Source organism: Oryx dammah, unplaced genomic scaffold (assembly GCF_014754425.2).
Source record: "Oryx dammah isolate SB20612 unplaced genomic scaffold, SCBI_Odam_1.1 HiC_scaffold_29, whole genome shotgun sequence".
In the NCBI taxonomy this organism is placed as follows: Eukaryota; Metazoa; Chordata; class Mammalia; order Artiodactyla; family Bovidae; genus Oryx; species Oryx dammah.
The window spans coordinates 56,587,380-56,731,558 of NW_024070213.1; the positions used below are offsets into that span (position 1 = coordinate 56,587,380).

General features: G+C 38.0%; 1 long non-coding RNA gene across 2 annotated transcripts; it reads right to left on the reverse strand.

Moving 5' to 3' along the window:
* Window positions 1-34,741: 34,741 nt before the first annotated feature.
* LOC120858485 lies at window positions 34,742-104,953 on the reverse strand. 2 transcript variants are annotated; one of them, XR_005719877.1, is made up of 10 exons: window positions 104,807-104,953; window positions 104,126-104,234; window positions 103,428-103,624; window positions 102,700-102,890; window positions 101,518-101,646; window positions 72,465-72,625; window positions 65,922-66,127; window positions 44,117-44,321; window positions 35,659-35,822; window positions 34,742-35,562 (listed from the first exon to the last, which is right to left on the reverse strand). It is a non-coding gene; the product is annotated as an uncharacterized LOC120858485 (long non-coding RNA). The 2 variants fall into 2 exon arrangements; XR_005719878.1 differs by lacking the exon at window positions 44,117-44,321.
* Window positions 104,954-144,179: the final 39,226 nt, after the last annotated feature.

Below are 144,179 nucleotides of genomic sequence, written 5' to 3' on the forward strand. Positions count from 1 at the left end.
CCACATCCTACACTTAAAAGGGACAGAGGTTTATTAAAGTATAGCCCTGAAAAAGTCCACTGGGTAATACATTTTATAGTCATCAATCACAGAGATCCTCTCAAGACTATTTAGACTTCCTTTTCCAGCTTTCCTTTGCAGAGTTGTCCAGGTAGAGCCCACACTAAAGGCATCAGCATAGCCATTGCAGCAAGTTTTAATTTACCAATGATTCCTATCCCTGCTAGCCTGGGAAGGCTCTGGTGATTTATTGGACTTGAGCAGAACTCTCATCCATTATAGTTTGTCTTAACTTAATCAAAGGTATCTTCTCCCTTTGGAGCACCTCACCTACAGAGTCCGAGGTCACCATGATAAATGTGTCTACTTGACTTCTTTTCCTGATTACTGTGAATGAAGTCTCACAAGCAACTTGATACATTCTGTTAATACTGTGGCCTCAGCATTAGGATGGCTAGAGTCATACTGTATAGAACTAGCTATGTGGGGAGCTAAGAGGTAATGGCACTGGGGTTTTGATTGAGTGATGTAATTGATGATTGGGAGTAGAAGTCAAAGGGATTTTTGGTTTTTAAAAAATCAAGAAAGCTTAGCCATTTCTTTGTTTTTTGAAGGAGATCTTCCCATTTCTCTACCAACAGCAATATACATTCCCCCAACCCTCCACTGTTACACACAAACACACACACATACTATAGACAGCCACAATTTCTGCAGAAAGAAAGAAAGCTTTAAAATAGTCTTTAATCTAAATGTTCTCTGAGCTTAGTGGTTGGTACCAAGAGGACAAAATGTATCTGAACAAATGAGTGTGTGTGACTGCTAAGTTGTTTCAGTCAGGTCCAGCTCTTTGCAACCCCATGGATTGTAGCCTGCCAGGCTCTTCTGTCCATGGGATTCTCCAAGCAAGAATACTGGAGTGGGTTGCCATGCCCTCCTAGAGGGGATTTTTCTGACATAGGTATCAAACCTGCAACTTTTACATCTCCTGCATTGATGGGCAAGTTCTTTACCACTAGAGGCACCTGGAAGTAGACACATTTTAAAATTTGTGTGTAAGTAATAAATTATAACCCAAAGAAAACATAATCATGAAATAACTAGATATTTTTGTGTGTGTATGGAAGAGGCATCTTGGCTCTGTTCTTTAAATGACTTATAGTAAGTATCCAAGATTAACCTTGACTTTGCCTGCAATGTCTTTATAATAGACAATCATTTGAAACTAATGATCATGAATTTAAATTAATTCACCTAGATTCTCTTCTTTGTAGATTCTGAGGTCCTCCAAGCAGGTGACTGTTATATTCATCTTCGTAACCCCTGTAATATGGCCAGTGCTTGACCTGCTCAGGGTATTCATAAAATGCAAATATTCAACTGAGTTGTTCACATTTATGATGAGAATCCTATGAATTGTTGTAGTCTTGGTATGAATAATCATAATTCCAAAGATAAATATAAACCAATAAAGCCTGCAGTCAACTGCTTCACTTTTAAATCACAACTGTGATTTAAAACTCTTTAAAGAGGCACATTTTTCTGAATCCAGCTGGTCAAAAATTGCACCCTGCCTGGGTCAACTCACAGCACTTGGGACAGAAAAGAAAGACAATATATATTCCTTTGCTACTGTTTGTAGTAAATATATTCTATTCTGTTAAATATATCAGTATAATGTCTCTGTGGGACACCTTTTAAAAGAAAGCCTGGATCCATGAACTTAGGTACAACTGATTTTTGCCAAAAGTACAAAGAAAATCCAATGTAGGGTTGATATATTTTTCAACAAGTTAGTTCTACAAAAAAGAAGAAAAAGGCTTGCAAAGAAAGTAGAGGTCATTAAATGACAAGCTGACAATTTAGATCAGGATCAGAAAATATGACTCCAATAAATCTACTTAAAGCCTGATTTTACACAGCACATGAGCCAACTAGGAATGGTTTTGATATTTTTAAAGGGATGTAAAACAATAAAGAGTAGGCAACAGAGACTCTATGTGATTAAAAAAAATGTTTAAAAGTTTCATACAGTATTTAAAATATCTACAGAAAGAGTTTGCTTGACTCCTCATTTAGATGAAATTTGACAGCTAATCACCTCTTCTCTAGTAGCATATATAAAGAATACATTCATATTTTACTCTTATTCTCGTATAGCGAGTTAATACAACATAGAATTTTAGATTTTCAATTTGAAAATGTTATGAAGACAATCTATACTTTCATCTTGTTCCATATGATATTTTCTAGTTGCCTCTTATGTTTTACAATTTTACAAGGATCTAGATAGTAGTAGATTTATTTTTATTTTCTGCAAGAGCTTTCTAGTCAGTGTTTCTTTAATCACTGTAATCTTTATATTTTTAAAGAAAAAACTTCAACCCATATTTCTTTGAACATTCTTGCTTTCATATCTTTAAATGTTCTTTAAAATTTTCTACTTATTCACCTCTCTGTTTTGCACTCTGGATGATTTCTCCAAATCAATCTTCCTGTTCACTGATTCTCTTTATAGCTATTTTTAATTCATGCTTTCATCTGCCATCTAGTTTTTCATTATGGGAACTCATTTGATTCCTTTTCAAATTTTTTTTTATACTTCATAAGATTCTTTATTCACTATTGATTTTGCTTCTTCCTTTATCTCTTAAAATATGTTAAGCATTTTATTTTATTGTCTCAGATTATACTCTTATTTGTAGTAGTCTCCTAGAGCTCTCTGTGGGGAATATTATATGGCTTGAAGAGAAAAATTATGGAAGTAGGAAGAACACAGAATGTAGCCTGGACCAACCAACATTCATGGAATAAATCATGATTAAAACAAAAGGACAGGAGGCTATAAAGGTTGGTTGAGACACAATTAAAAAAAACATTTTAAGTTAAAAAATATTGCAGTTTACAATGTAGATAAATAGGAAGCCATGAAGGGTTAAACAGAGGTGATCTGATAAAAGAATGATTTGGGAATCAAGGTATATCAAAATTTTTTAGTTTTTTATAATTTTTTCTAATACAAGTGCCTTAATTATGGAGAAAGAGAATTTGTGAGATAATTTACTTTGCTCAAGAGCAGAGAGCTAAGGAAAACATTTTATAGAAGCAAGATGATAAGTAAAATTGGAGGAGACAGGAAGATGGATTGGAAGACCTAAAATAGCCAACACAAGAAGAAAAAAGTTAGAGGACTGACAATAGCTGACTTTAAGACTTACTATAAAGAGATAGTAATCAAGACAGGGTAGTTTTGGTGGAAGAATAAACTAACAGTTGATCAACACAACAGAATAGAGTACCCCCAAATAAATTTAGTCAACTGATCTTTGACAAAGAAGAAAAGCAATAAAATGGAACAAAAATAGTTTCTTCAACAAATGTGCTGAAACAACATATTCATATGCAAAAAAAAAAAAAAGGATCAAGATACAGACCTTACACCCTTGGCCAAGATTAACTCAATATGGAAGAAAACTTACATTATCTTGGGTTTCAGTTAAGTTCAGTGGCTCAGTCATGTCTGACTCTTTGTGACCCCATGAATCACAGCACACCAGGTCTCAGTGTCCATCACCAGCTCCCGAAGTTCACCCAAACTCATGTGCATCGAGTTGGTGATATCATCCAGCCATCTCATCCTCTGTTGTGCCCTTCTCCTCCTGCCCCCAATCCCTCCCAGCATCAGGGTCTTTTCCAATGAGTCAACTCTTCACATGAGGTGGCCAAAGTATTGGAGTTTCAGCCTCAGCATCAGTCCTTCCAATGAACACCCAGGACTGATTTCCTTTAGAATGGACTGGTTGGATCTCCTTACAGTCCAAGGGACTCTCAAGAGTCTTCTCCAACACCACAGTTCAAAAGCATCAATTCTTCGGTGCTCAGCTTTCTTCACAGTCCAACTCTCACATCCATACACGACCACTGGAAAAACCACAGCCTTGACTAGATGGACCTTTGTTGGCAAAGTAATATCTCTGCTTTTTATATGCTCTCTAGGTTGGTCTTAACTTTCCTTCCAAAGAGTAAGCGTCTTTTAATTTCATGGCTGCAATCACCATTTGCAGTGATTTTGGAGCCCCCCAAAATAAAGTCTGACACTGTTTCCACTGTTTCCCCATCTATTTCCCATGAAGTGATGGGACCAGATGCCATGATCTTCATTTTCTGAATGTTGAGTTTTAAGCCAACTTTTTCACTCTTTCACTTTCATCAAGAGGCTTTTTATTTCCTCTTCACTTTTTACCATAAGGATGGTGTCATCTGCATATCTGAAGTTATTGTTATTTCTACCTGCAATCTTGATTCCAGCTTATGCTTCTTCCAGCCCAGTGTTTTTCATGATGTACTCTGCATATAAGTTAAATAAGCAGGGTGACAATATACAGCCTTGATGTACTCCTTTTCCTATTTGGAACCAGTCTGTTGTTCCATGTCCAGTTCTAACTGTGGCTTCCTGACCTGCATATAGGTTTCTCAAGAGGCAGGTCAGGGGGTCTGGTATTCCCATCTCTTTCAGAATTTTCCACTTGGGTTTAGTGATGCTTATTTAGATACAACATCAAAGACATGATCCATGAAAGAAAGAATTGACAAATCTGACTTAATTAAAATTTAAGAAATCTGCTCTGTGATAGACAATGTTGAGAGAATGAGAAACAAGCCACACACTAAGAGAAAATATTGCAAAAGATACATTTGATAAAGAAGTGTTACCCCAAATGTACAAAGAACTTTTAAAACTCAACAATAAGAAAACAACTTGATTAAAAAATGAATCAAAGATTTTAACAGACACTTCACCAGGGAAGATATAGAGATAGCAAATAAACACATAAAAGGTGCTCTACATCATATGTCATCAGGCAAATGTAAATTAAAATAACAGTGAGACAGGACTTTTCTAGCAGTCCAGTGGTTAAGCTTCATTTCCAGTGCAGGGGATGCAAGATTGATCCTGGTTGGGAAACTAAGATCACACATGCTGCAGGGTGTAGGCCAAAATTTAAAACAAACAAACAGTGAGACACTGCTACACACCTATTAGAAAGGCCAAAATCTGGAACACTGACAATACCAAACACTGATGAGTATATAGATGAACAGGCATTTTCATTTATTGCTGTTACAAATCCCAAATGGTGCAGCCACTTTGGGAGACAGTTTGGTGGTTTCTTAAAAAATTAAGAATACTCTATATAGTCCAGCAATCACATTACTTCATATTTGCCCAAACTTGAAGGCTTATGTCCACACAAAAACCTGTACATGGATGTTAATAGCAGTTTTATTTATAATTGCCAAAATTTGGAAGCAACCAAGCAAATGAGATAAATAGGCTGTTGTATGTTCAGCCAATGAAATATTATTCTGTATTAAAAAGGAATGAGCTATCAAACCATGAAAAGACATGGAGAAAACTTACATGGATATTGTTAAGTGAAAGAAGCTAACTTGAAAACGCTATCTGAGATTTTGGAAAAATCAGAACTATGAGCACAGTAGAAACATCAGTGGTGCTAGGAATGGAGACTGGGGAGAGCGTAGAAAAAAGCAGAGCACAGAGAATTTTAGGGCAATGAAAATACTCTATGATGTTATAATGATGGCTGTATGTCATTATACATTCATCCAAGTCTACAGAATGTACACCATTAATAGTGAACCACTCGTCTCACACGCTAGTAAAGTAATGCTCAAAATTCTCCAATCCAGGCTTCAGCAATACGTGAACCGTGAACTTCCAGATGTTCAAGCTGGTTTTAGAAAAGGCAGAAGAACCAGAGATCAAATTGCCAACATCTGCTGAATCATCAAAAAAGCAAGAGAGTTCCAGAAAAACATCTATTTCTGCTTTATTGACTATGCCAAAGCCTTTGACTGAGTGAATCACAATAAAGTGTGGAAAAGTCTGAAAGAGATGGAATACCAGACCACCTGACCTGCCTCTTGAGAAATCTGTATGCAGGTCAGGAAGCCACAGTTAGAACTGGACATGGAACAACAGACTGGTTTCAAATAGCAAAAGGAGTCCGTCAAGGCTGTATATTGTCACCCTGCTTATTTAACTTCTATGCAGAGTACATCATGAAAAACACTAGGCTGGAAGAAGCACAAGCTGGAATCAAGATTGCAGGTAGAAATAACAATAACCTCAGATATGCAGATGACACCATCCTTATGGCAGAAAGTGAAGAGGAAATAAAAAGCCTCTTGATGAAAGTGAAAGAGTGAAAAAGTTGGCTTAAAACTCAACATTCAGAAAATGAAGATCATAGCATCTGGTCCCATCACTTCATGGGAAATAGATGGGGAAACAGTGGAAATAGTGTCAGACTTTATTTTGGGGGGCTCCAAAATCACTGCAAATGGTGATTGCAGCCATGAAATTAAAAGACGCTTACTCTTTGGAAGGAAAGTTATGACCAACCTAGAGAGCGTATAAAAAGCAGAGATATTACTTTGCCAACAAAGGTCCATCTAAGTTAAGGCTATGGTTTTTCCAGTGGTCGTGTATGGATGTGAGAGTTGGACTGTGAAGAAAGCTGAGCACCGAAGAATTGATGCTTTTGAATTATGATGTTGGAGAAGACTCTTGAGAGTCCCTTGGACTGCAAGGAGATCCAACTAGTCCATCCTAAGGAGACCAGTCCTGGGTGTTCATTGGAAGGACTGATGCTGAAGCTGAAGCTCCAATACTTTTGGCCACCTCATGCGAAGAGTTGGCTCATTGGAAAAGACCCTGATGCTTGGGAGGGATTGGGGGCAGGAGGAGAAGGGGACAACAGAGGATGAGGTGGCTGGGTGGCATCACCGACTCAATGCACATGAGTTTGGATGAACTCCGGGAGTTAGTGATGCAGGGAGGCCTGGCGTGCTGCGATTCATGGGATCTCAAAGAGTTGGACACAACTGATTGACTGAACTGAACTGAACTGAAAGTATACTATGGACTTCAAGTGATTATGACATGTCAATGTAGGCTTATCCTTGATAAAAGAAAAAAAAATGCATCATCTGGGGAATGATGTTTATCATAGAGAAAGCTATGCCTGTGTTGGGGCAGGGGATAAATGGGAAATCTCTGCACTTTCCTCCCAATTTTGCTGTAAACCAACATCTGCTCTATAAATGAAGGATTAAAAAAAAAGAAGATTGGGAAGCTGTAGTAATTCAGGTGTGAAATGAAGAGATCTTGCACTAGATTAGTGATATTAGGAACAGCAAGAAATGTATAGGAGAATTATCCACAGGGCTCCTGAATAATGTGTGCAGATATTTGGGACAGCACATAATGGAAAGATAAATCCAAATTGAAAACTGAGACAATTGTGGGGCCTTTAACATTACTGTAGACATAAAGCTGTTAATGAAATGTGGAGATTTTTCAAATACAAATAACGGCAGAGAGGATAAATGCCTCTTGGCATGTGGCATTTCACATACACACTTACATTATATTATTTTCTTATTCAGTATTTTACTGGATGGGAGGTGTGGTGTAGTGGGAAGAATTTGGGCTCTGGAGCAAAAATAATGTATAGGATAATGTACATCACAATCTTTTTAGGTATTAAGTTCTTCAATTTCCTATCTCACATGCAGAATTTTATATTAATAGATCAAGTAGACAAAGAGATATGAAGAATTTTATAAATACAAAGCAATATTAATTGTATGAGATAGGATTTTCTTCTAGTTATAGTATTACAAGCAGAGTTAACTAACAGTCATTTGGGCAGGCATTTTTGAGTAAGAAGCAGGGTAACAGGCTCAGCTTAGATTCTGTGAAGTCTGTGATATTGAGTAACTTCTTTTTTTTCTGAATGTATATTTCTGAATCTATAAGACATATATAAACACATTATTTATCATGTTGTTGGATGGATGGTATTGAGACAATGCGTGCAAAGCAATGACAGGGCATGCAGTTGGTAGTCAGTGTTAGCTGTTATTATCACACCCCCTGATATGAAAAAACATGGACATGTCACGTGGCTGCAGTTAACTTCTTACAATTCAATAATACTTGCGGCCAGTGAAGGCAAAATCCCGCCTGAAATTTAAGGACTGGAAGATCTGAAAGCTTTCATGGTTAAAGCAGAAGGATCGTTTGATCAAGCCTGAAGAAAATGAACATAAATATGTTTTTTAGCCCATTGGACACATATGAAATGATAAAAAAATAAGTGCATTACTGTTTATTCAACTTTTGTAGTTGGAAATGAAACAGTTATGTGAAGGGTGTCATCTTTTATCTTCTCTTCTATACTTTTGCACTAAGCACATATTACTCCTCTTAAAATATTCATGTTTAGGTTTTGCAGTTCTGAGAAGTCAGTCTCTACTTATTCAATACTCGTCCTGAATTTTTCCAACCTTGGAAAGTTATGAAATGTAAGCATATCAACACAAAAATTGAAATAAATCACTGTGGACATTGGCATAGCTGGGTAGAGATTTCAGGAGTTCACTGTGGCTTAAGAGCAAGGAAATTATTAATTTCTAAAAGTCCATATTAACCTGGCAATTACATGTACCTAGCAGGTGTTGCCTAGGAAGCTGTGTTTCCTTAGAATTAATGACATGCCATTATTGTAGCCATTTTTCTAAGTCTCTAGAGTGTCTGTAATTAAGAAGTTTAACTGTACTTAAAATGATATAAAGTGTCATTAGTCCCATGCTAAATCATTTCAGATGACTGATTTATTTGCTAGTAAAATTATCCAGGTAATTTTCTCAACCTGACTAATGTAAGGTTTCACACACGAGCACTCCTGCCAGATAAAGCTTGGGAGGTTGTTTTGCAGCAAAAGAAAAAAAAAAAAAAAGTTTGCTTTGAAGCTCCACAAAATTGTAACCTAAACTTTTGCTGTTCTCTTCTCTGAGGCAGTTTCTTCACTGAGTGGGTTGGACTAGACCAGTGGCTGCCATTTAATTTGTAAAGTTCTTTTTTTTTTGTCTTCATGGAATCAGTGGAAACATTTTTTCAAACAAAAACATAATCGAGCACTCAGAAGAGCGGTGGTCGAAGAAGGAAACCAGAAGATCCCCTATGGACCTTTGGTCCAAACCCTGCCTTATCCCATCCTTCTTTCAAACCTCCAAGACATCCCAAACTAAACAGCCTTTAGATCTTTTCTCCTTCCATTACTTTCCTTCAAAGTTAGCTTTCCATTCTAAGTGCCTGATTCATTGTTGGTACTTTCATTCTCTGCAATCTTTTCCTAAAATAGAAATTAAAGTAAGTGAGGTACTTCTGATTAATATGAAAAAGAGAAGTAGGAGTCAGATTAAAGTATATCATCCAGTCTATTTTCTTAAAACAAAGTGGAGGGGCTTCCCTGGTGTTCCAGTGGTTAAGACAACTCCGACTTCCAATGTCGGGGGTACCGGTTTGGTCCCCGGTCAGGGAGCTAAGATCCTGCGTGCTGTAGGGCCAAAGAACCAAAACATAAAACAGAAGCAATACTGTAACAAATTTAATGAATACTTTAAAAATGGTCCACATCAAAACATATTTTAAAAAAAACACACAAATACAAACCAAACCAAAAACAAACAAACCCCAAATGGAGGTGACTAAGAGTTTAAAATTGGCACATCTCTTTTACGTTGGCAGTTTCCAGTGTAGTAGGGAAAGCCATCAGGTGTTCAACACAAAATCATTACTTTCATTTATTTTCTTCAATGCATTGTTCTATTGTGTCTAATTATTTTAACGGTGGTTATTCTTCAGTTCAGTTCAGTTGCTCAGTCGTGTCTGACTCTTTGCAACCCCTTGAACTGCAGCACGCCAGGCCTCCCTGTCCATCACCAACTCCCAGAGTTCACCCAAACCCATGTCCATCGAGTCAGTGATGCCATCCAGCCATCTCATCCTCTGTCGTCCCCTTCTCCTGCTGCTCTCGATCTTTCCCAGGTTATTCTAATAAGTGGTTATTCTAATAAGCTCAGCTACTTAGATTTATAGGGGTAACCTGGTAACTAATCTAGCATTGGGCATAGTTTTGTGTCAGCTTCTATTGGCTAGGTAAGAGATACAGTGCTTTGATTCATTTAGGCTAAGGTCTGTCTAGTCAAGGCTATGGTTTTTCCAGTGGTCATGTATGGATGTGAGAGCTGGACTGTGAAGAAGGCTGAGCGCCGAAGAATTGATGCTTTTGAACTGTGGTGTTGGAGAAGACTCTTGAGAGTCCCTTGGACTGCAGGGAGATCCAACCAGTCCATTCTAAAAGATCAGTCCTGGGTGTTCTTTGGGAGGAATGATGCTAAAGCTGAAACTCCAGTACTTTGGCCACCTGATGCGAAGAGTTGACTCATTGGAAAAGACTCTGATGCTGGGAGGCATTGGGGGCAGGAGGAGAAGGGGACGACAGAGGATGAGATGGCTGGATGGCATCACGGTCTCGATGGACGTGAGTCTGAGTGAACTCCAGGAGTTGGTGATGGACAGGGAGGCCTGGCGTGCTGCGATTCATGGGGTCGCAAAGAGTTGGAGACTGAGCGACTGAACTGAATGGAAGAACTGATATAAGATATGTGAAAGGGAATTGTAAGATTAATTTGAACCCATGACTCTGAAATTTACACAATTATAACCCAACCCCCTGATTATAGTCTGAAGTCTCTCATCAGTTTTGGAAACTTTTATGCCTTGAATGACTGTTTATAGCCCATTCTTTCTCTTCTCTTCTGGTACTTCAATTACATGTATGTCAGATCTTTTCACTGTGTTTCATATGACATATAGATGTTTTTCTGTATTTTCCGTTCTTCTTTCTCTGTACTTCTATCCAGACATTTTCAAATTACCTTATCTTCCTGTTCCATAATCTTGTCATAAGTTGTTTCTATTCTATAATCAAACTTATCTACTGAGTTTTCATATTTTTAATTCTAGAATTTCCTTTTATTTCTATTTGTCTAGTACCAGTGTTATGCTGAAATTCCCTATCTTTTCATTAAGTTTTTACAATATATTTTAAGTTAATAATTTCTTTATCTTGTCTTTTGTTTATTTACTCTTATATTCTGACATGCCTGGCAATTTTTGATTGAAAGTAGACATGCTGTGTGAAAAAATTATAGAGATCATTTGAGTCACTAGATACATTATCTTCCTCCAGAGCTACACTGTCCAACAGCACACGTGGCCTTCTAAACTTAAATTCATTCAAATTGAAATTAGTAAAATTACATTTTTCTTTAGTCATACTAGTCTCATTTCAGGTGTTCAGTAACCACATGTGTCTAGTGGCTACCTCATTAGAAGTGTGCATGCTAAGTTGCTTCAGTTGTGTCTGACTCTTTGCAACCCAATGGACTATAATCCACCAGGCTCCTCTGTCCATGGGCTTCTCCAGGCAAGAGCACTGCAGTGGGTTGCCACGCCCTCCTCCAGGGGACCTTCGTCACCCAGGGACCAAACCCCAATCTCCTATGACTCCTGCACTGCGTGCAGGTTCTTTACTGCTGAGCCACTGGGGAAACCCCATTAGAAGCACAGATGTAGAACATTTGTGTCATCATGGAAGGTTGCCTTGGAGAGCTTTGCTCCAGAGGATTTATTATTGCTTCTGGAAAACTGTTACTCCAGGCTGTGATTGAAGTGGGTAGAAGCTGAGCTTTACTCTTTGGGAAATTTGGTCTATCTCTGGTTGCTCTTGTTCTTAGGATGAAGCCCTCGAGGGTCTCCAAATGAAATCCTGAGTTCACCAACTCCCTCGCCTCTATTTTTTTCTCTGTGGTTCCATTAGACTGTCCATGGGTCAGGTCAGCTTCTTAATTCCTTGACTGTCACATTCTTCTTGTTTCCTAGCCTCTATTCAGTACAACTTACAAATAGGCAAATGCCCTAAATGGGGGGAGGGGGGAGAACTAGAATCAAATATTGAACTTCCATCCATGCACTTCCCTTCTCTCTGCATCTTGGCTTTTCACATACTGTTGGTCTTAGTATATTGCAAATATCTTCAAACAGACTTTTATAATCCAGCTTTTCTAGTCATTTCAGCAGGAGGTTGGTTTAATACAAGCTCAATCATCATAGCCAGAAGCAGACTCTTTCTATTCTCTCTCTAACTCCCTGCTGTCAGGCTTTCGTCCTAACATTGAAATATTGAAATATTAAAACATTGAAATATTCCTGTCCAGGTCACTAGTGACCTCTTTTTTTAAAAATCAAATTCAGTGGTCAATGTTTAATTCTCATTTCCTATGGATTCACAGCAGCATTTGAACTACGAAAATATATATTAAACTTTCTATTTGACTTTTCCAATTAAAAATTTAATAGGCACCTCAAATTTAATGTGTCTTGTTATAAAGTCTTGATCTCCCCATTTTGATTTTCCCTCAGTAAATGACAACTTTATGCAGAACTCTAATTGCATCAGCAAAATACTTCACAGTCACCTCTAACTCCTCTCCAGGGGATTTGTTTCACTTAGAAGACCATCTATCTGATGTCTGTACCACGGCCTATGGCCAGCATGATCTGTGCTCTCTCTACTTCCTGGCTTCATCTCCTGCCACCTCCTCCTTCCTCACTTTACTCCAGTTTCTGCTGGTCTCCTTGCTACTCCTTAAACACTCAGGGAAGTTTCTCTCTTTGGGACCTTGCACCTAATGTTCCCTCAGTTTGGACATTTGTCTCCCAGGTATATACAAGGTCTTGGTTGAAACATCATTCCTCACAAAGGCTTTACCTGATTGCTCCCTACACTAGTAGGTCTTCCAACACTGTCTATCCCTTTACCTTGTATGGCTTTTCTTCTTTGCTCTGATCACTATGCAAAAAAATCATATATTTATTTTGTGTGTGTTTTGTCTTCTTTGCTAGAATGGAAAGTCTATTCCAGCAGGAATGTTATCTGTTTTGTTACTGCCTTATTCTCAGTGCCTGCCACACAACTGTAGAAATATTGCATTCCTGTTTCACAGGTTAGGAATGGGAGAAACCCATAGGTTAGCAATCTGACTCAGGACACAGAGCTGGTGAATGGAAGAGCCAGGACGGAACCTGGCAGCCTGACTCCAGAGTCTATGCTCTTGCTGACTACACTGTATTCTCTCTAATGGAGTTGGTTTTTGTTAACAACCTGGGCCGTGTAGATCTCCCAAACTTTTACTTTCAGGATTTGTGCCTAAACCTAAAACACACACACACACACAATAGTCATCTGGCGTGTTCCAAATCCTCCCAGAATCTTGATTGTTTTCTAAGAAGAGAATTGAAGAGAAAGAATTCTTATCCTTAGTGGGATATTGGGCTTATTTCTAACCACTGCTATTTCCAGTATCAGACCAAAGTAAGAAAAAGATCCAAGAGGAAAGGAGGAGGAAGGAAAGGAAGAGGGAGGTAGGGAGAGGGAAGGCAGAAGAGACCATGCAGCCTCAAGCAGGTTCACATTTTACTTCTTTTCACATCATACCAAACTCATACCACAGCTTAACCCCACAACTGATGAATGTTCTTTTCATTGATTCTGATTCAATTCAAGGAGAGGGAGGAGGAGGGAAGAAAGTAATAAAATCTTCCTAGAAGCCAACACATTCATGCCCTTGTAATAGATGACACTGGTAGAATAGAGAAAAGAAAGTCAAAAGAGGATGAGTCCCTGGCTAGAGAACAGAAGAGCCATGTGATGGGAGAATTTTGTTAGAAAGGATCCAAGAACAAGCAGAGGACGGATGGCTCCAGGTAGGCTAATCAAACCTGTCTGGCAGTGTTTAAGCTGTGAATGGGGATGGCAAAAGCCCAGCCACCAATGAATAAAGGAGTTTAATAGAGGTTAACTATCTATTCTGGTTATGTGTTTAAGATTGATAAGCTCTTACAGAAATGATGCAAATTCTAGTTCGAGAGCAACAAAGACATCTGATTTGTATTTACATGTGCTTTTATTTCTAAATGTTTGCTCTGAAAAGGTTCAAGGAATTTTGAGGCCACTTGTTTTATAAATGGACAATTATCTAAATGTTAGGTAATTTATTTACATACGTAGCTAAACTCTGCTTCACTATGACTTTTCTGACTAATCCCGTTTTTGCGCTGAGCTGCACTGGCAAACTGTTAATTTCCCCAAATATCAGTTCTTTAGGTATTTAAAGACAGTTTTCATATTCCCCTATGGATATCCTTTGTTATGTTCTCTATACTCTTCTTTGGTTTGACGTCTTTGGTTTAACCATCACTCTAGATAAAATCCAAGTCCATATACCAATCATTACCTGCTAGATATTTGGATCAGGTCCTCATCTTGTTTAGATCTCAACTTCAACATGTATAAACCTGAATAGAATCACTCTGTACCCCCTAGACAAACTCCTCCCCCGACCTTCCCATCTGCCACGGAGTCATCTTTGCCTCTATTGTCTCTCTACCCACGTTCCCAAATGAAATCAATCACCATGTCTTTGTGAATATTTTGCCATTTGTTCCTTTCCTCCCATTTCCTGCCTTGGCTGGAATCCACGCCATAATTATCTCTCCCTTGGACTTCTAATTGGTCTTCTCACCTCCAACTGCCCTTTCTTCCAATTCATCTAACATACTCCAGTTAAGTTAGCATTTTTACTCAAAATCTCCAGCACTTTCTCATGGCCATTAAATAAAATTTAAATCCCTTAACCCAATATTTAACTAATCCACACGGTGGTCTGACTCTATGGGATTTGTCTTAATCAGATCTCTATATCAACAGCAAGAGCAAACACAATAATAATAATAGTTAAAATCTATTCACTATTTCGGAATCCCTTAAATGTCTTGTATAGCTCATGCCTTCTAAAACTATGCTGTCCAATATGATAGCTCAACGGGTAAAGAATCTGCCTGCAATGCAGAAGACCCCAGTTCAATTCTTGAGTAAGGATGATCCCTGGCAAAGGGATAGACTACCCACTTCGGTATTCTTGGGCTTCCCTGGTGGCTCTGACAGTAAAGAATCCACCTGCAATGCAGGAGTCCTGGGTTCGATTCCTGGGTTGGGAAGATCCCCTGGAGGAGGGCATGGCAACCCACATAGTATTCTTGCCTGGAGATCCCCATGGACAAAGGAGCCTGGTGGGCTACAGTCCATGCGGTTGCAAGGAGTTAGACACAACTGAGTGACTAAACACACACATAATAGCTACCATCCATATGTGGCTTTTAAGTACTTGAAATTAGGCTAGTCTGAATTAAGATTTGTGTTAAGTGTAAAATATACACTGGATTTTGAACAACTCACATGCAAAAGAATGTATTTATATATGAGTTTATATCATTAATTTTGTATTGACACTATTTTTATATAATAGGTTAAATGAAATACATTTTAAAATTTACTTTCATCTGTACCTTTACATTTTTATAGTGTAGATGTTGAGAAATTTAATGTCTGGCTTGAGTTTGTGGCTCACAGTATGTTTCTATTGAATAGTTTTGCTTTAGCATGACAAATATGTATGCCCAGAGACCGAAAAAAAAAAAAAGAAAAAGAAAAAAATATAGAAATAAAAGAATGATGAGATTTGGGGAAGAGTTTATGTATTTTTTAAATGGTCTTTTACCATTTAAATTTTTATAATAAAATGTATGATTAATTAATTTCAGAAATTATCATATTCCTCCATTTCTACATGAAGACCTCCTCAGGAATCTCATCCTTAAATAATATCTCCCTCTTTGGATTTTTTATGTATATGATCTGAAACCTGCTATACATAGGACCATCTAGGTTGCACTTTAAAAAAATACCAGCTGCTCAAGCCAAGTGAATCAAAATATCTGGGCATAGGGTCTGTTATCAATATTTTGTAAAAGCCGCACTAAGAACCACAGACCTGTAACAACAGCTTACACTTGCGGCACTTATTAGATGTTCTCTCTTTAGCACAGCAAGTACAATACATGGTCTACCTGTTTGTTTATCTCCTTCACTAAACTTAAGGTATGCATCTTTGCATCCTCTATGCTTTAGGTTTCATGCACCATAAATCTTTAGTAAGTGTTATTAAATAACTGCTGGAAAGTTAAAAAGGATTTCCATAAATGAAATCATTGTAGATAAATTGAATGAATTCTATGTGTCAATTACTGAATTAGACACTTAATACCTCATTTATTCCTCACCATGATCCTATGATGTGGGTGCTATTATTAGCCCCATTTTACTAATGAGAAAATGGGTGCTCAGGAAATAAAAGGAAGCAGCTGGAACATCCCACTAATGAGTGACAGAGTCAGGATTTGAACATTGATAGAATGATTACAAAGCACCAACCATTCATCACTATAATCCTGAAAAATCAGCAGATATTATTGCTCTCTGTACCGGGTATTAACATCATGCAGCCTGGTCAGAAGGGTAGGAGAGTGATAGAACAACAAAGGAAAGTTTGGGATTGACATGTTGTTGTTTAGTTGCTAAGTCGTGTTCGACTCTTTGCGACCCCATTGAATATAGCCCTCCAGGCTCCTTGGTCCATGGAATTCTCCAGGCAGGAATACTGGAGTAGTTGCCATTCCCTTCTCCAGGGGATCTTACTGATCCAGGGATTGAACCTGAGTCCCCTGCATCGCAGGCAGGTTCTTTACTGCTGAGCTTACATGCATTGTGTAAGGTCCTGTGCATAATGAGTGCCTGATGCCTAGTAGACACCATGGATGTTGAGACCCTCATTGAGTTCACGAATGTCTGAATCATAAGACACAGTTCTCTGCTGAAAGGTATTCTGCTGAGGAAAACAGTTAAGGAACTGGACAACTACAGCACAATCCGATTTGTACTGCTGCTAAGTCTCTACAGTCGTGTCCAACTCTGTGTGACCCCATAGATGGCAGCCCACCAGGCTCCACTGCCCCTGGGATTCCCCAGGCAAGAACACTGGGGTGGGTTGCCATTTCCTTCTCCAGTGCATGAACGTGAAAAGTCAAAGTGAAGTCGTTCAGTCGTGTCTGACTCTTAGAGACCCCATGGACTGCAGCCTACCAGGCTCCTCCGTCCATGGGATTTTCCAGGCAAGAGTACTGGAGTGGGGTGCTATTGCCTTCTCTGCTGATTTGTGCTAAGAAAGAGAAATACAGGAGGGAGGGTGACCTGAGAACACAATAAGCCACCTAATTGAAGACCCTCTTGGAGGGAAAAGGCCACAGCCTCAAATCTCTTGCCCAGAAAGTGATGGGTTAAGGAATGCTTTGGATCCTTTTTGCTTAAATTTTCCAAGATCCAGGAGTGTATCTCTACCTATTTGTAATTAGCACTGCCAGTAGGACGCTTGTGATACATCATGGACTGTGATGCCTTCCACACAGGAGCTCAAGGAAGCCGGAGCATTGCTCTCAGTTTCACCCCGCCTTCCCTGTGTGCATTTAGTGGTTGCAAATTCCTACCTAATGTCCCTCCTAAATAGCTTTCTGGTTTGTCTGCTGAGATGTCCAGGCTCACTGCTATCACAGTGGTTTGATTTGCATAGTACTGGATGACTGCATTGGCCTCCAAATGGGTCTCCTTTCTCCGTCTTATCTTTTCCGTTCATCCCTGCAATCAGAGGTCTTACTGAGGAGCAAAGCTAAGCGCAGTGTTCCTGTCTCAAAATCTCGAGTGGTTCTGCATCACATACAGAGATAAAATCCAGCTCCTTATTGACACACCCTTCAGGTTTCTGCTTGAATCGCCTCTTTTTAAGCTGCCCCTCTTCAAGCCTGTGTTTGGGGACATACTGAATTGGAATTCCTTACATATCTTGAATCTTGTTGTGGTGGGTAATGTTTCCAAGCTTCACAGAGGCTTCTCCTTCATTCCAAGTTCTGCATTCCCCCCTCCACCTTCCCCTCCTCCCTGCATTGCTCCCTACTTCTTCAAATCTCAGCTAGATGTTAGTTCCTTGACAAGCCTTCCCTGCTTGCCAAGTTGGGTAGGGGATAAATTGTCCAGAATAGCAGTTATTCTACTATATCACGATTATTTTCCCAATTAAGTCTGAAGATCCTATGCTAAAGAGAACTTGGTGTCTTTTCAGTGTCTATTTCTAATGTTTAGTACAGCTCCTGTCACTTAGTAGAAACTCGGTATATATATATATTTATATATTGGGCTTCCCTGGTGGTACAGAGGTTAAAGCGTCTGCCTGCAATGTGGAAGACCTGGGTTCAATCCCTGGGTTGGGAAGATCCCCTGGAGAAGGAAATGGCAACCCACTCCAGTATTCTTGCCTGGAGAATCCCATGGACGGAGGAGCTTGGTGGGCTACAGTCCACGGGTCGAAAAGAGTAGGACACGACTGAGGGATTTCACTTTCACTTTAGAAAGGCAGTCAGCCCCAAACATATACCCGCTCTCCTCGAGGGAGCATGAGAAACTGATTAGAGAGTCTACCTAAGAAAACTTTACCTGAGTTAGCAGTTGGATGCAAGTTTTAAACGGAGGTCTGTTGGTGTCCCAGTGGATGAGTGACTACTATGTAATATTTATATAATCAGTACTAACTGAATAGATTAGGGAAAATGAGCTTAGAATGAAAACGCCCTTCTCTGGCCAGTCTAGTCAACGTAAAACTGTCCAAACCATCCCTAACTGGCCACCTGGAAACACCTAGTCTTTCAAAGGATGAATTGGCTGCCAAAAATGAATTTTCCATCATCAGTGAGAGTATTTTTTTTTAATCCTCTGTTCCAATGACAAGAATATAAAAGTACACAATTCTCTGTACAAATGACAAGAAGATAAAAGTCTGAATGGGATATGAAGTTCATATCTTTTTCTGCATTACATTTTAATTAGAAAGAATGCTAAGTTAATTATGAAAATTTTTTATGTAAGAACTGCTACTATTATCAGTAAAACTACAACACTGAAATAAAAATAGAAAAGGAAATATCACACTTTTGTTTCTAAAGAATTTGCATTAAGCTCAGAAAGAGCAAATAATGAAGAATGAAAGAAGTCTTTGTTATTCCGTAGTTTCTATGATCTGCCAAAATGTCAAATAATCCATTTAATCAATCAGAAAATTAAAAAATGTGACAAGCCTCAATGTAGTTTGAGATTACAGCTGTGCAAAGTACTTCAACTGTAGCATGAATCTATGTCACAATAGCAATTACTTAATGGCTTGTTTTTCTATAACTTTGTTGATGCAAAAATACAATTTAGGTTTGAAATTAATTGTGGCTTCTCTCCTATTTGAATCTTGTGTACTTGATTGGAGGCTGTTTACACATATTTGTCCAACTTGTGCTCTAATGAACCTCACTTTTATAGGGAAACCTCATCTATTAGAAAGAAACCCTCATTATGTTTTAGCCCCAAATTTAATTATAATTTTCAAATCTTTCTTACAATGTGATACAACCAAGCTTTGGAAGGGATATGAGAGTTTTGAAAGGAAACATGAAATATTCTGATAACCCAGGAAGGGGAAGTCACTCATTCAATTATTCAACAAATGTTGAGTTCCTTCTTATAAAGTAGACCCTCTGGGTAAGTGCTTGAGGAAAACAGAGCAAGACCAGAAACAGTTCTTTCTTTCACAGAGCATAAGTTATATTTCTAAAAGGTCTTGTAGGTCTTCATAGAACCGTTCAACTTCAGCTTTTTCAGCATTACTTGTCAGGGCATAGACTTGGATTACCGTGATACTGAATGGTTTGCCTTGGAAATGAACAGAGATCATTCTGTCATTTTTGAGATGGCATCCAAGTACTGCATTTCAGACTCTTTTGTTGACTATGATGGCTGCTCCATTTCTTCTAAGGGATTCTTGCCCACAGTAGTAGATATAATGGTCATCTGAGTTAAATTCACTCATTTCAGTCCATCTTAGTTTGCTGATTCCTAGAATGTTGATATTCACTCTTGCCATCTCCTGTTTGACCACTTCCAATTTGCCTTGATTCATGGACCTAACATTCCAGGTTCCTATGCAATATTGCTCTTTACAGCATTGGACCTTACCTCTATCACCAGTCCAATCCACAACTGGGTGTTGTTTTTGCTTTGTCTTCATCCCTTCATTCTTTCTGGAATTATTTCTCCACTGATCTCTAGTAGCATATTCGGCACCTACTGACCTGGGGAGTTCATCTTTCAGTGTCCTATCTTTTTGCCTTTTCTTACTGTTCATGGGGTTCTCAAGGCAAGAATACTGAAGTGGTTTGCTATTCCCTTCTCCAGTGGACCACATTCTGTCAGATCTCTCCACCATGACCCATCTGTCTTGGGTGGCCCCACATGGCATGCCTTAGTTTCATTGAGTTAGACAAACTGTGGTCCATTTGATCAGATAGGCCTGTTGTCTGTAATTGTGATTTCAGTCTGTCTGCCCTCTGATGCCCTCTCTTGGTGCCTACTGTCTTACTTGGGTTTCTCTTATCTTGTCAAGGCTATGGTTTTTCCAGTAGTCATGTATGGATATGAGAGTTGGACTATAAAGAAAGCTGAGCACAGAAGAATTGATGCTTTTGAACTGTGGTGTTGGAAAAGACTCTTGAGAGTCCCTTAGACTGCAAGGAGATCCAACCAGTCCATCCTAAAGGAGATCAGTCCTGGGTGTTCATTGGAAGGACTGATGTTGAAGCTGAAACTAATATTTTGGCCACCTGATGTGAAGAGCTGACTCATTTGAAAAGACCCTGATGTTGGGAAAGATTTAAGGCAGGAAGAGAAGGGGATGACAGACGATGAGATGGTTGGATGGCAACACTGACTCAATGGACATGAGTTTGGGTAAACTCCGGGAGATGGTGATGGACAGGGAGGCCTGGAGTGCTGCAGTTCATGGGGTCGCAAAGAGTTGGACAAAACTGAGCGACTGAACTGAACTGACTGAAGTTATATTTGGGAATAGAAACACTAATTAAGTATACAATGAATAGTTAATTACAAACTGAATCAAGATTCCTAAAGAAAGACCCTCACTGCTATGGAGATGGGTACAGATGAACCAGATCTAGCCTGTGAAGCTGAGAGGTGGCATATGGCAGGAGGAGAGTATGAAGGTTGGGTAGATGTCCCTTCCAGAAAGACGAGGTGGAGTGGTTAATTGGAGAGCCTTCCAGACAGAGGAGGACTTGAGTGTAAAGAGGTGGGAATGACAAACATGTTTAAAGGACTGACGGTCATAAAGGAGAATGGATTGCATAGAGCAATGGGGACGAGAAGCTAGACAGGGACCAGATCCTGTAGTTTCTTGGAAGGCATGGTGATGACTTTGGCCTTTTTTCTAACAGCTTTGGAAAACACTAAAACTATTTTAAGAAAGAAATGAAGTTGAAGTGTCAGTTTTTAATTTGAAGAGCTATGTCTGGCTGTGCTATGAGACTGGAGACCCCAAGAGGGTTCAGAACAGATCAGAAATGACAAACTGCAGGCTCTTGTGGATCCTTCTGCCGTTTGATCTTGAATCATGGCAGTGGAGTCAGAGAAAAGTGGATGGATTGAATAGATACAAAAAGATTTAACTTGAAATTAGGAATGGGTCGGGTGGAGGGATAAATTAGGAGTTTGGGATTAGCAGATACAAACACCGTAAGTCAAACCTATTCTTTTTCTAGTATGGATGTGAGAGTTGGATAATAAAGAAGGTTTAAGTGCTGAAGAATTGATACTTTCAAACTGTGGTGCTGAAGAAGACTTGAGAGTCCCTTGGTCTGGCAGGAGATCAAATCAGTCAATCCTAAAGGAAATCACCCCTGAATATACTTTGGAGGACTGGTGCTGAAGCTGAACCTCTAATACTTTGGCCCCTGATGTGAAGAGTCAACTCATTCGAAAAGATCCTGATGCTGGGAAGTATTGAGGGCAGAAGGAGAAAGGGGAGGCAGAGGATGAGATAGTTAGAAACATCACTGACTCAATGGACAGGAGTTTGAGCAAACTCTGGAAATAGTAAAGAATAGAGGAGGCTGGCATGCTGCAGTCCATGGGGTTGCCAAGGATTGGACATGACTTATAGACTCAACAACAACTATATAGCACAGGAAACTATATAGCACAGGAATATTGCAAGATGTCCAATGTCTTGTAATAAGCTATAATGGAAAAGAATATGAAAAAGACAATATTACATATTACATATTACAAGTTTACATATATATGTCACTGAATCACTTTCCTGTATACCAAAAACTAACACAACATTGCAAATCAACTATATTTCAATTTAAAAAAAGAAAATGGGGTAAGAACTATAGCAAGAACTATGCCTGGATTTCTACATACGCAATGGATATAATTCACAGAAAGAATTGGACAAGAAATGGATAAAATTCACCTGTAGAGGAGGCCCAGGTTTAGGGTAGAAGATATCTAATTTGTTTTAAACATGTTGCAAATGATAGACCTTTGAAACATCCTAGTGAAGATGTCTAGATAGATAGGTTAGGAGATAACAAGAAGGTAGTTATTTATATGGGTTTGGAGCTCAGAAAAGAGACAGACAACAAAGTTATGAAATCAGAGACCTAAAGAGGTTTACCCAGGGAGAGAAGAGGAAAGAAGGAAAAGACCCAGGCCCAAATTTTGTGTAACTTCATATTAAATATTAAAAAGCCAACAAAAGAAATGGATCCATAACCATAGAGATTAAAAGGAAAACAGGAAATTGTTGTGTCATAGATGTCAACACAGGAGAATATTTATAAATGTTTTAAAGGTTCAGATCAACAGATTAGATCGCTATGAAGAAGTCAGTAAAATATGAACTAAAATAAGCCCCTTAGATTCAGCTTCATGGAGGTTATTGGTGACTTTAACAAGAGCTGTTTATGGATATGAGCCATGGATTATAAGCAAATTGTAGTGAACTAGTGAACTGAAAGTAAGTAAGAGTTAGGAAAAAAGATATGGTGATTATAATCATAATATTGGCTTATGCTTGTCAGAGGCCTGGTGCGCTGCAGTCTATGGGGTCGCAAAGAGTCAGATATGACTTGGCAACTGAACAACAACAAATATTCCCAGTGCTACTTTCAAATTCAATTTTTTTTTCTTCTGGCTGTGCTTCCACAGCATGTGGGACCTTTAGTTCCCCAACCACAGACTGAATCTGAGCCCCCTGCAATGGAAGCTTGGAGTCTTAACCTCTGGACCACCAGGGAAGTCCTTCAGGCACTATTTTATTTCATAACTTACAACAATCCTATAAGAAGCACCCTATGGTTTTAATTATTCCTCCATAGAGAGGTTAAGTAACTTGTCCAAGGTCACACACAATGACAATCCTCTGAAAACTTTTGTACATGAAAGAGATTTATTGAGGAAAGTAGCTGGAGAGACTGACTTTAAAAACAGCTTAGACGGAAGCCCCTGGTTTGTTTCTGCTTCGGCAGGAAAATATATTTTTATCCTGTCAAAGAAATGGAGATATGGCTCCCATTTTATACCCTTCTGGAGAATGGAGGTACATGTCCCAAACATGGGTCAGTAGATACTGAGCCCTGCTTAGCTAGCCAAAGAGGAGCAGAATGGAAAATGATTTGTATAAACAGTTATCATCCTTAGACTAAGAATTCCTTTTATATCTGTGTGACAGTAGAAGGAATGGCTAGACATTTAAAAAAAGATTTTATTGGCATATAGTCGCTTTTCAATGTTGTATTAATTTCTACCCTACAGCAAAGTGAATCCGGTATATGTATGTACATATGCCCTCTTTTGGATTTCCTTTGCATTTAGGTCACCATGGACACAACTGAGCGACTTCACTTTCACTTTTCACTTTCATGCATTGGAGAAGGAAATGGCAACCCACTCCAGTGTTCTTGCCTGGAGAATCCCAGGACGGGGGGAGCCTGGTGGGCTGCCGTCTATGGGGTCGCACAGAGTCAGACATGACTAAAGCGACTTAGCAGCAGCAGCAGCAGCAGAGCACTGAGAAGAGTTCCATGAGCTATACAGTAGGTTCTTGTTAGGTATCTATTTTATACATAGTATCAATGGATGGTGTGGAAAGCAGAGAGGGGGAGAGTTTTTTAGGGTTTTCAGGAAGTTGTGGCTTCCACCTCTGAAACCAGGATTAAATGTCAAGTCTCTAAGATGACTTTTCTTATTGCCAAAGGGAGCCTTCCATACATCCACTGAACCCCAGGCATCCCTTTTCATAACCCTTATTCTACCCTGACCACTGGTTCTGTCTGTATCTTCCACTGCCACTAATCCTAACTGTGGATTGTGCCTGCCTTGCTCTCGGCATCACCTCATCCCCTGACACAGGGCTTGGCACATGAACCAGTGAATGAACTTAACATGACCAAGTTAAATTTCAAGTGAAATCAAATTTTTGCCATTTTGTGTCAATTTCCAACCCGATAACCCTCTAGATGCTACATCTCCAAAGTCCTATATTTCACTGAATCATTTCTGTTTACGTATCACTTGAGCCTCAAAACCACCTGAAGTAAGGATGGAAATTATCCCAGATGACAGATGAGGAACTTGGGTCAAGAGAACAAGTGACCTTCACGTGCTCATGCATCTAGCCGGGGGCAGAGTTGAGCCCTCCCACTGCAATCCTACTGCCATCATCAGACGACACACTCTTCAAAGACAGAAAGCTTCTCATCGTTGCAAAAGGATGGCTGAGTCGTTCTAAAATATCTGCTCCACCACTCACCTTCATTCTTGATGTCACCTGCCCTAGTAGAATTAAGATTTGGACCTGCTTCCCTGGTAGCACAGTTGATAAATAATTCACCTGCAATGCAGGAAACTCCTGGGTCAGGAAGATCCCCTGGAGAAGTGAAAAACTACCCATTCCAGTATTCTGGCCTGGAGAATTCCACAGACAGAGGAGCCTGGCGGGCTACAGCCCATGGGGTTGCAAAGAGTAGGACATTACTGAGAGACTTTCACTTTTACTTTCTTCAACTGCACTGTTTACACAAAGAAGTGGGGGAAGGTCTGGAAAGCCTCCCCAGTGACCCAGTGACTTCCCTCAGAGGTAACAGGATGCTTAACTGCTCAGGTACTCGGAGACATTTTGCCCCTGTAAGACCACTTCTGCCTTTTCTAGCATTATTCTGACCGTTAGCCAGAATTATGGGGAAATGTTGGCAACAGTATACAGAATACAGCAGCTGGGGTGGCAGGGGGTGTGGAGTGATGAGGGTCACAAGTCCTCTTTCCTAGACAGGTTCACTCATTAGAAGAAATGAGAAAGGGTGTGTGTGTATGTGTGTGTGTGTGTGTGTGTGTGTGTGTGTGTGCGCACGTGTGCATAGGGAGGCTGGGACTGGCCCACTCCAATCTCAAACCTCCAAGGAGAAGTAGGAATAAGGGATCCTGTGTGCTGTGCTTAGTTGCTCAGGCATGTCTAACTCTTTGCAACCCCATGGACTGTAGCTCTCCAGGCTCTCTGCCCATGGGGATTCTTCAGGCAAGAATACTGGACTGGAGTGGGTTGCCATGCCCTCCTCCAGAGGATCTTCCCAACCCAGAGATCAAACCCAGGTCTCTCCCCCATTGTAGGCGGATTCTTTTCTGTCTGAACCACCAGGGAAGCCCTAGTATCACCATATACAAGACATAGTGGGGGCGGGGTTGGAGCTGAGACACAATATCTCAACAGCTGGCTCACCTGGTATGAGTCATGCCTGGAGTTTGAGGATGGACACTAGGGATGTAATGAGAATAGGTGAAAAGCAGCTAGTGAATCACTATCTCTCAGCCCCTCAGTTTCTAAATTTGAAAAGAAAAAAAAAATAAGGACAATAACTTCCTGTTGAGATGCCCAGAGGATTAATCAAAATGATGTATGTAAATGACATGGCCTGGAACAGGCTGGTGGTGGATTATTGTTTTTTTTTGTTTTTTTTTTACTTTCTGAGCATCTTGGAGGGGGAAGACATTGTGGAAATGGAGTGAGAGGGAATGAGGCTTTGAATATCTGAAGAAAAGTTTATTTTCTAGACTTGAGAGGGCATAGCTGTTGATAGACATGGGGGGTGGGGCTTGGTTTTAAGGATTTGGTTTTGATAAAACTGAGGGAAATATTTATTGAAATTATTTCCTACAATCTAAATAAGATGAGGGACCTCCCTGATAGCTCAGTTGGTAAAGAATACACTTGCAATACAGGAGATCCCAGTTCGATTCCTGGGTTGGGAAGAGCCCCTAGAGAAGGGATAGTCTAGCCACTCCAGTATTCTTGGGCTTCCTTTGAAGCTCAGCTGGTAAAGAATCCACCTGCAATGCAGGAAACCTGGGTTTGATCCCTGGGTTGGGAAGATGCCCTAGAGAAGGGAAAGGCTACCCACTCCAGTATTCTGGCCTGGAGAATTCCATGGACTATACAGTCCGTGGGGCTGCAAAGAGTCGGACACATGGGGCCATAACCAAGAAATAGATATTTAAAGTAAAAATGAAATTTTAAAAATCACGAGTTTCATTTGCACAGAGTCTGGTTTCTTTCAGGGGGTGCTTCATAGCTTTCTGCCCTTGAATTGAAGATAAATTTGTGCTCCTGAAACAAATGAATATGCCCATAGTACACGTATCGCCTACATGGCTATGGTGAATGACATTCTAGTTCCTATTGGAGGTTTCCTATCAATTTGAGCTATTTATTTTACCTGGGCACCTAGGTAAATTTCTTGAGAAATATTAATGCCAGCAGTAAATAGTAGTGGATTCTCCATAGAAAGTTTGGAATTTCAGACTTCCTGCGTTTAGAGGAGACACCTGGGTTAAGACACATATTCATACACTAGTGCTTTTTATCAGGACACAGTGGCCTATGTAAGACATCAATTGATTCATCTCTCTAGACCTTTCTGGAAGTGAACAGAATTCTGTTAATTATTCTTTTTTTTCACTGATGTTAAGCAGTGTTTGATCTTTACCTCTGGCATTTTTTGTAACAGTTCAATCCATGAGTAAGATAAGAACACCTTATCTGACAAGAGATCTTATAAAGGCATATACATGTGAGAAAAAAATACAGGACCAACTTTGAGAATTTTAAAGGAAAGGTAAAATAAAATTCCACATTTTTTTTGGTAGTGTACATTTCTTTAGAAAGAAATGGAAGATTATGTGTTTTTATATGTGAGATAAATGTCTTATAAGTTTTATCAAAGTATGAGCTGGTTTGAATAATGATTCCCAAAGTGTCCAAATGACAATTTTGTGGTAGCTCAGAGAAGCACAAAAGACCAGTTATCTAATTGTTTTACTTATATTCAAAGAAACGCAACAAATGCTACTCATTTCTTGGTTGTTTTGTAATTGTATGAAATTCAGAAAGAAAAATGTGAAGGGGCCAGATTGTGCAAGATAAAAGACTTCAGAACAAGTTAACACAGCCAGTAGAACAGGTAGTTCAACTTAAAAGTTATATCCTACTTGCCATAAATACCACCAATCTCTTAAGACATCAAAAGATACTCCTGTGGACATTTTGACATTAATTTTAATGAGGAACAGGGAGACACTGATAGTTTGGAAGTAGCACGGTGTACTCTAATTCCTGTGAGCTGACTCACTGTTTCCACACTTTTTCAGGTGCTGACCTGAGTCCCTCAGTCCCAGCCATTCGTCCAACTAACAGGATGGTCTTGGAACTTCACTGCCTGCCACACCTAATAGAGGAACTGGAAAATATAATTTCTGACTTCTTTCCATCTTGAAAGTAATTTCTTTTATTTTCAATCTAGAATCAAAGTTCAAAAACATAAATTGGAATCAATCACTAAAGTGGAATCAATCAAATTAACCGAGAGAGCAAGGGAATCTAGTGAATATGGTAAAAATCAGTGTGATGCTACTCAAAAAAGGCAAACAAAAATTTTTCTTACATTTTTCCTCTTCTTGGAGTGTGGATTGGTACAACATGCCTGGAAAGCAATTTGGACATAAACAGCCATAAAAACATCCACTAACTTGTGACTCAGTAATTCCACAACTCAGAATTTTTCCTAGGGAGGTATTTGGATTAAATATGATGGACAAAGATGCACATCATGCTGTTACTTATAAGAAGGGAAACTGGAAAAGAAAAGGTTTTTGTCTTATGAGAAGACAATGCTTAAAGCACGGTTAATTCAAATGATGAGAAATCCAAAGACTCTTTGCTGTTAGGATATATATTGTCAGTATCTTAACACACAGAGGCTAGGAAGCACCCAGTGAATATTACTTCAAACAAATATTTGAGCATCTACTATGTACAGATGTGATTCTAGACACTGAAGATAAACCAGTAAATAAAACAGACAGATACATCCCTTGGATTCCTGAAGCTGATATTCTGTGAGGAAAGGCAATCAATCAATCATTTTTTGAAAAATCAGATAAATATGTAGTATATTAGATAATGAAAAGTGTTATGCATGGAGAAAAATGAATCAAGGTAAGGTGCTGGGAGGGCTTCCCAAAGAGTCAGACATGACTGAGGCGATAGAGCACTCACAGCATGAAAGGTGCTGGGAGTATGAAAGAGGAGGGGAATTATTATTATTTTATTGAGGTAGAGTTCATTTATAATGTTTCAGTTTCAGTTGTACAGCCAAGTAGTTATTATTTTATAGAGAATAGTCACATGGCAGATTTCACTGTAAGAAGGAGTCTTTTGAGCAGAGACTTGAGACAATGAGAGAGTAAGATGTGTAGATTTTCAGGAAGAGTATTCTGCGTGGTGGGGGGTGGGAGTGGCAGTTTCAAAGGCTCTCCAGTAGAAGTGTAACTAGTATATTCAGGGAATAAGACCAAATTCACAAGCCTGGACTGGTTGAATGAGAGGGCAGGAGATGAGATCGGAAAGAGGGGACAAATGCCTGGTGAGGTGCTGTGGGTTATTAGAAGCACTTCAAACTTAATTCAGCAAGCAATTAAGTCATCAGTATTTATTGAGCCCTCTTTGTGTAACCTGATTTTGGATGACCAGTTAGTTGCTTATATCTTCCCAGTTAAAACATACTCCCAGAATATTTTTATATCTTTTGTCTAGAAAGTTTATTTTGTCATGCCTCATTAAACATATGAAAGAGAAAAGAGTAATGGAATGAAAGAATGAAACTCCAGGGCTGCTAGTATTATTACCTAAAATCAACCAATATATTCTACATTCATCTTGATAAGGACTAAAGGCGAAAATAAGTGTGAGGAGGTCTGGCATTAGCAGATTGTCACATGTCTAGCGGTCTGTTTCATTGAAGGTAGTGAAGAGAGGAGACATCCAATAGTGTCTGAATGATTTCTTCAAACCCCCATTTCACTCCACCCTCTGCCCACCAGTGTTTCAAATCCAAGAACAGTCTATAAGTACAAGGTCTGGGCCAACTCTTTCTGGAGAAGCTATCTTTGGAAGATCTGATTTCAAGAATGGTTTAGGGATGGAAGACCTGAAGCTCATGACCAAGAGAGTTGTATTATTTGGTGCTCATTGAGTTCCTGGGCTCTGTTCTGTGTAGATCTCATTCTGATCTGGAACTGATGATGAACCCTCAGCCATGCCTGACATCAGATTGAGTGACTTAAAGGTCATAAAGGTAGGCAGGTGAGAGTACAGGACATTAAAAGCCCATTCTTACTCAAGCAAAGACAACTCAGAGTACTTGCCTAATTGGCAAGGTCCAAATTGTGACTAAAACGATTAGGTTTTGCTATTTGAAACATAACTTTGGAGTTCCTGGGACCTTCCAAAGAATGAAAGAAAAATTCTGCACTCCTTACTTCACCAAATAGGAAGCCTCATAATTCCACAGCATCATTTTGGGACTTGAACGTATTGGACAATGTGTAGCTTTTCTTAAGCTGCCCAAACCCAGATCTCACAGATATTATCCTCCATTTATTAACATAATATTAGTGAAAATTCTGATGAAGTGAAATTTCTGATAAGGATGTGGGAAGGAAACAAAGTGAGAAGGGTTGTTCTGGCCCATAGTCGCACTCTCATCCTTTGCTGAAACACAATTTTGCTCATTCGCTTGTTGAGTGAAACCACTTTTAATTGCAGCATTTTGTTCCACTGGCCAACAAATTCATAGGCATTTGCATAGGAATATACCATGGGATTTATTGCCAATAAATCACTCTGAAAGGCTGGTGTCTAGTGACATATTCAGTATCCAGAGTGGTTGGGGGATGTTGAGCCCTTCTTGAAGGCAACCACTTTTGCACAAGTTGCCTCATGGTTATAGCAAGTATTGGAGTTTAAAGACAACCATACAAAAATAAAAGAAGGGAAAGGTTGGGCAAACACATGGCTATCCTTGAAATCACAGGCATGCTGGCATCATAGACTTGTCCTGTCCCACATGGGTAAGAGCTGATTACAGTCTACTGAGATTCAGCAGTAATTAATTAATCTAAGTGTGTCCATTAAGATCTACTACCTGTATCTAATGGCACTTGTGAAGATATTTAGAAGTAAATATGTGTTCCAGGATTGAATACTTCATACAAAATTTTCAATAAATTCCTTGATAAATTAATTTTTAAGTCCCTGACTCTTGCCCATGGAAATTTGGCTGATGTCCTAAATCCTGACATAGGTCTTATCCCTGATCCTAGGGAATTTTCCTTGCTCTGAATCCCCAGAGTGATTTTGTATATGTCATTAGTTACATTTTATCTTAAATGTTCTAGATGGCCTTCTTAACCATACAATTGATTTCTTATGGTGATATGGCCTTTTACTTTTTTATTTCCTCCCACTACCATTTTCTACCTTCCTTCCTTCCTTTCCCATTAAGTACTCCACTAATATCCTGATGGTTCAGATGGTAAAGAATCTGCCTGCAATGCAGGAGACCTGGGTTCAATTCCTGGGTCAGGAAGATCCCTGGAGAAGGGAATAGCAACCCACTCCAGTATTCTTGCCTGAAGAATCCCATAGACAGAGGAGCCTGGCGGGCTACAGTCCGTGGGGTCGCAAAGAGTCAGACATGACTGAGTGACCAGCACTTAATATCTGAATACTCACTAAGGATTGAGGATATTAGTAGGATCTGGATACATAGGGGTGAGAATGAGGTTTAAAGGATGAGGTTTCAATTATAATAAAAGAACTCTGGATACAAATATGGTGTCACAGATTTTTCATTATACTCTATTTTTTATAGCAATACACTTAGACTGTAATTTTTTAATGTTTCAGCATTTGTGTATTTGTAAAGTCCTTTTCCTTATCGACAATTATCTTATAGGCTTTAGTGATAAAGTCAGTTGTAATTTTTATATGTTTAAAAATTAAACTACATCAGTGTTACAACTAAATTGACCAGTCTCCCCAAAGACATTGGTATGCAAATGTTGAGAGGGTAGCTACCAGCGTTTTCTTGGTAGCAGGATTGGATAGTTTCTAAGGAAAGGCATCATTTATCTTTCTGGAGCAGTCCAGACATTTCAGAGTCACAGGCTACAATCTCATTGTGCAGAGGAAATGGAGAGACAAAAGATAACAAAAATAAGCTTTATTGGAATTCTCATTGAAAAAAAAAAGCAGAAAACCAGTAAAAATGTGTAGAGGTCAATAGTCAGTATTAAAACAGTCAAGCAAAAATAAATATACAGAAAACAGTAGAAGTAAAATAGGTCAATCATTTTTAAAGCAGTTCAAGGGAAAAAAGCTATTGATCCAACCGAGGGATTTCAGTCACATATGGGAAGTAAGCAACTAAGCATTATTTTGGTTTAAAGTTGTTTGTTTGTATTTTATTAGGCATTCTATTTTTTCACTCTCAAAAGGGCTAGTTTTCCACTGAAGGGATTGGGGAGAGATGGGAACAGAAGAGGGAAGAGACAGGACAGGGAAAAAGCAATATTCATGAACTTTTTTTTAACATGCTAAATGCTTTGTTAGGTATGCCTAACACTCACTTAATCCTCACAATATCCTCCCAAGATGTATTTCTTCTCCTCATTTTAAAGATAAAGAGGCTCACGTGGCTTAAACAACTTGCCCCAGGTCCCCAAATTGAAGTGGCAGAGAGATTTGAACCCAGTTCTCCAAAGCCCCCCATTTTCTTTGACACCCAGACTTTCTCAACTACACTACACTCGTAAAGCTGAAACAACTCTCAGTGGCTCCATGGATCTGAGAAGGTGTAGATTGAGCCCACCCAATGTCTACCTTTTTAGGAGCTTGGGAGTAGAGCAATCTGGACCACATTTCCAAGAGGGCAAGTCTGATTGGACTGTTTCTTCTTTGTTTCAGAAGAGAGGTCACAAGACGAGGAAGGAGGCTTAGGAACACTAAATGCAGCCTCAGGATGGGCGGGCTACCAATAGTTTCTAGAGAAGTTTCATTAAGAGACAATGGAGAAAAATGTATGATAAATAGAAAGGTGCAAACCCAAATGAGCATGTAAATCAATGTTTACAGAGATGAATCAACTCTTGTAACCTAGATTCCTTAGCTCTCAAAATCCCAGGATAAAGAAGCTCAAAGAAACACCATGAATGTAGCAAAGTTATATGCCCAATCATTTCTCCAGCATGTTCATAGCTCCATAGGCTAACGTTTTCTATACTGATGGCCCCTTCTTAGTTGATGATTTTTCACAATGTATTTCATGGCTTCCATCCCTACATGAGACTTTATTACTATCACATAGGAATAAAAAGCCATAAAGCACTAGAGTGAATTTATCTTGGTCGGATGTAAAACTTATTTTCTTCACATGACTTCACAACCATTGCAAAGCTAACCAATCATTTCATGCTACATTAAGGAACATTTTAAGCTACACATAAGTGACAGGAAGCACACTTAAATGGTGACATCACAAATCAACAAGATTTTATCCTTCAGCCACATGCTTAGCTACAAGGACCAGGAAACAAGACCAGAAGACACTCAGCAACACTCAACCACTGAATGCACCAAAAACAAAGGACATTGGGGACAATTCCTGGAGAAAAGCTCATCACTTGGACATTGAACTTGGAAACACATGAGGAAAGACAGAAGACAGACAAATCACTGATACAAACTGAAACCAGGGTGGGTTATTTCAAGCCTCTGGCCTCAACGTTTTCCCTAGGAAGCATTCTTTCATGCTCACTGCCAGCTTTTAGGCTTTTCAGGTTGGAGCAGGTGGGGAGGGGGACCTTAACACCTGCTTGCACTAAGTCAGCATTAAGCCTTCTACACCTAAATAACAAAAAAGAAAGAAAGAAGGAAAAAAACTACAGCATGCTAAGCAACCACAAGTGCTAACTGCTCATCTACACACCTTCACGAAGGCTGACACTACCCACCTCCCCCTTCCACAGAAGCATATACCTAACTATGCCAGAAAAGTACTGTACGCTAATCCCATGTGGTAAGAACTCTGTCCAGAGCCTGAGAACTTTCTTTATGTTGCGTTAAACTGACCTTCCTCTTGGCATTATTAATACACTTAAAAGTGGTCACACTGAAACCCATTTCTCTGGGACCGCTGAAAACTCAATGCCTTTAGTTCCCATGGGTTTTCTGGTCTTTAAAAAATAAACCTGGAGTGCCTGTTTACCAGTTCCTGAAACAGCATCCCAGTCTATTACGCCCTGCCCTCTGCTTTGTGGAAAATATTGTATTATTCAAATTCAAATAAAAGGAACAAGCACTTGAGTTTCTCATTAGGAGCAAGAGCTAGGCAAACTCCATTGAAAGGTTAGGAGAATGAAATCTTGCTTTATGTGACTCACAGGAAGGAGACTGGAAATAGTTAAGTGAAAGGAAGTGCAGACATAAATTCAATTATCATGCATGAAACATGCAAATGATTTAAGCACTGCATCTGAAACTCTAGTTTATATTCATTAATCTCAGGTTGCACTTTTGAAGGAGAAAGACATGCTAATTGGGTCCAGATTAATGCACTCCCAAACCTCTCCAATTTGTTTTTAGGTGAGGGTTAAATGAGATGGATTAAAATAAACACAGCTGCTCCTCTGCCTCCACTTCCCACCCCCCATTCCACCTCGACCTCCACCCCCAGCTGCCTCACCTCCCCAGCCTCACTCCAAACCCAGCTGCCTGACCTCCACACTCTTTAGGAATTCAAAAACCTGAACACTTTCCTTCTGAAGATTCACTGGAAGAATACCCTTGTCTCTTAGTCTTTTCCATACTACCCCTTTTCCCATAAGCCACTAAATTTCAGAAAGAGAATCAATCACATATTTAGTCCCCGGGGTGCCTAACCAAAGCAGCAAGGTGTGCCCAGATGGGCAAGCAGCCTTGCGTGTCCATGGACAGCGGTTCTTTCTACATGCTTGGGTCTTAGTCTTTGGACCAGGGAGTACTGAATGGAGGTTTCTAAAGCCTCCTGGCACCTGTATGTTTGAGGCCAGAGTTGCAGCAAGCTGGCCTGAGTGATCCTGTGACTCATTATTTATGTGGGGAACTAGGGAAACGAGAGCATACTTGAGCTTTGGGGTTGCTACTCCTCCTCTGTGACTCCCTTGGCCAGCAGACACTGGCCTAAAGCAGGAGACACTAGAAGATTCTTTGGAAAAGATCCCAAATTTTCCCTCTCCCTCCTCCCCAGAAAGATTATCCTTTGAAGCAGAACGTTATTTGCTTCAGATATGAGTTTGGGACATTAAGAAATAACATTTTTTAGGGATAATGTTATCTTGTGAATAATGGCAGTTTTGAAAATAGTAAAAAAAAAAAAAATTTTTTTTGGACCTGATCTTTAGAAAAACAGAACAAAGGACAAAGAACTATGGGCTGCTGCTGGGAACAGACACAAGCACAAAGGTGGACGGAAGGGTTCCTCCCTGAAAGAGCAGCCCATCAAGGAGTTAAACCAGGCACCAAAAAAAAAAAAAGGAGAGAGACCTTCAAACTAATTTCACACTGAAAGTGATGTTTAATTTGAATCAAGCTCTTCCCAAAGGGAAAAGGTTAGTCTCATCACTGGGCTCATAGCCTCCTCCCCGCTTCTCCTTCCGTATGAATTGAAAATTCAGATTGACCATTCATCATGATGTGACATGTTCTTTTTTCTTGGTCCAAACATCGAATAAAAGCCTCGGACCACATCTGAGAACCCGTTGGCTGGCCAATCCTCCCCACCTATGTGCACAACAGAGAGAAGACGAGTACAAGGGCACATATACACACAAAGACGGATTACCGGACATGCACTCACACAGATACACACAGCTATTAACAGTTGCAGGCTCAGCAGCCCCAGTGGACTGCTGCATATTTGCAAATGTAAAATTAGTCACAGTAAATAACAACAGGGACGAGACTGATAGCAAATCTGTCAACAGCCTGACAAATGCTCTGAGTGCTCTTGAATTGGGCAGGACACTTAGGATAGTCATCGCTCCTAAAAGAAAAAAGGATTATACGCTACCCAAACCCTAAGTACAAGCTAAAGATATTCACCTCATGAAACCATTCCTCAACTAGCCCCTTGGCACTTGCTGGAATTATTCGCAGCACGAGCTCCACTTTCTCATTTTCTGCTGACTCCATGTGGGTAATTCCTTCCTCATGATTAAAAGTGAGCTTGGCAGATCCTTCAAAGCATGGTTTGAGGTGTGATGGGGCTCCGAGTGCCTCCTTTGTCTAAGGCAGGTTCTAAGAATGCATCAGTGCATGGACAGGCAGGCCAGGGGAATATTCCGGCACCTAAAATAATTTTTAAAGGTAAACTTTAGAGCTATCTTTACATAAACATGTTTTTATAATAAAACATGCAGCTGACAGATGAAATGAACTGTTTACCTTAGAAAAGAATAGGTAGGCTTTTCTCTTCCCAGTAATCACTCCGGCCTTTCTGAATGTCATCCTGAAGCGATCCTGCCTCCTTCGACTTATCCAACATCTGAGGCTGTGAGATAACCCTGGTAGCACTGGCCTCCTTCTCTGGCCCCTTCATTATTAGCCTCCTGGTGGGTGAGATAGAATACAGTGAATGTAATAATCGTACTTCACACAACAGGCTCGCTCTCTCTTTTAAATGGAAAATCCCCTTATTACAAAACAAGGGGTGTTCTTTTTCTTCTACCTTTAAGTAGGACTGCCACATTCATTACTTTTTACAAAAACGCAGCTGCTTTTTAAGCTACAGATAAATAGAATCTGCTAGGCGGTAATTCGACGCAGTCTGAATGCATTATTTTCTAAGACGCTTTGGCGAGGGGCTTTTTATTATAAACTGGAATGAACAAGGAAAGTCCCTTTCTGTTCTAATTATGAATGTGTTTTCTTCTCTACTATTAACCTACAATGTCAGATTGATCTTCTTCCTTTTCTGCCGCCAGTTTGATAAATCAACTTTTTTTTTTTCTGGAAAATTAGAGGGCTGATGATTAAGTCTTCATGGACTCCAATGACAAAAATAAAAATAGCACAAGAGAGAAATGAATGCAAATGCTGTGACCACAAAGACAATGAAGTGGCCCTCTGATGTCCAAGATAACGAGTCCTCTTTGGGCACTGCGAGTTAAGATGAAAGGGATTTACTTGTCAATTTCATTTTCATTAACTTAATTTTAGTAAAAGTAAGGCTTTCTAGGCATTTTCATAAAGTTGACCTTATATTTATTCACCTAAAAAAGAGAGAAGGTAGAATAAGGATTGAATAAAACAGTACCATTTCTATACTGAGTGCCCAGACCTCTGGTGTTTGTTGTGTCCTTGCTCATAAAGTATAATTGTCAGTAATTTTACCAGTTCTCCCTTCACTTCCGGAAGCAATGCAAAGAGGAATTAAAACAGAAAAGGAAACACTGTGATAAAGGGTATTCAATTTGAATTTCTGCTGGCCTCACTCTAAATCCAAAGATAAACACAGAAAAATAGTGAGCTCCTAATAATATCAAAAGACGATCTAGAAACTCTGTTAGCCTAGGCGTTGGTTTAATTTTGATCTCAATGTTGATATTTCTGACTATAATATTAGAGTAGGCCATGGTGGTTATGCTCTATGTCTATATGGATATATTGCCTTGCCTAGGAGAAGAAATCCCACAGGGCATCAGTGGGGTTCCAATTAAGTAATAATAAGTATTGCTGAGTCTCAACAATAAGGGGAGATTGCCTCTATATCACAGAAGGACAGATAGGGGCCCACCACTCAGTCTACAGATTTAAAGCCGATGCCGTCATTTCTCTTCCTTCAGCAGTAATGGAAGGAAGAACTGTGTGCAGCGGATCATTTCAGAACAATCTATTCTTGTTTGTTTATATTATTTTGAGTTTATTTGTAATAAAGGTGATAGTGGGACTCAGAGGGTCCTTGCGCAAAACAGAAAGGGTTTCATGAAAGAACTCTATACTGGGATCACATGCATATTCCAGAGACCTCAGAGGGAGAGAGATATCTTGAAATTATATTTCCGTCTAAGTGCCTTTCCTGTGTAGTTCTGTTTGAAATTTTTTCAAGAGGGTTATTTATCTCAAGTGAGATGCAGATCAAAATTTCAGAACACCCACTCTGGGAAGAAATAGATTTGCTGTGAATAGTAGTGACAAAGCTTTGAGATTCCACCACTGGGCTTAGATTTGAATTAGTTTTCCATCTGATATGCCGAGGACACAGGCAGCCCCGTCAGGTCGCTGGCCTTGGCATCAGAGAGCAGAAAGAACTGAAGCCACACAAACCCAGTTTGCCCAGAATAAATAGCCAAGCCCCTTCACCAGGAGACAAAAGGAAGTATATCAGGCCTTAAGAGTGAAATCTAATCCTTATGTATCAATATCTTCATTGAGCTAAGGCCACAATAACAAGCCTACTTTGGTAATCAAGAATGCATATTTTTATAATATGGAAATGGGAAGCAGACAGAAGAAGAGAAAGGATCCTAGTTGTATATGTGAAGGAATTTAGTTTTCTAGATATCCTGGTTTAGAAATATTACATTTGCAGAAGTAGGTTTTACCAGATTACTCACAAAAATACTTTTCAACTTCTACGTTCTGCATCCATTCTTTCATCCTGGTTAATCATTAATCAGATGAAAGACAGATTAGACAGGGCTGAATGTGAGCTTATGAGGACAGCATAGAATCACCATATTCTGTAGTGTTATTTAAGGTGATAAACATTACTTTATGTGGCAATAATATAAGCCACTAGCCAGAACGCTCGGTCTTTATTAAACTTCCAAAATAATGCTATATGTAGCTCTACTGCAAGCAACTCTGTGAGGATGCAAGGAAGAATAGTGTCTTGCTGAAGACACAGTGGGATAGAGTGCTTTACCGTTTTGGCCTCATTGCATTCTTTCTTTGGGAAAAGAATGGGAGAAGGAAAAGCAGAGAAGCAAGGAGGTAGTGGAGGAGAAGGAAAAAGAGGAGAAAATGTCAAAAACTCGCTGCGTTAGGTAAACGAATTACTTCTTTCCTCTCCATATAAAAATAATTGTCTTCATACATTACCCCTGCCACTTACAAGCAAACTCAGTTTTAAGCATTTTAAATTTCACTTTCAGCCTCTGTAAATCAAAGATGGTTATGCCTGTCTTATGGGGCTCCTATGAAGATTGAGGGAGGCTACATGAGTTACTGATGGTAACTGGTAACTGATGGTAACATCTACCTGGTAGATGGCAGTCAGTAAGGAGCAATTATTACTATTCATGGCACTGTTAACTAGACGACTCATTCCTCTTGTGCCTTGTCACCTGGAGGCTCCTGACAAGTTCCCATACCATTCCCCAATCTCTAAGGACCCCACCAAAGCAAAATAACTCATTATAAATGGAACCTGGCCACCACCTCACTCCTTTCTTCAGGCAGATTCAGATCAGTTTACACTTTCAGTGGAAGTACTGAACACTGGTTTTGGAGTTGTTGCCTTCTGACCCCAAATTCAAATTATTGTGCATTCCACACACATAACTGCACACTGATTTCAAATGACAAAATAGCAACTTCAAGAAAACACCATATCCTTAAACATACTTTGTAAATTACCTTTTAACTTTCATCAACATCATTATTTCTATTTTCTAAAACGGTAAAGTTAAGCTATCTATGAAGATGAATTTTTTCTTTCAAGAAAAAAACATGCATCTCTATGAATTTTTAAAAAATGTCTGCTCTTTATCCTCTTCCCTCTAAATCTATTTTCTGAATAGGATTATTTGAAATTATCTCATTTTTATAAAGCCCAATATCTTGTGATGATCAAACTTGACAGTTACTGTCCAAATACACACTCTTGGAAGAACAACTTCAAAAAGGTGTCCTCCTCCTGGTGGCTGTTTGCCCATGACAAAGAGAGGCAGTGGAAAGAGAGTTCAAGCTCCACTGACCACAGGAGCTTTCAGCCAAGATTCTAATCACTGCTGAAGAAGGCAGTACAAAGGCGGTGGATGGGAGCAACAAAATGTGTCGAATTTGGTGTTTCCTACAAATGAGAAAACATTGACATCTCCCCACATCACATTCAGCACAGAGATGCTCTAAATATGAAAAGTAAGACAAGCTTCTTAACTCCTTGTCAAGGCTTCCTGACATCCAACACTTTGGTGAGGTCATGAAATGTGTCCCAGCTTCTGTTTTCTGTTCTCCTTCAGGGAACACAGTGAAAAATGGGGCTGCCCAGCTGCCTCTTAGCAAGTCACACTTGGATGACTCCCATCCTTACTCAGGGAGTGTGTTCATAGCATTTGGACTCACAGAAGAAAAACCCAAATCAATTCAACAGAAAAGAAATTCACGTATTTTTGCTTTTTTAATATTCTATAGAGTGCCTGTGATATAGTTAAGTTGCAAAGTTTTATATAATGAAGATTACTGAGGTAAAAACTGAGATGTAAGATGGAGATGAAATCTACAAGCTAATTAAATTCAATAAGGGTTACTGAAGAGACATTATGCCCACTAAGCTCCTCCATGCTCATACTTTGTTTTTGAAAGGGAAATAAATGGAGAGTTGGCATGGTTGTAGATTCCACACTGTGATCTTTTTGCAAAACCTGAGGAGGGGAAAAAAGGATGAAATGCATGGATTTCTATGCTGAATGGAAGCCAGAGCAGAGATGCAAAGAATAGATAAGTTAGAGATTCGGGGGAACTAAATTTGAAGTCAGCCAGTAAAACGGATTGAACCTTATTACCTCTAGTCACTGAGAAATTCCCGAGACAGTTGGATGCAATTTGAAAAGGTCAGAAAAATATTTCCTGCACAGCATTACTGCTTCATGGTTTAAGGGTGTACATTTGTGAGATGTCAGCTCTAATCATTTTTATTGACTTTGCTTTCCAGAGACAGACAGACAGTCTGGGAGGCAAGACTAGTGGATAAGAGAAAGGCAATCTTATAAATGAATATCTCTCTTACTTTGTTCTCTTACTTGTGACTGTGAACAATCTGAAATCTTGCCCGTTCAAGGGAAATAACACCAAGTACACTGAAGAATGACAGAATGGAAAGGAAATCGAGGACAGTATCACTATAGCTCTAGAAATGCTATATTATTGGTAATTGCTATTTATTTAGACTCTATTACATGCTAAGCATTGTGAAAGGTAGATGATACTGTGCTTTAATCCAAGTGTGAATATTTAAAATGAAACACCTTAAAATACACCAGAGTTAATTTACTGTAAGTATTCACTTTGAGGGCTGGCTTCATGAAACAGAGAAAGCGCAGGATGAAAATTAAATAAAAAATTAAATCCCAAGGATGACAATTAAAACATATACTCAGGATATTATTTTAATGAAATCTCTGTTGTGACTAAAGTTGTTCTATAGACAACAAAAAAAATATTTTTCTTTTTACTTTAATGTGACTTGCATTTGATAAAAACTTTGTAAGCAAATGCATTTTTGGATTTTGGTTTTTTTTGGTGGGGGGGAAACTGCAATTAGAAGTCAATGCTGACTTTTCAAACCAGAATGGCATGATCTAGTCTAACCCTGCAACGGTTTAATTAACATCTGACTCCTCTGTATGGGAACAGCCACCTGTTTGGAGGCAAGTGCAAACCTATTTCTTTCCTCTTCTCCCATTTTGCGAGCAAGTGAGATGTCTAATGACCTTGAGACCTGACTGCGTGCTTTCATAAGATGATCTGGCTCCATGAATATGACCTGGCAGCTCACTACTGAGGGAGCTTTTTGACTAGCAAAATGGCTTTTCCTCTAGAAGACTTTTATTCTAAGCAATCCCACACCTCATGAGATTCAGGAATTTCAAACTGTACCCTGTAATCAACAAGACCACTCATACCAGCAACACTAGAAATTTTCATAATCTCAGGTACGGAAAAGACAAGTGAAAAATACAGCTCATTAGCTAGATAGCTGAATTCTTGGCAGTGAGTGTAAAAATATTGAGCAAGTGACTTTTTTTTCTATATCACTGAATATTTGGCATTGGTTAATACAAGCAATAACATTTAATAGACTTAAAACTTTTTTTTAACTTGTGTAAAATCTTAGATTTGACCATGAAAAAAAAGTTTTACCAAAAGCTTTCGATGGTATAAAGACTTCCAGGAAATCACTGGCATTCCAGAGGATTCCAGTGAATCATTTAAAGCTTAAGCCTGTCCACATCTTCATTTCACAGGAAACGTATTACTAGTGAAAAAAGTACCCAGTGTGTGCATCTTTGAATTTCAGCTAAGTTCTCCATAAGGAAAAAAATTGAATCTTTCACATTGTTATTAATACCACTAATGATTAGAATGATCATAAAAATCCTAAAAGTATCATTTACAAGTAAGAATAGTGATAATAATAGAAGTAACAATCATTGAGGATGTCTGAGCTGCGGGCACCATGAAAATGTGTCATCTCATTTAATCCTCACATCCCACTTAAAACAATAAGTATGTTTTTTTTTCTTCCTATGTTATACATGTGCGTTCCCCAGGTGGCACAGTGGTGAAGTATTCATCTGTCAATGCAGGAGACACAAGAGATGTGGGTTCAGTCCCTGGTTTGGGAGATTCCCTGAAGAAGGGAATGGCTACCTACCCCAGTATTCTTGCCTAGAAAATTTCAAGGACAGAGGAGCCTGGGGAGCTCTAGTCTATGGAGTGGCAAAGAGTTGGACATGGCTAAATGACTAACACACACACACACACACACACACACTGTGCCAGGATGTATCTTACTTTTATATTATCTATGGGGAGAATGAGGCCAAGAAACTCATCCAGGTCAGATGACTCTAAGGTATTGATATGGGATGCAAATCCAGTGTCTCTGATTCTAGTCCCTATCATTTCAAAGTCATGTTAACCCAGTTGTGCTACTCTTCCTAGATCATACAGCATTTCTGGAGCATGTTGAGCTGATCTCAGTTCTCAGATAGACGGAGTCAAGCCCACCAAATATTTGCATCCAGCCCACCAACCACAGCCACCTTCTAGAGCTGTGTGCATGCATGCTCAGTCACTTCAGTCATGTCTGACTCTGTGCGACACTATGGACTGTAGCCCACAGGCTTCTCTGTCCATGGGATTCTCCAGGCAAAAATACTGGAGTGGGTTGCCATGCTGTCTTCCAGGGGATCTTCCCAACCCAGCATCTCTTATGTCCTGCATTGGCAGGTTGATTCTTTACCACTAGTGACACCTAAGAAGCCCCTCTAGAGCTACTACAGGCTAACAGTTGTTGATAGATCTCCTTTCTGTCCTCATGGAATTTAGTTCTCGAAGGGAATGATACACTTATAGCAGCCTCCTTAATCAAATTGCATGGTTCACCTATACCTCATAAATTTGGAGCCTAATTGTACACAAATTGCTTTTCTATTTGAACTACCTTTGAATTATGTTCAGAGAAGAGCAAGAAGAGAACGTATTTTTTCTCAGCTGGGGCTGCATTAAGATCGAATACGTTAGCTCAAGGGATCCTTCTCTAAACACAACTTTAAAAGGGAAAATGTGTAGCTATTTTGTTATTGTCACTGACAGATAAAAGGAATGAAAGGAAAATAATGATAGGTCACCAGGGTTTAGCACATAAACTACTGCAGGTCTTTTATTTCAACAGAATGTACCAAACACAGCCAGGTTTCAACAAAATGTTATTTTACCTTTAACTGACAATCATTTATTCTAACCATTTACCAAACATATCCCTAGCAATGATTCTTCCTGTTTGGAAAGAGGTGATGATAGTTATGTGTTGAAATGCTGGTTGGCAGTCCTAGAACAGATCGTCCAAGTATCTGTCTTCCTCTGCCTTTTGGAGGCTGACTCTGAGCCCTTCCTCTCTGGGGGAGAGTCTAGCTTATTTGTCAGGCCCCCTTCCAGAAGGAGACCTTTCTACCAAGCCTGAAAGTGAACTTTCCTACTGACAAAGCTATCTTAGAGTTCAAGAGGTATTAGAATGAATCAAGAGGAGAAAAAGCAGCAGCTGGGCTCTACTTCTTGCAGGATGAAGACACTATTGAGGTCTAAAAGTGAAAGCATTTAAAAAAGAGAAATGAAATGGGGTGCAGCTATCAAAAGTGGAGAGAGGAATAGGTGCAAAAGAGACAGCCCACAAAATGACTGAAATCTGGACTGTGACTCCCCCAGCGCTTCGGAATCCTTTCTTTTCTTATATACAGAGCAAGGCGGAGAACAATGCAGAGGAGTGGGAAATGGGGACCTTTCCTTCGCATCCCTGAAGTGCTTGGGAACAAAACAAGTCCATTTCCTACCCAAAGAAAAAATGTAAAGTTGTAATATGAAAAACTTTAAAAGTAAAGTTTTAGTATCTCATATTGAGGAATCAGTTTTTAAGACTTGGCTATCTTCAAAAGAAGATGCCTGCAAAAAGATTTTTAAAGACAGGTTAATTGACTGACTTCTAGGTTTTTTCCCTCCAAAACTGTAACCTACTTTCTAAATTGAAACTTCATTAAAAAAAATCTATGCAACAACAATTAAAAAAAACCTGGAAAAAAACATCAAGCTAGCTCATTATATGAAATCTTCTCTCACGTTATTCTCCCTGTAAGCACAAACTCAGTTTCAGGCATTAATATCATTACAATTAAATTTCTATAAATGACACTAAGGGATGCTGACATACAATTAAAATATGATACTCATAGTAATGGAAGCAGTTAGCACACCTCAGACGTGGTAGAGAATGAAAACAGCCTTTCCTTTCTCCTCTCTGAACCAAATGGTACTTTAGTGATTTCTGAAACTCTGTTAATAGATTTTTATTTTAATTATTCTTCCCACATTTCAATGTCACAGTGTTAAATGTTTTGTGTACCTGGCTGTTCTCAAGAGGATTTTGGCAGCCTGATAACTTAAATGTTATCCCAGTCCATTGCCTTTGAATTATAGAAGTCTCTAGAGCATATTCTTTCCTACCCTGGGAGATAGCATGGCTTAAAATTTTCTGAATAATTTTCAAAATCAAATTTGAAAGTTTTCATGAGAGATGATCCTCCCTGGTGGGTGATATGAAGCACAACCTAAGGGGGAAACATGAAAATAATTAGCATAAAACATATTAGCATATAGATGCCTTTGAAATAATAAACAGCACAAAACCAAAATGCTTATCCCCAAAAGAAAGTTACAAAAAAGGATGAAATTATCGTATACTTCTCGCATAACAACCCCAGCCTGCAAGCAGAACAGGATATTTTCATTCTGTGAAGGATGAAATGACCAGGGCAATAGAGAAATAAGCCCCAAACCAATGCTCCTTGGCTCATTATCACAGCCTCAGTATTCTCTATTTGCTCTTCACCCCAGGCCCCTTGTTTTCTTTTAAACAGAAAAAATTAACAGGAAAACATGTATCTTCCATTTATTTCCTCTTAAGTCCCATCACCAAGTAGACAGAGCTAATATTCTCTTTTTCTGATTTTTTCCCTCCTTTAGCTAATGTTCTCTCTTCCCCAAGATGGCATAAGAAATGCCAGGCTTGTTCATTTCAATTACCAGGAGGACTCAGGGGCTAGCAGGACAGGGCTTTGTGTTTGTTAACAGTGGACCATGAACACCACTGATTCTTTTTATACTTTGAATTGGTACAGCCTCTCAAGGTAGTAAGAAAGCATGCTGTGTTGTGAGAGAAAGAATATGGTCTTTAGAGTCAATCCTCATTTAAAAATCTGATCTAGGTAACCTTGGAAAAGCATATTAAACACACTTTTTCAGTTTTCTCATCTATAAAATAGTGATAGTGTGGTCTACTTTTCTGGATTGTTTTGTGTCAATCAGAGGTTATACAGGTGTCCTCTGATTTTTGAAAGTTTAGGCCAATTCACTTTTATGAAAGACCTATATTAGAATCTGTTTTAGAAATTCTAAGGGGATATTTGCTCTTATGGAGAAAGGGGAAAAGCAAAAGAGTATCGCTGTTTGTTTGCAGTGAGCCGTTCTAGAGGCAGTGTATTCCTGCATTGAGATCAGCCTCGCCCAGTTCCTTCCCTCCACTGTGTGTCTCTGCATCCAGGTTCTGTACCTCTGAACCTTGTCTGTAAGCATCTGGGTTTTATCTCAATTTATTCTGTGCATCAGTTACCAAGATGTGTCCCCGGTAACTGCTTCTTTGTTTATGCCATAAGATGCCCCACTTTTTGGATAGCAGGGGTTGGTTTTTCCACTTGTCACATATTGATGTGAGAGTTGGACTATAAAGAAAGCTGAGCACTGAAGAATTGATGCTTTTGAACATGGTGTTGGAGAAGACTCTTGAGAGTCCATTGGACTGCAAGGAGATCCAACCAGTCCATCCTAAAGGAAATCAGTCCTGAATATTCATTGGAAGGGCTCATGTTGAAGCTGAAACTCCAATAATTTGGCCACCTGATGTGAAGAACTGACTTGTCTGAAAAGTCCCTGATGCTGGGAATGATTGAAGGTGGGGGACAACAGAGGATGAGATGGTTGGATGGCATCACTGACTCAATGGACATGAGTTTGAGTAAGTTCTGGGAGCTGGTGCCAGGGAAGCCTGGTGTACTGGAGTCCATGGGGTCACAGAGAGTCAGCTGGACACAACTGAGTGACTGAACAGAACTGTATATATAAGCTGGAATATAATAGGTGCTCAGTAAAGGTAGTTCAACTTACTTTCCTCAGCAGCTTAGGTGAAAAGTCAATAATTTAGGGTTTCTGGGATTTGGTAAGCCTACTTTTCAACCACACTTCCCCAATCTTACTTGGCTGATATGTGGGTGAACATATGGCCGAAAGACATTGATTAAGGAGAGATACTACAAAAGTATGTTTTGTCTTGGATCCCTGGTGGCAGGGGATTATGAAGGTGACAGTATAAATTGCACTGGAAATAATAAAGGCAAGAAAATAAAGATCCTACATATAAATTTCATCTCACAAAGCCGTGAGTGTGTTTAAATTTAACTTTGCAGCAACTGGCAAATATTTTCTATAATTCAAAGGAAGTCAAGATTTGTCAACTACATCTTAAATTATCTGATACAGGTGAATTCCCTGAACAAGTTCCATGCTGGGGTGTCAAAACATAGCCGAGGTCCCCATGTTTGGACACTATCTACATTATTTCAGTTCTTATAATATTTCGTTCCTTTTAATGGCTCTCAATTAAGCATTTAGAATTTTAGGAAAGGCTCTTTTGCCCATAATACCATTTGATTTTCTCAATTTGTTTTCAACTTTGAACTTTTAATGGATGCTAATTACTTAAGCTGGTCTCTGGGAATAGAAAACAGCAAAGGAAGCATTCATTACAAAATACTGAAATCTGCAGAGATTTGAAATTTCAACTTGGCTTATGTCATTTTCATTCTCTTTTTGCACAGCACTGGTCTTGAAACTATCCCTTGTTATCAATGTCTGCTTCTAAGTCAACAGTTGCATTTTCAGTTAAAAAAAATGCCCATCAATTTCTTCAATGTTTATATTGCTTTATTAAGACACAGCACACTGCTGAGACCATAGTAATGAGATTGGGAGGGAAGGAACAAGAAAGAAAACCCCTCATATGTATGTTTTGTTAACAAATATACTACCTACTTGAGTCTGTAATAAACATGTTGCTGAGTAAGTTTTGGCTGATTGGTATGAACACAGACCAATGGTCCTGTTTAAACTTACCTTATGGGCCATCAGTATTGAGACAGACCCCATCTGCATGACATTCCACTTAATCCTCATCTTTTCTATTTGCTCAGGCTTAGTGGAGGCCTAGTTTATTGCCCTTTAGGGCCAGTTTAAGAAAGAAAATGTTTAGAAAGACAGCCCAGTGAATAAACTGAAAGCTAGTGTTTCTGTGGCCCTCGGGATTTGAAAATATTTTGATTGCCTGTGTGCCTTCTGAGAATGGCTCCTGTGGCTATGAAGGGAAAGGGCATGTTTCACAAATCAAATAAAAACACATGTATACAACAGGTATTCTCAACACTCTCCCAGTCATACGGTAAGGTAAACCATGTTCTCTTCTGAAATCCAAAAAGGATTTGAGGATCTACCGATTTCTTCCCATAAGGATATTCTGACTTGTTACAGGGCCTAGTTTTAAAGCTAATGATGTGCATATGTGTTTGTTTTAGCATCATTTTCAGAGGTGAGTAGCAGGGAATGAGCAGCCCTCTATTTCTGCAGATTGTAATATCTTTTTCCCCTTCAGTCGACATTCCCAAATCATTCTATCATTATTCCTCCAAAGTTTCTGCTTTCAGAACTTAGAGTCAGTTAGAGTTTGATCAAATAAATGTAAACCTTTCAAGTCAACCTCCACTGGTTATTTTTAATATTAAGTTAGTAGGATTTTCTTCATTTGCTCTTTATAGGATCAAAATATTTTTTCTTCACTCTCACAACAACAAAATAGTCAAAGTCACAAAAATTTACTCTGGCACTAACATTTCCTTGATTAAAACCATAGGTGTGAAAAGACTAAATCTTTATCATCAAATATATATATATACCAGTTCAGTTCAGTCGCTCAGTCGTGTCTGACTCTTTGCGACCCCATGAATCACAGCATGCTAGGCCTCCCTGTCCATCACCAACTCCTGGAGTCTACCCAAACCCACATCCATCGAGTCAGTGATGCCATCCAGCCATCTCATCCTCTGTCGTCCCCTTCTCCTCCTGCCCCCAATCCCTCCCAGCATCAGGGTCTTTTCCAATGAGTCAGCACTTCACATGAGGTGCCCAAAGTATTGGAGTTTCAGTTTCAACATCAGTCCTTCCAATGAACAACCAGGACAGATCTCCTTTAGGATGGACTGGTTGGATCTCCTTGCAGTCCAAGGGACTCTCAAGAGTCTTCAACACCACAGTTCAAAAGCATCAATTGTTTGGCGCTCAGCTTTCTTCACTGTCCAAATCTCACATCCATACATGACTACTGGAAAAACTATAGCCTTGACTAGATGGAACTTTGTTGGCAAAGTAATGTCTCTGTTTTTAAGTATGCTATCCGGGTTGGTCATAACTTTCCATATATACACAAACATTCTCAGTGATAAGGAAAAATAAGTTAACAAAAATATTGATGTTCTTCTATGACACAAGCACTTGGAGGATGAAGATGGCATCCAAATTTGAGATGTATGATAGAAAAAGAACAATAGTTAGTTGGTCATAATAATGATTGAAGTGTATCTCCTTCATTTCTCCCAAACCAACCTCTTCCATTTCCCACTTCCTTCTGTGGCTACGATGACTAAGTTTTCAACGTTACACCCACAGATATGGCCTTGCTGTTATCTTGAATGTTTTGTCACCTGGTACACTGTTGTTTAAATAGGAACTGGGCCATTCTCATTTCTCATTCCACCCAACAACACATATAATTTGTAAAAACCACGCCCCATTCATCTTTTCAATGCTAAAGCTGTTAGACGTATTTGTGCAGTCATAGTAACATTACTGCAATATTAGAAACATTAACGAATAGAACTTTTATATCCCTAGGATTTTTTCCTCATCAAAGTCCATGACCTGAGCAACTAAGATGTCCTTAAGTAGGCAAATGGATAAATAACCTGTGGTATATGCAGACAGTGGAATATTATTCACACTAAAAAAGAAATGACCTATCAAGCCAGAAATGACCAGGATAAACCTCAAATACACATTACCGAATGAAACAAGCCAATACTATGTGAAGTTCCGGAAAAGGCAATACTGTGGACACAGAGAAAAGATCAGTGGTTGCCAGGGGTGGGGTTGGGGAGGTGAGAAATGAATAGGCAGAGCAGGGATTTTAGGGCAATAAAAATACTCTGTGCCATATTATAATGATGGGTGTATATCATTGTATGTGCATGCTAAGTTGCTTCAGCCGTGTCTAGCTCTTTGCAACACCATGGACTGTAGCCTTCCAGGTTCCTCTGTCCATGGGATTCTCCAGGCAAGAATACTGGAGTGAGTTGCCATGCCCTCCTCCAGGGGATCTTCCCGACCTCTGGAGACACAGGGATTGAACCTGTGTCTCTTATGACTCCTGCATTGGCAGGTGGGTTCTTCACCACTAGCACCACCTGGGACACTTGACTGTTTGATGAGGACCAGTTAATTTCATAATATATAAAGGAAAGATTTGAGGAAGCAGACTAGAGTGAGTGTGATATCAAAGTCCAAGAGTGTAACTTAAATCATAAACAAATGATTTTGGTTATCTGACACTGAATGGGAAAAATCATGGGTTCATCCAAAACTTCTTGTGTAAAATGGATTTCTTTAGTTTTCTTCCAGTATATTTGAGATGTTTACAAGGCATAGATGCCTAATAACAGATATCGTTTACTGGGCTTTTAAGCAGTTCTGTATAAATTGTCTCAGTTAGTAGGGGCGGGAATTGATATCCTACCATATTCAGTTCAGTTCAGTTCAGTTCAGTTGCTCAGTCATGTCCGAGTCTTTGCAACGCTAAGGACTGCAGCACTCCAGGCCTCCCTGTCCATCACCAACTCATGGAGTTTACCCAAACTCATGTCCATTGAGTTGGTGATGCCATCCGACCATCTCATCCTCTGTCGTCCCCTTCTCCTCCTGCCCTCAATCTTTCCCAGTATCAGGGTCTTTTCTGTTTGCATCAGGTGGCCAAAGTATTGGAGTTTCAGCTTCATCATCAGTCCTTCCAGTGAACACCCAGGACTGATCTCCTGTAAGATGGACTGGTTGGATCTCCTTGCAGTCCAAGGGAGTCTCAAGAGTCTTCTCCAACACTACAGTTTAGAAGCATCAGTTCTTCAGTGCTCAGCTTTCTTTACAGTCCAACTCTCACATCCATGCATGACTACTAGAAAAACCATAGCCTTGACTAGACGGACCTTTGTTGGCAAAGTAATGTCTCTGCTTTTTAATATGCTATCTAGGTTGGTCATAACTTTTTCCTCCCAAGCAGTAAGCACTTTTTAATTTCATGTCTGCAGTCACCATCTGCAGTGATTTTGGAGCCCCCAAAAATAAAGTTAGCCACTGTTTCTACTGTTTCCCCATCTATTTGCCATGAAATGATGGGACTGGATGCCATGATCTTCATTTTCTGAATGTTGAGCTTTAAGCCAACTTTTTCGCTCTCCTCTTTCACTTTCATCAAGAGGCTCTTTAGTTCTTCACTTTCTGCCATAAGGGTGGTGTCATCTGCATATCTGAGGTTATTGATATTTCTCCCAGCAGCCTGATACCAGCTTGTGCTTCTGCCAGCCCAGAGTTTCTCATGATATAATCTGCATATAAGTTAAATAAGCAGGGTGACAATATACAGCCTTGAGGCACTCCTATCCAGATTTGGAATCAGTCTGTTGTTCCATGTCAAGTACTAACGGTTGCTTCCTGACCTGCATACAGGTTTCTCAAGAGGCGGGTCAAGTGGTCTGGTATTCCCATCTCTTTCAGGATTTTCCACAGTTCGTTGTGATCCACCCAGTCAAAGGCTTTGGCATAGTCAATAAAGCAGAAATAGATGTTTTTCTGGAACTCTCTTGCATTTTTGATGATCCAGTGGATGTTGGCAATTTGATCTCTGGTTCCTCTGCCTTTTCTAAATTCAGCTTGAACATGTGGAAGTTCACAGTTCACATATTACTGAATCCTGGCTTGGATAATTTTGAGCATTACTTTGCTAGCATGTGAGATGAGTGTAATTGTGTGATAGTTTGAGCATTCTTTGGCATTGCCTTTCTTTGGGATTGGAATGAAAACTGACCTTTTCTAGTCCCATGACCACTGCTGAGTTTTCCAAATTTGCTGGCATATTGAGTGCAACACTTTGACAGCATCATCTTTTAGGATTTGAAATAGCTCAACTGGAATTCCATCACATCCACTAGCTTTGTTCCTAGTGATGCTTCCTAAGGCCCACTTGACTTCACATTCCAGCATGTCTGGCTCTAGGTGAGTGATTATCTGGGTTGTGAAGATCTTTTTTTTTACAGTTCTTCTGTGTATTCTTACCACCTCTTCTTAATATCTTTTGCTTCTGTTAGCTCCATACCATTTCTGTCCTTTATTGAGCCTATTTTTGCATGAAATGTTCCCTTGGTAGCTCTAATTTTCCTAAAGAGATCTCTAGTCTTTCCCTTTCTATTGTTTTCCTCTATTTCTTTGCACTGATAACTGAGAAAGGCTTTCTTATCTCTCCTTGCTATTCTTTGGAACTCTGCAGTCAAATGGTTATATCTTTCCTTTTCTCCTTTGCTTCTCATTTCTCTTCTTTTCACAGCTATTTGTAAGGCCTCCTCAGACAGCCATTTTGCTTTTTCGCATTTCTTTTTCTTGGGGGATAGTCTTGCTCCCTGTCTCCTGTACAATGTCATGAACCTCCATCCATAGTTCATCAGGCTCTCTGTCTATCATATCTAGTCCCTTAAATCTATTTCTCACTCCCACTATGGCTCAGATCATGAACTCCTTATTGCCAAATTCAGAGTTAAATTGAAGAAAGTAGGGAAAACCACTAGACCATTGACGTATGACCTACCATATTAAGTAATACTAAAATTGCTTACCACATAAATGCAGATTACACAAAAGAAATAAATGGACTATGTAAACCCCAAATAAAGGTATTTCATTTTTGAATGGGATTTCATGGAATTTATAGACTCAGGAAAAGAAGGAATGGAGGAACTTTGATTTGAACCCCTGGTCTAATATCAGAAGGTGTCAGGGAAATGAGCTGGTAAAATAATACTGCCCTGTGGATAGACAATAAGAAAGGTTGTAGGGAAATACACAGGTAGTGAACACAATCCCCAGTTCTAGTGGAAATATGGTCCTTAGGTCTATGGAACACTGTTCTCTCAATACACAAAAGCATCTCTCTGAAAATTGCTATTCTGAAGATCTGTTAGCCATTTTGTTCTATATACTGTCCACACCCTGAATACCTACATGTTTGGAGGTGATTTTTGCAAAATAGTAGGGAATTAACAATTCTATTCTGGCATTCACCTGAGACAAAGCCTATACCACCATGAGAGGTCTGTGCTGAGGTATAGAAACTTATCTTTCATCAACCTAAATAAACCCAATAGGGCAGACACATTTGTTGATCAAAGTTTTATATTTTTATCTCAAATCTAAATTTGATTATTCCGTCACTATTTGTGTCAGTAAGAATGAAACTTGACCAACCATGAGTGAGCCGAGATAGAATCCCCAATACCAACAGTTCCATTTAGCTAGACAATATGCAGTGGGCTTGTTAACATAATATCTTAATGTGCACAGAAACTTGAAATATTTATTTACAGCATTTATCATCTAGTCTCTTTTCCACATAAGAGCACATAAGGAAGCAAATCAATGAAGAGGGTAAGGCAAAATAAGAAAAGCGATTGCCTCCACACATTCCCACTTCTTAGAGCAAAGTATGAGTAATTCTCCTCGCACCACCGGGTTGAACTGAAGAACATATTTAAGAATAGCACAGACCTAATAAATCATGGTTATGTGATGATTTTGCTAATGGAAAAAGATGGATAAATTCCTGAAATTTTCAAACCCTGGAAGCCACAGTTTAACAGCACATGAAACATACAAGGGCAGGCTGATAAGTTTGAATTTGGGCTGTCACATCATAGTATTTGTGCTTCAAATACCCCAATCTATAAAATAGAGAGAATAACAGCCCCCACACTAAAGGTTCTCAAAGCAAGAATACTGAAGTGGTCTGCTATTCCCCTCTCCAAAAATTTCATGGGGTTCTCCAGGCAAGAACTATAAAGAAAGCTGAGCACTGAAGAACTGATGCTTTTGAACTGTGGTGTTGGAGAAGACTCTTGAGAGTCCCTTGGACTGCAAGGTGATCCAACCAGTCCATTGTAAAGGAAATCAGTCCTGAATATTCATTGGAAGGACTGATGCTGAAGCTGAAACTCCAATACTTTGGCCACTTGATGCCAAGAACTGACTCATTTGAAAAGACTCTGATGCTGGGAAAGATTGAAGGTGAGAGGAGAAGGGGATGACAGAGGATGAGATGGTTGGATGGCATCACTGAGTCAATGGACATGAGTTTGAGTAAACTCCGGGAGTTGGTGATGGACAGGCAGGCCTGGCGTGCTGCAATCCATGGGGATGCAGAGTCAGAAACAACTGAGCAACTGAACTGAACCGAACTGACACTAAAGGTTCTTATGAGTGCTTAGAACAGTGCCTGATACATAGTGAACATTATGCATTTAGGTATTCATCATTATTCACAATCATATGTTCCTCATTGAAGAAACAAAAGAAAACCTGCATGTTATACTGGTTTTAGCACAAGGGAGAATTAAACACCATTTCATTATCTCAGTCACAGCCAACTTATTCACTACCACATATAGGATGCCTAAGATATGTCAAACACTACAGTATTAAACACTACATACAGTATTAAAATTTCCTGTCCTTATAGAGTTCACATTCTGGGGGGATGATAGACAAACAAATTTATTGTATAATGTCTGTAGTGAAGATTATTAAGGAGAAAACTAAACAAAGACATTGAAAGGCAGAGTGACCTTTATTCTGTTTCCATATTCAGCTGTGTTTAACAAAATGGCTCACTGCAGGCCACGCTTTTCCTCTGAAAGGAATTCTCCCGTTGACATTCTAGGTAACTGGTTCATTGAAATCCCAACCATTTGGATGCAACAAAAATAATCCAGCATATGAATACATCCAGAAAGACATATGTACACTGGTTTTCAAAAATGTAATGTGTATGTAATTTCCCGAATGGCTGGTTGTCACATCCATCTGGTCTTATTTCCATAGCACTTGAATGCACTACGAGAATATAAACCCTAAAAGCTAGAAAACAGAATTTAAATACCCAAACACATACGAGGTGTGTTTTCAAAAGCAGCAGACAAGCGAGCACTGTGGTAACTTCATTAGCTTCTCAGCCACAGTTGAAAGTAGCTGAGGCTAAGCATAAAGGCCACAGAACATAAAAGGCATTCCACTGGCAGATCTCATTAAGTGGGCTTAAGACAAGCTTGACAAGCTATTGACAAAAATCTAATTTGAAATTTCTGGATATGAACCTAGAAGAAGTCCAAATACACCAGAAATCTACCATGTGTGCTATCTAAAAAGGCAACAACTTGGTGTCAATTAGGTCCATATAGTTTATGAATCAAAGCCCGGGTATGGATGTTGTCCTATTAAATTGCACTGAATAAGAAATCATGCTCTATGTGTTTGGGGGTCTGGGCTCTGGGCTTATTTAAACTGCACAGATGTTGTAGGTTCCTAAATTAACAGTGGTCTCCAGGGAGATGGTCATCAGGCTGCATGCATATACTGAAAAAGGCATGGCTAGAATCTCGAGCCACACCATTCAGAAAGCACTTTTGCTACTGTTTCCTCTTCTCTAATAAAAAGATCTTTCCTGCTTCTAAATTCTGTCAGCACCTATGGGGGCTGGACCCTGTTAGATTATACTTACTCACCTGTTTGGAGAAGGAAATGGCAACCCACTCCAGCATTCTTGCCTGGAAAATCCCATGGATGGAGGAGCCTGGTAGGCTACTACAAGTCCATGGGGTCGCAAAGAGTCAGACACAACTGAGCGAATTAACTCACTCACTCACTCACCTGTTAGAATTCTCTAGTTGCTCCAGGTATGTGTATATCCATTCCAACTACTTTGATGTCCCTCGAGTGGAAGAGCATTCACATTCAAGAAATCATAGCACTCAGGTATGCCCAGCAACATGGGAAGTGCCTTGTATATATTATAAATTCCCAAATCAATCTTTTTATGATAATCTAATTTTATAGATTAAGCAAGCTGAAGATTCAAATAATTTGCCCCACCTATAATTAGAGGAGCATTAAATGGCTTCCTTGGTACCTGAGACAGTAAAAAATTCACCTGAAATGTGGGAGACCTAGGTTTGATCCCTGGGTTGGGAAGATCCCTTGGAGAAGGGCATGGCAACCCGCTCCAGTATTCTTGCCTGAAGAATCCCCATGGACAGAGGAGCCTGTCAGGCTATAGTCCATGGGGTCACAGTCAGACATGACTGAGTGACTAAGATAGCACAATGATCTAAATATACCCAGGCCATCCAGTTGCAAAAACCACATTCACGTTCCACTACTCAGTGAGGAACAAATAAATTCTAAATGAATGAATACATGAATGGACAAATGCATTATTTAATATCTTTAGAATTAAAGGAGGAAAAATTTATCACCCAAAGTTCATCACTGTTGCAATAACAGGTATACAATGATGAAAGTGAAAGTGAAAGTGAAGTCGTGCCCGACTCTTTGCAACGCCATGGATTGTAGCCTGCACCAAGCTCCTCCATCCATGAGATTTTCAAGGCAAGAGTATTGGAGTAGTTTGCCATTTCCTTCTCCAATACAATGATAGGATGGTTATTTAAGATTCTTGAAGGCATTGAATCTTTCTAAATTCAAGTTCTATATACCTACAGTGCTTTCTGCAATATCCAACACATGCAAGGTATTTGTAAGATATTTGCTGAATCAGTGAAATAATTTAACTTAGCATAACAAATTATAAATGGGTAAGATGGCATTTGTGGGTCTTTCCCCTCTCCTATGTTAGCTCCTTACATGAAAGAAGAATACATTTTTCTATAAATCTGGCTCCAGGTGCTAATTTCTTAAGAAATCCCTAGATGTACACTCATGTGTGGACCTCTGGGCCTTTTTCCAGGCCTGGGACCTCAGTTCCTGATCCTAGCTTTTGCAAATAAGACCCATATAAGCCCTAGTAATAACTGTGGAAAAGATAATGTCTAACTAGTGCCTCTGTTGGTTTTTAATATAGAACTACTTTATTGTACATGGTAATTATATCTATTATTTATTGTCAACTTGATGACAGGCATCAGGTTAAGGTGTTTGCATACATTATATAATTTGCTCATCATAACACCCCTATAAGTATGTATGATTCTCTGTGACATGGGTAAACTAAGGCCCAGAAGAATTGAGAAAAATGCCCCAAGATCACACTGCTGACACATGACAGGCAAAATCTATCAAGTTTTGTTTACCAATTCAAATCCCATTCATTTGAAATTTGCATTAATTCAAATGTAGCCTATGTTATACTTTTCAAGGAGTAAGTTCAGATGAATTCTATCCTTTGTGAATTGTTAAGGTTCCTTTGACCAGAACATAAACTCATCAAAAATATGCACTTTTTTCAAAATAAAGAGGAGCTTAAAAGTTTTTAGATGTCTTCAGAGGGTTTCCAGTCCCCACGTTAGATAATACACAGTTTCCTGTAACATAAGTTACTGAGATTTATAAATGGGGTTAACGGCCATGATTTTTACTCACTGGTGGCCACAGTTTGCCCAAGGAGAACCCTCGCATGCAACTCTTCTCCTGTGATAAAGCTGCATGAAGACAGAGGGGAGATTTAACAAAGAAGTAAAATATATCCCTCGGGGAGCCTACAGTCTACCTTTTTGAAAATAAACCAGCATATATGAAGCAAAGTGTCAAATTCATCTTAGAATATATTAGCAATACTTAGAAGCAACAAAACTAAATAAAAATTTCTTCAAAGGATTAAGTCCCTCAGCCTTTAACTCAGTCTGACCTGCTTCCCCCACATGCCAATTAGAGTTCAAAGGAAACATTCATACATTTCATTTACAGATCCATTGAACCTTGGGAACAAGAGATAAATCCTTAATAAGTCAGAAAGAGAGCTATATTTATTCTTAAAATTAACTAATTTTCACCCTGAAGTTAAGTGATTTGCCTAAAGACAATTCATTGAAATATCTGATGAGATGCCTTAACTCCAGTCTACATTTCACATCACTGACCTGTTTTCCCATTTTAAGATTCTTACGTAGAAATGCTCACATGGGTCATCAAAGATTCTAGAAAAGATGATGACACAGAACAAGTTCATGTCTATACATGGAAACAAACTAACAAACAAAAACTCGTTTACTACAGTATTTACAGAATCTCATGGTGAGCAAAGAGTTCCCTAAACACTGCTATGAATAAAATAGATGGCTGAACTTTCTAGAGAGGAAATTTCTTCTTTTATCTATGCTTGGAAAGCAGACTTGCATTAATTCAGCAGTTGCTTTGGTGAATCCAGCAGCACAGAAAGTAAACACAGCTGACAATCAAACTGGTTGACTAGCTCTAGTGATTGAATTCAACTCTTCACTTAGGTGATTTGATGAATGTGTGTACACACACACACAAACACACTTTAGTTTTATAACAATGAACTTTCTTGGACTGTCCAGAGAACAATAAAGCAAATTACAATTAGCCACTGGGAAAGAAAACCTTCCTCCTCGAGCTTTTAAAATAGAGAAATTAGGAGAATAGAGGGATCTTACCTTAAGTCTCTTTGAAAAACCTAATGTCAAAAGGTTATCAAAGGCAAGACAATTCTGAAGGTGACTTTTCAAAGCATACTATTAAATAATCATAACTGTCACATCCATGAATTTTATTTTAAAAATACTGGGATTAACTTTATTGATTAGACAACAAATAACAATATTATGCTACAACTGGTAGTGATACAGAAAATGGAATGCAAAGCGTCCAAGCAGTGCGTTATGTTCCTTTTCTCTACTTTGATTTAAGCTATTTCAAGCCCTTCATGTTCTCCTAGGCCAGTTAACAGTGCTTTAACATGTTGCAGCTAAAATGTAACTACAGCAGTCATTTTCACAAATTTCTTATTTTTAGTAGTAGATTCTATTGTAATTTTGCTAGATCTAAACCTTTCCTAGAGAACCCACATTACACAAAACTTTGGGGATAGAAATTAGCATAATTGAAATAATTCAATTTTTGGTAATTATAATTCTCACTTAAACCTAAATTAAATATGCCAAACTATAATTATGTTCAAATTTGCATCATGAAAATTATCCCCATTTTGCTCATGGCATCTTAAAACATCTAATAAGGGATCTTAAACTCTTAAGTTTGAGTCAAAAGGCCTTATTTTCACAGCCTTTGGGAAGAAGAGACTTATTATGCATTAAGCATAGTTATTTTGCCTCTTGGGAAAAGGAATATGGGTCCATTATTTCTTCATTATGTGATGTGCAGGATTTGTATTATAATCTTTGCGTACATCTAAGTTACACTGCAATTAATGAGTGCTGAGTACCTCAGCAGACAGTAAAAGATTAATGCTTTCTTTGGAGAGAATCCTTACGCAAAGCAGATCATGCTTTAGGACAAAGGGAATGGGAACCACAGACACAGAAAAAGCTCTAACACTTCAAAACTGGGCAGCTGAAAATAAGCACTGCTTTTCTATTCATTTTTAAAAGATTAGAGATGCAAGAAAATCTGAAGACAATGAGAAATCACCTTTCAGCCCTGCAAACTGCTTGCTGATTCCTAAGATTCCTATGAGCAAACTTTTTTTTTATTATTACTATTAATTTATTAATTTGGAATGCAAAAAAAACACATAAATTATTACTCAATGTAAGCTGTCTTTCTAACTAAACTTTCTGCTACTTGATTTCATTAAATTAGCCAATTGATGTGATTAAACTTGCAAAATGTTTTATTTATCTTCCTCTTTGAGACAGTGGGTGGATACCATCTAGGAATATATTGGTCAAGAAATAGATGTTTCTGAATGTGCAAAGCTGGCACATAGTCAAAACATACAACCAGTTTCTTACAAAGGCACACAACTAGTTTCTTACAAAAAACATATGAATATATCTCCAGTTGAGTAAAATATTCACATTAATACTAGAATAAGGCAGAAGAACCCTGGCTGACATCCCATCTGTTCTTATGAATTAAATTTAGAAATCATATGTAATATAGACATTTCTGTCTGAATATCATAAAGCCCTGACACATCCAGGCTTTCATTAGAAAGCCCTATGATGTGACTTGAATAACAATCTGTCTTAGCTAATTAGTATTTTCAGTTTAGCATATTCACTTCCAGACGTATTGCTGTTTGCACATGGTAATTTAGGTAAACAGATACCATCTACAGCTGCATCAATTAACACTGCTAATCAAAACTGAATTCAGGTAATTAGGCACATTTATGCAAAAAAAATGTATAATTTTGGAGAAAAACTAGATTCTTCAGTATTATGTCAATAAGTAAAAATCCGCTTTTGCTTAAGAAGATGAAGAATGAGAGGATAGACATCCTTATTAATATATACATCATGCAGACAGCATTAAAAAAACCTCAAACTTTAATTGGCCTGTATTTTCAGAAATTGGATCATATTTTTCATAAATGTTTTCCTCAATGTTTCCACATAGTAAAGTTGATTCACATCTGCCTAAGGGTTTAATCATCATCAAACAGGACTCAAATGGTTAATGAATGCTCAAGTATTTATCCCATTTGTAGAGGTGTTGGTCAAACTTGCTCTCCTGTCTTGCGTCTTGCGTAGCATCTCTTAGGAGAGATGCTCTCAGTATATCTCATCTTATCACACACTTTAATTTTCTCTGCTGCCAAGTACTTTCATTTGTAGTTAGAATAACAATAGAATTTCTTATTTTCCTGCAAACACTTTTAAACTTTCCTGGCTCTATATACTGCCCTAAACTTGCTTTTCCATTCATTTTCAAAATGAATATTGTGAATTATTTTCCCTGTATTCCTATAGACATAATCCAATTGTATCATTTTGATTAAATATTTTTATCAGTTCAGAAAAGCTAGGTTCCCTGTTGGTAGGTTATAAGTGACTAGTGACTAACAAGTCAGGATTGGGCGAGGTTGATAGGCCTAGAAGTAAAGCTATGCAAAGGGAAAAAGGGGATCCTTTAACAAACATACCTAACTGGCATATGGGGAAATATAACTATCTCTACACCTATACTCCTCTCTCTCAACTTCTCCTTTCTCTTTCAAACTCTGAAGTTAGAAAGCCTAAAACATTATTTCTTAGTTTATTTCTTAGTGCAGACACCAGGCCTGTAAATGAAGCACTGGGTTTAGTTAGCATCCCAAGCTTTATTTAATGGTAATAGTCACTTTCAATCCAATTTAACAAACATTTCCTCAGTACCGACCTGTATCAGGCACTTTTCTAGGCCCTGTGGGTAGATATAGGGATATATTTGGACCTATTGCAATTCTGTGACCCACACTCTGAGAATGTATAGACCGAAAGAGCCAGCTTTCAAAAGGTGGAACAAATTTCCAAGGGAAAATGTATTTGTCAATCCCAAATTTGGGGACCTCTGAGGCTAATTTTTTAGAGGTTTACTGTCTTTCTAACTCATCCATGTTAATTCCTATAGTCTCATAATAAATCAGGAAATGAAAGTCAAAATTGTTTCATTAAATAGCATGGTGTATTTTTCTCATATTGTAGTCACCCTATAGAACTCGTATCCTTAAAATACTTATCAAAAAAATTTCCCCATATATTCCTTTAAACTCAACTGGCATAAACAACTGGACAATTCCCTATGGAACAGAAATCTAACAGACTCTGTGCTCAAATCCAGTTTCAAAGGCAAGAATTATAAAACTTGGAGGCACCTTTATCAGTGATTGTCCAACTATTGAACCAGCAAAAGTGGATGAGGGGGAATGAAGGTCACTCTTACTTGAACTCTATTAGACCCAATTATTTATGAATTTTAAATGAAAGATAGGTAAGCAAACACATTTTAAACATATTTTTTTAAAGAGCCTAAAGGTGTTTTTTTTTTTTTTCCCCCTGAACTAAATGGCCAATATTTGCAGAGGACAATTTCTGGTCTCCATGAAATGAGCCAATAAGTGACGTTCATTGTCTGGAATAATCTGAACTGTTCTAAAGCACCTCTTCTCTTAGAGAATTCATTCTTTCATTGAAGATCCTGTGATTTAGGAAATTCCTCATCTGGGGAAAGTGCTAAACATTCCTGTGCTCACAATAAGCAAGTTTTGGCGAAGTGGAAGACTACAGATAATGCAAGGGCAGCTCCGGTCTCAAAGACCTTGAAATACGGCACTGGCTTCCAACCCAGACTGTGTCATTGACTTGACTTTAGGCATCACTCTCCACCCTCAAGTCTCAGGTTCTGGTTCATAAAATGTGGTTCATAGATCCACCTCCCTTGGTTGAAGAGGGTACCTGGAACATAGGAGTTGCTCAGTAAATGTTGAAACGGAATAAAGGTCAGACAGCGAAGGCTTCAGAAACACTAAAGGCATTTTAGTCAAAGTTATTATATTAAGCAGTTCTCTAGCTTTCAAGGGATTATGTACAGGTGGTGTGATCATTTTAATACAAATAGCAGGTAACGCATCAATAGGCCACAGGCCATTGCACTGTATTAGGGCAACTTCCAATTCACTTGAAAACTAAAGCTAGGGAATTAACCTTCGCAATTAGCTGTAAAGTCAACATCAGAGCATTTATTGTCTGAGAGCATATTATTTTGTCAAACAAATTACAAAAAATAATTCATTGGACTGACATAACCACTAATTTTTTTTTCCAGAATGAGTGTCTGTTAAAGAGAATAACATCTTGAAAAATTTGTGTGACTTATTTTTTCACTATTATTGATTTTTAAAACCCTGAAAATCCTCAGGTTTGCCACTTGTTCTCCCTCTTCAGCCCAAAGCAATAAAATTGCTCATGGTGACCCTACTCTAAATTTTTGTGAAATTAAATTGCTGACTGACAAATAATACAGGGTGTATAAAATAATACAATTGGTCACTTTTAAAACTGTATGTTTTATTGAACAAGACTCCAGCTAGAATATGTGTCCCATGAAAATGTCAAATGAATTAATTTTGGCCAGTTAATGGCAAAAAATATTATTTCACAACTAAAAGTGAAAATGTCAGGTCTGGGACTGGACAGATTAGAAGGGAACGGATTGTCAGCAACAAAGGCGACAAAGAAGCAAAAGCATCTTCTAAACACACTGAAGCAAAACAAATGATTGGATTTGGGATTTAACAAAATATAATCTTATTTGTCTTTGCTCTTTTACCAATTCTTTTTTCTACCCTAAGATGATATGAATTTCTCTTCTCTGATCTATGATTTTGTGTTATGGAAAAGATGGCTGACAATTAACGGCAACACAGAGAAGATGTTATCAGTAGTCTGGCACATTAGCTCTTTATGTTTAGAAAATGGTGTGTTTACAATAAATTAGAATGCCCCAAATTATCTTCATTTAGTTCTGGTAAAAGGTGAAACAAGAATAATCAAATTAGAGAAGACTGTTGATATGTCTGAAGAATTAGTAGTGTTTATTTTAGGGATTTAATTTAGCGGTGGGGTTTATTTTTTTTTTTAGTGAAAATATTATCAGGGAACAGCTGGATATTTTTTTTAGTTTGACAATTCAATGTACCAAAACTAAAGCTGATAAGCTACACTTTATCAGGCAAGGTACAGAAAGTATTTGTTTACCATTTATAGTTGAATACTAACCCCATGATTAAGAATTAGGAAATTATCCTTATAGCAAACAGATCTTAGTTAAGCATGTTATTAGTCTGTGCTCCGTGGTATTATCCCACTCTCTGGAGGATGTGAGAGTCACTTTGTTAGCTGAATAATCTCAGTCAGTCTATCACAAGTTTTTCATCTTTGACTTTCTTCACAGGCCTGGAGTAGAAGTCTATCATTACGAAGGATGTTAAAAGAGCACATGAAAAGCTGATATAAAAATAAACTACAGTACCTCGGGCTTCTTAATTTTTACATCATAATACCTTGGACTTTTCTACCTTGAAACATTCAGACTAATTTCTTTGATGACTAGAGAGAAATAAATTACATATGGAAGGAAGAGAACATTTATTATCATTTTAATAGTCCACAGATACATAAAAGGAAGATGTGTTCATCATGTGGTGGAAACTAAAACTAAAAATATTCACTGACTTAGGGATAAAAATATTTAATATAGTATGAAAAATGGAAGCCCCTTTTTGAAACAATGTGAATACGCAACTTTTCACAAGGCTTCAAGAAAATTTAACAAAGAGAAATAAAACCAAGCCATTGAAAAGCTTTGTAAAGAACTAGTTTGCTCCTCATACAACGTTTTTGAAAAGACCTACACTATCCATAGACTATGAGAGACCATGGGGAATAAAATTCTAGTTATCGGAAACAATCAACTTTTGTGAACAGCTTCATAAGCAACCATACCCAAAAGCCCCCATTTTTCAGGAGGCGTCATATGGATTTAATATGGATCTAATAAGCAGTTTAGTGGTTAGCACTGGGTAAGAATAGATGTCACTGTTACTTACCCTTTCCCAGCTATTTCTATACTCTTTTTCTATTGAGAACACACATTCTAAGTGTGTGAAGACTGTCTTCAGGCTCCCTGCTTTTGTTGGGGTGGTGGTTTTGATGCTTTGAATGAGGAGGGGGTAAAGCCTAGGACTCTTCCACGTGCCCCCAATTATCTATATGTTATTCTGCATGCTCTGCCACCACCATGCTTTGGCCTGAACTATAATCCTTCCAAAGCAGCATTGCATTCAGATGTGCAAAAATGAAAATTAAAATAGGAGGGTTTTTTATTATTATTATTTGAATGACATACGACCTGCTCAATGTTTGCATTTAAATGGGCCAGCGTAATTCAGCTCTGGCTTTTAATTTCAGAAGGGTTAATCACCCTAACAAAGGTCAATCAAACTTTAATCTTGAATAAAATTGCTACAGCCCCAATCACCTGCAGGACATCTATTATATTCCTATTTCCATGTGAAAGAATGCATTGCTTTCATTATGCATCACTAATCTTCTAACTCTTTACATTAGCACATTTTACCAAAAATATTAATTCCTTTGAAACTCTGACAAGAGTTCATTTCTACACATCTTAGGAGATAATCCTGTTTAAAAGAACGAGTGCATCAGCTGTGAACCACTTTCCTGGCCCTTTCTAATCCTCATAGACCTTTGCTCCTCCAGCTGAGTTCCTACAATAGCAAATCTCAATTACACAAAATATTATGGAGGTTTAGGTTAAAACAACATTATATTATTTTAGGAACTTAATCCTCCCTATTGTCTGTGACTGTGCCATTCATCTACTTGCTTCTGTCCATAATGTTTACTGCGTTCAAAAGTTATCGATTTGGAGGCAGCAGATGCTAACAATATTTGAATAGCAGTAGAAAGACTCAAATTCATTAATTCATTGACTTGATAAAAATGCGTCGAGTGCCTATTATGTGCCACGTACTACCAAGGGAGAGAGTGAAGTCAAAGACAAAAAAAAGAGAGACTTTATCAGGAGAATAACATTCTCTTCTGAAAACGATGTCCAGAATATAATAAAATAATGATTTAAAATACCACTTCTAGCTTTTCTTATCAATGTCATTAAATTTTAGTGAAGAATGGCAACGCATTAAGTAAAAATTTAACCAAAATTTCAATAAACAGCTTTGTAAACTATCTAGACTTTTAAAGGCTTTACAATTTATAATCCCATAAAAGAGATTCATTTTTAAAATTTTAGAATATGAAATCTGTCAAGTTTTAAAAATGAGCATATTCAGAATGTCTAGTCTCCTAGGGCTAGGAATAAAACCACAAGAAAGTTTATGGACTTATTAAAAAATATACGTGCTGTGCATTCATTTGTTTCTGAAATGTTATTTCATGATGTTTTAAAACTGCTATTAACACCAAAGATAAATAGCAATGGACAAAAAAAAATCATTGCGCTTTTTTCTGCCATGACATAGTGCCTAGATGACCATGGAGGGAAAGTAAAAGACCCTTAACATTTGTTCCCAATTACACTGCAAATTGATTGCCTTGGAATTATAGCAGGGCTGTGACACAGCATAAATAACCCAAACTTTGCCTCCCGCATGATTTTTTGAGATACTTTCCTCTCTCTTTGTACTCAGAGGAAGCACACAAGCATAGACACAGAGGCGCACGCCCCTCCTCATCAATATTCACATCCATTAATTAGCAATATGTGAAGGCTATCATTTGGGAAACTCCCCAGAGCATGAATATTCAATCAAGCAAAGCAAATCATGGTAAAAAGAAAATACAGGTACAATAGTCAAAGGCCAGACTGGCACGGAGAAATAACGCATGATCTCAAAAAGCAGCGGTTTTTCTGAGTGTTATAAAGAAAAAGCCCCAATCTCTTGCTTGACTTAAGACCTTAGACCTCCTCCCTCTCCACTTTGAGCATTTCTGGAAACTGAAATAGAACTTCTACACATTCTATAACTATGATTGCTTTTATTCACTCTTATAACTAGGTTGACACAATAGAATAAAGAGGAGTAATGGCTTTTACTTTGTTGAAAAAAATAAATCCAAGTGCTATACAGTGTAATTGCTCAATTGATGTTTGTTACCAAACAGTAATTCTGTAAACTGATAAAGATGAGCTAGATACAGTAACAGGCAAATATATTGCTTTATATTCCATTCTCATCATCAAAAGCTATTTCATTATATTTCTGAGTTTCTATATTTGGAAAAAACTCAAAACTATCTAAGAATGTGCTGTAAGTGTTCAAGAAGCATATGGATCTTTCTCTGAATCGTCCTAGTCACACAACCAAAAAAAGCCCACTAACAATCAAATAAAAATCTTAATAAGAGAGCCCAGGATGTTGGATTATGAAAGAAACCTACCTTTGGCTGAACAAGTTCAAGATTTCTCATTTTGCCTCCACAGCTCTGCCGTTCCACCTTGAGCGAAAGTCGACTCTGAGTCCCTTGTGATCTTTGTGACAATGCCATCATATCACTGGCAAATTTTTTTGATTAAACTTTGCAGACGTAGTAGCAACTTTGTTAATTATGATATTAGCCAGCTGGCAGGTACAATCAGTCAACCGCTGTAGGAGAGCCAGACAAAGAGACATCTAATCATTGCAACAAGAGCAGATAAATTTTGTTCCTTTCTCATACGTGTCACAGATTCCATCCCTTCTGACCCTCTCCTCAGCCATCGACTGTCAAATTTAGATTCTGCCAGCTCCGAGGTTCTCTTTATCCCTGCCTCAGATCTGAAACTCCTGGTTATCAGGAAGACACGCGTCACCAGCTGTCTCGGAGCAGGAAAGCAATCAGGTGAATACTACTTATTATCTTCTGTTGCTTTCCTGAGAAGTGACAAGATTGATTTGGGACCAAGAATACATTCAGATCTCAGACAGGTAGTTCCTGGGGTTTTTAGTTCAAACAGTAGGGTATGTGCAAAGTTTCAATAAGGAGGACTCCAATCTCAATGTTAAGGATATGGAATATTAGAATAAGGAGAAAATTTTTTAAATCTACCAGAGTTCCATTTTCAGATGCCTCTGTCTTTACTTTTCCACCTTTGAGCTACCTTGGTAATGTCTTATGATCAGGTTGTTAGCAGGAGGAGCCAGCTTAATGGCTAAATAGCTTTAAGTAAACTCAAAGAAGTGATATGCTGATATTAAGAAGTCTCTACTCTTCTGTTTTTCATCAAGAAGAGTAGTCTATAAATTCTGATTACTGGAACATATCCTCACATAAAAGTGCAAATTCTATTTAGGCAAAATAATGAGAAACTAATTTGGGTGTCTCTGCTAAGAATAACATACAACTTTAGATTCAGAGATAGTTATCATTATATCCTAATACACATTTTCCCATCTAAAAGTCAGCCTATTGAATTATACAGAAATGTGTGTGTATGTGTGTGTGTGTGTGTGTGTGTGATAGTTGTTAAGTCATGTCCAACTCTTTGAGACCCCCATGGACTATATAGCCCACCAGACTCCTCTGTCTATGCAGTTCTCCAGGCAAGAACACTTGGAGTGGGTAGCCATTCCCTTCTCCAAGGTATCTTCCTGACCCAGGGATCAAACCTGGGTTTTCCTGCATAGCAGGCAAATTCTTTACCCTCTGAGCTACCAGGGAAGCCCATAGAAATGTGTAGATATACACAAATGTACATATAGAGAATTTAGTAAAATTTACATGCATATTAGCTAACATAAAAGTTCCTTAAAATGATATGACAGTATCTTTGAGAGTGAAACATTCACTTGGTCAATGAAGAGTTTTATCTGCTTGTTAAGACATTAAACTGATATAATATTTACTAATGAATTATTTTCTCCATTGAAATATTTAAGCATCAATGAAGTAAAAAGTCTGCACTGCAAAGCTTTAGAAAGAATGAAATACACTATGGTAATAAAAGTTATATTTATCAAGAAATTAGTAGGTCTGGGATGGAAGAATTTGGTGAAATTTTAAAATGCAAATTTGAGGTGCCATTTTACATAAGGATTCTTTGTATCTGACTCCCTAAAAGGGACCAAAATGGTTATCTCTACCTGTGAAAATCGTAGTTATCAGGCACTGTGTTAATCAATTGTGGTGTGCAGCCTAAATATACATTTTATTTTCACAATGAAGATGTTCCTGTAACAGAGGGCCCAAAGTCCCTGCACTTGGTTTACTTAGGCTAAATTGCTGAAAAGATAAATGTATTTAGTGGCAATCTGAAATATATACAATAAGGATAAGATCATTTAGAGAGCCCTCAAAATACAGAGAAAGATACTTTCATCCCAGGAAGACAAAGTGCTCCTTAAATCTCAGAAAAGGAGGGAGAAATATGATTTCAGGGAGTCTTAAACTATATATAATACATATGTATACATATATGTGTATTCAGATATATATGTATCTTTTTGAGCATAAGATAGTGTTTATTCTTCACATGTTGGGCTGATATTAAGGAATGAGTTAGATGCCCTAAAAGCAAAAGAACACAGAAATTGGAATTGTTGGAGGACAAGAATGTGTTGTAATACAATGTCAAGGACAAAGCACCTTAGATACAGCTTTTAGAGATGCTGTGGGAAGTAAGCTGTGCCGATCACATTCATTGTCATAGCCTTGGTAATCATCATGAGGTCTAGCACATAATACTTTCTTGAGAAATACATGGCTATGAAGAATGAACACTGTTGCACACATCCCCCTCAAGGCCTAATTTACGTGTTTTGAAAATTAATAACGCAAAATAAATTATTCCCTTGGACTTATGTTGATGTGTGCTAAGTTGCTTCAGTCGTGTCCAATTCTTTGTGACCCTGTGGACTGTAACCTTCTAGACTCCTCTGTCCATGGGATTCTCCAGGCAAGAATACTGGAGCAGGTTGCTGTGCCCTTCTCTAGGGGATCTCCCCAACCCAGGGATCAAACCCATGTCTCTTAGTCTCCTGCATTGGCAGGCAGGTTCTTTACCACTAGTACCACCTGGGAATTCCAAAAAGAAAGGGCTCATCCAGATCCTGAACCTGGTACCTCTCACACCAAGGCAAGAACTGTACCCTGTAGACCAACCAGCCAGCCACCCTATGCTGATGGTTATGTTGATGGCTATCTATTAACTAGGGTATATATTCATTCAAAACTATATGTTTAAGATACTGAAAAAGAGTTCAAAATAGTTTAAAAAATAGTTCAAAATAGACATTCTCATAAGATTCCTAAATAAGTGCTTCCATAACGCTATTAGTTCCCTTGAACATAATTCTGAATCAGAAAGTCAAAATAAGTCAAAAAGCTCTTTACTAGTTGAAAGAAAAAAGAAACTTTTCTGTATGAAATTTCAAGAGATTAAAATGTGCACAAAGTTTTTCACTGCAGTAGTAAATATGGGAAAATAGAAACAAACTAATGTACCCCAAAATGGATATTATTAAATTATTTATGGCAATTACTTGTATGTAGTCATGAAGTGATAATGAGGATGACTTAGAAAACCAAATTCTTCTGACTATGCTGACTGAAAAAAGCAGAATAAAGAATTGTACATACTTTGATTATTATACACGAAAACCTAAGAATACATATATTCCATATGCTTGACATTATATGGCCAATAATCCTAGTTGCAGTACTATTTGTAAGAGCAAAAACTGAGAATGATCTAAAAAATATCACCAAAGGAAACTGGTTAAATAAGTTCTATTATATCCATACTTTAGAATGCTGTATGGCATTAAAATCAACAAAATACTGATATGAAATTATTTCTGGGATCATTTTAAGCAAAAGAAGAATGGTACAGAACCATGTTATTGTATATTACCTATTTAATAAGGATTTTGTACATAATGCCTGTATATAAAGAGAATATTTCTGAAAAATATGCAAGAAACTGCCAACAGTGTTTGCTTTAGTATGGAAACTGGTACTTGGGGAGCAGGAGTGAGTGAGAAGTACTCTTCACAGTCTATTCTTGGCTATTGTGTAAATTAATGTGTTATTTATTTATTTGAACATTAACAAATTTAACACTTAAAATTTTTTCCATCATCCCTACTTGAATGTGCAATTGGCATATTTTTGTTTCTTTACAAAAATTCCCAGACACTCTCCATTTCCCAATGTTACTAGACATGGTTCACTTGCTTATGTTTGCCCAGTTGATCTGAAGGACACAGCACTGTTTTTCTGTGCCATAACCTGACCTTGGCAACTTTTGCTTCCAGCTCTCATTTCAATGCTATTTTTTCCAGTTCTAAATAATTCATTTTTTTCTTCCAGTTTTATTAATGAATAATTGCAGATAGCACTATAAAAGTGATATAATGATTTATATAGTATAAATGGTCTGGCTTACATACATCATGAAATGATTGCCACAATAAGTTTAGTGACATCCATCATCTCATATAGATACAAAGGAAAAGAAAAAAAAAAATCATGTTAGAGTCTCCTAGACAGCAAGGAGATCAAACCAGTCAATCCTAAAGGAAATCAACCCTGAATATTCATTGGAAGGATTGATGCTGAAGCTGAAGATTCAATACTTTGGCCACCTGATGTGAAGAGCCAGCTCATTGGAAAAGATCCTGATGCTGGGAAAGATTGAGAGCAGGAAGAGAACTGGGCAACAGAGGATGAGATGTTTGGATGGCATCATTGACTCAATGCACATGGTGAGTTTGAGCAAACTCCAGGAGACAGTGAAGGACAGGGAAGCCTGGAGTGATGCAGTCCACAGGGTCGCAAAGAGTTGGATAGGACTTAGCGACTGAACAACAATAACATTTTTAATAGTATTTGTTACATAAGTTGATTTTCCTCATACAGTAAATGCCAAAATGTTGACATTACTACAGCACCTCCTTTCTCAAAGGATGTTTTTCTTCCTTACAAAGGATTTAATTCGGTACATGAGCGAAAAACCGCATTCTTACATTCTGGACAATTTCAGAGTTGTTTCAAGTAAGGCATCTTTTATTCATGTTACAAATGTACAATTGTTTGTCCTCTGACAGGCAGTTCACTCTCAAGGCTAAGTTCCCTAGATGCCAGCAGAGTATCTACAGCCAACGGGATACAAGTTGCAACAGAGCAGCAAAGCCTACTATATAATAGATTGTGAACTGGTAGGTAACCCTACAGTTGGATGTGGGATTAAAATTTAAGACTTTTCTTGTCTTTTCAAATATGCAAATTTGAGAACTCATTATTAATTAAAAATATTATCTAAACAAGTGTCAATAGTTACGTTCATAGGAATCTTTCAAATAGCAAATTTTATCCCTATTTGAAACAAATAAGGCTTTTTTATTTTTAAAAAAGTGAGACTACCAATCACGGATGTTAGACATCAAAATGCTTGGATTCACAACAGGCAGTCTTTGGCCTCTACTACCTCATTTGCAAAACAGCATCCAACTGGAAGGTGAAGAAGATGCTTGAATGGGTAACTTGATGTAGCCGACACAATGGCCAAGGCATGGGGGCACTTGATAATGGGTGCTCTGATGAACAACAGCAGCATTGTTGTTATAAACACTGTTAGGTGGTCCACAGAAGCTCTAGGATATGGAAAACTGCTGGTTCTTTTTATTCAACAATTTTTCTTTTCCAGCGAAAATGTTGCCCATGAAATGGCTATGGTTCCGTGTGTGTGTGTGTGTGTGTGTGTGTGTGTGTGTGTTAGTCACTGAGTTGTTTCTGATTCTACATGACCCCAAGGACTGTAGCCCACCAGGTTTCTCTATCCATGGGATTTCCCAGGCAAGAATACTGGAGTGGATTGCCATGCCCTCCTCCAGGGAATCTTCCCAACCCAGGGATTGAACCCGGGTCTCTTGTATTGCAAGCGGACTCTTTATCATCTGAGCCACAATGCCATTGGGTGCATATAGTAATTAGGTAATACTCAGCCTACACACCAGCACTTTTCAAACTTTCATGATCATGTGATATACTTGGTGATCTTGTTAAAATGCAGATTTTGATTTGGTAGGTCTGGAGTGGAGCCTGACACCCCACATTTCTGACAAGCTCTGAAATGACTCTGCTGCTACTAGTTGCAGAGTACCAATCACATACCACCATGGACTTCACAAAGGGTCTCATGACATGGCAATGAATCTTAAACAACATACACATGTGTGCAACCAAATTATAATTTTCTTTTTTTCTCATGCTTACTTCATGGAGCAGCAGTTACATTTCTTAGTTCTGAAGTAAATGCAAGTATGCAATGGAAGGACAGGTAGAACTTCCCCCCTACATTAATTCCTAGTGGATACAAAGGCAGGGGGAAAACCCCAATAATACCTTTCATAATGAAAGGGTCACATTTACAATGGCTTTTTAAGTGAAAAGGTAAAGATTTTAACCTTGAGATATTTTAAAAGACTGATAATTGTTATTTCCTTTCTTATCATAATAGAAGTATACAGCCATAGTTTGTATTCACTCTGGCCCAATGACAAAACAAAATCCTTTTTCTGGTGTAACTAAATATTTATGTTTCTAAAACAACTACTGAAAGCTAAATAGTTTGATTGGTAAGAACACTGTACACTCAGTGTGCTGATATAGCCTAGCTCTTAAGAATTCTGGAAACATCTCCTAAGCTTTCATTATTATTTCTATTGCTATGCAAGAATTCCTTTGATTTGCTTGAGGTTAACTGGTGAAAAATATAATTCAAATATGGTAAAATAATACTCTAAATTCTAAAACTCAGCACACAGGCAAAAACGTTCCTAGAAGCTATATGATCTAGCTCACTTTTGGTTTGGATTTTTAGGCTTGAAAAAAAAAAAGAAACTGAGATTCATGGTATGAAAATATTAATATTCATAGCACAACCAAGTACCACAAATATACTCAAAATATTTTTGAAAACATTGTTCATGAAACAGTACTTACTTTTATTATATGCAACACACTCTGATATTTCTACTTTTCCTTTTACCTTTTTCTTTTAATGCTGGTCATGCTTTCCGTACTCAGTTGATTTCATGGCCCACTAATTAGTTATTCAAATTTCTAAGTAGACAATAATGCATCCTTGGGTAACTTCTGGTTCTCTGATGGCAATTTATAGATGCAACAGATGTTCAAGAACTGAAGACATGTATGATGGTCATAGACCAAAATACATGTTAGAGAGCCTGTACAAGGGCATTTCAATGGCAGCTAAAAATTAGAAACCACATCTCCACCAATACACCTAATATAAATGTTTTCTCCCGTTCCTTCTTTGGAGGATAATGTAAGAAAATCATCTTTCACACTTAGGCAAGATTAAGGGAGGTCAAATGACCCAATTACTATTTAAGAAGCAAATTAAGAATTAATATGGGTCAGAACTGGTGAACATAAGGAAATGTGCAGGTAGCAATGAAGAGTCTTTTAAATAAATTCTATAAACTGCATTGACCTGGGAGCTAGATTGGTGAACCAAATGAACACTATTCTAACATAAACTGGAACTCTTTGGACTTGTAAATCACAGACACACACAGAAATAAAATAAGATTTTGGCTGTGTTGACTCACTTCATGTGGGCAAGGACAGACCTTTCAGAAGTTCAGGCAGCACAGAATCATTACAGACCAAGAAGAGTGCAGGCACTTTTGTCTCAATTATACAGAAGGAACAGGGCAGTCAAGCATGAGAGATAAGAAACTAAAGGAAATAGAATCAGGAAAACTAAATGAAGTTCACTGAAACCACACATCTTTGCTTGGTTGGTTGCTAGATTTTTTTTCCCCTCCAATGGAAGCATTAAGTAATAAGTAAGTAAGTAGGAAAGAAGTAAGTAAATAAGTACATAAATACATGGAAATCACATTCCAGATGGTAGTAAGACAAACTGTTTAGAGGAGAGTAACATTAGTGAGTGGGTGGTACAGAGTAGTTCTGCTTGGGGGATTGAGTAACATTCCTTATTCTTTCCTGTACAGTTCTTCTCAGATTTCATGTGGGAAATACAAGAATAGTGATGAAAGAATCCCCAGTGCAGTGTTGAATACCATGTGGGGGCTTGAGGGTTACTTTGAGTATAAGGAAGTTAGCTGAATATTTTTAAAGCAGCAATATGATAGGGTTATGAGTAGGGATTAAATTCCTTATTTTTTTTTATCTCTAAATGGCTCAAAGGAAGGTATTTATTCTGATAATTCACCAATAGTTATTAGTATATTTAGTGTATGCATGTCAGGATAAAGTATATGTTTAATAGACTAGCAGGTCACACCATAATATTCTTCCTCTCAGAGAGAAACTTTTTCATACCCTCTCAAGGGCTTCTGGAAACATCAGTTTTTTGCTCAGCTGAATTATTCTGACAGCTTTGACATTACATTATCATCACAAGACTGTGATACACTTAAATGAAGATTCACGGGGAATTAAAAATAAAAAGAATTAACCCAAGTCTGCAAAATACCAGATGAGAATATCAAAGGTTACTCAGATAAAAACTTGATATTTTCTGGTTCAATTAATCATAACTTTATGTGCTTTAATGCAGGAAGCAAACAGTCCATGCTGTTCCCTCAACATCCCTCCATTCCCACATCATACAAGTTGCTACACCCGTATTTCATTTTAGATTTTTTTTCAAAGAAATGTTATTTTAGCATCCTATACCCTAGAATGATCTTTCCATATGGATTAGTTCTGATTCTAACTGATTTTCCCTGCAACTCAGTCCAATCAAAAAGAGGAATATTGCCTAGCAGGGTCTTTATAGTTCTATGATAGATTTTGCTAAGCAAGCGCTATGCTTCTTACTTCAATATGGTCTATCAATAAGATATCACGCTAACATACAATAAACTGAATTGCAAAGATCAGTCATTCTTACTTTCCATGCAAGTCTGGTCCTACAAAGCACTGTGTGTGCACACTCAAACACACACACAGTGAAATACTCTTAACTCTGGTGGTCCCTTCCGGAGTCACATCATTTAATTGCTTTGGGAATTTTTTTTTTTCAAGAAAGTTTATCAGGACAACAATGACAAAAATGTCCAGCACAAAAAGTGGACATGTTTGTACCTGAGTTTTAAATGGCAATTTTTATTTGTTTCTAAAATCATCCATTTATTTTAAGAGCCCCAGCTAGAACTGGAGTTTGGAAGACTATGCATGAAGAGGAAAGATGAAACAGATGCAATACACAGTTAAGATCAAAGAGCCCCATCAATTCATTTGGAGAGTCAAGATCCAGCTGAGCCTCGGAGCCTTGTCTGCATAATAAGAAAGGTTGACTAAAACATAAGGATTAAACAGATGAGCTGTCTCCTGCAGAGGCGCGGGAGGGAAGCCCCACTGAGACACTTGTAAAGACACTTTGGAAGCGCACACCTGCTCTTCCACAGTCAAACCTACAGGAGACCAGCCTGGCCAAGACGTTCCACTAAAGTACTAAATTGCTAGTCTGAAGAGAAAAGAATATATGTCCAATGGATGTCTTTTTTATTTGTCAAGATCTTGTTTTCAGTCCCAGAAAATGACAAATTAATAAATCACTTCCATTTTTCCAAGGTGACTTACCAAGTGCTTGCTTTTCAAAACTGAAAAAAAAAATATAGTGCAAAGTTTCCAATTTAATTAAACAGTATTAGGACAATGCCTATCTCATGATTAAGTTTTTTCAAATGAATGGTGTTTCTTGAGATAATCTTGAATAATATTAGTAAATAAATGCTAGTTCCATTTTCCATTCTCAGGAAATTATCTTTTTTTAAGTATATCCCATGTTTTTATGAACACAGTTCTGGGTTATACTCATAGCTATGCTAAATTGTGTAATTTGGTGCTAACTTGTGTAATTTGGTTCTAAATAGCAAGAATACAGCATAGAAGCCAAATGTGCCTCAAGCGCTGTGCCTGTGACAAATGATACATTTATTCTAAACACCTCACCGCAAGGTTATTTTGTAGCTTCTGATAAATTATTCCAAACACAAAAATAATTTTCTGTTAAGAAAGCTAACCTGCTTTAAGAAAGTTAAGACATCCAGGCCTTTAGCAACCCAGACCTGCTGGGATAAAAATTGTCCAGACTTGTAACAGCAGATTTCGCATTTAATTTTTAAACTCTGGCTCTGCTATGGATTAATGTTCTCAAGCACTTCACATAGGGTGATTTAAATATGTAATTAACAGACCTAAATAAATGGTAAGCATTCGCTTTTGTTTTATTCACCAAAACAAGCAATCCAATTTGAAGTGAGAGCAAGGAAGTCTCTCAGGAGCAGAACAAGTTGTAAAATGTCAAGAAGTGGCTTCATGGGGTTGAAGTGCAATCTCTGACCTGCTCCCTATTAGTCTAATTATATTATCACTCACTCACTCAACCAGCCAACCAACACAGTTTTAGTGTTGATTATGTGTAAGGCACAATAAGAGATGCAGAGAATTACACACGAACCATAAGTAACAATTCTACACCACAACACCAAATGTGTGATGGGAATAAATTCTTGCAGAAGTGGATCTTTGTGGGATGAGGAAATAGGAGTCTTTGTTTAGCAGGGGAGATTCGATTAGAACATGAGGGATAAGGTAAAGAGAGAAGTGAAGTGGAGAGGGGGATTGGTTTTCCAGGGGAAAAGTACAGATAGAAGAATCCAGAATCCAGTTTGAGAGGCACCATTCCATTGGCTAGACAGACATTAAATGTAAGCTGAAAAAGGTTTGAAAACACTGAAAGTGCTAGTCGCTCAGTCAGTTCTGACTCTTTTTGACCCCATGGACGGTAGCCCACCAGGCTCTTCTGTCCATAGGATTCTCCAGACAAGAATACTGCAGTGTGTAGCCATTCCCTTCTTCAGGGGATCTTCCCAATCCAGGGACTGAACCCATTTCTCTTGCATTGCAGGCAGACTCTTCACCACCTGAGATGCCACCTGAGAAGCTCGCCTGAAGAGGTTTAACAGGTAATTATTAGAAGACTTGGATAGTACTAAACTAGTTACTAGTTTACTCCAGTCTTCCTCTAGATGCAGTCTGGAGAATCGCCTGGCATTTCTATTGAAAACCCAGATGATCTGACCCACTCCAAATTTTGTGAATCAGAATCTTCAGGGAGGAGACCCGAGAAACTGCATTTTTGAACAAGTTTGCAAGTTATGATATTATTTTTCATTTTTTAGAGGTAACAGGGAACCTTTAAAGTCAGGGAGATGTGAACTGAAGGATATGTTAGAAGAACTTGAGGGAGGGAGAACATGGAGACAAAAAGAAAGTCTGGGCAAGTAGCCCAATCCAGAGTTTTTTATTTTAACTGGATGTGTGGTGATAAAAACCACCTCTGCTCCAAATAAAAATCAATATTTTCATTCCTCTCAAAAGGCTTTAATCCGAAACCTCATCAGAGATTCCTTCGCATCAATATTCCAGTATGTTTTAAGACTGACTTTGAAGTTCAACTGATTTTTATAAGACATTACTATTTCCTTAAAGAAAAACTTTTTTAAAGTACACTATTCTACTGATAATTCTGTTTAAAGTGCCCATTTTCAGAAGGTCTCACACAAGTCTAATTCTTCAGTTAAAGGTTAGTTTGATTAATCACTAGAGAGATTAGAAAATCATCCATAAATACTATCATAGTGCTTAAAAATTAAGAGAATAAATAATATTCATTGCTGATGAAGGTATTGAGAAAAAGAACTTTTAATATATATTTTGAGAGTTTAAATTGGCACACCATTTCCAGGGGTAGCTGGTAAAACCTAACAAAATTTTAAATGCCCATACTTTTAACAAAAGAAATAGTGCTTCTAGTAGCCTAGCTTTAGAAAAGCAACCATAGAGATGTATGAGGGTAGATAAAGCACAGGCATGTGCACACACACATAGATGCTCACTTAACCACTAATATTCAGAATAAAAAGGAAGTTAATTTACATAAACATTAAGAGAATTACATCAGGTTAAATAAGTGTTACAGAAAACTACTCAGTTATAGTCATAAATTCTGAAAATTTATGTTATTGTAGAACAATATTCAAGGTACATATAATTTTAAGTACAAATTATTATTAAAAATGTATATAATAATTCAATTTTTGATGGAAAAAATGTGTATTCATATGTTTCTTTGTTTACAGAAAAAGTTCTGTTAACAGTGATGGAATTGGAGAATGGAAGTGAAGGGTAGGATTTTCACGTTTTAATGTACATGTGTCTATATCACTTACAATTTTATAACAATGAGAAAACACACTTTTAAGTAAATTAAAAAAACTTTAAAATTTAACTTTTAAGTAGCTAAAAATATAGTATTTGCAGCCTATTAAATGCTTGTTAAAGATTTTAAATAACTTCTAAAAATAGCATCACTTTTGAAGATGCTGTGGAGGGGAAACTGGCTTCCGTTCATTTTAATTACTTAGTTCTCAAAATTTAATAGAATTGCAGGCTTTTAAATCATTCATAAAAGTTATCAATGCACATACTGACTTCTACTTTACAAAAACATTCCCTTTTTATGTATCTATCAATCTTTCCACTTGATGGAAGAAACACTATATTTACATTTCTAAATTGTATGAAATAAATATATGCCCTTAATATTAAGGTTTATAAAGTATGTAATTATGCTATGTAATCATTCATTAGAACCTCCCTGATAGCTCAGTTTGTAAAGAATCTCCTCCTGCAATGCAGGAGACCCCAATTCAATTCCGGTTAGATTCCTGGGTCTGGAAGATCCGCTGGAGAAGGGATATGCTACCCACTCCAGTATTTTGACCTGGAGAATTCCATGGACTGTATAATCCATGGAGTTGCAAAGAGTCGGACAGGACTGAGCAACTTTCACTTTCACTTTCAATCACTCATTAGACACTTTTCATAAGACCACCTTCACTCACTCTCTGATTTAATACTATTAAGTGCTTAGTTCCCATAAAATATCCTAACATAATTTATGGGAATGTTGAAGAGAAGTGTCGCTTAGTTGTGCCCGACTCTGCGACCCCACAGACCGCAGCCCACCAAGCTCCCCTGTCCATGGAATTTTCCAGGCAAGAATACTGGAGTAGGTAGCCATTTCCTTCTCCAGGGGATCTTCCCGATCCAGGAATCAAATCCATTTCTCTTGCACCACAGGCAGATTCTTTACTGGCTGAGCTGAGGGAAACCCCTATGGGAATGTTAAATATGAACATTTACTTTACATTTAAGTGTAGCAATAATTCGTTCTCATAATTTCATTCAATAGATGCTATTTAAATCACTAATTTTATACTACACTAAAGATAGGTTTTTCCTACACCAACAATGCAATTAAAAATTAAGAAATTTATACAACTTTTTAAAAGTTACAAAATATCTTTAAACTCTTACACATTATTAAAAAAATAATTTCTTCATGAAATTTAGTTAAGTAATTTATGCATTTATAGGTTAGGTAATTTACATATTTCTCAGGTTTAATTTTCCAATTTTATGCAACTGGCTTTAATCTGAATCTCAACTAATTTTAAGAAATATGAGGAAGAAAGTAAAATATGAAATAGTTATAGTATAAATGAAATCATATTTTCATATATTTAATAGTACTAATGGTATACTTGTTATCTTTGCCGGCTGTTACATTACAGTGAAAGGAACAGCTTTACAAAGCCTGTTCAGATAGGAAATAAGGAGGAAACTATTTACTGCAGAGTTTTCATATAATTTGATGGCAATTAGCAAGTCTTACAGCTGTTATTTTATTTAAATTACTTTTAAAGTCAAGCTTTATAAACTGTGAGAATATTTAAGCAAACATTGAGTTCAACAAAAGTATCCTTTCTATAAGTGTAAAAGTGAAAAATTCAATAGAATAAAAAATTATATAAAAGGTTTTGTCTTGCTAAATGATCAGCTATTGCTGGAGTAGTTTCTGCATTATTTTGACATCAATATGTTAAAACTGGAGATTTCATCTCTTACTGACTTAAGACTTTTGAACCCTTGGAATGCAAGGTTACAATCGGGCTCATCCAGAGAACATTTAGGATGAACCAAAAATTATTTGTCAACAAAAAGCTTGTAGATGAGACAAAACACATACCTATGAAACAATAAGAAAATATATTAAAAATAGTGTCACTATGCATAGTACAATCAGAATAAAAGGATGGGCCACAAAAATACTCATAATAATTTCTCTGGTGTTTCTCAAATATTCAGGTTTGGCCGTATTTCCTCAAAACTATAACAAACACGTAAGCACATTTCTTAGAATATGCATTCTTCAGCTTTATCAATGCTAGAGGCCCCACACCTCCCCTAAAACTTATCACCCTGTAGTAACGGGAGAACTGAAAAAATTGAGAATAAAATAGGTAAAGCTCCAAAGGCACATATTGGCAGCTCAACAAACGTTGTTTGCTATGATGATTTTTATTTCTTTATGCTATCAGGGAGGGCTTCCCAGACGGATTAGTGGTAAAGAATCTGCCTGCCAAGCAAGAGACGTCTGCCAAGCAGGAGACCTGGGTTTAATCCCTGGATCGAGAGGATCCCCTAGAGAGGAAATGGCAACCCATTCCAGTATTCTTGCCTGGGAAATCCTATGGACAGAGGAGCCTGGGTGACTACAGTCCATGGGGTTGCAAAGGTTTGGACACAGTTTAGCCATTAAACAGTAGCAGCAGCAGTAGCTATTGGGGTAACTTGTTTATTTATTTAACAAATACTATTGCTCCTCCTATGTGCTAGGTAGGATGGTCGGTACAATGCTAGCTGAGGGGGGACAGAGATGAATAAACAGATATAGTCCCTAAACAAACAGGAGCTGGTGTCCTTGTTTTAAAGATTCTCTCAAAGAAAATAATTCTATAATCTTTTCTTAGAAGAGTTTTCCAGGTCCACAATCGCTTATTTCAATACCTTAAACTACATACCTTTGTTCTCTATTGCTATTTGCTCTCAACAAACACAGTACACACCCTTTAGATGCATTAAGCTTATGACATGTGCATAGATTTTGTTTGTTTTTTAAATATCTTTTTAGGTTTTATACAGAAAGGCAGAATAATAATAATAATAATAAAATAACACGTCCTAGTTTAAGCCTAACCATTGAGAAAATTAGGATAAAAAGGAAACTGGTTCCATTTTAAATTTAGGTTACATAAATCATATCAGAAACAATCTGCCCAGGTATGCTAGGAGTTAATGCCATAGCTTTGGGCTTAAGAACCATTACTATTAACTTTTCAAAAAGGTTTCACAAAACTGGCACTTCCAAAGTATTGAAATTGATCTTAATTCTTCTTAGTATTTGTGCAGCTACAGAACTTTTCATTTTTTTTCCACCAAATACTTCTGCTTCATCTGCAACCAATGAATTCATTAACTTCATTATTAATTCAAATGATTTTTTCATTTTTGTAAGCCCCAAGGTTGTCTCACTAAGATCAGCATTCTCTCCGTGTGCCATAAAATGTAATCAATCTCTATTATAGTCATGAAAATGGTATTTGTCACTTTGCTGAGAAAAAAAAAAATCAATATATCTTCCAAGGCTGAACAGGCATTTAATGCAACGAATTGAAAACTATTAGAGAAATTTAGCTTGCCAGGAGTTTAGGACAAGCTAATCGAAATCCAGAAAATTCACAGACGATTAGCCCATGAAATACATAGATATGCCATAGAAATTAATATTTAGATATTAGAATAACCTGTCATCTCCAATCCTGACAAGAAAATGGATTTAGACAGGCGAGTCTCCAAGGGGTTGCCATTTTAAAAAACAAAAGTGAAATCACAGACCAGGAAAATATTTCTTGAACATGGTTGATAAATAGGAAAAGTTTCTTTTTCTTTACCTATAAAATTACCAGGTAAAGAGATACTTCTAGAGTTGCAAAACTGTACAAAACCATAAAGACAAGAAACCTATAGATATACTCTCATTGGAAATACACTGGCTCTGGGGCTTTTTAAAAAATTGAAGTATAGCATATATGTATAAAATAGATAACTGAGAACATACTGTATAACACAGGGAACACTATTTAATGTACTGTGGTGACCTGAACAGGAAGGAAGTTCAAGAGAGGGAATATATGTATAAGTAGGGGCTTTCTATGTGGTGCTAGTGGTAAAGAACCTTCCTGCCAATGCAGGAGGCATAAGACACGAGACTTGGGTTTGATCCCTGGGTCAGACAGATTCCCTGGAGGAGGGCATGGCATCCACTCCAATATTCTTGCCTGGAGAATCTCATGGACAGAGGAGCCTGGCGGGTTACAGTCCGTAAGGTTGCAAAGAGTCAGACAGGACTGAAATGACTTGACACACGTACATAAACACACACGTGCATATGTCTAGATGATTCATTTTGCTGTGTAGCGGAAAGTGCACAGAGGTTTCACAGAGCGCGGGGTTTGAGCTCCTGTGTCATTCAGCCAATATCCACTGCTGCTGCTGCTGCTGCTGCTGCTAAGTCGCTTCAGTCACGTCTGACTCTGTGCGACCCCACAGACGGCAGCCCAACAGGCTCCCCCGTCCCTGGGATTCTCCAGGCAAGAACACTGGAGTGGGTTGCCATTTCCCTCTCCAACCAATATCTACTAGCGATCTATTTTACATATGGTAATGTTTATGTCTCTATGCTACTCTCCCAATTCATCCCACCCTCTCCTCCCACTGTGTCCACAAGTCTGTCCACAAGTCTGTTCACTGTGTCTGCTTCTCTATTGCTGTCCAGCTGTTCATCCACACCATCTTTCTAGGTTTCATATATATATATATATACTAATATATGATATTTGTTTTTCTGATTTACTTCACTCTGTAAAATAAGCTTTAGGTTCATGTACCTCAAAAATTCCCCGTCTTGAGCTGAAATCTCCTTTTTAAAAAGCTGTCACTCCTGCTTCTATTCCCATTATTTTTTTAATTGGAGTAGATTTACAATGTTGGTTAGTTTCTGCTGTATAGCAAAGTGAATCAGTTATACATATATTCATTCTTTTTTAGATTCTTTTTCCAGTTGGTCATTACAGAATCTTGAATAGAGTTCCCTGTGCTATACAGCAGGTTCTTATTAGTTATCTATTTTATATATATAGTAGTGTGTACATATCAATTCCAATCTCCCATCTAGTCCCATATTCAGAACAATGTAAAGTCAATCTGTTGCCTATCCTTTGAATCAACCCCCTAAATACTTAAGGTCACCTGTCACTTCTTTTGACCTGTTTTTCTCTGGACATTATCTAGTTTCTTCATCCAATTTTCTTAGCACATCATTTACCACACACATGGTTACAGAAAATTCATGGCATTGTCTTCTGAGATACTCCAATTTATAAATGTGCTGTGCGTAGTCACTCAGTCTTGTCTGACTCTTTGCGACCCCATGAACTGTACCTGCCAGGTGCCTCTGTCCATGGGATTCTCCAGGCAAGAATACTGGAGTGGGTTGCCATGCCCTCCTCCAGAGGATCTTCCCAACCCAGGGATCGAACCCAGGCCTCTCACATTGCAGACGATTCTTTACCGCTGAGCCATGGGGAAGCCCCCTTTTATAGGTTGCTCATCCCACTTTTAGTCCTGCTATAACTACTTAATACAATTACTTTCCAAAATGACACTCATCATTTTCTACACGTGACGACTGAGGCAACTTGCCCTGGCTTACACTATAAGAAAATTTCAGGGTGAGATTCAAATTCAGGTCCCTCGGGGCCAAGTCCAATACGTTTTTCACTATTTCATGCTCTCCTTCTTTAGAAAATTGAAAGAATATGAAAATTGAAGGAAAAATGGCAACGGAGACCTAAAGAGAGACCTTCTAGAATAATTTGTATATTCCTGATAATGAGAAGTATGATTTGCCAAAAAGTTTATTATATGTTCTCAATAAAAAACAATTCATATTAAGATAGCTTTCCTTCTCTGCTCTAGAGTTTCAGTTAGAGATCAAAATAGTAAAAGAAATTTCAAATTTGACATTTATGTCAGAATTTGAATTTTCAATCTTTATGACTAAAGAAGTTGACAGAGATAGAAAGCAGGGAAAAAAGTTTACAAGAGGAGAAACAAGATCCCAGTCATGGACTCCATGTGAATAAATTCCATTTGTGCAATCACAAATCAACTACTAAATTCAATGTAAAAAAAATGTACATAAAAATTTCAACACATCTACTTGTTTGGTGGGAATAAGTCAAAATAGGCTAGAGATAAATTGAATTTTTAGAAAAATGACCGTTTTGGTGGGTGTCACATAAACATGCATGACAAAAGTTTTCATCATTACCAGGTTTTTGGTAACTCCCTAAGTGACAAAAGATCAAGGTGATTTTGACCAAATAATTCAATCAATGACAATTTAGTAAAAATATTCCCCTTAAATAGGTTAGGACTCTATTGAGACAAACTAGACAATCACTTGTTTGAATCATGGCATTATGACTGTACAATATACCAAGCCTTTCAACTATCTTGAAAATTCAATTTCTTAGAAAATGAAAGTACATGATGGCTTCATCTTCATTTCCAACAGATTTTGTGGATATTCAATTCATATTTATGAATTTTTCAATTACAAAATGAATAAGTGACTCATAGAAATCACCTATTAGATGGCAAGGATGAAAATCAAAGGTTTTATTTTCTCTCAGAGTTTAACTTGCCCCTCTCTGGTTTTCACGAATAGGATTTTCTAACGCTTCCATATTTTGTTGTCACTCTCAGAAAATATTTCTCATAGTTCAACTGCAACTTTCATCAAAATTATGAAGTTGCTTCATTTCTGATGCCACCAAACAAATCAAATTAATTAAATGTATGTCTTTGATTCTAACATGGCAGATCACTATGTCTTACTAGACAGTTAATCCAAGTCTTCTAGAAATATGCTTCCTCCATCATAAGTTTCAGAGTGTAAATAAGCTCATGTCAGCTGAGCTAATCACAACATAATTAACAGAGCTCTGGTCACCCACTAGGTGTCAAACACTGTACTAGATTAAGGAGATTTGAAGAAATAAGGTTTAATCTCCTCCCTTCAGGTAGGTTCAGTCTAGTGGGTAAGACATAAATATGAACGTAAACTTTCAACACAGTGGGGGTAAAAATAGCATTACAGAGAATTGTTTACGTTCACAGATGTCATTGGTACCCGGAAACATGACCATCACACAGTAGGCACTCTGTCTGTTGATGGAGGAACGAGTGAATGAATCACACTGCACTAAGAACAAGGAGGAGAGGCACCTGCCTCAAGCCTGGGCACTTACTTGTGCCGGGGATTGGAGTGATGGGTAAGAGTGTTTGATTCAACCTGTATTTGCTTCTGTAATATTCTGCCCTCATTCAGTAAAGGGGGAGGCAGGAGAAAGGGAAAAGTACTGAGAGAAGGTAAAATCATCTTAATTGAATATCTAAGAGGATTTTATTTTAAGATGATTTCTTCTAAATTGTGGACTCTCAGCCCGAACCTTGGAGAAAAGCAGTTATTTTTATGCTGATTACATTGTAGCCCTGATAGAAAGTGACATATTTGGATTTAAGTGGTTGAGAGCAGAATCAGACCAGCAAGTACAGTATGTAGTCCACTTTGTCACACCCCAGAGAATGTATAAATGACAAAGCTTTTTCTATTTGAAGGCAGACTTCAACAAATTTCTGAGACAGGAAATTAAAGGTTTGACTTAAGACTGCCAACAGAAGAAGAAACTCTATTCCTACAATTCCTACAACTCTATTCCTATAAAAGCTGTATTCCTATAATGGAATTATTCTAAATAAATTTATAATTATCCCTTCTTAAAAGTTTATCTTTATTATCCCTTACTAACCAGAATGCAAGTGTGAATTCAGGCAATTACAAAGATAGCTGTTGAGACAAAGTAATGACGGTCTCCTGGTTAAAATCCTATTCAAATGATGAACTTTCTGAGAACCCATTTTACTACAAAAACTCAAGAAAACTAAGCCAATGAGTGTAGGTTTCCTCCACTTATGCTGCCTTACACAATGATGAATCTAGAAGGGAAGGCAGGCTGATTCCTGTCTAAATATTTGTCTTCTTTTAGAGCTGACTTAGAATAAATTAAGTTTTTCTGCCTAAAAGTGCCAAGATAGAAGCAAAATAGAAACAATGTTACAAATCTTGATTATTTAGTCTCTCCCTCCCTATATAATTACATGACCACTTTCAGACTTCAATATTTTGCCTTACTGTCCTTCTCATACCCCTGGATCAATTTCTAACTTAGGATAATTTAACTAATAGCTCTACTCTATTCCTGCTCCAATGCTATTCAATGATACTCAAAAAACTTACACTACTGGGCAGGTTGATAACACTGCAAAGGGATAAATTTAAAGCTCCTTTGCTTACACTTATTCATCTCTCTGTCCTCGTCCTCCAGGCAGGCTGTGATGTATCTTTACTGCTCTTTCTCTCTTGTCAGCTGTCAGCTGACTACCTTGCTTCCTACCTTCTAAAGAGTGAAAGACCCAAAGAGGTAGAAACCTCTTCCTTTTACCATCTGACAATTGCATTAAGCTTCTTCCTTCCTCTCTGGGAGGAGAGAGGTTCTTTTTCCAAGATCCCTTTTCCAGGTGGACTGTATCCTTGTCCATCTCCACCAGGAGTTGCTCCATCAGGTAATCTGCTTCTGTTCTGTTTCTCTTTCATTACAAACATCACTCCCAACAAAATGTTCTCAAATCACTTACTTTTTCAAGAGCCTTCCTTTGATCCCACCAGTACTGGCAGCTACCATTCTATTTCCCTCCTTTCTTTCAATACCAAATGTGTAGAAAATGTAGGTGGCCTGCCTTTACTGACTCATTTTCTCAAGTTATATTTATTATTCCACCCCTTATAATATGACTTACATTCCTGCTAATTCAATCTTTTGAGATGACCATAAACTTCATTATTCCTAATCAAAGGCTGATGCTTAATCTCCATACTGGTCGGCAGCTTAGTGGAATCTGGCATCAATAAGATTCCCTTCTGCTCAAAATCCATTCTTCCCCTAAGTCTTCACTGGATTCATTCGGTCTCCCTTGACAGACCCTTCCATTCTGTCATTATTGTGGTTTACTTGATAAGTTGTGTCTGACTCTTTTGCAACTCCATGGTTTGTAGCCCGCCAGGCTCCTCTGTCCATGGGATTCCCCAAACAAGCACACTGGGGTGGGTTGCCATCTCTTTCTCCAGGGGGTTTTCCTGATCCAGGGATCGAATCTGCATCTCCTGCATTGACAGGCAAGTTCTTTACCACTGAGCCCCCAGGGAAGACTTCCATTCTATTCATCTTTTAAATGTGAGCTGGTTTACCAAGTTTCTAGCTGTGGGACTCTTCCATACTTTCAACCCTTCCCTCCTACTGGGGGTTTGGGGGAGAGGTTCTCAACTGCTAAATACTCTGTCCTCTGGTAGAGTTGCCTGCCTCAAAAGGCACAAATAATAATGAATAGTCACAACTCTTTTGAGTTCCGCACTCACAATGCTAATCTCTGGAGACCTCTACTAGGATTCCTGTCAAGTATTTCAAATTTAACATTTATTTCCCTCCCTATCCCCAGTATATTTTCATATATCCAGTATTAACCATAATGGCATTATCATCCATCCAATCTTCTAAACCTGAACATTCAGTGCCACCCTTAAAGATTCCCTCTCTCTGTCTCACCACATTCAATAGCTCACTAACATTTATTAAAACTAACTCAGAAATGTTTATTGTATCTAATCTTTTTTTCTTCATTTTATCATTATGCTTAAAATCAGGTTTTTTTTTTAATTATTTGGGGAGGCTAGAAAATTATTGGAGAAGGAAATGGCAACCCACTCCAGTGTTCTTGCTTGGGATATCTCATGGTCAGAGGAGCCTGGCAGGCTCCATGGGCTGCAAGAGTTGGCTATGACTTAGCAACTAAACCATCACCAGAAGCTTATAAAATCCTCCTTAATGTTCCCTCTTGTTTTTCCTTTTAGCCAGTAAATATATTTTTTCCACAGTGACAGAGTAAACCATCTTAGAAATAATAACAACGAAGCATTTCAAACCAAAAGACTGTTTAAAAAACAAAAATATAATCATATACCTTGGTTGACTATTTTCTACAAGATTAGAAATTTTAGATTCCTTTCCTTTGCATTCAAAGCTCACTGCCATCTGGCCTCATCACATCTTTCTAATTCATTACCTCTCTTCCTTCACATCCACATACACTCCAAGTTTCACCATATTGAAATTCCCCCCATAACTGTGAGGTTCCTTTGCAGGTATTACTTTTTTCCTCTGCCTAGAATGCTTTTCTCACTATGTCTTCATTCTGTATCTTTCAGTAAACAGCCTGAATTTCATCTTTCTGAGTAAAACCTTTTTCAGTCACCCATAGAGTTATTGAAACCAATAAACCTTCTCTAACTTCTTGTGTGGCAATGTATCCATTTTCCTGTCATTCTGATTTGACAATGAAGTCTTTTAGGACAGAGAATTTATCTCACTCATCTCTGCATCTTCAGAGCTTTAGCAGAGTGACTTGGTTGTAGAAAGAAGTCAGTAAATATCAAATTAATACATTTTTGATGCATACATATTTTACATTAATCACTGAAAATTAATGATGGGAATTCAGTAAGGTAAAGAAATTCACCATTATTTTCATTTCAATAGGTCTACCAGGTTAAACACAAACATTACTTTTACAAATTAGGTAAATATGTCATAAAGACAGTAGATTTTTAAGTCATTTATAAACTATATTTATGGGGCATATTTGTACAATTAAGATTGCCTGATAACAAATGCATTACTGTCAACTATAATATAAAATATTATATAGTCATATATATTTTTCATAATTTATATATATTGAGAATATAACTTACCATTAAATGTATTTACAATAGCTATCAGTTCAGTTCAGTCACTCAGTCGTGTCTGACTCTTTGCGACCCCATGAATTGCAGCATGCCAGGCCTCCCTGTCCATCACCAACTTCTGGAGTTCACCCAAACTTATGTGCATCGAGTCGGTGATGCCATCTAGCCATCTCATCCTCTGTCATCCCCTTCTCCTCCTGCCCCCAATCCCTCCCAGCTATAATGGCCTCTTTTATTAAAATAATTTTTTAATATTAAAATGACTTCATACATACAAAAGTCAATGTTTTAAATGGTTCATACCTTCATATATAAAATTTGTTGTGTATTTATCCTCTTTGACAATGCATAAGAAAATAAACTGCTTTTCAGGTACCCAGATCTGACCTTACTTTCTTTCTGTCCTATCAGAAAATTTACAAATCAAACTTTTAACTTTTTTTTGGCAATTAAATCAATATAAGTAGAATATTTCTTAAATTCATTTTAAAAACTGTCATGGCAATGATCTCAAAGCTTAAGCCCAATTCTGAAATTTTTCTTTGTATTATATTGAAATCTCTGGAAGAATAAAAACAAGTGATTTTAGTAAAACAGAAGCCACTTGTTTATTACCCACCCATTATTAATATGCAACAGCAACTGTGTACATTTTGTTAGTTGGTGGGTCAAAAGAACAAGAAGTAGTAATACATAGCATTGCTACCATATATTGTTATGGTTTTCATGAAAGGAAGCATCTGTAGTCACAGTAAGAAGCCTGAAACAGTCACTACTGCAGAAGACAAGTGTTGAGAATCTCAGTTTCCACTGTGAACCTTTTTAGTCTTTGTTGTCATATCCAAGCATTTGCTGTATTACAGTAGAAGAAATCTAAACACTATCCTATGTAGCTGTCGACTTTTCTTTAAACTTTTGACAAAGCCTGAATTCTTGGCAAGCAGTCATTTATGTGAGAAGATTTGCATTCTCACTCATTATGCATTCTTAAGTCAGAACTGTTTTTAACCTAACCTGTGATTCTATAAGCATAATAATAAGAATTAAGTATTAATATTTTCCTAATCACTTTGTATCTTAAGGAAAACCATTACCTTGATTGATTTTGCTTTAGACACCTATAATTTGCACAACCTGACAACCAGATTTCGCATATTTGAAAGAATAAATTTCAGACAGACAATGAGAACCTACTATTTTTCAATTAAAATCTTTCATAAGCCATCAACAGCAAAGTGAAATAACAGTGAACATAACGTGAAGATCAGAATGAGAGGCTCTCCCAACAGAGGTGGCCAAGGTTTCCAAGAAGGTAATCCTTCTTATATTACTTCCTTTACCGTTTCCTTCTCTAATCTTAGTGTCAGTCCGAGGGTCATTTGCCATGTTTCCAAAGGACATAAGTCAATATAGCAGTAAGTGAAAGCAAAGCTCTCACTTTCCCTACCTTCATATCCCAGGTAGAAAACAAACTGAAGTCTGAAACCACATGTATTAGGGCATCCAAAACACGTGTGTGCATGCATGTTCAGTTGTGCCTGACTCTGTGCAACCCGATGGACTGCAGCCCGCCAGAACCCATCCTCCGTCCATGGGTTCTCCAGGCAAGAATACTGGAGTGGGGTGCCATTTCCTCCTCCAGGGGATCTTCCCGACCCAAGAATATAACCCAAGGCTCTTGGGTCTCTCGCACTGGCAGGCAGGTTCTTTACCACTAGCGCTACCTGGGAAGCCACTTCGAAGATATGGTGAAGATAAATATAAGAATAAATAAAACTGACCACTTTTGACAAATGTAATTCTGTCTAGGAACTTTTCCTTCATATTTCTAAAATGACACACAATAATACTTTTGAGTCCTTTTATGGGAACACAAAAGCCAAAGATAAAAGCTGGGGTTTTATGGTATTACATCCATTACACATAAAAGTTATTGTGCTAATAATACTTTTAGGACAATATTTTAACATTATAATGCTAATGCTAATGTAAAGTATGAAGTATATTTTAGGAAATCCAGCCATTTAAATTTGGACTAAACCGAGTAATTTAAATGAGTGTGTGTGTGCATTCTTAATCAGGTATTGGCATCTATTTCCATTGGGCTTGAGGCAATATAGTTTAGTAAGACAGGGCCATACTAATAAATGGTTAACAAGACCCAGATTTCTTGTTCAGCTTAAGAAAATTTCTGGAAGTTCATTAAAAATAACTATAAGCTCTGCAATTACGTATTGTGGTTCTAAAGAACTCTGAGAGCTGACAGTTAATAAAATGGGTTCAGAAGGTTCAATGTACATGAAGAAGACAGAGCTGGCTCTTAGTAAGATGTAGAGAGCAAAGAGTAGAACAGAAAGAAGGGATCAGGTGGTATGAGTGAAAAGGAACACAAAGCAAAAGAAAGAGAAAGAAGGTTTTGAGTTTGATGTCTGTGATGGGAAATACTTAAAAGATCTTGAGCAAGGGAGTGACATATTCAACATAAAGTGAGCAAATATGACTCTAGGCTGCAATGGGTTTTACAGACATGAAAAAAATGAAAGGGTAAGCAAAATGTCTAGGAATCTAGTGACAAGGAACATAAAGACAGCCATTTACATCATTTGATATTCTACCCTAGTATTCTGCACTTGTGGTCTTCGCTGGTAGTTCAGATGGTAAAGAATCTGCCTGCAATGAGGAAATCTGGGTTCAATGCCCTAGAGAAGGGAATGGCACCCCACTCCAATATTCTTTCCTGGAGAATTCGGAGAAGGCTGGTGGCCTACAATCCATGGGGTCACAGAGAATCAGACACAAATGAGTGACTGACACACACACACACACATGCATGCACACACACACACACACATTCTGCCCTGTGCACCAAAGAATGGAGATAATTTATATACCATTGACACTAATTTCAAATGATTAGAGATATATTTTCTCTCCATTATTCATTTAAGCCTGATGTCACAATCCATAGGTCAGAATTCACAGCTCTCGTGTGCATGTGTGTGTGTGTGTTTATGTGTGTGTGTTTTAGAGGGAGAGGGTTGTTACACAAAGGATCATTGTTGAATATTTGAACTAGTCACCAACTAGCTTCACAGAAACATCTGAATTTCCAACTTTATAACCAGTAGATCTTTAAAAGTTAAAATCACAAGACCTGGCATTGCCATATTTTTATATAACAATGCATTGTCTTGGTTTTCAGACAGGCCATGCCTTTCCCATTTTCCACAGTCCCCACCACTCTGCATCATTGCTATGAGTTCCCTTCACTATTAACGTGAAGGGCTGGCTCATTGGAATTCATAAATCTTAGATTTAGATGTTACAAAATGGATTTATGTTTTGGAACAATTTTTCCCAAGTAGTTTCCTTTTCCATGTAAAGTACTAATCAACAAGCTTCATCATCAAATATCTTCACTGCTTATGAAGAATTTTCATATATTAATATGATCCACACAGTCATCCCATAAGCTAGGCAAGGTCCATATCATTTCCACCATTTTACAGATGAAAGACAAGAAGTTGGGCTTCCCTGGTGGCTCAGTTGGTAAAGAAATCACCTGCAATTCAGGAGACCTGGGTTCGATCTCTGGGTTGGGAAGATTCCTTGGAGAAGGGCATGGCAACCCACTCCAGTATTCTTGCTTGGAGAATCTGTTATGAGATACAGACATCCCTAAGCTGACTTTTGGTAAGCATGCAAGTTGACATTAGGTCTTAGATCTTTCATCTTCCGGTAATTAGTCTTCCTGCTCATCGAAGCTATCTGATCTGTAGTCTAATGCTTATATTCTGGAATTTATAGAATCTACTCTCTTAGGAAATCCATTCCTATCTCTCATATTTGCTCAACATTTTTCCCCACTCCATCCTATTCTTAGACTCCATATTTCACCCAGTCTAGCCTCTAGCTTCAATTGATATTTCAACTCCAAAATAAAACCTTACTTCCTGAGGAAACTCTTACAGACACCCCAAGACCTGTATATATTTTCTCCTTAGTTGTACCCATTGGACCCTCTACTGAGCCTGTTGTCACGTGCTTCACACTGGATGAGCATCTGTCTCCCTGTCTGGATCTTAAGTGCTACAGGATAAGAAGCATTCTTTCTCATTCAATGCTGTGTCTCCAATCCCTAGAAGAACTGTGTCTGGCACATGTAAAAGTCTGGTGCCAAGTTTCTGGTTTTGTGTTTAAAAATAGTGTTTTAATTATATCAGTCTAACTTAATAAGTGAACAGCGACAGACATTTATCGAGCATTTTCTATCAGCTTCTTCAGATGTTCAGATGTCTTTATTGATGTCAGAACGGCAGGATTCTGGATGGGAACAAAGTGTGTGTTTGTTCAAAAATACAATCCTGGGATTCACTCTCACCACTTTCTCGACTTGTAAAGGATGTGCTACCTTCACGCTTTATTTGATATTATACCATAGTTATGGCATCTTTTATCAATGACACTTAAATTCTTTGTGACCTCACCCAATGTCTAGTTTGTAGCCAAGAATTGAGACAGCAATTTAGCTCACTTGGGAAATTTTCCTGTTGTTTAATATAATCCTTTTTCTTTGTTGGCTTTGTCTAAACTGTCAGTTAGCAATAAATGGTGACAATCTTTATTCTTAAAAAGTGCTTATTTACTTTTTTAAAAGTACCACACTTTTTTCCTGGAATCCTCAAAAAACAAAACAAAACAAAGCAGGGGGAAGGATGTCTTAAAACATTCTCTAATCTCCTTCTGGTTTTACTCATTTTCTTTATTTTTTTAAACAAAAGCCTCTTTGTCAAGGTTCCTATAGCTAAAACTCATTAACTATAAGCTTTCTAAAAAATAAAACGCTATTCTAAGTATGTCTTATCTTATAGATTTTTGAGGCAAGGCTAAAGTCCTACCTAACATTTAGGAACTCATTAATTACTAGTGAATTTTATTGTAAGGGAAGAAGGAAATAAAAATCATCAGCAGATGGTAAGTTTTTGAAACTAGAAGAAAGCTGCTGGCAATCAATATGGCAAAGATAGTCAGTAGGGAGATATTGAGATCATAAATAAAATTTTGCTTTAAACCACTCCTAACTTTTAGCTATTGTCCAGACACAAGCAATATGGTGTATGAAGTAGAGAAACACAAAATATTCCATAAAAACAGTAGTTCCACTGGGAGACTTATTAGTGAGTCCTAAGAAAACACACTATGAATGAAAACCCAAGGAAATTGACACTGTGCAAAAACATTGATATGTCTTTAGGAGTGTAGTGTTAGTCACTCAGTCATGTCCAACTCTTTGAAACCCCATGGACTGTAGCCCTCTGGGCTCCTCTGTCCATGGAATTCTCCAGGCAAGGATACTGGAGTGGGTAGCCATTTCCTTCTTCAGGGGATCTTTCCAACTCAGGGATAGAACCTGGGTCTCCTGCATTGCAGGCAGATTCTTTACCTTTTGAACCACCAGAGAAGCCCATATGTTTACCATTACTAAATTTAAAATGCTTCTTGACTTTTCTATACCTAGGCTGCATGTCACTCATTGTGTGAAGCACTTTCTGATTCTATAGCCCAAGTGAGCCACTTTCCCTCCATTCACAAGTCAGTCCATCCCTGTTTATTGTAGCAGATGCTACAAAACTCTAAATCTATCTCTGCATCCCTCTGCCTCCCCAATCAGGCTGAAAACTCTTTGAAGGTGGAATCAAGTCCTCATAATTGTGTCTCCCATATGACCCGGCACATAGTATATACTGCATAAATGAAAGATCACTGTGTGAATGACTGCAGCAAATCTGAATAACAAACTAGATATGGAGATAGGGCATTGCTTAAGGACAAGAATGGAGCTTCATTAGAATTTCAGGGTACTAAGATAACCAATGTCATGGTCAGCAATGGGCTCCATTATAAGGAGAAATAAAGATGCTCTGTATTTTCTGCCATTATTTTTACCTCCACTGGCTGCAGAGAATCTGTGACACAACATAATACAATGATCGATACAAACAGATCCTCAAATCTAGCACCTCTTCCGAGAAGCTAAAACTCAATTAAGATTACCCATAACTGACACTGTGCGTGCTCAGTCACTCTAGTCTTGTCTGACCCTTTGAAACCCTGTGGATTGTAGCCCAGCAGGCTCCTCTGTCCATGGGATTCTCCAGGCAAGAACAGGAGTGGATGGCCATGCTCTCCTCCAGGGGAGCTTCCTGAATCAGGGATCGAACCCAATCTCCTGCGTCTCCTACACTGCAGGCAGATTCTTTACCACTGAGTCACCAGGGAAGCTCCATAACCAATGCTAATACCATGTAAACGCAGCATGAACAGGTGTCATATGCTTGGAAAGGTGGGCTAGGAATCAGGCAAAAACTAAGCATTTTCTTGAAATCCGGGATACAATTCTGCTAATTAACATCAAAAACAGCGACTCTGACATCTTCTGTTTATTAAGCCTTCCCCCCTCATCCATTTCCTGCAGACGCTTCTCCAGATGGATGTGGAGACAGGCACCTGCTGCAGACCCCGTCCTCCCCTGGGAAACATGTGTTCGCTGTTTTCACGGCCATTCTATTTTAAGACGTGCTTTTAGGAATGCCAGAAAAGGGACCATGGTGAAGCTAACTTGCTCTGCCCAGCAAGAAGCAGGTGACAAGCATTTCTCTCGTCACAGTGGAAACTAACCAGAAAAGTTTGCTTTGCTGGCTTTGTTATCATACTTCTTTTCATTTCTTTCACCTACTTGGAGACGGTGGGAGAGAATATTAATGAATCGATACAACAATGAACATGTCCTCTGGAGAGAAAGTGATATACTCTCAATACGGGGCTATCTCTATTATATCAAATAAGCTAATTTACAGTGGTCTACATTTCTCAGTTATGGAGGTTACAAGAGGCTAGGCCTTCATGTAATAGCCACATTCCATACAAAATTAATTTCATTCCTATGGGTATGTTGTTATGACATTCTATTTAACTTCAGTTAGATTTAAAACACACACACACACACACAACAAGGGCCCTGACTTTTAACTGTGTTTTAGTATATTTCCAACCTGGGTATTATTAAATTAAATCTAGGCTATAGGACTTCTGTTGTTGAGTGAGGAAACTGTCTCATCTTCATATTTCAAAGGCCTAAGACAGTGCTCCTGAAAGCTCTGTCTGCATGGGTGCTGGAGCAGGCAGTTTTGTTACTGATCCACAACGAGGTAAGCCAGAAACTGCAAGCAAGGATTTGGAAGCGCCTGTAGCCATATGAGAGAAGGCAATGGCACCCCACTTCAGTACTCTTGCCTGGAAAATCCCACGGATGGAGGAGCCTGGTGGGCTGCAGTCCATGGGGTCGTGAAGAGTCGGACACGACTGAGGGACTTCACTTTCACCTTTCACTTTCATGCATTGGAGAAGGAAATGGCAACCCACTCCAGTGTTCTTGCCTGGAGAATCCCAGGGACGGGGGAGCCTGGTGGGCTGCCGTCTATGGGTCGCACAGAGTCAGACACGATGAAGTGACTTAGCAGCAGCAGCAGCAGTAGCCATGTGAGAGTAATTTAATGTTCGCTGAATCTTATCATAAAGAAGTATTTGTGTTTTATATGCTTTTTTTTAACTTTATCTTTCTGGTCATTCAACTTTATCCTATTTTATGAAAGTATTAATCTGCATCAGATTGTAAATTAAGGGGAAACGCGACTCAGAATGGCAGTGGTACCTGGTGTGCAGGGTCAGGCAGACCTGCAAGAGATTCCAGTGCTTCCACCCAGAGCCATGGGGACAAGTTGTGTCAACCCTGGGTCTCAACAGTCTTATCTGCAAAATGCACATAATGCTGTTTATATCCCAGGATCTGTGGGAAAAAAACCGAAGACACTGGCTTTGGTGTCTGCCTCCAGTTTCCTCGAGTGTAAAATGAATATAATAATACCACACCACAAAGCCTCTACAAGGATTAGCAACTGGGTAATGTCTGTAACTCAGCACCTACTTGGCATCCACTAAAACCCCAAGGTTAGCAGTTACTATTATTGAAAGTTTTTTTTTTTCTTAAAGCATAGGAGGTACTTGATACATACTAGCTATCATCTCTTCTCATTTGCGTAGAGGATCTTGTTATGGTTCATGGGCTCAGTCCAAACTTCCGAGTGAGCTAGGAGCATTTCAGACTGACTGTACTGCACACAGATGCTCAAAAGAATGATCCGGGGCGTTCGAGAAAACAGTTTGCGGATCTAGCCCATCCAGACAGGCCCCTTCTGTACCCCAGTAGGCGTTTCTCCTCTTGCAGTCTCATCTAAGAGTTTCTATCTCTGCATTATATGGCATGATGCCGGCAGAAGGTAATGGACAGAGGTATCATAAGAATACACAGAAGAGCTATTTTAGGTAATAAGGGAAAATGTCAAAGGAAGAGAATCCTGTCTCCTCTTTCACAAGTTACTAAACATAATACATCTTTCCACGTCCTTCCAGAAAAATGTTGCTTGAGAAGGCAGTCACCATGGTTGAAAAGAAGGCCAAAAAAACATCTACCCCACTTTTGAGTTTACAACACACTTTCAGCTGAGGCTTACAACACAAAGCAGTGCCCCCTCCATTGACCAACTGAAGCTGAGAAATGATTTTCCAGCCATAAGTTCCTTGTGTAGGCATACCTGAAACATGAACCCAGTCCTTCAAATCCTCAAACCTATGCACAGAAAATACAGGTAAAGTAGAGGTACATTAAAAAAGAAGAATATTTCAAGAGCATGTCTCAGAATAATAGTTTGATGTGTGAAAAACTTTACATCATGAATAGAAGCTTTAGTGAAAGAAATACAGTGAACAACCAAGAATGAATACGTGAGTGGATGTATATCTAAAAATAAAGAAGAGTATTAGGAAAAAAAGTATTAATCAAAGGATTAATGCTTGTGGTCTAAGGCATCACTAAATGCAAAACCCATACACACAAATGGAAAAAGAAAAAAGACAGAAAAGCAGAGAGACATTCCTAAATGGCCTCAGGGCTTAGAGAGAGGCAGCCTTTGAGGATGTCAGACAAGCTCCAGGAGAGCCCATGCAGGCACCTTGGGCAGCAGAAGGAACCTTACTCCTTGGCCCAGTTAACTGTTCCCACTCTGGGGAGACTTCCAAAAGGCAAAGGAGAGATCACACGGTCAAACAAACTTCTCCAGCTGCTTCCAGGTGCCTGGAATCTCATCAGCTCTGCATCTGATCTTTGATAAGAACCCAGTGACCCTGACAAACACAACGGCTCAAATGTTCTCAGTCATTGAGACCTTTGTGGGGATAACTTTCAGGTCCTTACTTGAAAGGAGGTTTTACCAGTAAAGGCAAGAAGAGAGGCAAACACAGGGCATTCAAAGGGAGTCAGGAGAGAATGCAGCTACTCGATAAAAGCTGGCAATGCTGAAGGGAGATAATGACTTTTCACAACTTTGCCTAAGATTAGCCATTATTCTTTAAATAAGGCACTGCTTAGAAAACTGTGTATACAGGGTATGCATGTATCTGCACTGATATGCAATAAAAATTAGTAATACTTTAATCATTGATTGTATTTATTGACCTCTTACTATCTACCAAGCACTTTGTTTTACACTCATTATTCTGTTTAATCTTTACAGCAACCAAATGGGGGTGAGTATGACTGCTTTCCTCATTTTATAGTTGAAGAGGTAAGTTTAGAAACTGTTTTTACAGCTGCTGCTGCTGCTAAGTCGCTTCAGTCGTGTCTGACTCTGTGCGACCCCATAGACAGCAGCCCACCAGGCTCACCCGTCCCTGGGATTCTCCAGGCAAGAACACTGGAGTGCGTTGCCATTTCCTTCTCCAATGCAGGAAAGTGAAAAGTGAAAGTGAAGTCGCTCAGTCATGTCCGACTCTGTGCAACCCCATGGACTGCAGCCCACCAGGCTCCTCCATCCATGGGATTTTCCGGGCAAGAGTACTGGAGTGGGATGCCATTGCCTTCTCCGGTTTTTACAGCTAGTAAGTGGTAAAACAAGAATTCAAACCAGTCAATCTAATTTCAGTTTAACGACTACCTTTATGCACCAAATTTAAGCTGCATGTTTTCATCATGATACACACACACACACATCAATAATCTAGACCCAGTCCCAGGTGGCACTGGTGATAAAGAACCCACCTGCAAATGCAAGAGATGTAAGAGACGTGGATTCAATCCCTGGGCCCAGAAGATCCCCTGGAGGAGGATGTGGCAACCCACTCCAGTATTCTTGCCTGGAGAATCCTATGGACAGAGGAGCCTGGTGAGCTACAGTCCATGGGGTCACAGAGTTGGACATGACTGAAGTGACTTAGCACTCAGTAGCAAAGAAGCCAGAGCCTTCCACCTATTGCGCTCTTAATCTCCTGGTTTAATATACATCAAGTATACAAAAATTGGATTAAGAAGGAAAAGAATGCAGCAGTTTACCTTCAGAAAAGACAGGAAACAAGGAGAGAAAGAGTAAATGTGGAAGGACATAAAACTTTAAGTGTGGAACATCTCTCAAAGTAGAAATGGGGAAAAAAAAAAAAAGAACTTTCTGTAGCTCTGAAAAACAGGCAATAAAAATGTAACCTTCTAAAAGAATTGCTTTAAGTTCAACAAAATCCTACAGATTTGATGGGGCTTTTTACTAAATTCTGACAATGTTCATCTAAAACTCCTAGGTAGAAAATGTACACAGTGTGGGTAATTATAGTGATTTACAATTTATCTATCTCTTGCCAATTCATCTGGCTCACAAACTTGTATATCTCTGCTCTCTGCTTTTCAGACTTGAATAGGAATATCCAGAATATGTGACAGTGTTGGGAGAGGGGTAAGATAGTGCTTGGCACATAGGAGAAGCTCAATAAATGTAAAGCCCAAGAAAAGTAAATTAAAAGTTTTTCAAATAATAAAGCAATCACAATACATAAAGAATAAAATATTTAAAAATATAAGTGAATGTCTAACCTAAAACTTCAAATTAAAAATGGACTTTCTCTGGCACCTGTTTGGGGCAGCACCCCACTCCCCAGGCTCTAGGGAGTCCTTGTTCTCTCCTTTCCACCATTTTTATTACTTGGCTGAAAAATCTGGACAAGTATATACATATGAATATGCGTGTGCACATATGCAAGCTGGTCATGGATCACTGACCTTCATATTTAAACGTGAATGAATCTGTTGTCTTTATGTTATGTTAGAAAGAAATGGTGCATCCTTCCTTTTAGCTCATTTACAGGGAGCACCATGGCCCCTAAGAACCACAGTAGCTGAAAGATAACCATTTCTTTCCCTCTCTCCTCATCATGACAATTATGTATTCATACTTCATGCAGTTATATGATCCAAAAACAAAAGAAAGACACTTCACACTCCAGCATGTTGCACTGAAAAAATTAGAAAAAGAAACACACATACACAAAAAGAAATGCAAAAAAAAAATCATTCTTATCCCCCACCCTTCTATCCCTTGCCTTAGAAGGGATGGTTATCAACCATGACTATACTGGGAAAGGGTTTTGAAAACCTGAGAGCACTAACTAACCAAATGTGAGATATCATGCTGTTAGACCACTGGGAGGTCACTTCACCCACTAAAGCACAGCCATCGCAAGTGTCCTAAAGACTCTGGCTATCCTCATGATGATGTTGATTTAGTTAAGCAAAGAAGTACATGTTAAGTCTGAAATATTTTGAACTTATTAATCCTAAACTTTTCTTTAGAAAATAAACGAGTGTCAGAGATTCTTCAAGGACCCCAAAGGATGTTTATAAATAGAAAATCTTTGTCAGCTTAAGGTCAAATTGGCTTAAGAATGTCTAATGACTAAAATGGACAGGCCTCATACTCCTGAAAAAATTCCAGATATAGTTATGGCATGAATATCCATAAGCCTCTAATCATTCATATATATGTATGCACGTGTATGTATATATATAAATGAAAAAATATATGTGAAAACATATATTTATCAATTGAATTTTTGCTAACATTTTAAAGGAGAGTTATTTTTCCATGGCACTCTCTGTTAACTTTTGATTGAGTCTGATAAGAAATATCCAGGATGATCATAGAACATAAAACAAACTAAATTTATACCTCACTGTAAGAAGGTACAAGTACAGCCTCTAACTTCAGTGAAAGAAGAGGTTTTTTTTAAAATTTGTTTAATATATGGCATGTGGGCCCCATCTGAGGAATATTTTGATTTATTCATAAAGCCTGCTACAGCTATATCTCAATAATCAGATGTATCTCAGAGCACTAGTCTTCCCACCTTAAATGTATATTACATTTATCCCTCCGAGATGACTCTTACATCGTACCTTTAAGCCTCCTTAAAAATATATTCAGTACAAATGCAAAATGATATTATTCATCCCAATTTCGCCACTCACAAGGAAATCACCTCTGAGGGGACAATTCCACAGCCCACTGCTGCTCATGGAGAAGACTAACACCTTTCCTCATGCCTTCTGCTCCCTAAATTCTCCTCTGTAAGGATAAAGGCATCCAAAGTGGCAGAGTGACAGGTCAAAGGGTCAGGGATCAATACAGTGATATGTGTTAGGGTATTTGCTTGATTAAATGATCTTCATAAAATATTTAAAGAGGTTTATACCTACCACTTAGGAAAGAGGAGTCAAATTAACAGAACACAGAGAAATCAATTCTCAATTTCTAGTTTCAATAGAAGCAAACAATAACACGTGAAATATACAACTTGAGAACCCTCACAAAAACCTACATTTAATGGTAATTTTCATCCTGCACATTTAGTTTCTGCTAACCCAAGAGCTATTAAAACTACTCGAGATTCTTCCATGACATCTGATTTAGTCAGTGGTAGGAAGTAGCCCAGTAACATGCTGAGTAGAAGGAGATACCCATTTGGATTGACAAAATCCACCAGAGTTAATCGTCAAAAGTGAAATTTCTGTATCCTATAATCAAGAGTCGCTGGGCATTTGATTAAATACCCCAGGCATTTGGTCCCCAACCTACTTTTGTTTCTCCCCCCAGCTGGCAAACAAGAGAAATGAGACCAAGAGCCTGAAGAAACAAAGCATGTACTTTAATACAGAAATGCTTTTACCTGCCATGCCTGCTGTGAACGGAATGGGCTGGGCTTTCAACACGTTAGTCAGCTTAACTCTCAGTTGGTGGCACTGGGTAAGTGTAGCCACGCAGTCTTACTGCTCTGTTTCTGTTCTTTAACGGCCAACTGGAATACAACAGTGGAGTCAAAGGGAAACAAAAGAGAGATGGATCCAGAAAGAACCCGAAGGATGAGAACAAAGCAAGCAAAGAAAATGGTAATGAGTCAAAGCCTGCTCGCCAAAGCTGGCCTCCCAGACTATTTTCACACTGAAGATAATTATGCTTCCATTAATTGCCACTTTCCCCCTCAAAAACTCATGTTTTACAAACTACAAATTATCTAGTGGAAATTCTTCTTTGCAACATGTTAGGAAAAGTCATAGGATGTACTTAATCCAAAGAGAAAATGGCTGCTATTACATTGCTCAGACATCGATAAGATATATTGTACATATTGTGGGAGAATTTTGTATAAACATAAAGCATAGTGATGTTAAAAACTCTAAGCTTTTGGGGCTACAAAAAAGAGCCAGTGAGATCTTTTTTTGATGTATGACAGTATCTGTACCAAATAGAGACAACTAGATATTCGAGAATCTTCACACTGTATCTACGGGCACCTGGAATTTTCCATATGTCTGACTCCTCCATCACCTCTCCATCATACTTTGTACTTTTTTCCCTCCCATGCAGAATTTATATTATTATAACAGTAAACACAAGGCTGCCACTTACCATGAAATCTTTAGTTCCTACTTTAATTTTAGAATACTTCAAAGCAAGCATTTCATTGTCTTTGGTTTGATCACATTTAAGAATTCACACATCAAAAGTTAAACTTCATCAAAGGTTAGAGAATAGTTTGCCTTTTCCCCCCAAAAGAATTACCATGTACATAATTTATTTTTGCTTAAATATGCATGATACATTGAGTTATAATTGTCTGAGCTGGAAAGGATGGGAAAACAATAAAAAGAACATAATTTATGCAGAAATAAAATACATTAAACAGCCTAGCTTTAAATCCCTGAAACTGGTCACCATTGAGACAATGCATGTAAAGCTTTATATTATGGTTTTCTGTGTCAAACTGAAATGCAAAGTTTTCTTTGGGCTGGGATCATAATAAATAATATTAACTTTTATCTCAACTTAATGAGACATGATAAAATCTTACCTCATACGACGGGACATCTAGAATTTGCACTTTCCATGTTATTCACTAATAATGCAGCAGCAACCTTCTAATAGTCTTTCTTTTAGAACATTGTTTTCTTGGGTAATCAGAGTCAGGGTATTAACCAAATGATGGAAAGTTAGAATGCAAATCATAAACAATTTTTTGTGGTTGCTATTGCTTCAGCCAATCTGAAAGTTCAAGATCAGAAAAAGAGTGCTAAGAATTTCCCACTGTATATCAAAAAGAAAGAAATACTAAGATAATCCTATACATTACCACAAACTCACTATCATTTCATATTTTTAACTTCCTTATAATGAATTTTTGATCCCACAGAGTATGAAAATCCAAATTTTATCTATGCCCAGACATAGCAAAGCGGTTGTAATTTGGCAGTTTTCTACTTGGAGGCCTGAATTATCTTCCTTGATCATCTACTCTGTTCAAATTCATTATGAAAATGACCAATTTACCACCTCGCTTCACACAAGGAAGACAATACTATAGAATGTAGGTCCCAGGGTAGAACAATCAAATGCTACCTGGGGACAGATGAGCAAGCTAGAGCATGTGTGAGTAACTTAAATTGCTCCAATTATTCTTTTACTTATAAAACGATTTCTATACTCCCCATTATGAGTTCCAAAAACATACGCTTGGAAGCAAGAGCCATGAGCATACATCATGTTCGACTGCCGGAAGCCAACTCACAATATATTGCTTACCTTGTAGAGATGGAGCAGCATAGGGCTCATAATAGGATGAGTGATGCATAAAATGTTCTTCAGCTCACTTCCCCTAGGATTTATGTTTCCAAACCTAGGAACACCGTCTGCCTGCATGGACCGAACGCTAAGCAATGCAGTCAAACCACCAATGCATTAGGTATAGTTTTTCAACTTTGTGAAATCTAGAAGAAACCCTAAAATAAGTACACAAACAAGCAAGTATGTGTCTAAAAATTCTGGCACAGATTAGCAGGAAGAGTACACAGTTTAAATTAGGAAGATCAGTAATGGGCACATATTTTTAAGTTTGTATAAGTAACATGCTTTTTCTTAGAAACTGAAGGAATATTGCCTCCTTGTTTGTAAGTTTATAAGAGAGACTGTTTTGTATTGTACAACACAAGTATTCCACAAGGAAATCACTGGATCTGAATTATAGATAAGATGTTGGTCAAAAGATCAATTTTTTTTCCCAAAGGAATAAAGAAAATAAGTGAATTTAAGAAAAATATATGAGAAAAATATATGGTCCAAATTCTCATTGGATTGCCTCATTTAATTTTTTTGAAAAAAAAAAATCACCAATTTTCTAAAGGCATAGTTTCAAATCAGACTTGTTTCCAGTCTAAATTTAGCCTCCATTCCTTGTGTCATATTTCTTCTGTATGAGAAGGAAAATCAATGCCCTTACTCACCTTTGGAAGAATTTCACTGCCAAGCCTCCATGGTTCTATGGGATTCAATAATCCGTGGCTCAGTATCGATTTTTCTCTGACACCTGTAGAAACAGCCTCTCCTTCCTTTCTAACAAAATATAGCAACAAAAGTTGTGTAGTTTCTGAATAAATTAAAGAGGCTATTAAGCACAACTTCATCCTGCAAGGAAATGTGGTTTACACTTTCTAAAAAACTCATTAGCTTCCCTTGATTTTTCTGAGCCACTTAACTTTTTAAGAATAACATGAACATATAGTTTTAAAACACAACTTGAGTGTTACTTTCTTAAGTATGTTGCAACTAACACATATGTTACAATTAGTACTTATTTTTCTAAGAAAAGAGACAAATGGTAAAGCCTATCAAACTTCAACTCCCAATTTAAAAATACCTCCAAAATCAAAACCTTTTTTTAAATATGAAAAATCACAATCACGCCTTGAAAGTCAAAAGTTCTGATAAAACAGAAGACCCTTCCAGGCAGTGGAATAGAGCATATTGAATCCTAGGAGAGAGGGTGGGTTACACTTTGGGGTATGTTCTTTAGCATTAAAAGAGCTAGGACAACAGGCAAGAGTCATCAGTTTCCTTGAGAAACATAAATATATTAAAAAAAATCTAAAACCTAAGAAGTCATGTTTCCAGCATTCTTCACACACCTGATTTAAACTTCAAAGGTACTTGTTTCACCCTGGGCAGACTTCTTCGGGCTTATCTGAATACACATTTCCCGCAGCCATTCTGCGCCGCTGAGTGGAGTCACTACAAGTTGGCAACCCACTCCGTCACTCACTCCATGAGGCTGCAAATCTGCAAAATAAAAAATGCAGTGTTAGAAAAATTCCCTTTTCCTTGTAAAATCCTAGAGAGGAAAACACAAAGCAGGTTGTTTCTCACAATATATGTGACATGTGACATCTTGGTTAAAAGTGACACAGCCATGTTGCACTGTGACAGGTTTAGAGTTAAGACCTGACAGATATAAACCTGCAAGAACAACCTCCCTGCCACAGATATTTAAGCTCATGTTAAAACTTTGATTTGATCGTCCCTTGATTAGCTTGCGCAACAGAGATAGCTGCTGCCTTTCCAGTTCATTAGAAATTACGGTATTCTTCACATTATTGTCAATTTAAGCTCCCGTTTTACTAAAATGTAGGCATTTTAACTGCTCATCAAACCTGTGCACATTTTTGAGTTAAAGAATTAGATCAGTCCAGACTCCAGTTCTCAAAGAAGTTCCATTGTTTATCAGGCCATGTCTACACTGGCTGAGCAAAGCGCTCGGTTCAGAAGGAGAAGCGCCTTTGGCAGCTAGAGTCCACATAGCTGATCCATGGAGGCTTGGGTGGAGGTTCTGCACCTAATTATACAAGTTCAATGAAATTACTAAGCATTTGATGAGAATGACCCATGACGACAAAAAAGGCATGGCGTGATTGTTATTCTAATTTATTTACATGGTAGTCATTTAGGATGCAATTCAAAGATCCCATAACAAATAAGAACGCTTACACTTCACAGGCGACAATGGATGTGGATATTAAAATAGTTGATAATTCAACATTTGGTTGAATCCAAGTCATATTCTTCCTAAACAAGACAGTGATGGCATGATTTTAAAATGCAGTGCTTTTCCTTAACTGGTCTAGATAAAACTTATAGCTCTGATTTTATATTTTTTGAGAACAATCTTCAGAGTTCAACTAATTAAAAAGGTTAGTTCAACCTCACACACAAAAAAATGAGTCAAAATGGTAATTGATATTTTGGAGGAAATATTTACACTCTAACTTGCACTATTAAGATTTAGTAGTGACTGGGATTGCATTCTATTCTGGGGACAGTACTATACCATCAAATCATCTTGAACATGGAGATCCTTTCATTAATTTTTAGGAAAAAAAAAGAGATTTAGCAGAAATGATCTGCTAACAGCTATGAAATTATAGGCTTCCCCCTCCATCCACCCAAACACACTCCACCCTGTGAAATAATAGATACAACATTAATCACATTTGGAATTTTGCCAGGATTCCCCCATCGGTGAGCAGGCAGAGTTGGACCAAATTGCCTTGAAGGAAAAAAGCCTCTCTCACACTCACAGATGCCTCAGAGGGTGTTAGGGAACATCCATTCCAACCCTTTGAAGAAAGGAAAAATGTGTGGGAATGAATCAGAACTGTGCTCTCAGAGCTTCACTTTACAGTGCCCCAAAATAAATTAGCTATGTTTATGCTATGTAAACCCCAAACTCTAGTTACCTTAATGCAGGTAGAATTGTCTCCCCCACCTTTTTTGCTACTCTTATCTTCAGATTTTTAGGTTTGAGGTTAGTCTCTCCATTTAATAATCATTTGAGTTAGATGCTAAGGTCCCTTTGGCTGGGTGCAAAATCCCACCTCCAGACCGAGTCATGAAAAGACATTTGTTGGCTAACTTATAAACTACCACTCATTCTAAAACCAAAATAAATCTAGGTGATCTAAGAATCACTTTACATAGCCAACTCTATCTAAGATAAATTGAATCTAGTATCTTTTCCCATACAAAAGCCCTAAGAATGTCTAAATATAAAACCACTGTTGATATTTTTGCCACACCGTGTCTGAGCACCTCATGATGTTGAAAGTGTCACGATGACGATGATGTCATAATGACGGTGGTGACGACGATGTCATGACGACGGTGGTGACGAGGATGTCATGATGATGATGATGAACTAATAAGCACACTATGGTGCTTACTGTGTGCCAGACGCTGTTCTAAATGCTTTATAGACATGAACTCATTTAATCCCTGTAACAACTCTGTACGGTAGGTGCTATTATCTCTCTTTTACAGATAAGGAAACAAGAGTTACAGAGGCAGCAAGGAACTCACTCCAGATCACCTGGTCAGAAAATGGTAGGATCTGAAAATGGAAGGATTTGAATCGGGGCAGTCTGGCTTCAGAGTCATGTGACACTGATTTTCCTTGCCCTGCCACAGCCACCAAATCAATGTCATTATGTGTAGAGATTTAAATCAAAACGTGGTATGAATGAGCCCCAGGCTCATTTATCTACTTCTTCCTGGGGCATTTTCGTCTATGTGGAGCCAGCATCTCCTTCTGTCAGAATAAGTTCAATGCACCTCGGAGCAAAACTGCTTCTCACTGATCATCATTCGGGATACTATTTACTCCTTTAAAACTTAAATTCTGGAAGATGTTCACTGAACATAAAATATATATCAAACCATAAAAGGAACTGCAAGAATGGAAAATGAGTGACTGGGGACTTTCCGTAGAGCTGGTACCTAATTGTAGCCTAATGGAGTCAGGCCTCCTGAGGTCAATTCCTAACAGTACTACTTTTCACAAGTGCATGACTTATTTACTAATATCTCTCAACCACCTAATTTCCTCATCTATAAAATGGGAATAAAAATGGTATTAACACTGAGGGTTATGAGGATTAAATAAACGAATCCCCACGAAACGCTTAACCTAGTGCATGGCATGTAGCAAGTGCTCGAAAAATCTATACATAATCTTGTTATTACTGCATTCAGATTGTATAGATTAGACTTGAGCTGCAACTAAGCACTGACTGTCAAAAGTTTTACCATTTCAGTGTAAAAGCACTAATATGGATTTTAGGAAAATTGGTTGTGGTCACAGGCAATTCTTTCAACCCAGGGACAATTTGGTTTTTAAAATTCACTGTGACATAGCTCCACAAATAATTTCATTCCCCTCTATTTGGTGAGAGCGCAGACAAATTACAGAATATGAAAAAATCATCAGAGCTTATAATTTTGTCAGAAACTCACTTCAAGAGCCAGTAGGCTTTTCTATATGGTTAACTTTGAAGTAGCATAAAAGGATGACTTGCTTAATTGTTTGTCTTTTAGATCACAATCCATATTTTTGCACAGCATTACTGAAGAGACATTGACCCAGACAACAAAGATGCAATTTTAAAACTGCACAGTTCAGCAGCAGGAAAAGTGTCCACACGCCTCACTTGCCTTTTCCTTCTCTGCTCCCTTCTTTTCCTTAGATTCTAAAAACTTAGGCTTATGTTTAAGTCCTAACTCTTTCAGGTCAAAAGGGAGACTTAGAAATGGCTACTTAGGAACCTGAAATAGAAATTCCCATCGAAGAGAGAGTAATGTAAGCACTAGAAGAAGATGACTCGCAGAATGCCCACTAACATCGGGCTCTTCTGTAAGAGTTATACAAAGAAAAAGGAACAGATTGGAACCTTTTTTTCTTTCAGTTCTAAAATGGACACGGCCACCAGAGAGAGAGCAAGAAGCCTAGAGGCCCCAAAGAGAACTACGGAGAAGCTATTCGAGGTAAAGCTCATGCTTTCAGCTGGATATTCCCAGGATACACTGAGTATTCCCAGGATACACTGAATATCCTTTTTTGGTCCAGGGACTTGGGAACCACTTGCCAATCCCCAAGGTGCTGGCAGTGAGCAGGGGAGTGGAGTGGGGGGGCACTTGCCTCATTTCCCAGTGCCTCAAACATGGGATAGATACTCTTTGACAATCGTGAGAAGAAGAAAGCATTGATGTAAAAAGCTAGTCAAGATTTAAAATTTCGAATAAAGGGGTCAGAGTGTAGTCTCATCTGGCATAAAGAGACAGAAATAGGAATGGTAAGACAAACACATAAGGGGTTCCTTTTGATCCTCCATGTGCACCTCTGGAAGCTTACACCATCAACCTTCAGAAGGCTCAGACTTACAAACACACAAACCTTCCATTCTGAAAGAAGTGTTAGCAATAATCAGTCTCCCGTTCTCCAGATAACGATGGTGCCTCCCAGAAAGCCATCAGCCTGAAAGATCATTGAGTCAGGGGCAATTCTAGGATTAGAATTCATGAAGGTAGAAGAAGATGGCTGAAGTGTTACAGAAGAAGTACATTTCCTGATAGCAATTCAATTATTCTGAGGAAAATGGAAAGTCCTGGAAACAACCGTCTTCTACTAGCAAGACAGGTCAGCAGCCTCAGCTGGGAATTATCTACACGAATGATAGGGGTGCGAAGAGGAGACACTCTACTTAGTGTTCTGCAACCAAGAGCATGTGGAGAACAGGGGTGACGATGAGCCAAAGAGCGCAGTTTGGTTTCTCACTTGAAATGCTGAGCCACCTGGAGCAAAGAAATGGATTGTCTCAGCGATGCTATGGGAAGGTTATCCCACGCTCAGGCTTTCTATCTACGAGCATCATTAAATCAAGGGAGTGATGTGCCAGGCACAAAATTATCCTTCACAAATAAAATTCTCATTTCCTTGTAGCAGTGTTATTTTTCCTTATCACCACATATTTAGGTCTCATTTAAGGCTATTTAGGGCTTCCCTGGTGGTTCAGATGGTAAAGAATCTTCCTGTAATGCCAGAGACCCCAGTTCGATCCCAGAGTCAGAAAGATCCCCTGGAGAAAGGGAATGGCTACCCACTCCAGTATTCTTGCCTGGAGAATTGCATGGACAGAGGAGCCTGGTGGATTATAGTCCATGGGATCACAAAGAGTCGGACATGACTGAAGTGACTAATACTTTCACTTTTCACTAAGGTAACTTAAATCCTTTAAACACAGTGATTTTTAGAAAGGATGTCACTTATTTCTTATCATGTGCAAACATCAAGCATTGACATTGATTTCCCAACACCAAATGGGAAGTTACAAAAGAAAAAAACAAGAGAGAGAAGAGAAAACTCAGATCTGCTGAGTGGTCCTCACTGACCACTCTGTGGACCTGTTGTCATTTCTCATTACCCTTTTTTTTAATGATTGCTTACACAGATTAAACACAGGTGATTTGGTTCTTAGTGGAATGAATGTGAATTAATTCTGATCATAAATTTTAATGAGACAACACATCTCAGATGTTCCAATTACAACACTTATCTTTTTCTGTGGTGAAACTAGAAATTATTTTCTTTGGAAACTTTGGTTGTTTCATCTCTGCTATTTTGACTCAGTGGAATAACTTGCCTATCAGTAAGGTCAGATGAGATAGAACTGGAATCTCAGGCTTCCTGTATCCATCTCCATATTCCTACCTCCACTCCACAATTAAATATTTCTCTTTCTCTTTTATTCACAAGTTTTATAATCTCACAAAATGACAAGCCATACAGCATGACATCAGGCTTGATCTTGCCATTATGCCTGATTGTTCAAAATTACACTAGTCCTTGAATATTGACAAAATTCCTTTCAATATTTTCTCTGTTGGTTTATTAGGTGGCAGTGTCAGTCTTAAGGAAATGGGGCCTCATTTCTGTGGCCACTTGTTTAATTCTTGGAAGACTGACACCATAAACCCCTTCCCCAATCTTCTCTTCTTTATATCCTCAGTATATTTGACTTGTCAGAAATAATTAGAAATGGCTTAATAAATACGAGACCATGTTCTTTACCGTTCCAGAATGAATGAGTGCAGAAAGCTTTGTTATGAGTTTTATTCTAGTTGGAAATTTGCATTCAGCACCAGTCATATCTCATGAACAAGCAGAGGTCCGCCCTAATGTTTTAAATTTCTATTTCTCTGAATTCAGCCCTTCCTCCCAAACACTGCTTGTTCCTTATAGATTATTATTAATGGTGAAGGCACTTCTTCTGAGGTGACCCTCACCTTCTTGCACCACTTTTCATATGAGCAAGTTCAAGGCAGTGACTTTTCTATGTCACTTTTTAATATCTGGGCAGCTTGTTTCAAAGCAGCTTTCTGACTAGAATGGAAAAAATAAAACCAGGAGGTGATGATAAAACCTTGAGCTCAGAGCTCTCTCTTATTTCACACTCTGTTCTTAGAATGGGCACTGCCTGTTCTTTTCATCAAAGGCAGAAAATCTGTTTTGTATCCAAGGTAAATGGAGAATGCCCACAATTCCAGTTCCTTTCAAAGCTGACTATTCTCATATATGGTAAAAAGCTATTACAAAGGGTCCCGCTTTATCACAGTCTTGGTTGTATTGTTGGATAAATAAAGTCATCTCTCTGCGAAATGCCGTGTTCTATGCACCTCTCCAGGTGGATGGAATCCAATCTAATACTGGGGACATTATCCCTTTTCACTGATAATCGGGATTACAACTTTTCTGAATCTTGGATTTGTTGGTTGATATCAACTCCTCTGACAAGCTCTAGGAAAGGAACTCTGCCAGATGGGTTTACAAGTAGAGAGGCCAATGCTGGCTGAAACTCCTGCCACAGTTCTGGGAGACCAGTTTCTGAGATGGCTGTGGTTTGATGGAAAAAATTCTTGACTTGAACAAATGGGATTGGGTTTCCTCTCTACCACTTATTAGACATGTGGCTTTGAGCAAACCACACATACTCCCTGAGGCTTACTTTATAAAATGCTGGTAATAATACCTCTTGAAGTTTATATAATAAATTGGGCAGTGTATGTGGCAATGAAAGCACTGATTCATAATAAAGCATCATACAAATGCTTGGCATTATTTCTTCTCAAATAACCACCTAGACCTAACGAGCGAATGCGTCATGGGCCCCAAATAGGAATCCAGGGGACAAAGGCACATAAAATACAATCATGTTTATTCAACACTAGGAATACGGCTTTCCTCTAAAAAATATTACCATTACTAAAATTTAATCTTATGTATATATCATATGTACAGGTGACCAATTTTCAAAAAATGATAATGCAGTAAAATCCTCAAAATGACATATAGGGTAGACATAAATTAATACTCTTTTAATAATTCAAGAGGCATTTCATTGTCGTATTGCACCTAAGAGTCATAATTATGATTATCAGTGGCTAATTTACTGGAGAAATGGTAGGAATTGAAATCACTCTGTGATATAACTGAGAATAAATTTTAAGAATTAAGTCATGCTATCCATTTTAATACTGTCATCTGTCTCTATTTCAAAAAAGTAGCATCACTTCAGCAATACTAAGTTACCTGACTTGAGGTTTTCAGTGATTTGTGCTCTAAGGTGATGCTAACTACAGCAGAAATGTTTTAACATATCCCCAAGCATGCTGCCGAAGCATAATGACTTCTAGGTGTTCAAGGCAGGAGTTCTACTTCTCTGAATCTGGTGTATCAGGTTTGGAAAGAGCAGCAGGAAGTAACCGCAGAGGTGGGAAGCAAAGAGAAAATAATAAGCTCTGTCCTGACTAATGGATGAGACTGTCAAAAAGATGAAATGAGTTCAAGTTTGAGGAGGACTTTGAAGTTACTGGCATAGAGGAATGTAAGGAAAGTTGTTACTATAATTATTACTATTAATAGTCTCACTCAGTTTACAAAGGATAAGTTATACATAGCTTGAAAGAGAAGAATTTTTTTTCAAATGATGGTACAGATTAGACCTCCATCATACAATTCTTGCTTTCTCAGCTTATCTCTCAGCCAACATGAATGACATGTATAGTCTCTTCTTGCTTTCTCCTGGTTTGGGCATAGTTTAACACAGTTGGAAGAGATGGGAAGGTGCACCTAAGAGAATAGAGGTGCAAGTGAATCTGGAAGTTTTAAAAATAACTGTCTCTGAAGAGTAAGGTATAAAGTGCTTCCCTGGTGGCTCAGCTGGTAAAGAATCCGCCTGCAATGTGGGAGACCTGGGTTGGGAAGATCCATCCCCTGGAGAAGGGAAAGGCTACCCACTCCAGTATTTGGAGAATTCCATGGACTATGTAGTCCACGGGGTCACAAAGAGTCAGACATGACTGAGTGACTTTCACTTTCACTTCCATAAAGGGCTAAAGATGCTCTTTTTCAATATGGCTAAAAGCATGGAGCAATTACTGTAGGATGGTAGAATATTCTGAGGCTTGAAATCTGTACACTATTAGGACACCATTGTCACACAGGGCAGATACATGTCATCATGATCCCTGCTCTGAGCTTGACCATCTGAACTGTCTCCTTGAAATTAATAAATCTGCTTATGTGCATGTGTGTGCAAATGCAGGCATGGGCTCTTATAGTTGTATAATTATAAATGCAAATAGTCACAGAAAAATATGTTACAGGACACATTTGGCACAAGGCTATCAACAGTCATCCATGAATCAATTAAAAGTAAAACTAGATGAATAAAAGTAGATATTCATTTCCCCACCATGAGAGGGACTATTTTATCTCTTTTAAGTAATTAACACAAGCATCTTTGGAATACTGCTGTAAGCACTTCACAGAACTTATTGTGAAGGCAGGAGAGAAAACTATGAAGTGGTTTTATAATGGGCAGTACTCTCATAAACAAGAACGAGGGATATTCCAGCTGGCATGGAACGATTAATCCAGGGGATCTTCCTGACCCAGAGATCGAACTGGGTCTTCTGCATTGCAGGCAGATTATTTACCATCTGAGCCACCAGGGAAGCCTATATATATATATATATATATATATATATATATATATATATACACACACACATGTCTTTTATAATTGAGTCTACTACTCCATGGAGGTAACTGAGTTCTGTAGAAGAGCTATTTTTGATCGATGTAAGCACCTTTTCTGGCATTTAGCCATCACAGGAGCTTTCAAAGCTTCACCCAGGACATCATGCCCATGATAACCTGAAATCTAAGGAATCGAAAATAGTAGTAAACCCATCATGCTTGTCAGCCCACGTTCACAGCTAAAAGGGTTTTCCTTCTTGTTTGTAATGGGACAGATTTAAGGCAGTAGAGTAAAAGTTGTACCCTACTTATTATAAACCTGTGCATGTATACTCAGCATAGAAAATCCCCACAAGCTTTAGAACACAGGCCCAAGTAGCACACACTGCTTCCCCACTGCCAAGGGCACCATTCTTTATCCCATTATCAGTGCAGCCAAGCTAGGATCCTTCGACAGAACAGAGCACAAAGAACTAAGAGTCTTAAAAACTGGGTCTAATATTTTATCTACAATAGGACCAATTTGACTTATGAGTTGGCCCTAATCATTCATTTGTTTGGTCAAGTGAGATCAGAAGATGAATTATCCTCTATTCACTCTCAAGAAACTTACAATTGTACAAGCAATAACTTCAAATATAGTAAAGATCTTAAAAATCCATCTTTTCTAACCTTTGAAGAATTCATGTGTGTGTCTTTAATACAACCTAAAATCTTATTCATTGTAGGAGTGAGCATTAAAATTTATGTCCACACTTTGAAAATCAAAATAAAAGAGCTACTAACAGAGGCAGTGAGTTAAATGAGAAGTTTGTAAACTAGGACCATTGGGCCAAATCCAGCTTGCCCTCTGTTTGTGTGAAGTTTCACTGGAAGGCACTCATGCTCATCTATTTATGTATTATCTATGGCTGCTTTTGCACTACCACATAGCTAGAACAAAGAATAAGTTAAGTAGAACTGGACCATGTGCTTATAAAACAGAATGTACCTATTTGTCTATTTTCCACTTTGAGGTGTGTGTGTGTTTATTTTTTGGCTACACTGAGCATGCAGGCAGGATCTTAGTTCCCTGACTATTGTTCAAACCTGTGTCCCCTGCACTGGGAGCAGAGAGTCTTAACCACTGGACTGACAGGGATGTCTTTGGTGTGTTCTTTTGGGGAATCTATTTCTGTAGGATATTCATAAGAGTGAATTCTTAAGGAATGTGTGCTTCCTCTCTGATACTAGGAAGAACAAAAAGCTACAGTGAATACGTAGCATTGTAAAACATGGGTAGAGAGAATATAAATTAAAATTGGAGTGACTTTACAAGCAAAGTTTTTAAATCTCAACTTTGCCACTTGATTCACACCCATATGGGCCAAGTGCTAAAGTTTGGGTGTGTGTAGTGGTGAGTAGGAAGAAAGGCTGGAGTTGAATAATTAGGACAATAATGGGTCTTATTTAACCAGTCTTTAGACATGGTTATGATGCTTTGAGAACTGCCCCAATTCCTGAATGTCCCAACTTTATCCTGAAAAGAATCTGGCAAAAAAAAAAGAAAAAAATACTTAAGATAAATTTTTGCAAAACATTTGCATGGATGGAGCTACATAGCTAACTGCCAAAGATGCTCCAATTTAATTATGCCCCACAAGTTGGCTGGGCTTGTCTGGCATTTCATTAACAAAAAATAAACCTTACTCTTCTGAGAAAATAACATTTGTCATATTTTGGGGGACAGCAAAGCTCAGTGTGCTACTTATTGGTACTATATATATATGTGTGTGTGTGTATATATATATATATATATATATCTGAAATGTGGATAAATAAACCTTTAAAATACTTTCTCTGACATCGTAACTGACTCTTGTGACTCTTCTAAAGGAATTGTGGTATTCAGTGCAAGTCAATAACTTAGTCTTTGTTAAATTTCAGCTTTTCTTGGGGAGTAAAGCATAAGTAAGGTATGGATGCTGGGAGAGAGGTTAAAGGTACTTGTATATTTGTGACTCAGGTACTATTCAGAAGGAAAAGGAAAATTAAATTAAAGTCCCAATGCATATACAAAGATATATATACACACATATATATTTAAATGTTCACCTTCCTGACTCAGTTGCCAGCAGTGGGACCAACTGCTTCTGTACTGAATTCTTATCAAAGAGCATCTGAATTTAGTTGAAGGAAGTAAGTAACTAACAAGTTGTTCACAGCCACTAGTGGACTGTACAGCTCACAAAAATACAAATTAGAAAATCAGAGTTAATTCAATGACTGGCATATGCACAGGGTACTGATAAGAATAGACAGGTGGAGGGTGACAAGACATGTAAAGAAAAGATTGTTGGAGGAGGTAACACACTTACTTGTGTGGATGGAAGGAAGATTAGGAGGGGAGAGGGAAGAGGAGTGAGAAGTGACTGAGAGGCCAAGGAGTCTGTAAAAGCAAAGCGATGACGTGGTTTATATGTAGAATTTGCAGCTATTGTGTGCTGCTTGAGAGCAAAGTTTAAAACAGGAAATCGTTAGAGATAAGACTTTCAAGAGGCAGGAAATAGCACATTTAGGAATAGAATTTAAGATGCGACTCTTCGGGACTTTATCCAACATGGCAGGAAAACATGGGAAGGGTTTAAACTTGCAAGTGGCAGGTTGACTTTCGGTTGTATGGATATGATGGTGCCAAGGCTGGTGGAAGAAAAGTCATTAAATAACACAGATGCCCAAGCAAGAGAGAAATCACAGCAAGTGGCAGCAGGTCTGGCCTGCAGCAGTGGTAGTAAGGATGGTCACTACAGTCAGATTTAAGAAGTATTTAGGATGGAAGGTTAGCAGATCCTGGTAATGGGTTTGATTTGAAAAGCAACGGAGATGGGAAATGAGAAGCCAAAAATGACTCTGGGCTCTGTAGTTTTGGGTGAATGAGTAGACAGAAGTCTTATGGAAACAAGACTATGCAGAGACCACAAATGGAAAAACCAGGTTACAGGAACAATGAGGAGGTTTGTTTACACATGTTTATTTGGAGGGCTCCCAATGGACAGGGCAGACAGTTGGATATTCAAGTCTGAATTGCAGTAAGGAAATTCAAATTACATTGAAAATTTCTGAGTAACTGTAAATCACGGCAGTAAATAAGAGTATAAAAGGAAAGTGTGGTAGGTGAGAAAAGTAACGGGCTAAGGATGAACCTTGGGGAAGAAAAAGAAGAGAAGGCCATGAAAGAGACAGGGAAGGAACAATAAGATGATCTGGTGGGAATGGTGCCGTGGAAGCCAGGGTAGTAGAGAAGTTTGAGGAGGAAAAAATGATCAATGCACCAGAAATTCAGAACTTCATGAAAGATCTCAAAACCCACTAGATGTAGCAATCCAAGAATCATTAGCTCCATTGTGAAGTTAAAGCAGGTATTAGATGCTGGGAATTGTAAACTGAAGACAAGACAAAGAGCAAAGCACATACAGGTCACATTTTCAGGAGGTCTGAATAAGATGGGGAGTAGAGAGATGGGAATGAAGATGGACAGGGCAAAGGAAAGGACTTTTTGGACAGGAAAAATACAGGGATACACTTCAACAGATGACCTGAGTCATCTTAGATGCCTGAGTGCCAACCCAGACCACAGTAAACTCAGCTGTGGCTCCATCAACGTCCATTCCACCCCATTCCCTTTTCTCTTCCAATCGTCCTTTTTGCTCTACTACATTCACACGGAGAGACTTTCTGGACAATCAACCTTAGTCCTGGGATTGCAGGTTCTTTAGCAAGCAAGCATGAAATAAGATAGAGGCAGATCCACAATTCTTTTATGATATTTCCTGAGGAAATCAGAGAACAGATTTTTTTTTTCTTAAATAATTACTGTTTTAAAAAATCTCTTTCTTAACTCCTATTTAAGCCCTGTCAGTTATTACTAGAGTGATAATACTTCATAATAATGCCTTTGTGATAGATGTGCGGGCACATTATGAGACATAGAAAAAAAGATCTGATTTGTTGGTTGATGGCAAATATACGTGCTGTTAGTTTTCTACAGTTTAGAGTCTCCTACACTGGGAAAGGCCAGCACAGCATAAATAGAGGCTCATCTGGATATAAATAGAATTGAGATCCTCCTGGCCTTGTCACCACTTAGCCCTGTGACCCTATGCAAGTCCTTCTTCTAAGTTCAGTCTTCAGTCTAACTATGAAATGAGGTACTAAAATCTGATGGTTTCCTCATCCAGAATTTCCAGCTAAAAGAAAATTATGATGAAAATTCCCATTACATTTTCTAAGATTTAGGAAATTACATCAAATATGTTCTGAAGTAAATCAACAGTTCCAAGGTCATTAAATTATGGCATATATCGTGGGAGAGAAATACCTACTGGTAAGAATTAGAAAAGAGAGTTTACACACACAGTCTTTTCTTTTTTTTTTTTTTTAATGAAAAGCTCATCTGAATCACACAATATTTTTCTTTGCTTTCAAAGTCCAATATCAAGTGTTTGATGACAAATCAAAGCAGGATTGTTCCAGCCACATTACACATGCCAGTGTCTCCAAAGGCAGAGTCAGAATGACAATTTCTGGAGACAAATGATTCGTTTCTCTTTCAGCTCTATTCACTAGAACATGACCACAGTCGAGATTCAATCTGAGGTTCAGTAATACAGAGGCTGTGCCTCTGGTTACCGCACAGGCTGCAGTTTCTGTAGCGTCTCCCTAGACAATGCCAGATGAGAGGACCTCAGAGAACTCTGGTGTATGGGAGCTGGGAAAGAAAAGAATGCTCTAGCTTTCAATATGTGAATATATGTTAATACTTGGTGATCCTGGATCTAAAATGGGATAGATCAAAGTGCAAAGAAATAGGCTTAAGTCTCTTTCTTCTTCATTCCAGAGACAGAAGGAAAAACACACAGTAAGTATGTTGGGCCCTCTTTCTGGAATTTATTACATACTCTCACTCAGTCTCACCCTACTGTAATTCTTCCATCAAATAAGCAAAACCTTTGAACAATTTTTAATTCCTTTCTGTCCTTCACTGTTTCTGAGTGCACCTTCAGTGGCGTTGGATTTCATTAATGTTATTTTGTGTGATTATTTCCTTCAGTTCAACCGTTCAGTCACATCCTACTCTTTGCAACCCCACAGACTTCAGCACACCAGGCTTCCCTGTCCATCACCAACTCCCAGAGCTTGCTCAAACTCATGTCTACTAAATTTTCCCCCTTTTATTTCACATCACATCTACAGACTCAGTCTAGAATCTGGCAGTCACTTGCCTGAATTATTATGGCCTCTTTGATCTGGTCTTCTGATTTCTGAAAATTAAAACTCTTCATCTACCTTTACACAGCTTTCAAATTTCATGAACAAGCCTATGGTCCATACACAGCAGAACTGCTAGGGCTCCTTCCCTATTTTCCCTGGAACTCATCACTTCTACTTCCTGCATAGTCAAAGTTTCATGGACACACTATTCCACAGGCGCTCCTGGCTTCACAGTCCACAGCAGCAGCTCACCCTGCCCTGTCTCTTCGCCCTCTCTAGTCAGCCATATTCTTCTCCAGCAAGCCATCTTGATGCCCACTCATCTACTCATTACTCTTCCATTCCTAGGCCTTCTCCCAAAGTGTGTCCCAACTTTGTGATGATGCCTTCAACTCATTCAGTCTTCTCCCATTTTTCCCTCAGCAATTTCTGGCTTTAGCCTTCTGTAAGAAGTCTACCTTTGCTGGCAATGTCTGGAAAGCAAACATACCTTTGTTGTAATTTCTCAGCCACATACCACTCACTACACCATCCCTTTTTTCAACGCTTAAAACTACCCTATGATTTGCATGTCCTATACGTTCATAACTTCAGTGGTGTTTTCCCACTCCAAATGTATTCTATCTGTATTTCCTTTATTAGACACTAAGCTCCCAAGTGCAAGAATTATATAGTTGTAAGTCAACCCTTTCTGGTACTGTCCAATCATCATTTAAAACATAACTTTAATAGTGAGAATAATCTAGAAACTAGTATGCAATTTACCTGTTCTTCCAGGAGGATATAATGAACCACAAGCTATGAGGTCTTAGTAACCACATAGCTCTATCAGTTCCTCAGTGGGCTTAGAAAGCACTAAGCTCTTTAAAAAAAAAAAAAAAAAAAAAAAAAAAAAAAACCTTGTTCCCAGTCCTGTGGAGCTAATCCAACCACAGACTTGTCTTTGAAGTCAACTGGAACATCATGCATGGGTGAGCTCCAGAAAGCACACAAAAGCAAGGAAAGAAAACTAATATGTTATTCTCAACCAAAGAGACTGTGCTATTTCCGTGTTTCTACAGACACCTGGGCTTCCCACAGACTTCAAGAGCTTGCAGATGAAGTAGGAGAAGAAGCTCAAGTTAGAAGTGTCTTGTGAATGGGGAATGTGCAGCAGATGAAGCCACAATAGAATGAAAGCTTGAAATTTCTAGTAAATAATAGTAAATAATACTCACTTTTTTCTTTATCAAGGGTCATAAAAATTACACACATGAAATTCTTCAAGGTTACAAAACTCCTCCCTGAGAATGTCAAGCTCTTCTGGAAATGGCATCCACTCTTCCTCTGAGACACAACAATTACCTTGTAGACTAGCATTCAATTCCATGTAACAGTCATTTATCCAGAATCTTTACTGAGAAGGAGTTGCGCTCATCGGAATGAGAAGCATCATCACCATCTTGAAGAATAAAAGCATAAAGCAGCTCTCATAGCATATAGCCCTCCACGGCCACTTACAGAGCCACTCTCAAACAGCCTCGGTCCACAACGCAGCAACATGGTGAAATATAAATTACAGCCTTAACACTGCTTCTCAGAGTCAAACACTTGAAACTAAATGACATTTTTGAAAATTAACTAAATTTATTTTGTGCCTACCTTTTGATCCTACAAGTCCTTTCCTAAAAACAAATTCTACAGAAATAAAAGAACCAAAAAGAGGCCCCAATACTTAACAACCATGTATGTTTAAGTAGGTTTTCTTTACCTCTCCAAGCTCAGTGTGGTAATTTGGAAACTGCGGATAATAATAGTACTTGCCTCACAGGCATGTGGGTATGATATCTGAAATGTGGGAAATGGCCAAGAAACACTAGTGGGTGTTATAATCCTTATTTTACAGAGGAAGAAATGGTGTTTCAAAGATGCTAAACAATTGGTCCAAGGTTACAGCAGGTCTGGGATTGGATCTAATTTGATTTGCTTCCAAAGTCTCTACCCTTCCTGCCTTAAAGGCTGCTGCTTAACTTAGAGCCCTGAAGTGAACAAGAAGAGGAGGCATCAGCTGAGAAGATCCTCTGCGTGCCATCCTGATGATTATTCTAGGAAGCCTGCATTCCAATACACCTTTCTTCCAAAATACTGGAACATTAGACTCTCAGAAACAATTCAAGGTCCTCAAATCATAGAGCATTAAGCTAAAAAGTAAAAAGGATCAAAACCATGGCTGGTCAATATAGCCTAAAAAATGAACATAAACCTGAAAACTCTGACACTCTTAGATTACTGGAAAGATGTGCATTCACTACAGGTGCAAGGAAAAAGGCTCTGTGCTCTTGGACATGGATGGGACACTCTAATTTCAATTTCATCTTTACATATTTCCAAATGAAACATAAAATGCAGCCTTTGCCCTTAGAAGCATCATCTATCAAAACACTTCGGCTACTTTACTGGGGGAAAGAACTGTGTGATGATGAGCAAGCTGCGCTGAAGTTAAATTAAGTGTGAGCATGCGGGAGATAGACCAAAGAGGCGTGTCAACCCCTGAAAGAATGAACAAGGTGAGAATGTCCACACTCAAACGTATTTACTTTGAGAAGTGTGATGCTAAAATTACATTTGGAGAAGACAGTAAGACATCATGATACAGCAAGTGAAAATGAAACTGAGAGCGGTGAATCTCTAACTCAGCACAAACTTGATCTCTTTTTTTTTTCCTAAACACTTTCTTTTATTTCTTCTGGTTCACAAATTTAACCATTTTCCATATTCCCAGATGTAGGATTCTTTGACCTTCTCAAGTGTTTTTTTTTCCCCATTTGTTTCATTTTTCTTCAAATGGTGTGAGCCCAAATGTATAGTTTTAGGCTAGATAGACTGTCTCTAAGTCTCTAATCTTCTCTGATCTTCATGTTCCAAATTGTCCTGAGAGAGAAAACGAGAGAAATTCTACTGAGGAATTTTTCAACCATAACTACATTGCATGGAGTTCAAAAGTTTCTACTGCAAACAGCTATCAGGATGGAATACAGCTCAGAGCAGACAGCAGTGAGAGGAGTTCCTTATTTGGGCAGTGAAGGAATCTATAAGTCACAGGGAGGTGTGCCATGTATCTGCTCTCGTTACCTGTTTAGACAGGTAGATGGTGAACCTTGCTTCCCGAAGACACTGAGAATCGAGAATTGCTACATTCTAGAGAGGATGCTCCTTTCTAGTCTCCAAGTGGGTCTCATTAAGTATCTTTCTGTCTGATCTTTCGCATGATGAGTATCTATTATAAGTCCATTCACACACTAGGATCCCCAGGAGAAACAGTTCTTTGCTGCCCTCCCAGAAACCATTAAAAAAAGGACATCTGTCTTCCCCTGCTTAGTGGCTGCCACACCCTATCCATAGGAAATTCTGGTGGGATTGGAGTGTGTTTTTTTCCTCCCCAATTCTTTCCTTTCCTGAGAAAACAGAAACGGTCAAGGTTCTTCTATGTCTACAAAATATATACTCCTCAAGATGAAAGAATAATTATTACTGGGTTTTTCAACACAGTTCTCAATGTAACTAAGGATAAACATTTCAAGGCTTGTTAAGTTTAAAAAATTTTTGTCTGACTAGTCTTTGGCTTTGGAAGATGAGAATCAATATACAAGCAAAACTGTTGGTTTTTCTTAAAATCTTAAAAATTTGTATTCCAAAATTGAACCTATCCCCAAGCTCTTTGCTTAATGTTAGGTTTTATTTGGAGTAGTGTTTTTATTTTATTGTGGGTGAATGGGTGTGATATTTCTGTCAAGAGAGCAAAACTATGGGCAGGGCTTTAAACAACCAGTGATGCTATGAAAGACAGCTTTGAAAAGTTTTCCATTTTAGAGATTATGTTAGCTTGTCTTCTCAAGATAGCAAGGAAGTTGAAGTATTTAAAAAAGAAACAAACTTCAATTTACATGTCTGTCCAAAGTTTGGAAGAATAGCATGAAGTGCAAATAAGGCAATGGTAAACTCCACCAATCCTCACACACATATTCTATTATAAATAATTGAGTAAAGTAAGGCATTTAAAAGGTGTGGACAGTTGAATTAATTGACTAACCATGCAACACACTTGATATTTTAAAATCTTCATGAAAGGAAAATTTTTTGCTGATGAAATCAATTAAAAGATATAAAATCTATTTTCAAGAAGTTAGCCTTTATTCTAAATGCTCTCATTATTGTTCTCACAACAAATAATCTGAAACAATCTTCTGAACCCAAAAGTTATATTTGATTGTTAAAACTGTTTTCCACCTGTGAGAAAACAGCTTCTCCCTTCACAGTACTGAAGCATGATAACTAGGAGTAATTTTATTATATTATCCAATTAGTTCTTTAGAGTTCTTTTTCTCTTTCCAATTATACTATAGTTGATGAGAGAAAGATCATATTTTCTCCTTTTATAAAATCCTCTACAGTGCCTTTAGCAACACTGGTCAGCCAAGATAATTAAAGGGGAAAAGCCAATTGAATAATTGAGTAAATAAATGATTTGAATTCTTCCCAAATTTATGGCATAATTATGATTATTGAGTAAAAGAGAGACTGATTTAGTTAGGAAGATCATATGTTATACCAACTTTCACTCAACCTGGAATAGGAAATAAAATGCCCTAAACCAGTAGAAATTCCAAACTTTAAAAATATTTTGTTTGCAGTAAAGAATCACAAATTCTTCGCCACGTGTACTGATATTCCCTAATGTATTTATTTAATACATGTATTAATGTATTTATTTAATGTATTTAAATAAAAATTTAAAGAGATGACTGTCTAGAGGAGGTTAAAATTTTCATAAATATTAGAAATTCAATAAGCAACGAGGTGAACTGAAATGTATTGGATTGCATTGCATTGCACTGAATTTGCAGGATTAAAGTACAATGAAGACTAAACTCTGGACTCAAATCTTTCTAGCACTTTGAAATCACTAGCCCTAAAAATTAAAAAAACACAGATCTCAATCTTTAAGATGACACACTTCCTGTTTACACAGATAATTCCATTCTTATACCATTTTTTCTACTTGTCAAAACTATTTCCCTGGACTGCAAATAAGCACGTCAGGTGGGTGACAAGGTATGTTTCACATTTCCATTATGTAGTTACACATACCTCTTTGGTGAGTTTCTTGTCACTTGCAAGTTATACCATTCTTGTTATTTTTAAAAAAATTAAAAGCTGCTAACGTGAAACTATTTTTGTAAATGTCACCAAATGGAATTTTCTCTAAAGATCCACAGCATCATCACAGAATATGCCTAAAAATGGAATGGTATTATTCGTGTGTCACTTAGAACCTTTTACATATTAAGTCCACAGCCAACAACGAAACAGAGGACTTAAGGAAATTTTCTAAACAAATCTTCTGACCAAAATGAGTTATTAACTTAGCATATTTAAAAATACCTTCTCTTTGTTTGTCCATTCAGACTGATACGTAATGTCCCCAAATTTACACAGTCCAAATTCAAGAGTGATCTAAAGGTTTTACCTGAGCGGTTACAAAACAACCAGTTAACTTAGAGAAAATAAAATCTTCAAAGGACTCAACTGATTGAAATTGCATGGAGAAAACTGGGTGATTAAATATTTCCCTTTCCAACTGCATGTGGTGTGTTCTTATGGCAAATCATAGGGACTAAATATTGTTCTCCATTGTGCACCCAGGTGGCAGCGAGATACCAACAATTACACACTGTAGCTGAGTGCCAAGGTTCATGCCTGAAATTAGTGTCAAAATGAAAGGACCGAAGAAAGTTAGGGTTAAAAGGGAGGCAAGCTCATCCTCTGCATTTTACCAACAGCAACACAGCATGAGATAAACAGATAAGCATTTGGAACAGTTTCATATTTGGAACTCTTACTGACAGTTCAGCTGCTACTATTACAATACTGACTGCAGTAATGTTTCTCGTTTCTTAAGAGCAAGATAAAGCTAAAAGCCTCATGGCCCAAGCTGCATCCTCACTTATCTCAATTAGCTTGCAGGGATGCCCGAAGAATGGAGCTGCTTCAGCAGAGGACCTCCATATAAATTAGAGGGTGCACAACAGCTACCATGTTCACTGGTTCAGGGAGCAACCTTTCCAACTTGCTTCACCCAAGAAAATTAGTACGTTATATATGTATCAGGTGGTGTAACACCTTCTTGAAGTAAGCCCTATATTCATATCTATGTACACAAGTCGTGACTCTTAGTCAATAAAACAGCTCCATGGCAGAGGTCAGATATAGTAGTTGCTTTAAGAAATATCCACCTGTATTTTCTTATGAAGTACACTTCCTAACTTAAGCAGTTGAGTTTGAGAATCTGTAAAAACACAGACATAACTATTTCCTTTGAGAGCTCAAGGCTACGTTTTTTAATACAATTGAGTGAAAACATAAATAAGATTAACCAGAAGAGCTGCTCGTTGATATAAGAGATTTGTGCGAGAATTTTGAATGCTGAATTTGAATTTTACTTAAAAATAAAAATCCAACAGGAAGTAGTAACTAATAAAGCTTTATGTTGGTTAAGTGACTGGCTGTTTTGTGGTGGGGAGGGGGTGGGGAAAAAAGGCAGGGCCAGCAACTTCTGTATTGTGAGCCTTAATAGTGATGAAAACATGTATGAACAGGACACAATTGTATTTCCCCTTAGAAACACCAGAAAGTTCATTATGTATCTCATGGATATATATTGATACAAGTGACAGTTTATTCTCAGAAGAAGCAAAAATACATGAAAGTAAAGCTTGTTGTGTATAGCTGTATAACCCTTAACAGGCTCCCCAACCCTTATTAAATATTTAAAGTTCTTTGAATGCGCTGGGCTATAAATTTGGAAATATTATTTTGTTTTTTCCTGTGAACTTTCTGTCTGTTGTCCATCTTTCCCTCCTTGGTCTCTCTTCCCTATATCCCCACCTCAGGCCGTGTAATGGGCAGTGGGGCCCCTGCTTCCAAGACTCTTAGCTTTTCTACTTTCTGATTTTACTGAGGAATCTCTGAATTCTTTGCCAACATGTCAGTTGGGCATATCTATAAACAGTGAAGTGACCAGAACACAGGAAATATGTGAGATGTTACCCAGCCACAAGTCACTTTACTTATTACAAATGCCACATGTCAAATGATCAGCACAGATAAAAGAATTTTAGGATTTCATTTCTAAGACAGGCTTCATAGCAACCATGGGCTTTGACCCAGACATTGAAGGATGGGAGGCATTGAGAAAGCAGCAGAAAGTGCTTCAGGTGCAGGAATGATCAGAGAAAATGCAAGGCCAACTTTCTGGGGGCAATGAGCAGATCAACCTTCCAGCATAGAAAACTCCTGGCTAGAAATAGACAATGACACAATCAAAAAAGAAAAAAAAAAAAAAAGACTGAAGTCAAATGGTGAGATTTATGAAGAAGTTTTGAAATTTTAAAATGTTATCCTATTGGTTCTGGGGAATCCGTAGATGCAAAGGGAAATAACATAATGAAAGTATCAAAGTGTTTTGTGATACAAAGTGCCCTCTGGTCTAAGGGCAGAGGTTTGCCTGTTATAGACACTTCTTTTTTCTAAACATCTTAAGCAACCAAGGCCATCATAAATGCTCAGTAATATTTGCTTAGTGACTAGAAGAATGAATAGAGCCTGAAAGACCTGGGGTTTAAGTCATCTTGGCTGCTTACCAGCTTGGTGGCCCCCAGGCAGTTATTTCTTAAAGCCTCATTTTCCTCATCTGCAAGGAGGGTCAATGATGCCACCATTCTCATAATGTAATCGAAAGAACAAAGGTAAAGAGCTTAGGAAATTGACTGGCAAATGGAAAAGAAATGTTAGCCACTAATAATTAGAATTAGAGGTCCCTTAGAATCGGAGGCATTGGAAGAAAGCATAAAAAGTGATAAAACCAACTTGTTTGCTGCATCGTGGGCCTGAATATCAATAAGATAGCTTATTAAAACTCACTGTGACTGTTTTGCCAATATATTCTTCTAAACTGGTATATATGCCTAGAATTTACTTTAAGCCATGTAAAGAAGAGGCAAGAGAAATACAAGTTCCAAAATGATATGGATTGTGATGTGATTGATCGATGATGTATGAATAATTGGTGACCTTGCTATCATCTGCAAAATCAGGCAAGTAATGAATATTGAATCAATGGAGAATATTAAATTAAGAGCTACAAAGATACAGGGTAGGCCCTGAATCAGTGTTGGTGGAATGAATGAATGAATATTTTCTAAATCCTTTTGGAAAGATATTGTTATAATCTACTAGATACCTATGTTTCAAACTTCTAGCAAACTGAATTTGTCTTCAAACATTTCCTAAAAATCCAATACTTTTAAAAATGTCTGTAGTAAATTATGTTAAAACCCTTGAGATTGTGATAGTTAACTCTACACCATATGTTCCTGACCATGGTAAGCCACTTTGTCTTCCTTTCTCTAAGGACACTCCTAGCCTTATGGTATATTTTAGTCTTTACTTTTGAACTGTAAACTCAATTGTCAGAAAAATGCAGGAAATTCAAGGATTTATGAATCATTGTGATTAAATAATGCCAAACAACATTAAGAATACAAATAATGGCTTAGAGACATAATTAAAAATGGAAAAAGGTTCTGTTTACTATATGGTGTAGGATCATAAAGTCCAAAGCCTTTAGAAGGACTTGGGGCCATTATGAGTCTATATAGGCCTTTTTTTTTAATTAAAAAATTATAAACACCATTAAGCAAATTACAATTTTCACATTTTAAAATCTGAACAAATTTTAAATGTTTCAGTTAATTATTAGTGAATGCTAGAGTATACAATTCAGCTTTTTAGAAAAACTTTTATTTTCTCTAATCATCCTGGTATCATTTAAACAAAAGTATTTGACTCTTGGCTGCACAATTTAAAATCTGCTGTTGGATCTCGGAGGTGATTAATCAGTAGATAAAACCTTACCATGTGTCCCTGTCACCATGCTTGGATAGTAAGTTGGGGCAAATCCATTAGCTGTCTAAAAGGCCCCCTCCCTTCCCAGTTCTTTCTCTATAATAAATGTTCCTGCTGATGGTCAGTGTAATTTGAGGTTTGTCACCTGGCGAACTATTTTGTGGAAAATAAACTCACGTAGCTGAAGGAAAGATTTTATTGAATTATACAAGTAACTTGCCACTACTGGGAAAATCCTATATCCTAAAATCAACCCATTGAACAACATCCCAAGGCCATCTCAAATCTTTCAGCACTTTATACACAATTTCTAATAAAATAAGTTTGGTGTTTTCTTTTTTTTCTTTTTTCTTTTTTACCCCAAACCCAGACAAATAGTTCAGACAAATACCTTCAAAGTCAAAACAACTTTCTAGGTGACAGAATAATGTTATACCAAAAAGACAAAAGCCAAAACTGTAGGAGGCAGAAAGTAACTAAGAGGAACCTATAACCCTGCAACACTGGTGTGTTGAAAGGAATATTAATTACAAGAAAAAACCACACTTGGGAAAATTCAATAAACACAGTAGAAGAGGATAATAATCTGATACTAGAGCATAATTTTACTTTTATTTTAAAAAATGTACTTACGGCATGTTAATTCAGCAATAATATTATATTCTGACTTTAACTATTCACTACAATCAAGTTAAATTACATAAATTTTTTCTAATTAGCATTTAGAACAATGCAATTTGAAAGCTAATGGCTTTGTGTAACATACACAGAAAAACTGATTCAAGGATTTCATTTTGACTTAACACTAAAATTGATCTAATGTGTCACAACTCCAGTTCTCAAAAGATTTCTTTAAAATCCATATGCTTAACTTAACTTATGTCTACATCTCCTGAAAGAATTGAGGTGCAAAGATGTTTCTGGTAACATTAGGTGCAATCAATATAAATTTATATCTCTGCACTTACCTATTCGATAAAGAGATATAATAACTGCGTATTTTACACATATTTTTTATTTGTTAACACATTTAAAATTTTTTAAAAATACATGATATCTGGAAGAAAAATCAAATCAATTTTGTGATAGTGGCTAGTAACAATATTTATTCCTTTTCTTTTCTCAGCCTTCCCTGACTTATATGAATGACTTTTTTCCTCTTTAAACCACAAACTATCGTATGTAATATTTAATATGTACCTTTAAGATACACCTACATATTGTAAGGAAGTACCAAATTAAAATGGGAGGAATCGGGAAATACTATTTTGTCTCAAGAGTTTAGTACAATTGCTTCAGCTGAGATAAATTCATGAAGACATTTCTAAAATACTTCTACATAAGGATAAAATGATTTCTATGTAAGAAACAATCATCAGCCAACGTTATTATCACCAGAAAACTGTAAGCTAGAATGAGCAATAAAAACATTGTATTTGGAATGAGATATTAGACAATAGCTATTAAAATATTTTACTCAATTTCTATTACACCTTAAAATGAAAGTCATCAAAATGTCATTACAGGCCTGTTCCCCAGATTCTTCAGAGACTGAATTTAATCATTTCAGGAAATTGAGCGCTATTCGACATTCACTTAATCTTTTGAAATAACAGTAAAGCAAAACACAATGTGAAATTTATAAGACATTTTATATTAAAATATGTCCACATACACACATACATACATACCACATCCTGGGGAATATGTGCCTTCAGATACCTGGAATTCAATATTCCTCGTGAAATTAACCACTCATACAATGCATTACCTTCAAGAAGACCTAAGTAAGAAACCCAAGTTAAGAAGCCACAATTAAGCTTTGCAAAACCTCACTCTTATTAAAGCGCTAAAGAAGCAGTTAAGTAAAAATATCTTCAAAGCTCAATTTTTCTTAAATTACCTCCACCAAAATTATTGCCTGTACAACAGAACATAGAACTTTTAACTGCTGTTCAACTAAAGAGCTAAACATTAGTTGAATTAGTCCAATTACACTAATAAAGGCATCCTTGTGTGTATTTTCAGAAAACTAACACACTTTGAAGAATTTTTAAGCTGTAAGAGACCATCCATATCACCAAATCCTGTTTTATCTAACCAGTTCTAGAAATAAAGTCTACATAAAACAGATAAAGATTATTTTAATTGATCCTCAAAATGACCATTTTCTCTAAAATATAAAAATCTACTTATTCTCAAGGCTGAAAGTAAACATACAAAGTGTCTGATTGTTTTTTGTTAATAAAACCTAGGCAATCTTTAGCAAATGACTAACAATAAAATTCCCTAAGATAGTTTCTTCTTTTAACCTTTTATGTTTAGACCAAGGGTTTAAATTTTAAACACTCATTTAGAAAGCAGTTTTCTAATGTTACTGGTAAGAAGTACATGGAAACAGTTTGAAAATTGCACTTTAAAAAATGTTTAATTTTTACCTTTCAATTCCAGGAGGATGCCACTTCTTATGGAACCCATTTTTCCTGGAGATACTCAGTGTTGGCCGATTTAGAATAAAAAACATTAGCATATCACTATTAAAAGAGAAAACTACACTACAAAGCCGCAGTCTCTCTTGGAAGGAATCAGATGGCAGTTACAAGCCATAAATGCCTTTCCTGATACCTTTTTGTTATCATCATCTTATTAGCAGACCGTGTGCTCCCCGCAGCATCAATTAATCAGTTTTTAAGGAAACGGGAAATGCACGCAGGCTCATCTGCTAAGCACGGGCTGTATACTCCATAGCCTCTTTAATCACCAAGGCTCCTTTTAACAAGGTTCTAGAATGCAAGGACGTCCGGGGACCATTAAGTAAGCATGGAGGCAGAACGTTCCTAGGAGCCACCAATAATGGATACAACTTTCCCTCAAAGAGCCGGCATGAAACTGAAGGCAACCCAGTCGCAGCACACCCGCCTGTCTATACCTCAGCTCTTCGTGGCAGTTGCCAAGCGGAGGCCAACCCCATCGTAGAAACTACTCCTGACTTCTTAGTGCCCCAGCAGAATCCTGGCATCTGAAGAAGGCCTGTTTCATAAGCAGCCCCAACTAAAGAGAAAGGAAAGAAACGGAAGGTTTACCCTCTCATCCTCCGTCCACCTACAGCCGCATCATCCGAATCAGGAATGAAATGCTAACAGACAAGAAAATGAGTGCCAATTTCCTCCACTTTGCTCCAAGTTTCCGAGGCCCCTCCACAATAAAAGATAGCTGAGTGTGGAGGCTGCCTTGTTCCATACCATTAACTCAGAACAAAACATATTTTTAGTGGGACAGCAGTGTTTACTTGTAAGAACTGATGAATGGTTCGCCACCATTTATCACTTGCAGACAAAGACGTTCAGCCACAATTTTGGACATAAATCAAGGTACATGCTCCTCAATAAAATAAAATAAAAAAAAAGACTGCTTAAGTCCCCAAAACCACAGAGATTGAGGTCAGACTGGCCATAGCAACCAAGAACAGGACTTGGGTCTCTAGAAGGACCTAGCAACCGATAAATGAGTTCAGATCTCTTTTCATCTCCACTGGTGTGAAAGCCAAAATTAAAAAGATTAGATCACCCTGCACCCATTACAAAAGGCGCCACAATGAAAAAGTCATTTCCAGCCTTTGAATCACATCAAATAAATAACATTCATCCCTGCTATAATGAACAACTTTCAAAGTAAATTGAATCTCCATAGTACTGCTTTCCCTGGCTGCACAGTATTTACATAACAATATATCACAGGAAGCTCAGAATGGGTCTTGTAAATGGGGAACTCGGGATAAAAAGCATCTTTAGCCCCGATTACTGTATACTCAGACTGCTTTCCAATTCCTCTGTTTTAAACAATGTGTTGTATCAGGAACACAAACAATGTTTTTAAATTGTGGGAAATGAAAGTTTTTGGTACATTTTTAAATGCCTGGACTCACCCATTTTGTGGGGCACCAAGAATGTAGAAATCACTTAACCGCCTAAATCCATGCCCTGGATTCATTTTTGTGACAAAGAATTCTCATCTCTGTATACACTCGCTTCTTTGTTCATGCCAGCAGTTTTTACCCCATCTCCTGAATTTTTCTCTATTACTTAAGATGAAAGCAATTTGCAGATTTTCTTAGCATCTGTCTCATTCATTATTTGTCATTTCCTCGAAAGTATAAGGTATTCTCCATTGTCATAACAATGATATCTGTTAAGTTTTAGCAATAACTCCACAGAAAATATTCATCTTCCATAGTCCAATTTTGACAAAATTTCTCCAGGTCATTAACAACAACAACAAAATTAAGGACAAAAATCTCTAAATACTTAAGCTTCCATAAACTACTGTACAATTCAAATATTTCAAATGGAGTACATTCAAAAGAGAGAGTCAAATCTATGTTAAAAATATATCCGCATAATCCTATCTTTCTGTAACAGCTCACGTAGGCATTACTATTTGAACTCCACAGGGAATCTCATTAATTTTTAAAACTCTCTGACCTCAGTACAGTTGAGTGTAAAAATAATTACAAATTAAGAATGAGAGAGCATCCTTGAATTCTACATGGCCATATGTTCTATGTTATCCAAAACATTGCTAACTATCATCAAACAGCATTTTTTTTCCAGATATGAATTTAAACAGCACGATAAATGTCACCAGACAGACATTAAAAAGCAACTCACCCTTCTGCCCAGCCCCGCTCACACCTCACCTCCGATGATTCTAGTAACACAAAGCTCTGAGAACACAGGTTTGCAGGCAAGTGACAGCAGATGATACTCTCAGACAAATATTTCCCTATCGAGACTCCTGCTTTCTAGCTCAATGTCTCTCTCAGCCACAGGATGCAAAATACAAGAATTGGGGTATAAATATTTTCTTACCTGAAACTTGTCAGAAGGACGGTCTTTGGGTCCTTGTCATTGTTGTCAACTCTGATACCCCCTCTCTCGCCATCGTAGAAATTGGCTCCACTGTGTTTATTGCCGTGTGCCTCAGTTACAGCTGTGGCACTCATCTGCCTGCATACAACCTATGAGGGGAAATGAGAGAGAGAGTAAGAGAGAGGGAGGGAGTGGATGTGTGTGCTTGTGTGTGTGTGTGTGTGTGAGAGAGAGAGAGAGAGAGAGACTGCTGACTTGAGACTAAGAACCTGAAACCTCCGGCCAAGACAAGCCTGAATAAAAATGATCAAAGCTCTGCCCTTCATCAGGAGAGCAGACAGATATTTTTTTCTCCTCCACTGAAAAGTGGAACTGTCATTGGGGATTCTCACCAGGAAAGTGCAGAGGCAGACCTTCTCCAGAGTGTCAGCGCTGCCCAGCAGTCCGTGCAGAATACAGGTACCTATTGTTCCAGAGACAGATATGTAGCCAGCCAGTCAGACTCTGACAGATCTCAGCAAACCAGTGAGCCTGCCTTCATTTTAACTCCTTATTTACTAGTGCTTTTTGGTCAAATGCAAAGGTCTTCTCCTCACCCATGAGAGAGAGACGGAGATGATGCAGATGAGCTCTGTGGCAGGAACTGACCCTGTACTTTTTACAAAGAAGGACTTTTTACTACTATTATTGAAATGCTGAATTTGAAGCAACTATCTTATTTTTTCTGGGTAGAAATGAAGCATTAGATTATATGGGGAAGACTTAGTGAGTAAAAGAAAAATCTTGGCACCCAAGATGAACAGAACAGCCAGTCTTAAAAGGAGGGGAGCAATTGTGGCTCTGGAAAGCAGCCTAGAATATGAAGGGGGTTACCTGAGCCAAAGGGGTCCCAACATTTTGCAGAGGGGTGTGGTGCACGAAATTCCTTCTGCACAAAAAGGCTGCTCAGGAGACCTCTGTTTTCCTAGGGGTTGGAGTCTTTCTGGTCTCCAGAAAGACTAGACATTTGGAGACCCCATTAGACATCTCAAGCAACCCACAAACATCTCCCCTCCTCAAAGCCTCACCATTGTCCTAATTATGCCCAAGGCAGTAAAACAAAATTAAGGAAGCTCAGAGAAAAATAACCTGGGCTCTATTTCCCCTGATGGATCCTGAGATCCAGGGAGTACCTCTGATTCTCTAAATTCCTGGACCTTCTAGATGACAGGGGGTTTCTAAACTTTATCTTCTGTATCAACTGAATAATTTTATTCTGCAAAGTGAAAGAAGGCAAAATCCCTTGCATTTGATTGTTTAGCACTATTAGAAGGCAGGTATAGAAAAACAAAAGAAAAAGTAGCTTCTCACTGAGTTAAAATAAGAGATAGACTTATGCACACCGCAAAGCCTTAATCCATAAGCACTTGGGACTTTTTTCCAGAAAGAACACTAATTTTATTAATTGTTCACATTTACGCAAGAAACAGTGTGCATATTCTGATATAGTAAGTGTGCTGCCGAGTCTATAAAATGGCTATGAAATTCCCTGGTAAGACCCACACTCAAGCATCACTTTACAAAGCCAGAGGGGGAAATACTCAAAGCTATAGGGGGAGGTTAAAGCATGCAAGGCTGTTAATGGTAATGAGATATGCTATACATATTTACGTGCTGCCCCGCAGCTTCTTCTAAATAGGGTTGTTTTATTTTTTAAGAACCAAATAAGAGATTGCATCATGATGTTTCAAGACTATTTAAAAAAGGGTGGGGGGGAAAAAAGACCTAACAAATGCAGTTCCCTCCTTTCACACTGTCTCACAGCCTAAACGGCAGCATTTTGAAACCAGTTCAAGTTATGCCACTTTACCTAGAACTCTGTGCAATTAACACAGAACTCTTTTAGAAGTTAAAATTGCCCGATGTGGTGACTTCTGGAAGTCTACCTCTTGTATGGTCTTCAGGGAGAGCTTCTATTATGCTCAGAAGGGAAAGGATGTCAAGACGTTACCTGAACAGGGAGGAAAAGTATGCAAGGTCTCTTACTAAACTCATCTTCACCTATGAGACAGCAACGAAACAAGAGAATCCTGTAGCCTGTTTTTGCTAGGTGGAAGAAACAGATATTTTTCGAACCCATTTTAAAGAACACACATATCTTTGTAAGCTTAAGGGATAATCCAATTTATCATGACTGTCTTAATAGCAAAATAGGAGAAGGCCATTCAGTGAAAGAAAGATAGATGATAGGTACACATATAGAACAGAACTGGATCACAGAGGAGGTGACAGCTAGCAGGCAAGGCTCCCACGACTGCCTCTAATGCAGCAGTTTGAAAGGGGCATCTAAGCTCTGCTCCTGAGCATGTGATAAGACTTAGGTGTAAGTACATTTAATTAGAGCATTACCCAGGCCCCATCCAGATGTCATTATCTTTTATGGTGTTGTTTTTTTTTTTTTCTCTTTTGATCTTTCTGTCCAACTTCTGTTGTCTTCAAAAAACCAAGCTTGGTGTGCCAAACAGATTTTAAATATTCAGCTCTTACCCTGTTTGAATATTGACAGTTCTCACAGTCGGGGTCCATTATTTTCTGGAAGCATGTGCAGAGGGTTATCAACATTAATGAGAGTCATGTGCACGTGAAAATAAAAAAACCCAAGGATGCACTCCTGCAAAGTGTGTGTGTGTGTAAATGGAAATCAGTATTTCAGCAAGGTATACATTTTTGTCGTTGTTGTGACTGAGGGAAAAGATCACTTTTTTTCCTCAATAAAGTTCTTTGTGAAAACTCTGCTAGGATGACTGTCCCTAGAACACCCCTGAAGCCTATTACACAGTCCTAAGTTTATAAATCACACTTCAGTCCCCAATTTGCCAAATAATTCATGTCAAGCAGAAGTCCAACATAAAGTGCCAACTGTTTCTTGAAAGGAAAGGGGAAAAAAAACTGTTTCATGTGCTGGGTTTTTGAGGAATAAGCCCATGAGGTGAGGGGCACCACTCATTAACAGTAGCAAGGGGTAGGCTAATTCCCCTGGTACTCGGCTCTGTCTCTCTCTCTCTCATAAGTTGAACACGGAGACGTGAAATTAGGCTTCCCAGAAGAAATGTGAAAGGAAAACAGAATATCTTCATTATATTACAGAATAGTCCAATTTTTATAATTTACCCCCAGGACTTGCTACAGACACATTCAGTTACTCATTCACACAATAAACCTCACGCTGGTAGTACTTCTAAGTGACTCTCCGGGAACATCGCAGGTAACCAGACTCCAGCAAAGTTAAAAATAGTCTCCCCACCAAATTAAATATTATCTAACTTCTCCACACAGTTATTTAAATATATAGAAGATCACCTCTGTGCATAATCTATAAATGGCTTGGATTACATATTAAAATTCTAATGAAAAGTTTTTGTCTTATCTCACTTGGCTGATGTGAGATTAGAGAGTAAATTCTGGTTCAGAGTGAAAACTCAGGTGGAACTGAGATTTCTAACAGCTTCAAGTTGGCAATGCATGGCAGTATCACGAAGTATTTCTAATAGGAAGAAAAAAATACAAAACTATGAACAACTTCAGAAACCACCGTTAGATCCTGGGTATTCAGTGCCATAAAGAGATTTCCCACGGATGTATTCCACAGAACTTTACTTTCTTGAGAGTTGGAGAGAAACAAAATTTCTCTTGTGTGAGAGGAAAGTATTGTCATATTCAAAACCAATATCTTAAAAATTCGATCATGCAACTGGCTGACTAGAAAACACATGGTGGAATATATAAATTCTCTTCTCAACATTTAAGATCCAAGATGGGAATGGGATAAATGCTACTTACGTTTCCATTTAATTCACTAAGTGAAAACACTGTTTCTAGGAGCACTGTTGTGAAAAGTTAATGAAAATTTGTTGGAAAATATTAGAGACTACTTTACACCACCCAAATGCCGGCAGTATTTAACAGGTCAGCCATTTGGTAATTAATAGAAGGAAAAGTATGCATTTTCCCTTAAAAATCCCCTCACTGCAGCAGAATAATACATATTATATAGAGTTTCCATAATCAACTTTCTGATACAGAGTTTAAATTAGGGAAACATTTTGTTTCAGAAAAGCTCCATGATATATTTTACTCATTAATTAGTGAGCAACCAGATATTTGGAGAAAAGGGTAAAGTATCCTGTTTTCCTTATTCTCCAAGAGCTGTTGGAAGTCACATCTGAGAACATAGGCGGAGACAACAGAATGCTAATATTTTGAATAGTAACAAAGGGAAAGCATTTGCATTGTTCCATGTGTAAAGGAAACAATATGTTTTCCATGTTTCCATAAGTGTTCTCCTTAAGTGGTCTCAGACTTACAGCACAATGAGAAAAAAAAATTAACATAGAGCTGACTGATGAGAGCTGATATTTAACACAAAAACATTGTGAAGAAGTTGGGAAACTCCCAGAGGAAATTAGGCGGAAAAGTTGGTCAAGATTTCTTCACATTTATTCTGTACAGCATTTTAAAAATCACAGAATATTCCCTTCAGGAAACTACAACTGGAAGTTCGGTTAAAAGTGTCCTGTATCCTGTTCTTCGGGTGGGTTAGGACCTACCTGACTTTTCCAACAGCTGTTTGCAGAGCTTCACAGGAAGTGGGAGAGCGGCTGGTAGCCCCACAGCTCCAACTAAAAGTGCTCTCCTTGCTTCATTCTGTCATATACAGTCTTCCCTTCCAAGTCTTTTGATAAAAGTCAGGATAAAGCATGATTTATTAATATGGTAAAGTCATTACAATCTTTAGCTAAAATGTTATTGGAGCTTTCCCTAGCTACTGCTGTTTAAGGAAGTCTTTAAAAACCAATTTAATTTCCTTCCACCCAGTCAAGTTTTCTCCACAGATAATTGGTTTTCATTATATGCACAAAAAGCATCAGTGAAGTCAGTGTGTATGAGGCATTTAAATATTTTCAAATGAAAGCCTGCATATATTTATGTTTGGCTACCCAAACACACACTTTCATTCGATTCTGTATCACTGACCATTTAACAACACCCTTTTAATACGAGAGCACCATGGAAATTGGAAAGGCTGCACCAACAGCCAGGTTAGTCATTAGTAATTGTAGAAATTAAATAAAGTTGAAATGGTAGATGTCATATTCTTTTATTTTAAACAAGTATATTATTATAAAGCAAAGTGTTCTCTCTGCTAATTGTGCTGAATTTTTACATGCTTACAACTAGAATGCTCCTGTTTTTATTTTCAAAGGCTTAATCATTTCACTGGGAAAAATAAAACAACTCTAATATTTTTTCTAATCATAATTTACACAACAGCCCTTTTAGGATTTATAGAACTCACCTCAGTATATTATTATCATCAAAAGTGTGTTTGAGATGCTGGTGCAGAATCACTAATTGTTCATAAGTACCTTGAAACATTAGATTAGCGATGTTTATAATTGTCTAAATAGAGCATGACGATATGAAATCAATTACCATGCACATCAATCTTTGACATTTCATTTCAATGCATTACAACTGTGATAAAGTTGCCATAAACTTTTTTTAAAAAAAGTCACAGTCTCTATTGCCTGAAAATCTGACTAATGAAGTAGTATTCAATTGCAAACATTGAAAAGATAAGCACTGTAGCATATGCAATGCTGAAACTGGTTTACTTACTTGAATATTCATCTTCCTCTGAATTAAGACGACTATTGAATTTGCAGAATTTCACACTGGAGAATTTTTCAGTGTCTTCTTGACCTCATAGTCCCTCCACCACAGGTGAACTATTATTAAATAAAAAATTCCTTATTTCAACATCCATATAACTCTTTCAAAAGTCACTTAACTTCTGAGCATTGATGAGATATTCTGAAACTTCCTCCTCGACACAGGTGTTTGTTGCTGTCTGTTGTCAAATCAAATTCATCACAGCTTGTATAGTCAGGATCCTTCCTTTTTGACTCCTGAGGGTCAGTGAGAAGACTTCTCCTTGGTATTTATTCGCTTTTTGATTGAAAGGAGAGGGTGAGTGGTTTTTTCTTTTTTTCTTTTTTTTTTTCCTTTTTTCTTTCAATTCAAAAGCAAAAACAGACTTAGTTTTCTAAGTTGAATTTGGGTCTGAGGTTTATTCCATTTCTGAATGAAACACAAACCAAAATAAAACATAGAGCAGAACAAATTCATTGTGCCCGATTCCATCAAGTCACTGTGATTTAAAAGAAAAAGACAATCAAATGAGAAAAGAAACATTCGAAGCAAATTAGTTTCTTCCCTCTGTCCCACACTACCCGCTTAAACCCCTGACCTCTCTGCAGGCCCCCGTCTTCCTCCTGTTGAATAATAACTATTTCTGAACAGACAACACTTAATGAAGCTAAGGTCAGGCTGCTTCCAATTGGCATTTGCAGTGATAACAAATCAGAAATGATAGCATAACACAGATTTATGAATTTTTTACCCCTGCAGTCACAAACATCAGACGTTTACTTTATAAAGAGAGCTTTTAGATCCTTCCTGCAGTTTCCATAGTGATTTCATTTTTTCCCTTTTATCACAGATTGGCTGAAGAGCTGCTACCCTTTGTGCGTTAAAAGGCTTGTGCTACCAACTGTCGATATAAAAGGTAGCTGAGACAGAGACGCAATATATATACTGCCAAAAATAATTGAAACAGAGACATGTTGGTGAAAGGTTCCAGAAGAATTTTTTTTTTCCTGTATCAATGTGATAGTACAGGAGAAAATAATTTCGCCTGAATTCTCATAATTACTTTGAGTTAAATGTAGTTGTATTTTACGCTGTGTACCATACTTATATTAAAACACTCATCATACAAAACATAATCCTTTCATAAAAGGGTTTAATATAGCTTACACTGTTCCAAGTGTCTGGGCTTGTTAAACATAAAAGTTCATTATGAAAACATTTTCACTTCAGTTACTTTAGTTTCGGCTGCAATGTTTACTTCAGTGTTTATTCTTCTTATCTCTCAGCTGATTCAATTTTTTTTTTCTGTTAAGAAAAAGTGCACTGCATTTTCAAATTAATCTAGACTGTCCTTAGCAAAACAGTAAAAACCTGGGGAAGAAATTTGTTCATTTCTTTCTAGCCTTGATAAAGTAATGGCTCAGTACTTAATCTGGTTGTACACTGTTTTATGTACTTCTTATCCCTATTAAAACTGAGCATTTAAATGAATTTTAAATGTTAAACTGATTTTTCTTCCAGCTTTCATGTTATTTAATAATGTTGGCACCTAAATAATCCTACTTACAGGTTGCTATACTCCTAAGAAAAATGTCTGCTAACTACTTATTAAATTATCGAATTTGTCACAATGCTATAGATGCTTTACAAGTAAACTTTAAGCTTTAAATATGTTTTTTAAGATTATAATGAAAATAGCACCATTGTTAATTACCACAGAAGTACATATTCTATTTATATTAAACTATTGAAATTACAGTAAATATAATAGTAATTTTAGAAAAAAATAAAATTTCTATCAAAGTACTTAAGCTACATAATATGATATATTTTGGTATATTTCATATTAAAACCTTTGAATTTCAATAAGATGTAGAAATCTATGGACTTTTCCCTATGGTTATTACAACAAATACTTTATTCTATCTCAGGTTTTTGTTTTTTTTTAAATATCCAAAGAGCATAGCACCTACACAGGCTAGCTATCTGAACTTTTATTCAGTGTGAACAAAATTGTATACCATAATAAGATTTCTTCTTCTTTTCATTCCACTTTCATCAAATAAAGTAGCTACAACATGGATTTTGAAAGAGAAAAGTTGATGGTTTAGTCAAAAGTTGACCTCATGGACTATAGCCCACCAGGCTTCTCTGTCCATGAGATTTCCCAGGCAAGAATTCTGGAGTGGGTTGTCGTTTCCTTCTCCAGGGAATCTTCTCATCAAAGGGATCAAACTCTTGCATTGCAGGCAGACTCTTCACTCACTGAGCCAACAGGGAGGTCCCATGAGTTGACTTACATGGTGAGAATTCTGAAAGATGGTAAGGTAGGTAGACATTGTTAAAGGATGCTACTTTAGTCAAGTTCTTTGAGGATCAAGGATTAAGGATGCCCTTGACTTATCCTGGCTAGTGGCGTAGTTGAGTGTGAGAAGACACTGAGTAGTAATAAACAAAGAAATCTCCTACTGATATACTGAACCATACTACTGAACTTCACAGAGAATAAAATGGGAGTCAAAGAAGCACTCAAGACCTTGCCGGTTACAATTTTAGTTCAGTCATTGAACAAATTTTTATTGAACACATCGTATACCAGACACTTTGGTAGATGTCTGGTGTACATTTGTAAATAAGAGCCATTATCTTTGCCTTCATGGAGCTTGTAGTCAGGAGGAGATAGAGGGAAAAAAGAGTTAACAAGCAAATAAAATATATATTGAGCAAATGAAATATATATTGTATTAAATAAAATCATAGTGCCTCCAAAAATGACATCTGTAATGCAAGAACAGAAGAATGAAGCTACCACAAACCAGTTGTGTCAGATGAGTGTTCCAGACAAAAGAAGATCATTCATGTTTGAATAAGATGAAGATAAGACCAATATGAATGCAGCAAGATGAGTGAGGGTGATGGTGGTTTTTAAGTTCATTGGAGAATGCACAGAATGTGGCTTCAAGTCAATTAGTCCTAAACATATAAGGGTATCACTGAAGAGTTTAAACAGAGAAGTGACATGATCCAAGTTCATTTTTAAAGATCATTCTGGATGCCATGTTTCAAATAGATTAGAATAACACAGATGTAGAGACAAGCAAATAAATTGTAGAGACCCAGTAAAGAGATGCTGATGCCCTAGAGTAGGGAGATGCTGTCAAGATGGGAAAATGAACATGGATTTGAATAGATGGAGGGGGCAGAATTGTTAACACGTGGAGATGGATAGGCTGGTGTGGGTAGTGAGTCAGAAGTGAGAGGTAACAATTTCTAGATTGTCGTGAATGATAACTATGGGAAGGGGAAAACAGTAAAGGGACATAATTGATGGGGTGTGAAGAGCAAAAGTTTACTTTTGGACACATTAGGTTGAAACGTCTTTGGATGTCTCAGAGATGTGGTTTGGGTTGGAAACATAAAACTGTGAGTTTTCAGCATACAGGTAGTATTTGCGGAGAAGGCAATGGCACCCCACTCCAGCACTCTTGCCTGGAAAATCCCATGGATGGAGGAGCCTGGAAGGCTGCAGTCCATAGGGTTGCTAAGAGTTGGACACGACTGGGCAACTTCACTTTCACTCTTCACTTTCATGCATTGGAGAAGGAAATGGCAACCCACTCCAGTGTTCTTGCCTGGAGAATCCCAGGGACGGGGGAACCTAGTGGGCTGCTGTCTATGGGGTCCTACAGAGTCAGACACGACTGAAGCGACTTAGCAGCAGCAGCAGCAGCAGCAGATACTTCATTTCCAGGGAAAAAAATCATCTAGGAAAAATGTGTACAGAAAAAAGAAAAGAAAATGAGTTCTAAGATAGAGATCTGGAAATGTCAACATCAGAAGGTATGACAAAAGGAGATGAGAAACAATCGAAGAGATAAGGAAAAAACAAAGAGACATCAGGCCCCAGAAGATAAGGAAGAAGCTATTTCAAGAGGGATGGAATGGTCAGCTGAGCAGAATATTATGAAGAGGTCAAGGAATACAGAAATAAAAGAGTACTTTGAAACTGAGTGTTCATTGGTGACATTATGGAATACCAGAGGTAAAAACTACACTGAAATGGGTCAAGGGATGACTGGGAGGTAAGGAAGTGGAGATCTCACATTTAGACAAATCTCTGATGGCAGCCCACTCCAGTACTCTTGCCTGGAAAATCCCACGGACAGAGGAGCCTGGTGGGCTGCAGTCCATGGGGTCTCTAAGAGTCAGACAGGACTGAGTGACTTCCCTTTCACTTTTCACTTTCATGCATTGGAGAAGGAAATGGCAACCCACTCCAGTGTCCTTGCCTGCAGAATCCCAGGGACAGCAGAGACTGGTGGGCTGCCGTCTGTGGGGTCACGCAGAGTCGGACACGACTGAAGTGACTTAGCGACTTGGGAAGTTTAGTCATGAAAGAAAGCAGATGGTATTATAACTTTTGGGGAGGAGGTGAAGTTGAGGGAGACTTCCTTCGACACATTCAATATGGAAGAGTCTGGAGCATGTTAACTATGATGGGATTCATCCATGTATAAAGAAGAGTTTATTGATTGAGGAGAAAGAGAGAATGAGGGAAGAACTGAAGTCTTTGACAAGGCAAGAAGGGGTAGAATTTAGAGCACCTGTGGAAGAGTGAAACTTTCTAGAGAAGGCACAGTTCCACCAGTATCACAGGAGGCAATAAAATGCATATCTAAGAAGAAGCATGTAGGTGTGTAGATTTGGTGCTGAAAAGAGGAGGACATTCCTCACAGATCAAGAGAATGAAGTGTGAGTTAAGGTGATCAGCTAAGAGCAAGGGGAGAAGAAAGGATCTGGAAGTTTGAAAATGACATGAAATATGTCATTTTGTGTTAAAGAACTATTCGTAACACTTGTTAAAGACACTATCTGAGCCACCAGGGAAGTCCATGAAAGACAGTAGGAAGACTTTATTTGAGAGAGACCACTGCAACTGGGGGGGTTGCAGTAGGGAAGAGAGATCAGCTTACCTCACAATACAACAAGGACAAGTGGAAACTTATAGCCAAGGAGAACAGTGGGTGTTAATGGGTGGTAAATCTTTAAGAAGAAAGAAACACCAAGGGTAAGGAGGATTCTAGCTAAACCAACTTGACAGGATTCTTGCTGAAGGGAGGCCAGGGTGATAAGATACCAAGAGTTGAGGGGATAAAGGATTTGATCAGAAAATAGAGGGAAACAGTGACAGACTATTTTCTTGGGCCCTCAAATCACTGCAGATGGTGGCTGCAGCTATGAAATTAAAAAATGCTTGCTCCTGGGAAGAAAAGCTATGACAAATGAGGATAGTGTATTAAAAAGTAGAGACATTTCTTTGTCAACAAAGGTCCATCTAGTCAAAGCTATGGTTTTACCAGTAGTCATGTGTGGATGTGAGAGTTGGACCATAAAGAAGTCTGAGCACTGAAGAATTGATGCTTTTAAACTGTGGTGTTGGAGAAAACTCTTGAGAGTCTCTTGGACTGCAAGGAGATCAAACCAGTTAATCCTAAAGGAAATCAGTCCTGAATATTCATTGGAAGGACTGATGCTGAAGCTGAAGCTCCAATACTTTGGCCAGCTGATGCAAAGAGCCGACTCATTGGAAAAGCCCCTGATGCTGGGAAAGATTGAAGGCAGGAGGAGAAGGGAAGGACAGAGGACAAGATGGTTGGATGGCATCACTGACTCGATGGACATGAGTTTGAGCAAGCTCTGGGAGATGGTGAAGGACAAGGAAGCCTGGGGTGCTGCAGTCCATGGGGTTGCAAAGAGTCAGACATGACTGAGCAATTGAACAACAAAAAAGGGTAATCAGATTCCAAGGATGTTAGATTTTTCTAAACTGACTCAGCAGAATTTTTGCTAAAACTGGACTAAGCAAGCCAAGGACAGAGCCCA